The sequence below is a fragment of the Triticum urartu genome, chromosome 6, assembly GCF_003073215.2.
Source record: "Triticum urartu cultivar G1812 chromosome 6, Tu2.1, whole genome shotgun sequence".
Lineage (NCBI taxonomy): Eukaryota > Viridiplantae > Streptophyta > Magnoliopsida > Poales > Poaceae > Triticum > Triticum urartu.
The window spans coordinates 90,868,186-91,012,364 of NC_053027.1; positions in this window are offsets into that span (position 1 = coordinate 90,868,186).

Below are 144,179 nucleotides of genomic sequence, written 5' to 3' on the forward strand. Positions count from 1 at the left end.
AGTGTTATTGAATCGGAGTGCAGAATCAATTCACTTATCGGTGTTCTCGAGTGACTAATAACTCAGAACCCGGGGAAATCTAAAATCGGTGAGAAGCAATACTAGATGAAGACTCATAAGCAGTTATGCAGTATGGTGATATTCTCAAGATAACAGAGGTGAAACTCGAAGGTAGATCGGAATAGAAACTGATCTGTATTGTAGACTTGTGACAGCAAATACTTTAATCTTGTCAGAATATACGAGGCAATGGAATGGTTTCCTTTCAGATATAATGAATAAGGTTAGCATGGTCGGAACCATAACTACACGGGACCCAATTTATGATACCGGAAGAATTATTCAAATGATTAAATATTTTTGCAAGAAGCTTTCATGATAATACCCACATCATGTCCGTGGGCATGAACACAAAGGTTCAAGGTCGACTCCCACTTCTGCAATGCATAACCTTTCACCCACTTCTCGTCTTTGAAAAAGTTGTAGTGTTAAAATTTTATTTGGCGAAGCAACAGAAGAGTATGACTCATGAAAACTTTCGGGTTCATACGGTTTGGGGAAGGCATAGGTTCAACCCATCGGGGCATCTTAGAAACATATACCACAAGCTTCAAGAGTAAATATCACCATCTCGAAAGCAGAGCATGGTTGGCCAAATCAGAGAATAGGATTTACCAATGGCACTATGTATCAGGGAAAGGACTTCCAAAGTGATTGAATATGAGGGACGTTGTCAGACAAAACCCAACAAAGGATCTGGTGGTGATGTGAGCATCGGTACTTGACCAGAGGAAGAAGGGATGCAAGGAGATCAGATTATAGAAACAACTGACTAACTCAACACTCAAATGCAGAAGAATTATGATTTCCAAATCAAGGGATCAAAAGCAAATGCTCTGATTAAGGATGGATAAGCTGAGCAGGCTTAGGGGTACAATTGATGACAATGTGATTGGTCGAGATCGAGCCCATGTTAAAGTGACGTCTGAGCTGGAAGGATGAATTCTAGGATCTGATTGAAGATTGCAAGCATTCGCAACATATTGTATTAAAGGACTCAAAATAATAATGCCAAAGGATATCAATGGAGATTACTAGAAATATGAAATTAACCATAATGCAGGCGGACAAGCATTTGCAGAGCAACATCGGGCAGAGGATTACCGGGAGATCAGATAGTATTCCAATGTATCTTTGTGAATCATATGAACAACGAGGGATGAACGGATACTCGGTAAGTGCGAGGAATTATCCATAGGGGTATTAATGCGGGAAAGGGCTGCAAAGCCGTGGGAACAAAGGATTCTCGGAACATCGAAGAATTTTTCAGGGTATCAAGTAATAACAAGGGCAACTGGGATCGAAGGTATGAATGACAAGTGTAAGTAGTTATCCATAAGGATTTATCGGTGGTCGGGAATTTTCAAAGTGATGGGCACATGTTCACGGGAGAACCTCGGAGAATATCTTTAAAGTGTTCTGGTGAAGCAGGCGATCAACTGTAATAAGGGCTCTCCGGGTGGATGTGATCACGTGATCCTAATGTTAGAGTTAGTAAATTCATTTTAACCCGAATAGAAGAGAGGTCAGAGTCCCAAAGTATAGATGAGGAATAAAAGATCCTAATACCACCCAATGGCGACGTGGGCCCATGGGCCGCACAGCCAAGTTAGTAAAACAATTTTCATCGACTAGACTCAACTTCGGCCAGGGAGTGTGGAAGGGGGATTCCTACAGGCAGTCAGCTCGGATACAAACTTGTGACACCCCCGATTTGACCGTACACTAATCATACACGCAAACGTGTACAATCAAGATCAGGGACTCACGGGAAGATATCACAACACAACTCTACAAATAAAATAAGGCATACAAGCATCATATTACAGGCCGGGGGCCTCGAGGGCTCGAATACAAGAGCTCGATCATAGACGAGTCAGCGGAAGCAACAATATCTGAGTACAAACATAAGTTAAACAAGTTTGCCTTAAGAAGGCTAGCACAAAATGGGATACAGATCAAAAGAGGCGTAGGCCTCCTGCCTGGGATCCTCCTAAACTACTCCTGGTCGTCGTCAGCGGCCTGCGCGTAGTACTAGGCACCTCCCGAGTAGTAGCAGTCGTCATCGACAATGGCGCCTGGCTCCTGTACTCCAACGTCTGGTCGCAACAATCGGAAATAGAAAGGGGGAAAAGGGGAGAAAAGCAACCGTGAGTACTCATCCAAAGTGCTCGCAAGCAAGGAGCTACACTACATATACATTGGTATCAATGAAAGGGGGTAGTATATGTGGGCTGAACTGCAGAATGCCGGAATAAGAGGGGGATAGCTAGTCCTGTCGAAGACTACGCTTCTGGCAACCTCCATCTTGCAGCATGTAGAAGAGAGTAGATGGTAAGTTCACCAAGTAACATCGCATAGCATAACCCTACCCGATGATCCTCCCCTGGTCGCCCTGTGAGAGAGCGGTCACCGGTTGTATCTGGCACTTGGAAGGGTGTGTTTTATTAAGTATCCGGTTCTAGTTGTCATAAGGTCAAGGTACAACTCCGGGTCGTCCTTTTACCGAGGCACACGGCTATTCAAATAGATCAACTTCCCTGTAGGGGTGCACCACATTTCCCAACACGCTGGATCCCCTTTGTCCGGACACACTTTTCTGGGTCATGCCGGCCTCGGAAGATTAACACGTCGCAGCCCTACCTAGGCACAACAGAGAGGTCAGCACGCCGGTATAAATTCTATGGCGCAGGGGTCTGGGCCCATCGCCCATTGCACACCTACACGTTGCGTACGCGACCGGTGAGCAGACCTAGCAACCTCCATTACAAAAGAAGTTGCGTTACGCGGTCCAACCCGGCACGTGCCGCCCAGTCGCTGACGTCACAAAGGCTTCGGCTGATACCACCACATCGAGTGCCCATAACTGTTCCCGCGTAGTTGGTTAGTGCGTATAGGCTAGTTGCTAGACTCAGATCAAATACCAAGATCTCGTTAAGGGTGTTATTTTGAAGTAACCGCGAACGCCGACTAGGGCCAGACCCACCTCTCTCCTAGGTAGTCTCAACCTGCCCTATCGCTCCGCCACAAAGTAACAGTCGGGGGCCGTCGGGAACCCAGGCCCACCACTACTTAGATGGAACCACCTGCCCCTTCAACCCTCACATCGAAATCACTTGCGGGCACTCTACGAGCTGACCCGTCTTTAGTCATCACATGTATCATGTATATGTATATAAGTATATACCTATGATCACCTCCCTAGTGATCACGTCCCGATAGTATAGCATGGCAGACGGATAAGAATGTAGGGCCACTGATGATAAACTAGCATCCTATACTAAGCATTTAGGATTGCAGGTAAGGTATCAATAACTGTAGCAACAATGACAGGCTATGCAACAGAATACGATTAACGGAAAGCAGTAACATGCTACACTACTCTAATGCAAGCAGTAGAGAGAATAATAGGCAATATCTGGTGATCAAGGGGGGGGGGGGCTTGCCTGGTTGCTCTGGCAAGAAGGAGGGGTCATCTTCGATGTAGTCGAACACACAGACATCAGCAGCAGTCTCGGAGTCTACCAGGAAGAAGTAACAGAGGGGGAACACAATAAATAATAGAGCAATCAAATGTAACACAAATCAAGACGCGACAATACGTTGTGCTAGGTGTGACCTAAAGTAGGGATAGGTGATACTGGCGAAGGGGGGAAACATCCGGGAAAGTATTCCCGGTGTTTCGCGTTTTCGGGAAAATGAACCGGAGGGAGAAAGTTGCGTGTTTGCAATGCTAGGGATGTGTGGCGGACGAACGGGCTGCGTATCCGGATTCGTCTCGTCGTCCTGAGCAATTTTCATGTACAAAGTTTTTTCATCCGAGCTACGGTTATTTATATTAATTTTAAAAGATTTAATTCATTTTTAGTATTTATTTAATTATTTTAAATTAACATTATCCAGAATAGTGTTTGCTGACATCATCATGATGTCATCAGTCAACAGAGGTGTTGACTGGGTCAAACTAACATGTGGGTCCCACTGCCATACACTGTTTAATTAACTAACAGATAATTAAGTTAATTAGTAATTAGATTAATCTAATTATGATTAATAAAGTTAATTAATTCTTAAATTAATTAATTAACATTTTAATTATTATTAATATTATTTATTATTATTATTATTTACTTTATTTTATTTTTTGAAACGTTCCTGAGCGGCCCCACATGTCACTGGCCAAGGAGGGCCTTAGCGGGCGTCGGGTTCGCGGGCGCAGGGGCTCGGCCACGAGCACCCGATGAGGCGAACCCGGACGCTGGCCTTGGGCGGGTCCAGCAGCGCGGCTGCCGGGGCGCGGCGGGGGCCGGTCCGGCCGACAGCGGTGAGGTAGGCTGGACGAGGTAGGGCGCAGCACGGGCGTGCAGGGGAAGGAGAGAGGAGAAGTGGTCGGGCGGCATAGTGGGCGAGCACAATGGAGCGGCGACGGCATGGGCAGGCGGCGGAGGCAGCAGGGCCTCGAGCAGGCGCAGGTCGAAGCCTGGTGGGGGCGTGCGCGCGCGACGTCGCGAGGAGCAGAGGCGCGGTCGTGAGCCGACTCGCGCGGCGTGCAACGACGCAGGCGAGCGAGCAGCGGGGGGAGGGGGGGAGGCAGTTGCAGACGGCGGCAGCCATCGCATGAGCGGCAATGCCCAGGGCGGAGCCAGTCGTTGGCAGAAACGGCCGTGAGCGACTGGTGTTGCGAGGGAGAGCGGGGTCGGCAGCTGCTGCCGGGGAGCAGCGACACAGCGGCGGCCAGGGGCCAGCGGTGGGCGGGCAGCAGCGGCACAGCGGGCGGGCACGGCATGGAACTTCGGTGGCCTGCGGCCGATCGGAGCAGGAGGGGCCGCGACAGGGCACAACAGCAACAACAACAGCTCACAGCAGAGAGGCGGGGCAGGGTTCGCGCGGGCGGGGCGCTGATACGTCTCCAACGTATCTATAATTTTTGTTTGCTCCATGCTATATTATCTACTGTTTTGGACATTATTGGGCTTTATTTTCCACTTTTATATTATTTTTGGGACTAACCTATTAACCGGAGGCCTAGCCCAGAATTGATGTTTTTTTTTTGCCTATTTTAGGGTTTCGAAGAAAACGAATATCAAACGGAGTCCAAACGGAATAAAACCTTCGGGAACGTGATTTTCTCGCCAAACATGATCCAGGAGACTTGGACCCTACGTCAAGAAACAAAAGAGGAGGCCACGAGGTAGGGGGCGCGCCTACGCCCCAGGCGCGCCCTCCACCCTTGTGGGTCCCCTGTTGCTCCACCGATGTACTCCTTCCTCCTATATATACCTACGTACCCCAAACGATCAGATACGGAGCCAAAACCCCAATTCCACCACCGTAACATTCTGTATCCACGAGATCCCATCTTGGGGCCTGTTCCGGAGCTCCGTCGGAGTGGGTATCCATCACGGAGGGCTTCTACATCAACACCATAGCCTCTCCGATGAAGTGTGAGTAGTTTACCTCAGACCTTCGGGTCCATAGTTATTAGCTAGATGGCTTCTTCTCTCTTTTTGGATCTCAATAAAATGTTCTCCCCCTCTCTTGTGGAGATCTATTCGATGTAATCTTCTTTTTGTGGTGTGTTAGTTGAGACCGATGAATTGTGGGTTTATGATCAAGATTATCTATGAACAATATTTGAATCTTCTTTGAATTCTTTTATGTATGATTGGTTATCTTTGCAAGTCTCTTCAAATTATCAGTTTGGTTTGGCCTAGTAGATTGATCTTTCTTGCAATGGGAGAAGTGCTTAGCTTTGGGTTCAATCTTGCGGTGTCCTTTCCCAGTGACAGTAGGGGCAGCAAGGCACGTATTGCATTGTTGCCATCGAGGATAACAAGATGGGTTTTTTATCATACTGCATGAATTTATCCCTCTACATCATGTCATCTTGCTTAAGGCGTTACTCTGTTTTCATGAACTTAATACTCTAGATGCATGCTGGATAGTGGTCGATGAGTGGAGTAATAGTAGTAGATGCAGGCAGGAGTCGGTTTATTTGTCTCGGACGTGATGCCTATATACATGATCATACCTAGATATTCTCATAACTATGCTCAATTCTGTCAATTGCTCAACAGTAATTCGTTCACCCACCGTAAAATACTTATGCTCTTGAGAGAAGCCACTAGTGAAACCTATGGCCCCCGGGTCTATCTTCATCATATTAATCTTCCAATACTTAGTTATTTACTTTGCTTTTATTTTACTTTGCATCTTTATCATAAAAATACCAAAAATATTATCTTATCATATCTATCAGATCTCACTCTCGTAAGTGACCGTGAAGGGATTGACAACCCCTTATCGCGTTGGTTGCGAGGAGTTATTTGCTTTGTGCAGGTACTAGGGGACGCGCGCGCAACCTCCTACTGGATTGATACCTTGGTTCTCAGAAACTGAGGGAAATACTTACGCTACTTTGCTGCATCATCCTTTCCTCTTCGGGGAAATCCAACACAGTGCTCAAGAGGTAGCAGGTGCCGTGAGCGCGGGCGAAGGATGCGCACGGGCGTGGAGGGCGCCGCAAGGTGCGCGCGAGCTCGGGCGCGTGTTAGCGGCGTGCAATAGGGAGAGGGGAGAAGAGTAGAGGGAGGTCGTGGCCTCACCGGCGGTGTAGGGCACGGGGTTGTGGGGCTTGTGGAGGAGGGCGGAGACGACCAAGCGACGGGGAGGAAGTCCTGCAAGGGGGGGCTCCGGCGACGTGGCTGCGACGGCGCGACGAGGGAGAGGACGGCGGTGTCGGGCACGTGGAGGTCGTGCCTCGATCTCGATCTAGATCGGGGGGAAGGGAGAGAGAGCGAGTGGGGGAGAAGTGGGTGTCGGTGGGGGTTATGGGTGAGTTGGGGGGTGGCCGGCTGGGCCGGCCTGGCTGTGAGCTGGGACGTCTGGCCCAGTTGGCCAGGGGGGCCTTTTCTTTTTCCTTTTTTTGTTAGTTTTGTTTTCTGTTTTTGTATTTTCTTTTTCTTTTATTTATTTTCCCCTCTGTTTTATTTCTAGTTTCTTTTTTTTAGTTTTATAAAAATTACCACTAGTACCTAAATTTTTATCTATAAACAAACTACTGTCAGATTAATTCTTAAGCCATAATAAAACATTTTAGTACTTTATAAAATCCAATAGGCATTTGTTTAATTGTTTTCACTACTGTTTTAATTATTTTGGACCCCTTAAACATTTTATCAATGTTTGGTTTCGCCCCCACAATTACCTATACATTATCTGGCACCTTTAGAACATTTTAGTTTTAAAGTTTGGAAACTTTTGTTGTTTGCCTTTGATTTAATTTGAATTTGATTAGCGTTTGAAACACAGTGAGACTAGCAACAATAATTGTGATGATGTGGCATCATTAACGCGGAATTACTGTAGCTTAATTATCCGGGCATCACAGGTACCCAACCTCATTGGGACCAAGGAGTTAGAAACACCAATACATAGGACAAACTCCACATACATATGTGCATATATATATATATGAAAATAAATTTCATGCACATCTCATACAAATTGAGACTTGGTGGAGTTTCTCCTATATATTGGGTCAAAGAAGGAAAGCATGCCAAATAAAATACATGAAGTAAATATGCATGCTCGAAACTTTAAGGACCGATACCAAATGAAAAAGAAATACCAAGTGAAAATAGGATACCAAATGGAGAAAATATCACTTGGAAGATATCACTAAAAGATACATCAAGGAATGAGATATCCATTGATACTCGCAAAAAGAAAGATATCAAACTCCCAAAAGAGAGGATGGCTCCAAACAAACCAAGCTCTCTACAAAGTATCATGATGGCACAAAGTACCAAAAAGAAACGGCTTGCCTTCCACCAACACACACTTGATAAGGATCACAAGATGAGTGTTTTATAGAAAATAGGATAGCACCCCCAAGAGTAGTGCATTATAGAGAATTTGCATTTGAATACAAAATGCACAAGGTGGGATCACCACTTTCACTATATCTAGAAAATACTAGACAAGATCAAGAAATTAACAAGATCCACAAGTGGTATGGAAGACAACAAGAGTTGGCACAATCCTTAGCAAGAGATAAAGCAAATAGAAGCAAAAGCCAATGCAGAGATGATCAATAATTTCTACCACATAGGTGAGTACCAATTGTAAAAAGACAAGAAGTATTTGGAAATAATTCCCAATGGTAGATAGGTAGGATATCCAACATCATCTTCACACCAAACACAAGCAAATTGCAACTTGTAGAGCTAACATGTCACCTAGGAACAAGATAATTTACAATATCAATTCTAAGTGACAATACCTCAAATGTACACATTTTCTAGGCTTGGAATATGCACATAGCATATTACTCCCCCATAATGTGATACCAATGAAAACTTAACAAGAGGCAATAAGAGGATCCAACAAGAGATAATTAATGGACTATTTAGAATTTGAAATTCTCATGAGAAGACATACAACATAGCGACTAGATAATCTTGTAATATCAATACTAGATGGTATTCCTCATGTACACACATCTGTAGGATTGTGAGGTGCACAAAGCACATCACTCCCCCAAAATGGGATGTTCCATTAATCTCTCACAGGAGCCAAGTAAGACATAAACAAGATACGCAAAGGCTCAATGCACGACACTCATGTACATGATGTGCAAACCAACATACACATACTTGATTTCTCAAGATAAGCAAATTGGAGACACAACATATACAAACACATGCAAGGAACATAACCAAAACATGCAAAGGGGCAACTAACTTTCAATGTAAAAAAATTAAGTACAAGTTACCGCAAGGAGGCACATTGGATATAAGATAAAACCTTGATAATCCAAATGGCTTGGCTTGAGACAATATGAATGGTGAAGATCCCTTAATTCTTCATGATTTAGCCAAGTCTCCAATGCCCTCCAACGTCACTATTGATCAAGTTTGAGCTTGTTGGTCCCCAACCAAGTTGGGTCCTAAGAGGTTAGTCATAATAGGCTTGGCAACCCAAATGGTTCTTTGCTTGATACCACTTTGAGTACCAACAAACTTGGCAAACACATTGCCAACCTTATACTTCCGAAGATAATAAATATCATTAATTAGAATCGGGTTGGATAAGGTACCATTCGTGCATGAAGAAGCAAGGTGACCCTTTTCACGGCATAAGTAGCAACATCTACTCTTTTCTTTCTTCTTAGTTGACTTCTCAACTTGAAGATCATTACCTTGAGTCTTCATGGGAAGCGACCTTTCTTCAACTTGTGATTGAGCATGAGATTGAACTTGTGGCCTCTTCCCTTGTTGCTTGTAACTAATGGCCTTCTTCTTCGATGGGCAAGATCTAACATGATGTCCTTCAATTTTGCACTTGAAGCAAACAATCTGGGCCGAATTCTTGACTTGTTCTTGGCCATTCTTCTTGTTGATTTTGGACTTCTTCTTCTTATTAGAGTTGAATCCAAGTCCACCTTTGTCCTTGAGGGATTTTTGCACACTCAAGATATTGTTGAGTGTGGACTTCCCTTCATGACATGTTTCCAAGTATTTCTTCAAAGAAGTGACTTGGGCCTTGAGATCATTAATTTCCTCTACATGGTTAGTATCAACACACATACTAGAGGAAGTATAAGATTCATCATTAGAGAAACAAGGCAAGGAAAGATATTCATCACAAGATGTAGCAACATTGTGAGTAGATGAATTACGAGGACTAGCACATGGCAAGATAGCATGTTGACTTGTAGTAATTCTAGTATCCACATGAGGCTCACTAGATGTTACCTTAGTAATCATAGCCTCATGAGCTATCTTTAGCACATTATGGGATACTAGAAGATCATCATGAGAGCTTGAGAGCTTTACATGACTTTCTTCCAATTTCCCATAATTGCTAGATAGCAACTCAAGTTGAGCCCTTAGCTCAACATTCTCCTTCAAAATGGATGCTTCACAAGAAATATGGTTAGTAGCACATGCATCATCATTAACAACAAGAGAAGGCAACTTGGCAAGATCTTTTGAATAAGAAGATTTAAGTTGAACATGAGGCTCGGTGAGTTCGATGAGCTCGCTCTTAATGACCCTTGAGCCATTTTTGAGGTGCTTAAAGTCCTCAAGGAGTTTGACATGTGCAAATTCAAGCTTATCATTTTTAGTTTTGAAATCATTGGCCACCTCAAGAGCTCTATCATGAGATTCCCTCACTCTAGATAATTCTAGAGCAAAGTTCTCCTCAAGAGATTCCTTGGTGGGTTTTTCAAGTTCAAGAGCTTAAGAGAGGTCCGCAATCTCATTAGTGTAATCATGCTCATGACCTTCCATTTTATCAATGGTCACCTCATGCTCCTTAAGATGAGCACTACAAAAAAAGACACATCAGTGACATTTTGGGCCGAACGAATTTTTTTTCTGTCATACATATGACACTTCTATGACGATAATTGTGACAAAACCCGGTATCATCATAGATGTGGTGGGCTCCTACTTCTATGAGAAAAAATCATGACAGAAAATGGGCTTTTCGTCCTAGGCGGGTCGGAAACGCAGCTGCATGACATTCTTTGGGCCGTCCATGATGGAAAAAACCGTGGTAGAAGTGAGGGGGAGGAAAATTTCGGGGAGTTCCCGGTTACGGTGGGAGGTCGGGGGCCGAGCGATACGCGTTTCTCTCGTACACGTACGTGCGTGTGTGCGAAGCGTTGGCTCTAACTGAACCCGAGCGACGCGTTGGGCTCTAAATGAACCCGAGCGATTGCACTGCATGCTACGCGTTACTGAACCCGAGCGATCGATCGATGGCTGTTAACTGAACCCGATCGAGCGATTCCTTCGCTACTGCTGCTAACAGAAGCCGATCGATGCTGCTTCTGGATGAACAGTGAGCGTTGCGGGGGGGGGGGGGGGGGTTGGATGAACAGTTCTCGGTGGGGGTGGATGAACAGGACCCCGTGGTGTTGCCTCTGGATGAACAGGACCCCGATTGATCGAGCCGGTTGGGGCTGGATGAACAGGACCCCGTGGAGGGCTGGATGAACAGGACCACCCCATGGAGGGCAAGATGAACAGTAGACGGTGGAGGGCAGGATGAACAGTAGCCCATGGAGGGGTGGTTGAACAGGAGCCCGTGGAGAGGGGTGGTTGAACAGTACCCGGTGGAGTAGCGCGCGGTGGAGGCTGGATGAACAAGAGCCCGTGGATGAACAGTCGCAGGTGGAGGCTGGAGGAGGTCGACGGTGGATGAACAGTAGCTCGTGGAGGCTGGAGGGGGTCGACGGTGGAGATGAACAGTATCCCGTGGAGTCCCGTTTTGCGGTACGCCACACCCCTCCCGATGAATAGGACCCCCATTTCGACCGTAGCACTCCAACACAAGTCCGTTTCGTCCATTTTGCGGTACGCCACACCCCTCCCGATCAACAGGACCCCCGTTTCGACCATAGGAGGTCCGTTTCCTCCGTTTTGCGGTACGCCAGACCCCTCCCGATCAAAAGGATCCCGTTTCGAACGTGGCCGGTCGAACACAAGGCCGTTTCCCCCATTCCGCGGTACGCCAGGCCTCGTTTCCATCGCCTGTTCTGTCCAAGCCCTCCCGATGAACACGACGCATTCCGTTGCCTCCCAATGAACACGACGCATTCCGTTGCCTCCCCATGAACACGACACATTCCGTTGCCTCCCCATGAACATGCCGACGATGCTGTTTCTCCGTTCCGACCCAGCCATGTACACGAGCCCTGGCCGTACGTATGCGCGAGTAGGCGTTCGAGACCCCGCCCGTATGTACACATACGTGGCCGTATTTTCTTTCTTGCACCCTGGCCGCTGTACATACGTGTACATGCTACGTGCGCGCCTCTACTACGACACGTGCCCGCCTCTACATCGACCAGTATATATGTACGTACGCGTTCGCGACCAGAATGACAATGCTACGTACGCTTCGACCAGGTGGGTCCCGACTGTCAGGCACTTCCTTGCCTGCGAAGATGTAGCTGGTGGGTCCCAGCAGTCAGGGGGCGAATCAATTTTATTTTTTCCCGGATGCACTTCCTTGCGTGCGAAGATGTAGCTGGTGGGTCCCAGCAGTTAGGGGGAAACGCTTTTTTCGCGAAATACAGTGGCCCGTCTGGTGGGTCCCAGCTGTCAGGTGGAGGAATCATTATTTTCCGCGTAATAAGGAGGCACTTCCTTGCTGCGGCTGTGGACCCAGCTGTCAGCCTCTCCACGTACAGTCCACGTCCGATGGAAGTCGTTCCTTGACCACGTTGACCACGCCGCGCCGAGAGCACCAGGGCGGTGAACGACGGCGAGGCCTAGGAAGGGGACGACACGGAGGCAGGGAAGACTCGGCAGTTGTTTCCCACTCGGAGGGGAGTACAACTGTACGAGGGTTTACTGGTTCGTCTGCCGTCGCCGGAGAATAACAGCAGGTGCGGGTGAGTAGAGGGATGGCTAGGCCAGCGATGGGAGTACGGTGGGGCGGTGAGGCCTGCGCGGCAATACAGCCAGCCATGGGGAGGAGGGAGCAGGCAGTCCCGCCGACGCTTGTTTGAGCGGCTGGAGCAGGAAGAGCAGAGATTGAAGAAGCACGACGGCCGTTGGATGGGCATCCAACAGTATACAGGCCATCTGTGGAAAGCCTCAAATCTGTGGAAAACAATATACAACCCATCTGCCATTATTTCAAATATTTTACAGCCCATTTGCTAATTCTTACGGGTTTTTTTGGAGCCCATATTCTTTATGTTAGCATTACAGCCCATATTGTGACCACGGTTAAAAAATTATACGAAATTTTGCATATGTCGGTGCGGTCTGAACTGTTTTTAATCCCGAAATTTCGAGTCACATTCAGACTGATTTTAAAAATAAATGTATATCAATATAAAATCCAATAAATTGTCCACGCATAAAAATCAATGCAATTTAAAATCTCGAAATGAAAAAAAGATATTTTAAAATAATTGCCGGTTTGATGTGTTTTAAAAATGTACAACCCATTTCTCATTACTGGTAGGCCATTTTCTCGGCCAGCCGAATGAAGCTCTCCTCGTCTTGAAAGATTTGCAGTACAGTAGGCCTGATAAAGCGACTTACTTGACAAATCACAAAAGAACTGGGCTAGCCATTTTCAAAAAGAAAAAAAAACTACTGGGCTAATCTATGGTAAACATAAAAGAAAAGGCTGTCTAGACAGGCCAGAGTGTCCCGCACAGCCCAGTTGACACCCTGCTTCCGTCTCAAAAACAAATTAGATAAATGCCAGTCCAATTATGGCGATTCATAAAAATGTCACTAGAATTTCCAAACTTTGAAAAATGCCACTACAATTTTTGCAAACTTTGAAAAACGCCACCGCAGTTTGCAAACTTTGAAAAACGCCACTCCAGACTTCGAAAAATGCTACTAGAAATGGCATTTTTCAAAGTTTGGAAATTGCAGTGGCATTTCTCGGATACACCAGATTTGGAGTGGCATTTATCAAATTAAGCCAAAACAAAAATAAGTAGGCGAGCTGCTGGGTCCATGGTGTCAGCCGCTCGTTGTGCAATTCTCTCGTTTATTGACTACGTTGACAATGGCATGAGACCCAGATGTCAGAAATCCACTATGAGGAGCCATTTTTTTATTGGCTTCAAATAAGGAGGCACTTGCTTGTGTACTACCATGACCTTGGCGGTTCCCTACTGTCATCCTCTCCACGTACAGTACCGGTTAGTCATGCTTCAAAACTGATCGACACGCCATTAAAAAAATAAAGGTCGATAACTAATGCGGCACCTCGGGCCAACGCGGCCAGATCGAATTTTGCACGAGAAATTACACACCATGTTTCGTTGACATGTGGTCCCGTTCCAACATATCAGTGAGACGATGGCGAGTAGTAGGAGTATTTCCGAATGGACGTGTAGGTCGGGGTGCCTCTTCGTGAACCGTGGCAAACTCGCAACCGTCCACTGACTCTTCGCCTTTCCCTCTCGATTTGGAACTGTTGTCGCACGCTCTTCCTCTCCCTCCTCCATTTTCCTTCAGCCCTTCACCCTTTCTTCTGCCATTGTTCGATCGTCTTCTCCATGGAGGGAACAGGCCGGAAACGACCCTATTATTGTTGCCCTGATCTGAAGGATGACGTGGTGGAGGAACTCATTGATCGGTGCGACGTCATCACCTCGGCTAGTATGACAAGTTCGTTCAAGCCCATTCTCGACTCAACTAATAACATCATTACAAAGAACCCAAGAGTCAAGTAGCGGTTTGATCTCCCCTATCTTCTTTGCCGTGACCCTGATGACTGGCGCCGGCACGACGGAGGCCTCGCCCTGTGCCAGTTGATGCCGCTTGATAATGATACGTATGATGTTAAGATGCCATCGCTCGACGGCAAGGCTTGGGCGGGCGCAAATGGAGATTGGGTTGTTTACATTGGGTCCAACTGCGAGTGGGAACTTATGAATGTGTACACTCGTCACCGGGTTCCACTTCCAAAAATCTCAGCACACTGCCCAGAGGTTGAGCACACCGGTAATGTACGCACGTTCAAATACGATCATGGTGACTGTCTTCTACGGAAGATAGCAATTTGTCAAGTTCCCAACCGCTCTTGGAATTACAACAACTATCAAGTTGTTGCTATCTTAGACAAGCTTGTTGCCGTCCTTCGTGGTTCGACTCGATGGATATTGCTCAAAAATCAGTTTTTGTACACAGATGAGTACTGTGATGCAATTCAATACGAGGGCCTTGTGTTTGCTGCCACCACTCGTGGCACTGTTTTTGCATGGCATCCTAGTAGTTTCGGTACGTTTGTCTTCCACCGTAATTATAATTGTTTCATCCACATGCATGCAGGTTAGCAAGTTTCCCTTTACTAATTAACCTTCTTCTTGTGTTTCCAAGGTCCTGTGAACATCCCACCACCTATACTTGAAATTTTTTATAACCAAGGGGGAGATGACGATGGTGATGATCACGAGCATGAGGACGAGTAGCGCCGATATACTCTGTGGCGCCTGGCAACTAATTTCGATGGATCACCTCTTCTTGTGTGTATACAACGCACTGATGATGTTACTGGTAAGGAAGCAGGTGTCTCCCATGGTCGCACTCTCCGGACCTATTCCAACACCCGTTGCATGGTATTCGGGATGGATACTAGTGTGCTAGTGACAACTCCTTCTCCCTGGCACAAAATTGATAGTCTTGGAGAAAACTCGCTCTTCCTTGGACAAAACTATCCGATGATGGTGAAAGGCGATCCAACTGCTGTTGACACATTTATGAGAAGCAACTGTGTCTATACCTCAGACATTTGGGTGGTTCCCTACCCTCGTACTGAGATAGTAGGCCGCTTCAGCCTGGATGATCGGTCCTGCGTTGGTCTCCAAATCGACAACAGATGGCCCGTCCCAGAGAATCAGTTGTGGTTCAAAGCAAGCGTTTCCAACGCCGCGGAATGGTTGAGTTGAAGTTCATTTCATGGCTTGTTATTTGTTGTGTGGTGAAAACTTTAGTATTTATAGTGTATCCTCGTTATCGATGTGGGTTGATGACCTGTTGTATGTAATAAAATGGTATGCCTGTGATAAACTTACTAAATTTATGAATGGCTTTCGAGTCGCTTCTCTAAATTTGTACTAGCTTCACATGCTTCACGCGTCGGGCGGGTGTTTTTACTGTAGCCATATGTTAATGTGTTCGTTGTACATAACCAGCACCTCGAATCCTCGATACTAGTATACTATATACTAGTAGGAGTAAGTAGTAGGAGTAGTAGGGTGGCATGGTCCAGAACAAGCATTCACGTCCAGGAGTACGGCAAACGCCACCACCACGACATCCATCTGACACCATATTATTTCTTGGAGTCCGTGCTAGAGCAATGTCTTCAACCTCGTCGTTTCTCTAAGGCTGGTTATAGTGGGGAGTAACTTAGACTAGTGTCATGCATATGACACTAGTCTTTGTTACTACCTTCATAGTGCAAAGTAACATACAAGTAGTATCATAGATGATTGCATTTATTACATTATAGACTCATTTTGCTTTGGTTTGCGTTATGTTATAGTAACATATTATGTTACTCCAAACATTTCTCTCCTCATTAACTATATGCCACATAAGAAAACTTGTCTTGAAATGCGCTATGTTACTTGCTAAGTTACTCCGACTATGACCAGCCTAACTTCAGCCATCGCGCGGCGGGCGAGGTGGGGGTTTGCCGATAGTCGGTTTCCTTAACTACGGTCCTACTTGTAAGGCCAACTCCAACGCACGACCCCAAACGGACCTCCGTTTTGCACGAACTCCAACGATAATTTTGACTAGAAAAGCAAGACCAAAGAAAACAAGAACCACAAGAATACATTTTACTACTCCTGTAAGTTGGATTAGTGCCTTCTCGATGCATTCATTGTTGATCTGCAGAGGCTCGATCTTGCATGCTTCTTTCTTCGTCGAGTGTAAAGAAGTAGACGTTGCTTCCTCGCATCTAGTCTCATGTCTAGCCTCTATTCTAGTAGGAGTATCAACAAGTGCACTAATCTCATCCGATAGCAGGACCGAAGATTTGGTCGGGTTCTTCCTCCTTTTGTCGACACGTGGGACATCCAGCATCCAGGTCGTGTCATGAAAGAAAATAGAGTGGTCGTTGAAGCCACAAGATGTGCATCTTGGGTTAAACTATAAATAGAATCTTACTACTCTCGAGTAACTCCAAAAGCGGCCACCGAAGATCTTTATTGGATTTGTTTTTCATCACCAGCACGTCGAGGTGAAAGATGTGCAGGTTCAGTGGGTCCTCTTGCGTTTTCACTGACATGTGGGGCCGCATGTGAGCAAACAGACGATGGGCTCCGTGCGTCCGCTGGCTGGCTGAGAAGAGAGATAGAGGAGGGCTGAGCACAGACTGCAGGAAATTTGTTCTACGTACCTCGATATAGTGGGGTGGCATGGGCCATAACTCAGTAGCATTCTCGTCTAGCAGTACGGCACACGCCACCCACACGAGTCCCATCCGACACCAATTTTCTTGGAGTCCGTGCTACAGCCATCTCTTCTCCCTCCTATTTTCTCAGCCATCGCGCGATGGGCGGGGTGGGGGTTTACCGATAGTCGGTTTGCTCAACTGCGGTCCCACTTGTAAGTGAAAATGCAACACCGCACGCATTCCTGCTTGAGCGGCGTGCCGGACCAACCGTGTGGGGGTGCGACGCAAACACGGCAGGCTTTTCCTTTTGAACTCGTAACTTGTAAAATTTGGTTCTGCTCCATGGCGCGACCGATAGATAGAAAATAACAATTTTGCCTAGAGTAATGAGAAGTTTGGTTCTAGCGCCGTTCATGCATTGAGTACGTACGAAAATTATGAAGTTGATGCAAAAGGTAAGATAATTACTGTAGTATCATATACTACTACATGGATTTGACGGAAAGATAAAAATACATACGGATCCATCAATGTTCAATGACATCCTCACGCCCTAGTGCGCCGGGTCACCAACCGACGTGTGAGGAGAAGCGGCGTTGGCGGCGAGCTCAACGTGCTTCTGAACAGTGTCGTCCAAGGTTGCCCTGCGCTCCAAGAAGGCCAGCGTCCTATCGTCCTCCTCTTGCATGTAGTAGTCCTTGTGGACGATTTGCGCGTAGACGTGGGTGATTATGTCGATGGTGTCTTGCTGCGCCAGGCGCTGCGCGGAGAGCGCGACCTCAAGGTGGACATTCTCCGGCGCGACGGTGAGCAGTCGCAGGGCCACCAGTGCGTCGAAGAGGTTGTTACCATAGTGGTCGTTGAGGGTGGCGGGCATCGCAGAGCTTGGGCGCGTCGGCTGGAGGCTTACGCCAAAGTTGTCCGCAACTTCTTGACGACGGTGAACTTGTCGAGGAAACCGACGAGGACCTCGTCGAACAAGGAGACAAAGCTGTCGTCCAAGCGGCCCGTCGCCCTGGCGGCCTCAAGCAATACTACCTGGAGACGTTCCTTGGTGCCGGGCCGCAGGCCGGCGTCGTGGACCATCTGGCACAGCCGGCTGATGCTCACGCTCATCGCCTCCATGGGTCTAGCGTAGCTTCTAGTCAACTGATCTTGCGATTCGAGTGATCACTCAGCCCTTGGTTAGCGTGCGTAGGTGTGTAGGATTTCGTACTACTCCTCGGCCCTCTACTGCACCTACCTTTAGCTGTATGATAGGTGGGCCAGCCACCCCCTGGGGCCACGTGTCATTCACCCAAAGGTAGTTGCCATAAGTCAATGAACCTGCGCCCCCCTCCGTGCCGGTGCAGTATAGTCATCTCACCGGACCTCTAGTTGGGGCCAAACGAGAGAAGTTTGATGTTTACTGGTTTATTGGTCCCCTTTGCATTTTCTGCCAACTTTTGACCTTTGATTTAACTATTAAATGTTAATGCATGTAAACAAAAATGTTGTGTAAGTCACCTTACGAAAACCAAATAATCCCAAAATACTTAGGCACTGTGCATTAACTCCCTCCTTGTTTCTTATTTCGTGACATATCAACCAATGAGAGATGTGGGCCGTGCATGCTTTCAATGACTTGAGACTACCAAACATGACATGCAGTGTTTAGTTCATTGCATGTAATCCTATTAGTACTCTAGTTAGGAGTAGCAAAAAAACATTAAGTTCTCTCGCCGATAGGAATAAAACACCATGTATTTATTTACAGAGGGAGTAGTACATTTTTGGTGACATGCATTACTAGATATTGCTAGTCAAATACTAAAATCCAGATGGACGTGGTAGTACTCCTAAATCCAGATGGTGGTGCTACTAGTACTAGTAGTAGTACTACCAATGTAGTAGTAGGAGTACTAGCACTGTACTATTCGTTGGTCAAATTATTATGTGCTGCTCCTCACAGTGAAGTGACAAGACCTTGCGCCGGAGATGACACCTGAGTATAGGCGCCATGTTTGGCATACCATAGTCAGCCTCACTGTCTGCAGTCACTATCATCATGGCTGTAGAGCTAGCCTGCTTACAACTAGCCCTATTCGACATAATTTCCCGTGCGTAGATGCCCGTGCATTGCACGGAACACCAAGATTGGGGGTGGACGGCTCCGGCAGCGGCCATCGCGCCAGATTTTTCCATGGCCTTCTACTCCTAGATGTGGTGGGGAGGAGATGAGGCTGATTGTGAGAGACAATGAGTTGTTTGTAAATAGGGAACAAGTGCGGGCATCTTTTTGCAAAAATGGAGAAGCTTGGTTTGTATGCGTTAGATCTAGATCCGACGGCTATTGGTGAAAGATGGGAGGCACAACATCATCACCAACTCAGGACCTGTTTGATTCACAGGATTTTGAAAACGCAGGAATAGGTCACCCTGTGCGTTCGGTTTATTCGGTTTACATGGTTCGATTTAAACGGTTTTTCAGTTTGTACGGTATTAATACTTCGGTAAATATGGTATGAAATTAAAATACGGTTCGGTTTCGGTATATACCAAATTATTTCGGTATGATTTCGGTATATACCATAAAAACCAAAGTTGACGCGAATTTGGAAATGACGCAATAATAATTAGCAAATTTATGACTCAAAACACATACTATTCTACACAAATAGTATATGATATATATATATAAGTATATATGCATGCATTGATTCATCTGTTGATGGTTATGGACGTGCTTAGCATTTTAAAAATAGAAAAATGACTATGTTACAAGAAAAAATTACGTGCTTAGTAGTGCATTTGACTCATGTACAAGAAAAATGACAACTTGTATGGTTGTTCATCTCAAGAAATATAAATTTATTTTTTACTTCGGTTTATTCGGTTAACCGTTCAGTTTTCTGGTATATACCATAAAAACCAAGTTCAAATTGGTATGAAAAGTTCATACCATACCGAAACCAGAAACCATAAAAACCATAAAATTGGTTCGGTTCAGTTTATTTTCGGTATGGTTTTTCGGTTCGGTTTTTAAATGCACAGAGTGAGGAATAGGAAACGACAATATTACAAGTTTCAAACTGATATTACAAATGTTAGGAGTAATGCTGCACCTACGAAGAGGGAATTACTAGGAAGTTTATGTAAGAACTTTCGTTACTTTAGGTGGATGCAGCATTATCATACAAACTAAAATCCACCGCCCTGACAAGTCACTAATGGGCAAATAAGTTTTTGAGTATCTGGCCACTTGATGTTTCAAAAACAAATTCAGCTTCTGCGGAGAAATGAGCTCCACCGTGTACCCGCGCGGGTGTGGCTCGACACGAAGCGTGAGTACGTGCACGGTGCACCTATTCTCTTCTTGTATACGTACACCACCTACGTGGGGTTGTGTGAGAGAGATACAAACCTAGAGAGATATAGTGTGTGGGTTCTTGAGAGTTTTTTTGTGGGGGGGGGTCAATCAAAATATTTAACATATGCAATGTGTGTGAAATAGAGTCCTGGATATAACATATATATAGAGGGGGCGATCCATGAGAAGAGAGTGGAGGTATCATCGGCTTGAGGTGTCCATAGAATCGAAGAGAGGGATGATGTGTGTGTGTGAGCGCGCGATCGATAAAGAGTGCCATCGAATTTGTGTGTGCCCACGTCAAACATATAGAGTGGCTGGCCTACTGGAACGTGAGATGGGACATGTGCAGTTTGTCTCTGTGGCATGGATACCTACCTGCAATGCTCGACTATCGGTGTGTGGTGGGGGAATAGGGAGGCCCAATTAACTATAGAGGTACAATGGCTGGTATATGTGTGGAGGAGGAGAGAGGCCTACCTCATGTATTAAGGAGATCCATCTGCCTCATGTATTAAGGGAGATCGATCGGCATCCATGCATATGTGTAGGAGATGAATAAGGTTGGGAGAGGGACAGAGCTAGAGTGTTGGAGGGGATGGTAGTGGAGTTGCTTCTAACAAATGGTGGGATAGGCTTGCTAGACAAACGGAGGGCACGCCCGCAATATCAATAAGATAGGAGATGGCTGCTTGTTGTCTGTGCACGTGCGTGTGAGAGACGGGTCAGGAGGCATGCATGAATGATGAGGGGGGACGATGTGGCTGTGGTAAGCAGACGTAACTACATAGGAAGATCAATCGCCCTTTATAAGATAAAGGAGAGACATAACTTGTGAGGTACGTCGATCGATGGGGGGGTAGTTAAAGTCGATCTAGGTATATGTTGGGAGATCGATCAGTATACATGCATGTGTGTGTTAGAAGCAAATGAGGCATGAGGAGAAGGATAGAGAGAGATGGATGCATGTAGGAGGTGGTACGAGAGGCATACTATATCAAGGGGGAGGAGTGTGCGAGTACGAGAACGATGAAAAGAGTGGTGGGAGTGAGGCATGGACGGTGACAAGAGAAGAGGGGAAGCTTGTGTTTGTGCTAGGCACACCTGGCTAGAGAGGCATATCGATCGATGTGTGCCGTAAAGAAGGAGCTGGGGGGCCTACACACACCACGGGTGAACAACCTAAAGTGAAAAGACGAATTTGTGCGATGGAGCTAGAGAATGCTGAGGGAGGGTGAGAGGGATGCAGGCGTGTGCATGCATAAGAGAAAGTTAGCGCTAGCTACAAAGATAAGAGGGTTGTGTGGGTGTAAAAGACGAATAGAGATCATATATACTTCATTATAAAAAGCGAATTCGGATATTTGAAGAATTTATCATAGTGTTTCAAACCGACGGATGTGTGAATATATATAACAGTGATACACATGGTGTGGTTATGAACATGGTATACTACATTTAATATGTTTTATCTCTACTCTTATAAAAAACGGAGTTGTTGATGATGGTGTGCCTGCCATCCTGCATTATAGGCCGTCTGATTTATATCTGGCGGATAGCAAGGAAACTATATGATGGTTGAAGTTGGCAACAATCATGATTATAGATTCTTATTGAAATAGAGAAACGAATTCAAATTTAGTTCAAATTGCAGCGGTAGTATAGACATTTGGAATGCACTAAAATGTTGGTATGAGTAGGTTACATGCATTATACAGAAAGCAAAAAAATTTAATCGGACATAACATGGATTCATACTCCCTCCTTCCATCTATATAGAGCGTAATGAGATTTTAAGACCGCCTTTGACTATTGACAAGATTAATAGTACATGACATGCACAATGCGAAAATTATATCATTGAAAGAACCTTTCACAGATGAATTTAACGGTGTGCTTTGTGTAAGTTGCATGTCATATATCATTGCTCTAATATTTGGTCAAAGTTAGCATCGAAAAACACATTAGGCCCTATATAGATGGAAGGAGGGAGTAGCTTTGAATAGCATTTGTATAGTAAAACGGGGCAAGACTCTCTCTTTATGTGGTGTGAATAGTTTTATTTTTTTCGTTTTCTTTTTGGTTGAGGGAAGTGCGAATTGATTTGGTACGTACAAGTACAATATTACTACACGTTAGGCTTGTCCCTAAAATTCAACCCGCGTCTTGTTATATCCCCAAAATTCAGATATCGTGCTCCCAAAACTGGCGCCTTCACAGCCCGCGCCTTGCTATCCCGAAATTACAACGCGCGCGAAAACTCCCTCCAGCTGCCAAATCCCGACACACGAAATCCCCCTTCTAACCCTGAGCCGAAAGGGCCGCTAGTTCAAATCGGTGGGGGGTACTTTTGTAACACACCCTACATTTTGGACATGCATGTTCCTAAGTCATGCTTCACCCCCTCCCATCGCCCCCTTTTCGCCATTCGAAATCCCAGGCCGCCATAACCTCTCCGCTCCAGCCGCGAAACCCCACCCTCCCTCGTCCTCCACGTCACCGCTGCCCAGCCGGAGGCTCTTCCCCGACGACGTCGTCCAGCGCAACAGCTCGACGTCCCTCGTCCACCTCCCCGGATGAGGATCCGTCGTCCATCTCGCCGTCCCACCGGTTCAGCCGCCCCGTCCTCCACCTCCAAGGAGCTGCTCCGACGATCGCCTCGTCTATCGCGGCTGCTCCATCCCCACAGCGCCGCATTAACCTGCTCCACCGGAACCGCAACATCCTCACCGACTCCTCGGACGAAGCCGAGGCCTACTCGGCGCCACCAAAGAGGTTGTACACTCATCGCATCGCACCTTCTCCTTAACTCGACCTCCCAGCGCCGACGGTGCTCCATCCCACACCCCCATGGAGCGGCTACCTTGAAGTCGGCGCCGCGGGCGACATCTCCACGGCGGCTCTCCCCCAGTGCGAGGCCCCTTCGGCGGCAGCGTCCATACCAGCCGGATCTGCTGCTGCTGCTCCGGCTCTCGCTCGATCACTCGCTCGCCCAGCTGCTGCTGCTGCTCTCCCCCTCGCTCGTGCTGCTGCTCTGCTTCGATTAAGCCACACTTCAGTTGACTGAATTGACTTTTGGGTTAGTCGATTTTCAGGGGTTGGGGGGGCTCGCCGGAGTTAAGGAAGAACCACCCGCAGCAGGGACATGGGCTCGCCGGAGAAGTACCCCACTATCTATCTTAGGGTTCAGGGTGGGGGCGGGGGGCCTAGAGGGCTAGCCGGGGTGGCGGTGGCGAGTTGTTTCGGGGCGGTGAGGCGGCGCTGGGGCCGGCGGTTCGGCCGGTGGTGGCTGGCGGCTTAGGGGGTGCAGGTTGAAGATGAACTGCAGGCCCTCCCTAAACTACATGTCAAGTGCCTCTCTGCTACCATTGCGTTCAATTTCAACAGTAGCATTCAGATTCCACAGTAAATTTCAGTTTCGACAGTTAAGTTCAGAGTCAACAGTTTTTACCTCATCTGTTGTAGTCAGGTGGTTTTTGGTGATGTTAATTTTACATCCATTTTACATCATCTATTGGAGATGCTATTAGAATCCCACTTGAGATTGACGATGTTTATCTTGTGTTGCTTCAGCCTTGACGTCTTACGGCTCACCGGAGCTGCTCCAATGACAGAACGATCCGTCACAACAGAGCAGTGCCCTGGACGCCGTCTACAGATTCCTCAGATCTTCCTCCACACCTCCGACAGCCACCTCTGCCTCAACCGCTTCAGCGACCAACCCAATGATGCTGAGGTCGACACGACTACAACAAAGAGGTTGTACACTTGTTGCATCACTTATTACTATACATTCACGTCAATCCATTAGGGCTATTTTGGTTCAACGAAAAAGCATCGATCCACTGGTTGTTACCATCACTCTAAATTTCTACATGCTCTCCTTACATAATCTCACCATATTTTTTTCGTATGCATGTCAGATATTGTACATAGTCATGCTGAACATGTAGAGAAAAAGAGAAGAGTTTTGCGCGGCAATACAATGTCATGCAGACATCGCTCCATGGTGGGTTCAATGGCAAACCCTCCCCACCCCTCTCCAGATTGTAATCCAGAGGAAGATATCTGTTCTGAGGCAGATTCGGACGCCGCTGACCACTCTTATTTACCCCCCAAGGTGTTTGCTCTACCTTTGGCATGCTGATGTTAGTCATATCATGCATATGTTGCCTTGTAGTGCCTACTTTTAACATCATATATGTCATCTGCTTAGTTTAGACATGTTTTGTAATGCCACCTGTTTAGTTTCTATATCATATATGGGAATTATGCAGTCTCATGTCTTTTAGCCAGCCATAATATATGTGAAATGTGCAATGCCATCCTGTTTAACCAGGCATCATATATTTGAATGATATCTTTCCCATCCTTTTCTTCATTACATTTTCATTTGTCGACAATGTTTGTACATTAAACTACTCTTCCTCTGAATCAGCCATTTGGGTGGGAGATGGAAAAATCTGGAGTGAAAACAAGACCTTCAGAGCAGACAGTGCTACTTGTCGAAGCAGATCTCTTGTTGGGTCCCGATAGCTCCTCAGAGATGGATTCAGAGACAGATGACCAGTCCTATTCCCCCACTGAGGTGTACGCTCTAACTTGGCACGATTATACTGCTCATATCATGCATACGGTGTCTTGCATTGCATAGTTTAGACATCATATACACAATATTCAACACCATGTTCTTAGTTCAGACATCATATCGAATGCCCTCTGTTTAGCATATAAATCACATATGTGAATTAAATGATGCGATCCTGATTACTTAGATAACATGTAGGTGAATTATGTCATGCGATCCTGTTTAGTTATTCATCATATCTTTGAATTATGTTATGCTATGCTATCTAGTTTAGATAGACATCATATATGTGAAATTATGTCATGCTATCTATTTTAGTTAAACAATATACATGTCAACTATTACATGCCCTCTTTTTTCCACACTATCTATTGCATCCGTCTCTCATACAATGTCTGTACATTCAACTATGTTTCCTATTTAGCGGCCATTTGAATTGGAGCGGGTGATGCCAGTATCTAGCGGACTAAAAACACGGTCTTCAAATAAAATAGTTCTACCTCTTGGTGGAGATAGCACCCCGGTTGTACATGCACAAGAACTAGCCCTACCACACATAACCCAAACTCTCGCAGGTTGTACCCCTACTACAATGGACAGAGAACCAGCTTCACCCAATCTAACCCCAACCCCAGCCGATAGTAACCCAGTTCCTGTTGACACAACACCATCTCCACCATAGAGCTCCCAAACAAGAGAAGTTAGTAAGGCAGCTCCAGTGCCCATAGGGCCAGTACTATCACGGCGAACCCCAACTCCACCAGTTAGTACGCCTATTCCCGTGGAGGAAGCACAACCAGCTAGTCGTAGTTTAGCATCTATCGCATTTGATGTTGTTAAATCGTATGTGCGTATCTTCCCATCTTGGAAATATTATACTGAAGATGAAGGAAAACGCCAGTTGCAGGTGTTTGTCCAGGAGTTATGTGTAAGTAATGTTATTCATGGCAATTACTTTGCTTCGTCCCATACATCCTACCTCCATGATGGTTATAATACAACAAATTTTCCCATTTTTCTCTATAGAGAAGGACCGATTTGGAAACTCAGGATGAGGTAACCTGTGCTAATACCTCTGCTATCTTCAAGAATGCTTGGTGGCAGTATCGGAATTACCTGAAGAAAACGTACTTCACCGGCGAAGAAACTCATCAAATTCCCTTACGTTCTCCTGAGACACATTTACTGGACGATGACTAGGAACGCCTTGTTCTGTACTGGTCCCGAACCAAGAATGTGGTAAGGTCTATGAGCTCATTTTCTATTTTTAAGTATTATATTCTTGCGTCTTACTGTACTCTGTTCATGTAGAACAAGTGCCTAAACCTGAAGAACAACTGTTCTGATTTAAGATTCCATTGCTACCATAGGACATAGATATATGGTTGCTTGATGCTTTTATTATGTACTAGTACTTGGCAGTAGAAGACTTGGTAGTTTAATCCTGTCCACCTTACTAATGAACCGGTTCACCGAAATGAGTTTCATATACTAGTACATGCTAAACTTGTTATGTGTCTGCTTGTTTCTTCTTTTAGAATGCTGACAGAATATTGGGGAAGAGTGCCTTACTAAGCAACGATAAAGGAAGTAATTCAGATAAGGTTCAGGATAGTGACACATCCTGTCTTGGTTTAGTGTTGGAGTTACTGGCCACTACCGCTTGCACAAGCTATTCAAACTCACTGTCTGAATCAGTTCGGTTTGTTGAGTCACAACTACAAGCTGAAAGACATCGATCAGCTGTGCTGCGACTAGAAGCAGAAGGACTGCGGAAGTCCCTGGAGCATTCAGATGCATACTTTCTGGTGCAACAGCAAGCGTTGGAGGATTTTAGCGCCAAACAGGACAAAGCTAATCAGCTTGCTAAGCTTATTGCCAGCATGGTGGATACCCAGGATAACGTTTCTTGAGCTCTTCTGAAGTTGTTTCAGTTATTCTCTTGTTTTTCCGCCATGTTTATTTGCACTGGTGGCCAATTTTGACGGCCAGTGTATATGATATGCTGCTTTGTTCCCTATATTTGCACTGGTGGCGAACTTTGATGCCCAGTGGATGTAATATGTGTAATAGCCGTGATAGCCTAGCGTTAATTGCTTGCTTATTTATTTCCTTGTTGTCTTGTTTATTTGTTTGCTTGTAGTCATTGCAGTTCTTTTTCCGCGGTTAACTAGTGGCTGCAATAACCTATTTTTTAAAACTAGGCCACAATAACCATGGGCTAATATTTACTGTAGTGACACTGGGCCTCCTACGGGCCGTAGAAACAGTGGGCCTTCTACGGGCCATAGAAGCAGTAGGACTTCTACGGGTCGTAGAAATAATGGACCTTCTACGGGCCATATCATCAATGGGCCTTATACGGGCCGTATGATCGATTGGCCAAACATGGGCCAATAACAGGCCGCATTATGGCCATAAACGGGCTAGAGTTGGAATCGTCCGTTCATGGGCCGACCGTAACGGGCCATCGCTAATAGGCCGTATTTGATGACGCTATGAAAACGGCCCAACGTATTAATGGACCACAAACGGGCCGACTGTAACCACGGGCTGAATTTGGCCCACAAGCAGAAAATGGCAGTAACGGGCCATAAGTAAACGAATGCTAGAAATGAGCCCAAGAATAGATGGGCTCTGAGAAGGCCGAAAGATAACATGGGCTGGAAACGGCCCAACAGAATAACAGGCCGTTAATGGGTATAAAGTGATACACTGTTCATTATGGGCCAGTTTCACCACGGGCCGTTAATGGGTGTAAAGTGATACACTGTTCATTACGGGCCAGTTTCACCACGGGCCGTTAATAGGCCAAGGGTTACATAGGGCCTCATATGGGCCGAAAGACGTCATGGGCCATACATGGGCCAGAAGTGAAAACGGGCTGGAATCATATTGGATGGCCCAGATGATGCTACTGGGCCTAATTCGGATAGGGCGTAACGGGCCTTGGGTTAGCGGGCTGTAAATGGGCTATATGCGAACAGGCCGTTAATAGGCTTTCCATAGGCCGGCCCGCCACCTTTTGACCAAGTCAAACGGGCCGGCCTTTTCACAGGAATGGGCCTCTGTTGGGCCGTGCCACGTGTCGACGTATCATAGGCGCCTTCCGTCCAATGAGTGGTTGACATCTGTCCCAACGATGAGCCGACACGTGTTTCCTCCAGCCAATGATGATTTTACACATGGAAAATCCCCATTAGTCGGGGTTGTTAACGGGTTATCAGATCCAAAACCAGACCCGATAGCTTAACGGCGTTCCGTTACGGTGGATGCCACATGTCGGTCACCCTTGACGAAAGCACTTCTGTGACGCGCGATTTATCGTCATGGAAGTGGACACTTCCGTGATGATAATTTTGGTAATGTCATGGAACACTTCTACGACAGCACAAGTATGACTATCTTGATTCTATCATAAATTTGTCATGGATGTACATGCATGACAAAAAAGTGACCTACTGTGACAAACACGTACATCAGGGAAGTGTATTTTTTTGTAGTGGAGATTCCAACTCCTCAGTGTATTTCTTGCTCTCAATGGCAATAGACATGATTTTCATGAAGTTAGAACGAGCAATTTTATTCTTATGAAGAGATTTAAAAATAATTTCCCCCTTAATTTTTAAGGAGGCAACATTATCATTCTCTTCATCATTATCAACATCATCATTAGCAACAACACCATCAACAGATATATTGGGATTCGAAGTAGGAGATACCTTCAAAGCCTTAGCCATAAGGAAAAAGTGAGAAACAATAGATGATTACGTAAGATCCCTTGAAAAATCATTCAAGACCACATCTTGTTCCATGGAGTGTTGAGTTTCCTCTACATTTTTAGCACAACAACTCGAGGAAATAGAAGCATTTTTATCATGGCAACAAGACATAGCAAGCATATCATCATGCGATTTAGTCAAGCAATTTCTACATGATATGCAAGGACTATCAACATTAGCATATGAACCATATAGTGTGCTCGAAGTGTTAAGGTACAAAGAAGGACCATTGCAATAAGATAGTGATGAAGGATCATCAACAAAAAGCACACTATCATCATTGCAATGACCAACACTACTCACCATATCATTAGCTTGTGGCAATTCACATGTAGGTTGTGATGCCCTCGATTTGACCGTACACTAATCATACACGCAAATGTGTACGACCAAGATCAAGGACTCACGGGGAGATATCACAACACAAATCTAGACACAAATTAAAATAATACAAGCTCTATATTACAAGCCAGGGGCCTCAAGGGCTTGAATACATAAGCTCGAAGACACAAGAGTCAGCGAAAGTAAAAATATCTGAGTACAGACATAAGTTAAACAAGTTTGCCTTAAGAAGGCTAGCACAAAAGTAGCAATGATCGAAAAGGCAAGGCCTCCTGCCTAGGACCTCCTAACTACTCCTCGAAGCCGAACTCCACGTAGAAACATCCTCGGGATCCTCTGGCTCCTGGACTCCATCATATGATCACAGTAACCGGGAAAAGGGGAAACAGAAGTAGGAAACAACCGTGAGTACTCATCCAAAGTACTCGCAAGCAAGGATCTACACTACATATGCATTGGTATCAATGAAATGAGTAGTATCTGTGGACTGAACTGCAGAATGCCAGAATACGAGGGGGATAGCTAGTCCTATCGAAGACTATGCTTCTGGCAGCCTCCATCTTGAAGCAGAAGAAGAGAGTAGATGGTAAGTTAACCAAGTATCATCGTATAGCATAAACCTACCCGGCGATCCTCCCCTCGTCACCCAATTAGAGAGCGATCACCGGGTTGTATCTGGCACTTGAAAGGGTGTGTTTTATTAAGTATCCGGTTCTAGTTGTCATAAGGTCAAGGAATAACTCTGGGTCGTCCGTTTACCAAGGGACACGGCTATTCGAATAGATAAACTTCCCTGCAGGGGTGCACCACATTTCCCAACACGCTCGATCCCCTTTGGTCGGACACACTTTCCTGGGTCATGCCCGGCCTCGGAAGATCAACACGTCGCAGCCCTACCTAGGCACAACAGAGAGGTCAGCATGCCGGTCTAAATCCTATGGCGCAGGGGTCTGGGCCCATCACCTGTTGCACACTCACACGTTGCGAACGCGGCCGGTAAGCAGACCTAGCCTCCCTAATACAAGAGCAGGCGTTCCAGTCCAATCCGGCGCGCACCGCTCAGTCGCTGACGTCAAGAAGGCTTCGGCTGATACCACGACGTCGAGTGCCCATAACTGTTCCCGCGTAGTTGGTTAGTGCGTATAGGCCAGTGGCCAGACTCAGATCAAATACCAAGATCTCGTTAAGCGTGTTATTTTGAAGTAACCGCGTACGCCGACTAGGGCCAGGCCCACCTCTCACCTAGGTGGTCTCAAGCTGCCCTGTCGCTCCGCCACAAAGATCCACACAGAGGGCCGTCGGGAAATTATGTCCTTTCAGCCCCCAATCCGTGAATCCACCGCGGGTACTCAACGAGCCGAGCCGACTTTAGAACCACAAGCATCAAGAATTATGTATATAAGTATATACCCATGATCAACTCCCGAGTGATCACGGTCTGATAGTATAGCATAGCAGACGGACAAGAATGTAGGGCCACTGATGAAATACTAGCATCCTATACTAAGCATTAGGATTGTAGGTAAAGGTAACAACAGTAGTAGCAAAGACAGGCTATGCATCAGAATAGGATTAACGAAAAGTAGTAACATGCTACATTACTCTAATGCAAGCAGTAGAGAGAAGAATGGGCGATATCGGGTTGATCAAGGGAGGGCTTGCCTGGTTGCTCTGGCAAGGAGGGGTCATCAACACCGTAGTCATACTGGGTAGCAGCTGCGTCGGTCTCGGTGTCTAAGGAGAGAAGAGGGGGAAGAAACAATAAATATAATGCAAACATAAGCAAGACGATGGATGACATGACAATGAGCGGCGCTAGGTGTGCCCTATCGTGGTAGTAGGTGATACCGGTGAAGGGGGAAAACATCCGGGAAAGTATTCCCGGTGTTTCGCGTTTTCGGACAGACAGACCGGAGGGGGAAAGTTGCATGTTCACTATGCTAGGGATGTGTGGCGGACGAACGAGCTACTTATCCAGATTCGTCTCGTCGTTCTGAGGAACTTTCATGTACAAAGTATTTGCATCCGAGTTACGATTTATTTTATATTAAATTTCAAAGTTTTAAACATTTTCTAAAATTATTATTTTATTTAATTCAAAATTCAAATAAATAGTAAATGCTATGTGTACATAGAGAAGTATACCTAGGGGTGTAATGTGTGGCTCACAATGGGCAAGGTAAAAGTCAACAGTGCACAGTCAACAGTTGACTCAGTCAACTTTGACTGGTCAACACGGTCAAAGGGCCCGCATGTCATGGATTGGTGCTAAACTTTTTAACTAATTGGTTTTATTTAGCAGTGGGACCCATATGTCAGTGGGACATGTGTTAAAATTATTTTAGTTAAACAATTTACCTAGTGGGGGCCCCATGTAATAGACTCAAAGTGGGGTGGGTTAGTACTAGAGGGGGCTTAGTCTCTAATCTAATCAGGGTCGGTCTCCATGGCAATTGCCCGGCCGGTCACACACACACACACAGAATGCCCATGGTGCTCTTGGCCATGGTCAAGGCCACGACCAGCAATAGCAGCTACAACGAGAGCGGCAAGCAGCGACAATAGGAAAGAACATCAACTGCGGCAAGAGTAGCAGCAACAAAGAGCAAGGCAGCAGCGGCAGCAGAACAACAATACAGCAGCGGCAGGTAGTAGAAAGAGGCAACATCATTAGCAGGTAGCAGCAAGCGCGCGCACGCGCAGGCGGCACAGCGGCACGACCTAGGTGAGGCAGTGTGTGCGGGCGCGGCGAGTGGCGACAAGGTGCGGTCGAACAAGGCTACGCGCGGTCAGAGCGCGGCAGGTCACGGGAGGCGCCGGAGCTCGACGAGAACGAGCACGCGGCGTTGCGGCGGCGGTTGGAGCATGCTGTTTATGGTGGGTCGGCTGCAGCTCGAGGGTGAGGAAAAGGAGCATCTAGGAAGCAGCTATAGGTCACTACAGGCACGACGGAAGACACGGTGAGGATCAGAGAGCTCGGCAACGAGAGGCACGTCGGCCACGTCGACGACGAGATTCGGCGCTTGCGGGGAGCGGTGATACATCATGGAATTGTAGCGACCAGACCTCAAATAGTCTGATCTCTGTGCTTCAGTGTCATCCCTGGATCAGTAATGCTGACACGCACAGTACTTGAATGGATTTATAACAGAGTAGCAATCACACACTTATTACATTGAATGTCTCAAAACAGAACTTATTACAATAAATATGGCTTAAGGCCATCTAATAACGATAACAGCGGAAGGCTTGGAAGATAAGTGAGTCCATCAACTCCAACGGCATCATTGAGTATAGAACCACGACCTAAAGGCATCTTACTCGTCGTCCGAAAAGTCTGCAACATGAACGTTGCAGCCCGAAACGGGTCAGCACATGGAATATGCTGGCAAAGTAACACATAGAGAGTAATGAAAGAATAAGGCTATACTACATGCATATTTGGCTGGTGGAAAGCTCTATGATTACAGTTTTGCGTAAAGCCAATTTTTCCCTACTACAAAGGAATTTTTTATTTAACTATCATGGTAGTTGTTAAACATTGAGAGTGTAGACACCCTCTCAATCCCAATTAATCATCATATATAAAACCCAACAATATTAATTAGAGTAACATGATGAGATTCACATAATAATCCAAGTACTAGATACTCAAGTTGTCCATAACCGGGGACACGACTAACCATGATTAGTTTATACACTCTGCAGAGGTTTGCGCACTTTTCCCCACAAGACTCGATCTCCCCCGTTGGGATTCTCGCACTACATGGTGTTTGAGAAACGGATGACCGAGACATAGTCTTTCAGAAATGCTAGCACCTTACGAACGGGTAGACCGTTGCACCTACTTTCCCCTACATCTGCTAGTCTACCACTGTAAGAGTTCACACGGTTTAATCAACTATGCTAGAGCCCATAGTAGCTTGTGGCTGCACACGGAAGTTTCTAGTATGAATAATCTCATGATCCCTTTGAGCCTGGGTGGCGGTCCATAAAGAAAAACAGGCAATCGCTGGAATACCCAGGTGCCTCAATCCACCCAGATGTGTGTTTAAGTTGCCACCTTAAATAAACCATTAATTTATCAATCTCACATCTGTCATGGATACACTCATCCAATCCACATGTACTAGCATAGCATGGCAATATAAGCAAATGTAGAAGTAACTCCCAAAGGTTTGATAATAAAACAGGTAATAGGTACTACCTCATCTACTTCCCAAAACCCACAATTTAATTAGATCCTATTCATGAAATGTTTGATGATTGATCTAATGCAATAACAACTGGGTAGTAGGAGGTATGATCAAAGTGTTACTTGCCTTGCTGATGATCCACGAAACCTAGCGATTCAAAGTAGCAAGCGGCGCACTCCGGGTACTCTATCGCAAACAAACAAGCATACAATAAGTACTCAACTAATGCACAGGTAAAACTCAAATAAGAGAACTAACCAGAAAGTTCAACTTAAGAACTCCGGTTTGCAAAAAGAATCAAATCGAATGAAGCAACGAAAGTCAAACGACGAAAGAAACAAGCTTCATTTACTAATCTGGATCTAGGTCAAATTTTATAGAAGCAAAAACTTGTTTGAGTTGGTTAAACGGAAAGAGGGTTTAGAGACAAAACTCTAGGCGCTTGAATCGCCTGATTCCGATAAACTAGTGAAAAGTTATACTAGAACGAAAATCGGATCAGAAATCGCGATAAGAAATAATCGCGGAAAATCCGAGAAAAAGAAAAACGATGAACAAATTAACGAACGGACGTTCGTTTTCTGTAACTAAATGGTGAACGCGTTCGTTAAAATGAACGAATGACCGAACGCTCGCTAAATAAACTAAACCGGAAATAAACCGATCTAAAAAAACCGACGAAAAATCAAACGGTTTTCCGGGGAAAACCGGCGGCGGCGGCGGGGTCAATCTCGGTGACGGCGGCGGCGGCGAGGCGGCGGCAGGGCGGCGGGGCGGCTTCGGGCGGCGGCGGCGCGGGGCGGCGGCGGCAACGACATGCGGTGGCGGCGGCTTAGGGCGGCTAGGGTTAGGGTTTCAGCGCGGGGTGGGCTGACGGGCTCGGGGCGGCTCCTTATAAAGGCCGGCCGGACAGAGTCCTGGCCGAATACGGCCCAAAGTCGGTTGCGCGTTTTTTTAAATAATTACGCGTAGAAAAACAAATAAAAGAAATACTAAACGTACTCCTAAATCCCGAAATAAATTTTCCCCGACTTGTAAAATCAAGCCGAACAGGATGAACATTTATTTGGGGCCTAAATGCAATTTTGAAAAACACGCATTTTCCTCTAAATTGAAATAAAATAGCAAATAACTCCAAAATAAAATCTTATTTGATTTTTTATTAGATCCTCAATATTTCTTTATTTTGGGAAAGTCATTTTACTCCCTCTCTCATATTTTTATAATAGAAATAATTGAAGATAAAGTAAATAAAATCAAATGATCCTATTTTCAAAATTTTAGAAAACTCAAATATGAAAATAACGAAATCCCCAACTCTCTCCGAGGGTCCTTGAGTTGCGTAGAATTTCTAAGATCAAACCAAAAGCAAAAGAATATGATATGCAGTGATGATCTAATGTATAACATTCCAAATTGAAAATTTGGGATGTTACAGGAATCGACGGGGAAATTAGGGGGAATCGTCGAGGAGCTCACCGCGGGGCACAAGAAAGGCCGGTGGAAGGTTAGGAGCGGCAGACGGCGGCGAATTTGACGAGGAGGTCCGGCGGCGTCCGAGGAAGAAGATGAAGGGGGCGGCGGTGTTGGAGTTCTACGGCGTCGATCCGGTGGTGTAGAAGAAGTAGAGGAGTACGTTCGTCCTCCTGCACATCTTCTCAGGCGACAGTGAGCGTGCTGGCCGCGGCTACGACGATGTCCATGGAGGGCAGCCGCTCGGGCGTGAACAAAAACGATGATGGCGGCGCAAGAGCATGAGATGAGGGGTCTAGGGTTCGAGTACGGGGTCGAGGAGGGCCTTATAGAGCCGGGGTGGGGCTGGATGTTCGGCACATGGCCATCCATGGCCGCGGACGACGGCGCGGCGTACACCCAGCCTCTGATGAACAGAGAGGTTGGGGACGAGCTCCAAGTGGGCTGGGCCTTGCCTGTTCACATCAAGGCCCAGGTGCATAGTAGGTTAGTTTCTGTTTCGTTTCTTTTTATTTATTTCTATTTTCATTTTAATTTTCAACAGTAAAATAGTTTTATAAAATATGAAACTTGCACCTTAATTACTATTGCAATTTAGGCCAGAGCAATAATTAGTTTGGTACAATAATAAAATAGCTTTGCATTTTTTATTGTTTAAAAGCATTTAACAATGGTTTTAGCCCCTGTTTTATTCATTTAAGGGCATTTATTCACTTTGTAAAAATATTGGTTCACCACTGTAATTATCTATGAATTATTTTTCACATTTTAGTTTTGACGTTTGAAAACCCATATTGTTTGACTTTATCTTGAAGTTAAAATTTGAATTGGTAAGAACCAACCTGGGAGTAGCAACGGTAAAAGTAAAGACATGTCACCATTAGCATGGTATTATTGTAGCTTAATTATCCGGTCGTCACATAGGTGAAGTAGAAGAAGTTGAGAAGACAACACGGCCGGAGGTGGAGGGAGAACAATCATCCCCAAAAATCTTTGACACACCATATTTATCTTGAAGATTTGTCCTCTACTCATGAGCATCCCGGAACGACATGAGTTGAAATATAAGTACATTGCTCAAGGCATCGAAAAGCAAATTAGAAGCTTGAGCATTGAGATAAGAGTTTTTCTCATCCTCTAAAGATAATCTTTGGGGATCCTTTGGAGGATAAAAACCCATATCTACAATTCACTCTAAATATGGGTCCATGACCCTAAAGAGATTAAGCATGTGAATTACCCAAACATCAAAATTTGTGCCATCGAAACTAAGAGTGTCAGAGAATCCTAATCACCTAGTCGACATATTTACTCTCTAGACGGTTAAGCCTAATAAAGAGAGACAAGGCTCTGATACCAATTGAAAGATCGAGGATGTCGCCTAGAGGGGGTGAATAGGTACTTTAAAATAATTATGGTTTAGGCTTGAACAAATGCGGAATAAAACTAGCATTTAACATTTCAAGCACAAAACCTAAAACAACTAGGCTCACCTATGTGCACCAACAACTTCTGCTAAGCAAGATAAAAAAACTAAGTGATAGCAAGATAAATAACATGTCATACTATGGCCATCACAAAGTAAAGTGCATAAGTAAAGGGCTCGGGTAAGAGAAAACCAAGGCATGCGGAGGCGATGATGTATCCCAAAGTTCACACCCTTTTGGATGCTAATCTCCGTTTGGAGCGGTGTGGAGGCACAATGCTCCCCAAGAAGCCACTAGGGCCACCGTAATCTCCTCACGCCCTTGCACAATGCAAAATGTCGTGATTCCACTAAGGGACCCTTGAGGGCGGTCACTAAACCCGTACAAATGGCAACCCTTGAGGGAGGTCACCGAACCCGCACACTTTGGCAACCCTTGGGGGCAGTCACCGGTACCCGTCAAATTGCTCAAGGCGATCTCCACAACCTAATTGGAGACCCCGACGGTTGCCCGGAGCTTTACACCACAATGATGAGCTTCGAAAACACCAACCGTCTAGGGCACCAAGGCACCCAAGAGTAATAAGCTTCTCAACTTCACTTCCATATATCACCATGGAGAACTCAAACCGATGCACCAAATGCAATGGCAAGGGCTCACAAAGTGCCCAAGCCCTTCTCTCCCAAATCCCACCAAATCAACTAATGCTAGGGTGGAAAATGAGAGGAAGAACGAAGAAGAGAACACGAAGAACTCCAAGATCTAGATCCAATGGGTTCCCCTCACATAGAGGAGAAAGTGATTGGTGGAAACGTAGATCTAGATCTCCTCTCTCTTTTCCCTCAAGAACTAGAAAGAATCATTGGAGGGATTGACATATAGCAAGCTCGAAGAAAGTCAACAGTGGGGGAAGAACACGAGCTCGAAGGATGGAGGCCATTGGGGAAGAAGGCCCCTTAAATAGGCCTCCCCAAATCCAACCGTTATGTGCACAGGTCATGCACAAGCAGTACTACCGCTGCCTAGAGCGGTACTACAGCTTATAAGCGGTACTACCGCTGCCCAGAGCGGTACTACCTCTTATAAGCGGTAATACCGAGCAGTACTACCACTTATAAGTAGTACCACTGCTAAAAATAGACCTGCTAATGAAACTACCGCAACTTTTGCGTACGAGCTCCGAAATGAGCAAACTCAAGCTTGCTGGATAGAGGACGACAAGGGCTATCCAACAAAAAGAGAAAAAACATAGAAGAGTCAATAGAAATGCCAATGAAATAGAGGTGTGAAACCTCTAAGAATGAAGAACCGGCAGAAACTCCAACATCGAAAACATCATAGAAGATGCATAAGTGAACTTCGTTTTCGGTGAACTCGAGCTTGTCATGAAGATGACCAAAAGCTCTAAAACTCACAAAGAGAAACACCAAACAAGAACCAAGAAAGATGATGCAAGGATGCAATGGTTTGAGCTCTCTACGAACGATATGATCAAGCTAATAACTTGAGAGCCCCCTTGATAGTACGACAATTGATCCTATAACCCGGTCTCCAACTACCACCATGAGACTTGTAAAATAGAAAACCTATCAAGGGAAAACCTTTGCCTTGCACATAGTCCACTTGAGCTAGATGATGATGATCTTGACTCCCTCAAGTTGGACCACCTTTCTTGATTGCGTTGGCTCGATGAAGACTAGTAGATTGCTCCCCCATACTCCACTATGGGTGAGTCACTCTTGGGAACATCTTCACAAGTCTATTTTCACCCAATGGACAATGAGCTTCAAGCAGGATCTCTTCGTGATGCTCCACTTGAACTTGCACAACGCAATCTTGATGAAAATCACCACTTGATGTCATCGTCCATAGGTTGTATGAGATCTTCCTCTAGATGATGACGATCTTGACTCCCTTAAGTTGGACCACCTTTCTTGATTGCGTTGGCTCGATGAAGACTAGTAGATTGCTCCCCCATACTCCACTATGGGTGAGCCACTCTTCAGAACATCTTCACAAGTCCATTTTCACCCAATGGACGGCAAGCTTCAAGCATGATCTCTTCGTGATGCTCCACTTGAACTTGCACACCGCAATCTTGATGACAATCACCACTTGATGTCATCCTCCATAGGTTGTATGAGATTTTCCTCTTGACGCAAGCCCATGGAAACATACCTAACCCCACATAGAACTCTAACATATACCATGGGTTAGTATACAAAGCATAATGGACAATTCTTACAATACCATGAGACCACTTGATCCCACTCGGTACATCTTCTACGCTCTGTGTGTTGATCAACTTGAATCACTCTTGTACTTAGTCTTGATCAAACCTTGGATCTTTCCAACTCTCTTCATTAGGATGATGTCGTGAAGGAAAACATGAATGTTCACACAATCTTATTCTTCAAGACATGCTTGCAATAGGCTCAACTCTCACATGGCCAACCCAATCTTAGGATAATTCCTTGAAAAGCACCTTGGCCAACTCATAAACTCCTTGAAACCAACACATGAACTTCAAGAAATGCCTATGGACAAATCCTTCAAATATAACTCAAGGCAACCATTAGTCCTAGAGAATGTCATCAATTACCAAAACCACACATGGCAGCACCACATGTTCTTTCACCGGGGATGACAACATGTTGATTATCCTTGGTAGACCCTTTTTGAATACTGCAGGGGTTGTTATTGATTGCAACAAAAGCAAGGTCACTTTTCATGTCAATGGTAATGAGCATATGGTATACTTTCTGAAGAAACAACTCCAAGTGAATGGTATTAATTGTATTGAAAAAGTTTTGACAATCACTATTGGAGGCTTTGAATTCCCTCTTCCTTCCATCAGAAAGAAATATGAAACTCTTATTATTGGAGAGATCCATATCCCCGTTGAGGTAACCTAGTGTTATACGAAGATTCTTTGGTTTCATGTTACTCGAAAATAATTTGTTACTAAGACTTGATCAACCTTATTAATGGTTTCTTTTTGAGGGGCATGTGGTCGATGAATTTAGTAAGCACAACCTATTGTACCTATTGTTTCTTCTCTGTTATTTGTAGTTTAATAAAGTAAAATGTTGTGATTATCTTGTTTTTTGAATTATACATGCAATAAAAATGGCCCCAAAATAAAAGTGCTCAGAATGTCGTAACATTTTAACATGATTTTTTCGGGGATATTCAAGAATTTTTGGCACTGAATACATACCATGGGGTACCCCTGTTGCTCACAAGGCAACAGGGCACGGTGATGACCCACAAGTATAGGGGATCAATCGTAGTCCTTTTGATAAGTAATAGTGTCGAACCCAACGAGGAGCTGAAGGAAATGACAAGTGGTTTTTAGCAAGGTATTGTCTGCAAGCACTGAAATTATCAGTAACGAGTAGTTTGATAGCAAGATAATTTGTAACAAGCAACAAGTATCAATAGTAACAAAGGTGCAGCAAGGTAGCCCAATCCTTTTTGTAGCAAAGGACGGGCCAAAACTTTCTCTTATAGCAAGTAAAGCACTCTTGAGGACACATGAGAATTTCATCTAGTCACTTTCATCATGTTTGTTTGATTCATGTTCGCTACTTTGATAATTTGATATGTGGGTGGACCGGTGCTTGGGTGATGTTCTTACTTGAACAAGCCTACCACTTATGATTATCCCCTCTCGCAAGCATCCGCAAGTACGAAAGAAGAATTAAGATAAATCTAACCATAGCATGAAACATATGGATTTAAATAGGACCCTTACAGAATAGTGCATTAAACTATGGTTTAAGCTTCTGTCACTCTAGCAACCCATCATCTAATAACTACTCCGGACTGCAGGCGCAGAGTTTTGTACACTACAAAAAAATACACTTCCATGATGATACGTGTTTGTCACAGTAGGTCACTTTTTTGTCATGCATGTACATCCATGACAAATTTATGACATAATCAAGATAGTCATACCTGTGCTGTCGTAGAAGTGTTCCATGACATTACCAAAATTATCATCACAGAAGTGTCCACTTCCATGATGATAAATCGCGCATCACAGAAGTGCTTTCGTCAAGGGTGACCAACACGTGGCATCCACCGTAACAGAACACCGTTAAGCTATCTGGTCGGGTTTTGGATCCGATAACCCGTTAACAGCCCCGACCAATGGGGATTTTCCACGTGTAAAATCATCATTGGCTGGAGGAAACACGTGTCGACTCATCGTTGGGACAGATGTCAACCACTCATTGGACGGAAGGCGCCTATGATACGTCGACACGTGGCACGGCCCAACAGAGGCCCATTCCTGTGAAAAGGCCGGCCCATTTGACTTGGTTAAAAGCTGGCAGGTCGGCCCATGGAAAGCTTGTTAACAGCCTGTTCAAATATAGCCCATTTACAACCCGCTAACCCAAGGCCCGTTACGCCCTATCCGAATTAGGCCCAGTAGCGTCATCTGGGCCATCCAATATGATTCCAGCCCGTTTTCACTTCTGGCCCATGACGTCTTTCGGCCCATATGAGGCCCTATGTAACTCTTGGCCTACTAACGGCCCGTGGTGAAATTGGCCCGCAATGAACAGTGTATCACTTTACACCCATTAACGGCCCGTGGTGAAACTATCCCGTAATGAACAGTGTATCACTTTATACCCATTAATGGCCCATTATTCCATTGGGCCGTTTCCAGCCCATGTTATATTTCGGCCTTCTCAGAGCCCATTTATTCTTGGGCTCATTTCCATCATTCGTTTACTTACGGCCAATTACTGTCATTTTCTACTTGTGGGCCAAATTCAGCCCGTGGTTACAGTCGGCCCGTTTGTGGTCCGTTAATACGTTTGGCCGTTTTCATAGCGTCATCAAATACGGCCTATTAACGATGGCCCGTTATGGTCGGCCCATGAACGGACGATTCCAGCTCTAGCCCGTTTACGGCCATAATGCGGCCTGTTATTGGCCCATGATTGGCCATCGATCATACTGCCCATATAAGGCCCATTGATGATATGGCCCGTAGAAGGCCCATTGTTTCTATGGCCCGTAGAGGGCCCACTGTATCTATGGCCCGTAGAAGGCCCACTGTTTCTACGGCCCATAGGAGGCCCAGTGTCACTACAGTAAATATTAGCCCATGGTTATTGTGGCCTAGTTTTAAAAAATAGGTTATTGCAGCCACTAGCAAACCGCGGAAAAAGAACTGCAATGACTAGAAGCAAACAAAAAAACAAGACAACAAGGAAATAAATAAGCAAGCAACTTATGCTAGGCTATCATGGCTATCACACATATTACATCCACTGGGCATCAAAGTTCGCCACCAGTGCAAATAAACGCGCCGACAAAAGAATATACAAAACTGAGAGCACTTCAGAAGGCACTAGGCCTGGCCAGGTCTACCCCCCAAACAGCTGAAGAAGCCGAGTAGACCTCAGTTGTGTCAACGATAGATGCATCTAGACTAGATTTAAGGCATGATGTTGCGCACGGTAGTCCTGTGACATCTTCATTGCATCTTTGACTTCAAGTCGGAGCTGAGCTGAAGCAAGCCTTTCCGCTTTAAGTCGAGACTGAAGAAGTCGAACTGATTGAGGCATCGACTGCACAGAGGTTGTCTCACACCTGCTGGTGAGTAGCTTCAACTCACTGTCTTCATCAAGACAGGACCTTGGGGTCATCTCGCTGTCCTCAAGATGGTTTGGCTCACTATCTTCCCTAAAGTTCTGCCTGGCGTAAGAGATACGAGTCTTAAAGAGAAAAAAGGAGACACATAACAGGTTTCACAATTATATAAGCAAATAAATGGATCTGTTCTGCATAAGGAACATGTTTTTACAACTACAATTTGAAACTGGTAGTTGTTGCAAACATCCAATCAGATGTAAACAGCAAAGCAAACAACAGTGGAGGAAATGATGCCTATCCAAATCTATACTAGAACAAAGTTTGAAGGCTTGAGAAGGATGAACTTACACTACATGTTAACACGGGCTGGACAAAGCCCTTCTCCATGTTGATGGAAGGATAATTCAATAAATTTCCCAAAGAAAATTCTTTATAAGCGTTGCCATTATTCTACATTTTGCAAAGAGTAAATATAGATCAAATAATATTGGAAGAAACAGAGGATAATGGAGCTCAGGTGCAGACTGATGATACATAATCAAATAGCAATTAATTAAGTACAGCGTTACAAGGCAAAAGGGAGAGAGGTACTGACAAGAGAAATGCAGAGCCCATTATTGTTTTGAGATCGTATGATCCTTTGAGCAAGGAGGTTCATCTGAAATTAGTTTTCATACAAGAGAGAAGGTAAGGCACAAGCAGAAATTTAGGAGTTCAAATTTTGAATTGATATCATAGACAGTACCTGACGCTAGGCTCCCAGTAGTTCTAATAGGGGTTTGGCCACTGGAGTAGGGGTAAAGTGTGGTACAGTTGGGCCTGTGTTTTCTGTGGCTGTTGATCTATCTGATTTAACAGGTATCACTACCTTTTCCAAATACCTAGTTTGTACTCATTGACGACCTGCACTCACCCTCTTCCTTTTGGACACCTATTACTAAAGAACAACATTTGACTGGAAAAACATAGTGTGACGACGCATGGAATAGGTACAGAAAATGGATAGGTATGGCATATACTCATATATGATGCTTAAACTAAGCAGATGGTGTAAGAAAGTAGAAGTAATGCAAGAGGTCAGAAGCAAAATATGTGCGACCAATACAACTTTGCAAAGTTAGAGCAAGCACCTTGATGGGTGAATAAGATAGGCCATCCTCCACCATGCCAAGTTTGTTAGGCAGTGGATCATTCCGCAATATTCCTCTCGTGCGCCCATTCTCATATTCATTTTGATAATGTCAATATCTGACATGCATGAAAACATACAAACAAGTGAGATTTTCTTTGTAATGCAGAAGTGATTCTAATCCAATACTGCCTCCCTGTAAACCCCTTTGTGCTATCTCTGCAATTCTTTTAAAAGATGCCATGCATGCTGTAATTTGTTGTGTGCATTAATATAATAGGGCCTACTACTCAAAATATGAGAGCTCCAGAAGTGATGACACTTCGCATATGATAGCTTCAACATATAGTAAAGAAGAACAAGTCGACCTGACTTGACAGATTCAAAATATACTAAGGGAGAACAACTCGACCTGACCAGTCGACCGCAAGAGAAGAGTATCATCTTAAAGAAGAGCAGAAGAGCAAGCAGATTGAAGATATTACAAGTCTTTTAATACAATGTAAGTTGGCCACCCATGATGAACCAGAGCGCACAGAGAAATACTATTCTTTCCGGTCTCTCCATATGTGGCTCACATGCATTTCGAAACTAAAGTAGGAACATTTAGCTAACCAATTAAACATCTCCCAGTTTTACTAATATCAGCAATAATATCATATATGAATTTGTACAACTAAGCTTGTTTAGCTCGATGGGTGGAGCAGTGCTATTACGACACGAACCACGTAGAACGATTGTGGTCATCATAAAATGGGGAAAACATAAGCATGATGAGTACAATGTTGACCGTGGCAGTGGGATGGCAGATCTGAAGCTGCAAACCGCGCAAAGGGTAGTTAGCAACCGACGTTTGCTTTGAAATAACAACTAAGATTTGGTATGGACAAGAAAGTACGGTCAACAAGTGACAAAGAAATGCAATTATGCTATCTCTCTATATGTCGCGACATGCATTTGGAAACTCAAGTGGGACCTTTAGCTAACCAATTAAATGTGTCGGTTAACTAATATCAGTATCATATCACAATCATATTTGAACAACTAAGCTTTCGAATTCTGAGTGTTGTGTTGTTTAGCTTGAAGGGTGGAGTAATGCTAGTATGACAGAAAGCACCTACGCAGATCATAGTAGAGTAAATAAAGTGGGAAAACCCTAAGCATCAAGAGAAAAATCAGGAAAGTGGAACTAGCTGGACTAGTGCTTTTTGAAACAAATATAGGAACATTAGGTGACCAATTAAACGTTCTATGTTTTAGTGATATGAGCATCATATCAGATTCGTATTTCAACACGTAAGCTTTGGGTTGAGGTCTTGAGGAGCAGTGCTAGCATGACACGAAGCACCTACGATGATGGTAGTGAATATAAAGGGGGGAAACCATAAGCTTTGCGAGTATAGTGCCCGTGCCATGGCGGATCTGAAGGTGCAAACCGGACAAAGCTACTTCGCAACCAATGTTTGCTTTCAACTAGCCACTACGATTTGGTACGGACAAGAAAAGTACAGTAAACAAATTACGATCTATTTTCCGGGTGAGATCAATAACTTAAGCACATATGGAAGTGTACCACATCTCTTGCGACGCCGTGTAGGCCTATGCTGATACGTTGAGGGTGCTGCGGGTGCGATGGCTGTCGGCGGCGGGGAAGAAGACTTTAGACGACAGACGATGGAAGTTACACATCTGCCCATATTTAAAATATAAGCCTACATCAATTTCGGACGAGGAGAGTTTGTTTTGCCGCCCACCGTGTATGAATGGGGAAATGGAGGAAGAGACACATGTCTTTCGGACGAGCTTGAATCAAACGTGTTTTGCCGCCCACGTTTGGCGCCCACCGTGTCTGAATGGGCTCAGAGGCCGTCGTGTCACGTCTGATTGAAGTTACTAGTCTACCCCTATCGACAGCAATGTAAATCCTGTCGATATGGATGTCAAGTGTCAGGGGTAGACAGTAATTTCCATCTCGCAAACACTTGCTTCGAGTAGCCCACAAATTATAGTGGGTGTTTAGCCGCTTCGTTCAAAACTTGGGAGAATTAGCATTCACGTTTGCCCTGGGACCTGGCAAACTAAATTCAAATCCAATTTGTATTCGATTACGAATATCCACAGATAATTATACGTTTTGTTATTTATTTCTTCAAAACCACAACAAAGATTTATTCCACCTTTATATATGACCATGAATTGTAATACGACTCACTATAGGGCGAATTCAGTAGGTTGGATACACTCTGAGTCAAACAGTTATTTCATCCAATACAATATGCTCACACGACAAATAGTTCACCTTATGTCAATCATACAAGTTCTGAGGATTACCTCGCCTAAAAAATTCGGATCATTACAACACATGGACAACATAGGGGGTCTTGCAACATAATCCATTCAGAGACATGACACAACATGCAAGTACAATAATCTAATGAAAATTTGAACTGGTATCTAAAGAAGAACCGGGATTATCTTGGGCTTCAGATAGCAGAGACAGTAGGACCTCCTCCCTCTTCAAATGCAACATTCTTACTTCCTCCAATTCTTGGGTTGCTTGCATAATGCGTGCCGCTAATTCCGTAATTTCCAGCCTCAAGATAAATATTACCTCATTCATGGCAGCCACACCATCTCTTTCTGCCTCTAGTAGAGCCTCAAGCACTATAATATTTGTGCTCAGACTGCTCTCCGGCGGTGTTGCCTCTGAACTGCTACCATCTGTTAACATGGATGGCGCACTGCTTCCACAAATAGATTCTGGGGTTGTACATTGTGTCCTAGTGTGAACGGCATCCTGAAAGGTTTCCGCTGGACATCAGTAAGAGATAGTTATCGTATGATCCAGGCAGTAAGCTTACATGGTAAACGACAAACGAATTATTGCCGAGCATGGCAAACTATATTTAAATGGTTCGAAGCAGCATCAGCCGAAAAGAAATTAAAATGGTAAGATGAAACTAGGGATGTAAGTGGCAAATAAACGAAATCCGCCAGTCCCATCTAGTTAGTTTTTGCTACCTCCCTAGTTCATTTTCCTCAAAGAAACAAAAACTCTTTTGAACTATCATACCACTAGTGGACTTTAATCGGGATTAAACCGGACCCAGTTGACATCCCTAGTTGAAAGGGAGTGTACAACCGCTATATTTAAGTTGCCAAGGCATCTAAGCAGTTGAAATAATCTGAGAAAGCACTTAACAGTGTGGCCTCATATAAACTACGAAGACAGTATTGTGATGAATTTGAGAGGAATAGTTAAGGACTCAAATGAAATAGGCATGCATTTCTTTACAATAGTACAGCAAGCACTGCTGACATATTGGCCAACTCAGGTATAGCATAACAACGAATAAGCATTCGAATCAAGCAATACAGCAAAGCAGACAACTGAACTATTTGTAATTCGGTAGGATTACACATTGAGGGCACAAGCCAAGAAAGCAGCCCACTCGCATTACATTTCACATGTACTAAAACACACTGGCTTACCATATGTTGCTGTGAAGCCTAGCTGCTGTTGCAATGTTCTTTGAAGATATCGTCAGCATCCCGTGGTTGCAAATCTAGTTGTTGTAGTTTATTCTGCACCATCTATTTAGGTAAAATTAATTATAATCACATGCACTGGTCCGAATTGATCATAAATGGTTCATCTAAACTAATGAAAGAAGGGTGTGTGCATACACGACAATACTCCCTCCGATTCTTTTTTACTTTGCGTATAACTTTTTCTCAGTTTTCTCGTATTAGTCTGCACGTTGCCGATTCCTAGCGCTGGTTTCCTTTTGTGCCCCGCCCCATCCGCCTCTGCCCTAATTAATTGGCAAATTAGTCCAGAAAAATTAAACCAGTTCCCTCCTTGGTATGCAGGTCAAGAGTTATGGGCAGAGTAAATAGAATTGGAGGGAGTATATCTGCTTCCCTCTATTTTTATGCTTGTTCAAGGTGCCAGCCACAAAAGAACAAATATTTTGCTTGATGGGGTTGGCAGCTCCATAATTAATAGAAGCATCAAATTAGTCATGCAACTTGGGAAGATCAAGAACACACAAACAAGTAATGAACAGAGGCTCGGAGCAGTGATGTAATAGCTAGCATCAGAAAATGTAGGGTAAAACGAACAAAAAGCAGCGAAACCACATGCTAGTTGGCTGATGTGTAATTAAGCATAGAGAACATTAAGCAGTCTGATGGAACCAACAGGTGGCATCAGAACAAAATGAAAGCATATTAACTATATGTGCACTGGTATGTAATTTAGCACATGTAACATGTTCACTGCCAGAAGTATGGCCCTACAGGTGCAAGCAGAATAACGTGTCTCATGAAAAACTGAATGATGCCCTGAAGAAATTCAAAGGTGCGGTTCTTATGCTAGGAAAGTGAACGTAGGCGCCGGCCATTGGATAATAGTACCTGATTCTCGGCGGCGTATGGGTATCGTTGTCATACTTGATAGCTAAGGATCATCGATGGTGCTCGTGTTGCGGTTGAGTTTGGGCCGGCTGTCGCTGTCGCTGAAGCGGCTCCGGTGCTACGGTTGTGGCGCCTGTTGACATACAAGAAAGTTCGTCTGTGGTAAGTGAACAGTTACACGATAAAGAGAAAAACCGAAGGAGTACAAATCGAAATAACCCGATGAGGCTACAGCATCGGTAAAGCAAGGCCGGTGGAGTTAAATATGGCGTCCGTGGAGCAGGTCCGATGCAGTGGATGAAGGCTTTGGTGAGCGCGTTGTACAGTGCTTTCGGTGAGGCAGATCTGTTGCGGCGGACGAGAGCTTGTATGAAGGGCCAGCGAAGGGGCGGATGAGGGAGTCAGTGAAGGGCCTACGCTGTGGTGGACGAGGGCGCCGGTTAAGCAGATCCGGTGCGGTGGACCATGATAGCGGTCAAGGAGATCTGGAGCGGTGGACAAGCCAGTCGCTGAAGCGACTCCGGTGAAGTGGTGAGTTGGCAGTTGGGGGTTCCAAGGTGCGGAAGGTAGATCCGGCGCGGTGTGAGGTCCACCGCTGCGGCGGAGGACTAGATTCGGCGGCTTGCCGTAGTTGGGGGGGTCGGGGAGGGGAAGGGGAGGGGCTCTAGGGAAGAATGTTGGGGGCAAAGAGGGGAAAACAATGGAGTTACCAAAGCAACCCTTTTCCGTTCATGTGGTAGGGGTAAAACAGAAATATCGCAGGGCTAAACTTTCGGGCGCGTGATATTTCGATGTGAGCGGGAAGTTTGAAAGCTTTTGGCGCCTAAAATTATAAGTATTCTGCTCTCGTATGGCCGACTATGATATCATGGCCGACAATTTGTTTGTTTTGCATGCAAAAAAATGTGCAAGTTTTGAAAATCAATGTCTCCAACTCGAAACTTAGATTGTCCATTCAATTCAAATATGGATCATTGAGCCACTACAAGCAAATACCATCATACGGTCCAATTCAAATGAAATTCCAAATGTGTTTATCCTAAATATGACGACAAAAGCAAAAATGTGTATGTGTATGAATAAAGTGGATGATTATAAAGTTTGAACATGCCCGTATGTGTATATCTCTAGGTTTGATATATGAATTTGAAATCACGAAATCCCGGCTTAAAAAATGTACCACCATTTAAATGAATTACAAAAGCTAATGATGGAGTCTAATTCCAAAATTCCAATCTTAGGTTTGTAATTCTGGTACATCAAGGTATATCACGCATGTTCAAAAGTATCATTATCTCATAGTACAAACTATGAAACAAATTGATCAACCATGAGTGCGCAATATCTCATTACGCTAAAGTCCCTCAAATATAGACACCTCACTCTTTATCTGAAGTCAACCCCCCCCCCCACACACAGAGAGAAGTGATGTCTACTACACAACCTTCTTCTTGTAGACGTTGTTGGGCCTCCAAGTGCAGAGGTTTATAGGACAGTAGCAAATTTCCCTCAAGTGGATGACCTAAGGTTTATCAATCCATAGGAGGCGTAGGATGAAGATGGTCTCTCTCAAGCAACCCTGCAACCAAATAACAAAGAGTCTCTTGTGTCCCCAACACACCGAGTACAATGGTAAATTGTATAGGTGCACTAGTTCGGCGAAGAGATGGTGATACAAGTGGTATATGGATAGTAGATAAAGGTATTTGTAATCTGAAATTATAAAAATAGCAAGGTAACGAATGATAAAAGTGAGCGTAAACGGTATTGCAATGCTAGGAAACAAGGCCTAGGGTTCATACTTTCACTAGTGTAAGTCCTCTCAACAATACTAACATAATTGGATCATAAAACTATCCCTCAACATGCAACAAAGAGTCACTCCAAAGTCACTAATAGCGGAGAACGAACGAAGAGATTATGGTAGGGTACGAAACCACCTCAAAGTTATTCTTTCCAATAAATTCGTTGTGCTATTCCTATAAGTGTCACAAACAGCCCTAGAGTTCGTACTAGAATAACACCTTAAGATACAAATCAACCAAGACCCTAATGTCACCTAGATACTCCAATGTCACCTCAAGTATCCGTGGGCATGATTATACGATATGCATCACACAATCTCAAATTCATCTATTCAACCAACACAAAGGACCTCAAAGAGTGCCCCAAAGTTCTACCGGAGAATCACGATGAAAACGTGTGCCAACCCCTATGCATAGGTTCATGGGCGGAACCCGCAAGTTGGTCACCAAAACATACATCAAGTGAATCACGTGATATCCCATTGTCACCACAGATATCCATGGCAAGACATACATCAAGTGTTCTCAAATCTTTAAAGACTCAATCCGATAAGATTACTTCAAAGGGGAAACTCAATTCATTACAAGAGAGAAGAGGGGGAAAGAAACATCATAGGATCCAAATATAATTGCAAAGCTCGTGATACATCAAGATCGTATCATCTCAAGAACACGAGAGAGAGAGAGATCAAACACATAGCTACTGGTACATACCCTCAGCCCCGAGGGAGAACTACTCCCTCCTCATCATCGAGAGCACTGGGATGATGAAGATGGCCACCGGAGAGGGATTGCCCCCTCCGGCAGGGTGCCGGAATGGGTCTAGATTGGTTTTCAGTGGCTACGGAGGCTTCTGGCGGCGGAACTCCCGATCTATTGTGCGTTCTGGAAGTTTTAGGGTACGACGATATATATGGGTGCAGGAAGTACGTCGGAGGAGCCACGGGGGCCCCACGAGGCAGGGGGCGCGCCCTAGGCGCGCCCACCCTCGTGGGCAGCCCGTGTCTCCCCTGACGTGCACTCCAAGTTCCCTCGGTTGCTTTCCTTCCAAAAATAACTTCTCCAGTTGATTTCATTCCGTTTCAACTCCGTTTGATATTCCTTTTTCTTGAAACACTGAAATAGGCATAAAACAACAAATCTAGGCTGGGCCTTCGGTTAATAGGTTTGTCCCAAAAATAATATAAAAGTGGAAAATAAAGCCCAATATTGCCTAAACAGTAAATAAATATAGCATGGAGCAATCAAAAATTATAGATACGTCGGAGACGTATCAAGAAGTCGTTCTCTCCCCCAAACACCAACACACGAGCACATTAACACCCCTCTCTCTTGTAAAGTCCGGACCCCAACATAGGTCTCTATCACTTTGTCTCTCGGCCATGCACACATGTCTTCCCTCACTCTCTAGGTCTCCCCCTATCTCTCTTACCCAAGCACACGCACTATGTAGAGTGTATATTTCCCATACACACAAAACGTCGCCCCCAAACGTCTATCTCCCTAGTTATGTGGTTCTCGCGCACTCACCTCACACACCACCCCCACTGCAAACTAGCACACTTTGTCTCCTTGTGCACCACTCTCCTCTTTCTATCTCTCCCACATGCGGACCCGCCCCAGCTCCTTCCCTGTATACATATATGTCGTGACTCTTTGCATAGCTCCCTAATGTATAATCGTTCTCGATTTCGCACATTGTTCTCTACACCATCTATTCCAGCTCTCTCATGAAGTCCCTATCACACACACGATGACTCGCTTCCGTTGCGTCTCCGTTCATAGGCCAATTTCGGACAACATCAACATTGCCTCCCTATCTATACGCCATTTATGGACACAAACGACCCCTCTCGCCCCCTCTCTTCCTCTCTCTCTCTCTCTCTCTCTCTCTCTCCGGCGCTAGCTCTCTCTTTATCTCGCTCTCACACCCCTCTCCCCCCACACACTCGATGTCTCTTCCAAATAGTCTGCTCCCTCGCCCGCACCCATGCTATGTCGCTACTACACATGTCACACCATTCCCCCTTCCCTTATACTAGGTTTACATCATCAGTGGTCTCTCTACTCCACATACACTCTCTCCCTCTCACACACAAACGCGTGCACAAACACACAGACACGCACAAACACCCATTTACCTGGATCCTCATCTCTCCTCATGTCTGCATGTGTATCTCACACACTCACTCTCTAATTATGTATATGTGTCTCCATGTTACACAACACAAAGCCCCATGTACATGTCTCTCTCTATCCTCCACACACATAGACACAAAGAATCTGTTATCATTTCCTCAGTCTCTAACATCTCACACACGCACACACTCTCTCTCTCTCCCTCTCTCTCTCTCTCTCTCTCTCGCAAACACGCTCAACAAGGGTTTCCCCGTGAATAACTTACCGTCTATTCATGAACAGTCATGGCAGTACGGCGGACACGAGACGTGAAAAAGAATAAATCTACACGTGCTTAGACCACCTAGTATGACTACTAGGACTAGAGCAAGCCAAAAAGCGCGCCACCGTCACCCCCTCCTTGTCGGCGACAAGAAAATCTCCGTTTTACACAGTCGAGAAGTCATTGTGCTAAGGGCCCACATGCCGAGGCGTTGAATAGAATGTAGATGCTAGTTTACGGAAGCAAGTATCGATAATACGTTTGTATCTCCATACTTATATTTCTTCTCTTATAAAAAACCGAGTTGGTGATGATGGTATGTGTGCCATCTTGCAATATAGACCGTCCGATCTATATCTGACGGATGGAAATTAAACTAAAAGATACCCGCACCCTTCTCCACATTTGCAGACAATGCCTTCCCTCGTTCATCCTTATCTCCAACAAACCTCATTGTTGAGTGATGACCCAAAAGTATAGGGGATCTATCGTAGTCCTTTCGATAAGTAAGAGTGTCGAACCCAACGAGGAGTAGAAGGAAATGATAAGCGATTTTCAGCAAGGTATTCTCTGCAAGTACTAAAATAAGTGGTAACAGATAGTTTTGTGATAAGGTAAATTGTAACGAGCAACAAGTAAAAAAGTAAATAAGGTGCAGCAAGGTGGCCCAATCCTTTTTGTAGCAAAGGACAAGCTGGACAAATTCTTATATAAGGAAAAGAGCTCCCGAGGACACATGGGAATATCGTCAAGCTAGTTTTCATCACGCTCATATGATTCGCGTTCGGTACTTTGATAATTTGATATGTGGGTGGAACGGTGCTTGGGTGTTGTTCTTACTTGAACAAGCATCCCACTTATGATTAACCTCTATTGCAAGCATCCTCAATTACAACAAAAGTATTAAGGTAAACCTAACCATAGCATGAAACATATGGATCCAAATCAGCCCCGTACGAAACAACGCATAAACTAGGGTTTAAGCTTCTGTCACTCTAGCAACCCATCATCCACTTATTACTTCCCAATGCCTTCCTCTAGGCCCAAATAATGGTGAAGTGTTATGTAGTCGACGTTCACATAACACCACTAGAGGTTAGACAACATACATCTCATCAAAATATCGAACGAATACCAAATTCACATGACTACTAATAGCAAGACTTCTCCCGTGTCCTCAGGAGAAAACGTAACAACTCACAAAGCATATTCATGTTCATAATCATAGAGGTAATAGTATGCATAAAGGATATGAACATATGATCTTCCACCAAGTAAACCAACTAGCATCAACTACAAGGAGTAATCAACACTACTAGCAACCTACTAGCACCAATCCCGGACTTAGAGACAAGAATTGGATACAAGAGATGAACTAGGGTTTGGAGATGAGATGGTGCTGGTGAAGATGTTGATAGAGATTGCCCTCTCCCGATGAGAGGAGCGTTGGTGATGACGATGGTGATGATTTCCCCCTCCCGGAGGGAAGTGTCCCCGGCAGAACAGCTCTGCCGGAGCCCTAGATTAGTTCCGCCAAGGTTCCGCCTCGTGGCGGCGGAGTCTCGTCCCGAAAGGTTTCTTATGATTTTTTTCTCATAGAAAGACTTCATATAGGAGAAGATTGGCGTCGGAGAGCCACCAGGGGGCCCATGAGGTAGGGGGGCGCGCCCAGGGGGGAGGGGCGCGCCCCCACCCTCGTGAGCAGGGTGTGGGCCCCCTGGCCTTCATCTTTGGCGATGATTTTTCTTTATTTATTTTAAGATATTCCGTGGAGTTTCAGGACTTTTGGAGTTGCGCAGAATAGGTCTCCAATATTTGCTCGTTTTCCAGCCAGAATTCCAGCTTCCGGCATTCCCCCTCTTCATGGTAAACCTTGTAAAATAAGAGAGAATAGCCATAAGTATTGTGACATAACGTGAAATAACATCCCATAATGCAATAAATATTAACATAAAAGCATGACGCAAAATGGACGTATCAACTCCCCCAAGCTTAGACCTCGCTTGTACTCAAGCGAAAAGCCGATAACAATAAATATGTCCTCATGTTTAGAGGTAGAGGCGTCGATAAAAAATAAAATACGGACATGAAGGCATCATGATTGTTTCATAACAACAACATATATAGATTTGTCATATGATTACTTATGTTCAAGTGATGATCTTTTCACAATGCAAAAGTATGAATCAGAAACCTTATTAGGCGCTAACAAATTATAACCTCAGTCATTGAAGCAATTGCAATTTATCATAACATCGGAAGGAGTCTATGTGAGAGCTTAAAAGCAAGTCCACATACTCAACTATCACTTAGTCCTTCATAATTGCTAACACTCACGCAATACTTGTGGTTATGAAGTTTCAATCAGACACAGAGAAAGATTGGGGCTTATAATGCTGCCTCCAAACTTATTCACCTTTGGGTGATGTCAACAATAATAGTTCATGCTAACGTACATCCAATTGGATATATATATATATCAGGATCACCCCACCATGAAGTGCTTGCCAAAGGATAAAGTGAAAAACGGAAAGGTGAAGATTACCTTGACTCTTGCATAAGATAGAGGATAATAATAAAAGATAGGCCCTTCGCAGAGGGAAGCAGAGGTTGCCATGCGCTTTTATGGTTGGATGCACAAAATATTAATGCAAAAGAACGTCACTTTATATTGCCCCCTGTATGTGAACCTTTATTATGCAGTCCGTCGCTTTTATTGCGTCCACAACAAGTTCATACAAAGCTTATTTCTCTGCACTAATAAGTCATGCATATTTAAAAAGCAATTTTTATTGCTTGCACCGATGACAACTTACTTGAAGGATCTTACTCAATCCATAGGTAGATATGGTGGACTCTCATGGCTAAACTGGTTTAAGGGTATTTGGAAGCACAAGTAGTATCTCTACTTGGTGCTGAGAATTTGGCTAGCATGAGGGGGAAAGGCAAGCTCAACATGTTTGAATGATCCATGACAATATACTTTAACTGAGATGCGAGAAAACATAACCCATTACGTTGTCTTCCTTGTCCAACATCAACTCTTTAGCATGTCATACTTAATGAGTGCTCCCAATTATGAAAGATGTCAATGATAGTATATCTATATGTGAAACCTCTCCCCCCTTATTACTTCCTATTAATTGCCACGATGACTAAAGATATATTTGCCAAGTCCTAACAACTTTTTAATCATCATACTCTTTCTATGTGAAGTCATTACTCTCAATAAGATCAATATGAACTCTTTGTTTCTTTTTATTCTTTCTTTTATTCACTCAAGATCATGGCAAAATAATCAAGCCCTTGACTCAACACTAATCTTTATTATATATAGCTCACGGACTAGATTGCATAGAGGGATCATAAAGCAAACTTCAAAACTAGATCATGCCGTGACTTTATTCTACTAAATCAAGATACTACTAATAGGATCGAACTAAGAAAAACGGTAAAGATAGGAGTTGTGATGGTGATACGATACCGGGGCACCTCCCCCAAGCTTGGCAGTTGCCAAGGGGAGTGCCCATACCCATGTGATGAGGTCCCCTTCTTTGTTGTTGGAGGTGGAGGTGTTGTTGATGACGCAAGCTTGTTGTCCCCTTCCATGGCATAGGCTCACCCTCATAGAAGGATGATCGAGTCTCCGGAATTCTCAAATCTGCAACGGAAACAGCTCGAAACGAAAACATGGGATATTTGCGTGATACGGGGGTCAAAACCTTCGGGAGAATATATAATGAATTTTTACCGACCAAAATATGTATCGTGCAGGAAAATGGAGTCCGGAGGGCACACGAGGTGTTCACGAGGTAGGGGGGCACGCCCAGGGGGGTAGGGAACGCCCTCCACCCTCGTGGAGGGCTCGTGTCCTCCCTGGACTGCTACCTATTTTTCTATTTTTCTAAATATTCCAAAACGGAGAAATATTGCCTTAAAAATTGTTTTGGAGTCGGTTTACTTACCGTACCACATACCTATTCCTTTTCGGAGTCTGGAACATTCTGGAAAGTGTCCCTTATGTATTCCTCCGGGGTTACGGTTTCAATAACATTGGTTTCAACATTTATAGGATTACCTGAGATATAGTGCTTGATTCTTTGACCGTTTACAACCTTCGGATTTGTGCCTTCGAAATTGTTGATTTTTATGGCACCGGAACGATAGACCTCCTCGATAACGTAGGGACCTTCCCATTTAGAGAGAAGTTTTCCTGCAAAAAATCTTAAACGAGAGTTGTATAGCAATACATAATCGCCTACATTAAACTCACGCTTTTGTATCCTTTTGTCATGCCATCTTTTAACTTTTTCTTTAAACAACTTGGCATTTTCATAGGCTTGGGTTCTCCATTCATCAAGTGAGCTAATATCAAATAACCTCTTCTCACCGGCAAGTTTGAAATCATAGTTAAGCTCTTTAATTGCCCAATATGCCGTATGTTCTAGTTCGAGAGGTAAGTGACATGCTTTTCCATAAACCATTTTATACGGAGACGTACCCATAGGATTCTTATATGCAGTTCTATATGCCCATAATGCATCATCAAGTTTCTTGGACCAATTCTTTCTAGACCTATTAACAGTCTTTTGCAAAATTAATTTGAGCTCTCTATTACTCAATTCTACTTGACCACTAGACTGTGGGTGATAAGGAGATGCAATTCTATGATTAACGCCATATTTGGCAAGCATTTTACGGAAAGCACCATGAATAAAGTGTGAACCACCATCAGTCATTAAATATCTAGGGACTCCAAACCTTGGAAAAATAACTTCCTTAAGCATTTTAATAGAAGTGTTATGATCAGCACTACTAGTTGGAATAGCTTCTACCCACTTAGTAACGTAATCAACAGCAACTAAAATATGAGTGTATCCATTGGAGGCAGGAAAAGGTCCCATATAATCAAAGCCCCAAACATCAAATGGTTCAATAACAAGTGAATAATTCATAGGCATTTCTTGACGTCTACTAATATTACCAATTCTTTGACATTCATCACAAGATAAAACAAACTTACGGGCATCCTTGAAGAGAGTAGGCCAATAAAAACCAGATTGCAATACCTTATGTGCAGTTCTATCTCCAGCGTGGTGTCCTCCATAAGCTTCGGAGTGACACTTGCGTAGGATCTGTTCCTGTTCATGCTCAGGTACACAACGTCTAATAACACCATCTACTCCTTCTTTATAAAGATGTGGGTCATCCCAAAAGTAATGTCTCAAATCATAAAAGAACTTTTTCTTTTGTTGGTATGTGAAGCTAGGTGGTATAAATTTAGCAACAATATAATTAGCATAATCAGCATACCATGGAGTGCTACGAGAAGTGCTTATGACATTTAATTGTTCATCAGGAAAGCTATCATCAATAGGTAGTGGGTCATCAAGAACATTCTCTAACCTAGATAAGTTGTCTGCAACTGTGTTCTCAGCTCCTTTTCTATCAACAATATGCAAATCAAATTCTTGCAGCAAGAGAACCCATCTAATAAGTCTAGGTTTAGCATCTTTCTTTTCCATAATATATTTAATAGCAGCATGATCAGTGTGAATAGTTACTTTAGAATCAACAATATAGGGTCTGAATTTATCACAAGCAAACACAACTGCTAAAAGTTCCTCTTCGGTAGTAGCATAATTTCTTTGAGCATTGTCTAGAGTCTTACTAGCATAATGGATAACATTTAATTTCTTATCAACTCTTTGCCCTAGAACAGCACCTACAGCATAATCACTAGCATCACACATAATTTCAAAGGGTAAATTCCAATCAGGTGGCTGAACAATAGGTGCAGAGACTAATGCTTTCTTAAGTATTTCAAATGCTTCTACACAATCATCATCAAAGACAAATGGTACATCTTTTTGTAATAAATTAGTCAGAGGCCGAGAAATTTTTGAGAAGTCCTTAATGAACCTCCTATAAAATCCGGCGTGACCAAGGAAACTTCTTATACCTTTGATGTCCTTGGGACATGGCATCTTTTCAATAGCGTCAACCTTGGCTTTATCAACTTCAATACCTCTTTCAGAAACTTTGTTCCCCAAGACAATACCTTCATTAACCATAAAGTGGCACTTTTCCCAATTCAAGACAAGATTAGTTTCTTCACATCTCTGCAAAACTTGATCAAGATTTCTCAAGCAATCATCAAAAGAGGAACCATAGATAGAAAAGTCGTCCATGAAAACCTCACAAATCTTTTCACAAAAATCAGAGAATATAGCCATCATGCATCTTTGAAAGGTAGCAGGTGCATTACATAAACCAAAAGGCATACGTCTATAAGCAAAAGTACCAAAAGGGCATGTAAAAGTAGTCTTTGATTGATCTTTAGCCGACACAGGTATTTGAGAGAAACCAGAATAACCATCTAGAAAGCAATAATGTGTATGTTTGCATAATCTTTCTAGCATTTGATCAATAAAAGGTAAGGAGTAATGATCTTTCTTAGTGGCTTTATTTAATTTGCGGAAATCAATTACCATCCTATAACCTATAATAATTCTTTGAGGAATCAATTCATCTTTATCATTAGGGACAACAGTAATACCTCCCTTCTTAGGGACACAATGGACAGGACTTACCCACTGACTATCAGCAACGGGATAAATTATACCTGCCTCCAGAAGCTTGAGTATTTCCTTCCTTACCACTTCTTTCATTTTAGGATTCAAACGTCCTTGAGGATCACATACTGGTTTAGCATCCGCTTCCAAATTTATTTTATGCTGACATAGAGTGGGACTAATGCCCTTAAGATCATCAAGAGTATATCCAATAGCGACACGGTGCTTCTTCAGAGTTTTCAATAATCTTTCTTCTTCATGCTCTAAAAGGTTAGCACTAATAATAACAGGATATATTTTCTTTTCATCAAGATAAGCATACTTAAGATTATCAGGCAATGGTTTAAGCTCAAAAAAGGGATCACCCTTGGGTGGAGGAGGATCCCCTAGGATTTCAACAAGCAAATTGTGTTTCAGAATAGGTTCCTGTTTAAAGAATATTTCATCTATTTCCTTTCTTTCATTCATAAACATATCATTTTCATGGTCTAGCAACTAGTGTTCTAAAGGATCACTAGGAGGTACAACAATAGAAGCAAGACCAATAATTTCGTCCTTACTAGGCAATTCTTCCTCACGATGTTGTTTACTGAATTTAGAGAAATTAAACTCATGAACCATATCATCCAAGCCAACAGTAACAACATTCTTTTTGCAGTCTATCGTAGCATTAACAGTATTCAAGAAGGGTCTACCAAAAATAATGGGACAAAAGCTATCTTGTGGAGAACCAAGAACAAGAAATTCAGCAGGATATTTGGTTTTCCCACACAAGACTTCAACATCTCTAACAATTCCTATTGCAGATATAGTATCTCTATTGGCAAGTTTAATTGTAACATCAATATCTTCTAACTCAGCAGGTGCGATATCATGCATAATTTCTTTATATAAGTCAATGGGTATAACACTAGCACTAGCACCCATATCACATAAGCCATGATAACAATGATCTCCTATTTTAATAGAAATAACAGGCACGCCTACCACAGGTCTATGTTTATCTCTATCATAGGGTTTAGCAATTCTAGCAGTTTCACTAGAGAATTCAATGACATGCCCATCAATATTATCAAACAAGAGATCTTTAACAATAGCAATATTAGGTTCTACTTTGACTTGCTCAGGAGGTGTATAAGTTATAGTATTGCTTTTACGAACAACAGTTGAAGCTTTAGCATGATCCTTTACTCTAGCAGGGAAAGGTGGTTTCTCAACATAAGAGGCGGGAACAATAGGATCATTATAAGTGATGGTATTTTCTTCAACTTTAATAGGTGCAGCTACTTTTACTTCTATGTGAGGATGATATTTAAACCACTTCTCCTTGGGGAGATCAACATAAGTAGCAAAAGATTCACAGAAAGAAGCTACTATCTCAGAGTCAAGTCCATATTTAGTGCTAAACTTACGGAAAATATCGGTATCCATAAAAGATTTAACACAATCAAACTTAGGTGTCATACCCGACTCCTTACCTTCGTCGGGGTCCCAATCTTTAGAGTTGCATTTAATTCTATCCAATAAATTCCATCTGAATTCAATAGAATTCATCATAAAAGAGCCAGCACAAGAAGTATCGAGCATGGTGCGATTGTTATCAGAAAGCCGAGCGTAAAAATTCTGGAGAATTGTCAATTTTGAGAGCTCATGATTGGGGCATGAATATAACATTGATTTAAGCCTCCCCCAAGCTTGAGCGATGCTTTCTCCTTCGCGAGGCCAAAAATTATATATATAATTGCGATCACGATGAACAAGTATACCATGTCGATGCGTCTCCCTCCAAAGATAAAGGGAAAGCCTTCTTCTTAACAACATCATCGGGTATACCTGCAAGCTTAAATAATCCACAAATATCATCCAAATAGCGTAGATGCTCGTCGGGATGCTTTGTCCCATCTCCTGTAAAAGTATTAGCCAGCAGTTTTTCCATAATACCCGAAGGAAATGCAAAAGGAGTTTCATTTTCAATAGGTTCAGTAGGTTGAGGAGCAACTCTTTGCTCTACTGGACAGGGTGAAGATACCCCGAACAAGCCCCTCAGAGATTCAGTTTCCATAGTAACAAGTGACAGAAAATTTCAGCACACTATATAAATTTTTCCTTACCAAATTCCACCTACCAAAGGCGCTACACTCCCCGGCAACGGCGCCAGAAAAGACACAAGTATAGGGGATCTATCGTAGTCCTTTCGATAAGTAAGAGTGTCGAACCCAATGAGGAGCAGAAGGAAATGATAAGCGGTTTTCAGCAAGGTATTCTCTGCAAGTACTGAAATAAGTGGTAACAGATAGTTTTGTGATAAGGTAAATTGTAACGAGCAACAAGTAACAAAAGTAAATAAGGTGCAGCAAGGTGGCCCAATCCTTTTTTTAGCAAAGGACAAGCCGGACAAATTCTTATATAAGGAAAAGAGCTCCCGAGGACACATGGGAATATCATCAAGCTAGTTTTCATCACGCTCATATGATTCGCGTTCGGTACTTTGATAATTTGATATGTGGGTGGACCGGTGCTTGGGTGCTGTTCCTACTTGAACAAGCATCTCACTTATGATTAACCTCTATTGCAAGCATCCACAACTACAACAAAAGTATTAAGGTAAACCTAACCATAGCATGAAACATATGGATCCAAATCAGCCCCTTACGAAGCAACGCATAAACTAGGGTTTAAGCTTCTGTCACTCTAGCAACCCATCATCTACTTATTACTTCCCAATGCCTTCCTCTAGGACCAAATAATGGTGAAGTGTTATGTAGTCGACGTTCACATAACACCACTAGAGGTTAGACAACATACATCTCATCAAAATATCGAACGAATATCAAATTCACATGACTACTAATAGCAAGACTTCTCCCGTGTCCTCAGGAACAAACGTAACTAATCACAAAGCATATTCATGTTCATAATCAGAGGGGTAATAGTATGCATAAAGGATCTGAACATATGATCTTCCACCAAGTAAACCAACTAGCATCAACTACAAGGAGTAATCAACACTACTAGCAACCTACTAGCACCAATCCCGGACTTAGAGACAAGAATTGGATACAAGAGATGAACTAGGGTTTGGAGATGAGATGGTGCTGGTGAAGATGTTGATAGAGATTGCCCTCTCCCGATGAGAGGAGCGTTGGTGATGACGATGGTGATGATTTCCCCCTCCCGGAGGGAAGTGTCCCCGGCAGAACAGCTCTGCCGGAGCCCTAGATTGGTTCCGCCAAGGTTCCGCCTCGTGGCGGCGGAGTCTCGTCCCGAAAGGTTTCTTATGATTTTTTTCTCATCGAAAGACTTCATATAGGAGAAGATGGGCGTCGGAGAGCCACCAGGGAGCCCATGAGGTAGGGGGGCGCGCCCAAGGGGGAGGGGCGCGCCCCCACCCTCGTGAGCAGGGTGTGGGCCCCCTGGCCTTCATCTTTGGCGACGATTTTTCTTTATTTATTTTAAGATATTCCGTGGAGTTTCAGGACTTTTGGAGTTGCGCAGAATAGGTCTCCAATATTTGCTCCTTTTCCAGCCAGAATTCCAGCTGCCGGCATTCCCCCTCTTCATGGTAAACCTTGTAAAATAAGAGAGAATAGCCATAAGTATTGTGACATAACGTGAAATAACAGCCCATAATGCAATAAATATTAACATAAAAGCATGACGCAAAATGGATGTATCATTGAGCAATTAAGAAAGGAAGCCTCTCGAACAAACTAGCCTGGTGGCCGCTGCCGGCATCGTCAATCCCCATGCCTCTGCTTAGTTCGACCACCAACCACCACCACACCACACCCCACTCCTCTTCACCTTATCTCATATTTCTCGAGATATCATTAGTTTTTACACATGGGATTACTCCCGCAAGGGTCAATCACAACAAGTGTTTTATAAAAAAATGCATCTTGATGTTCCGTGCAATGCATGGATCTTGCTAGTACTCCTACACAAGACTAAGTTGGTGATGCTGGTGTGTCTGCCATCCGTCGTTTCTGACCATTAGATCTACATCTAACGATTGTGAGGTAAGTTGTTGCCTTTTCTCACCAACATCCCACTTGTCTACCAATTTGTAGAAAAACCCATAATTAGTATCTTAAAACCAACCACATCCCTCCCTAACCTCACCAAAACCCATAATTAGTATCTTAAAACCAACCACATCCCTCCCTGACCTCACCTAATTGAAACATAATATATCTCTAGTGACATATGTATATCAAAATTAGAGTGTTTTGTACCAAGTTTGTGAATAAGTATTATTCTAATTATGATTTGTTGCAATGGACATGAACATTGCCAGTATTTCCAACCATGCATTTCTTTTCCTAGTATTCCATACTTTCGAGTTTTCCATCAAGATATTAGTCACTCATGGTTGATATTTACTTTCAATCATGTACACATATGCACTATGTAACTAGCCTTGCTTATTGGCTTCCAAAGCTTAACTTTCACTCCTACTTACAATATGTAGAGTATTTAACAGAAAACTACCACTTTCAACCAGCCCTAGGAGGAATCTATTGTACAAAAAATAGCAAAAACATGCCCAAAATTTCTTAATCCACGCCAAAAACTACCTAGTACTCCTACCGATTAGGTTCGTTTAAACCCATTTATGACAGGGTTGGCCCACATGTCCGTGCTGATGAGGCAGCTTAAACCAACACATTTTGTTTGACCGTTTACACGAGGGACCCACATCTGACCTTCTATCCTGTTATGCCCCCTCAAGTCATTATTTTTCCTGAACATTACTTCAAACAGTACTGATGCGTGTTCGTCGGTGGCGCCGGTGATGAGCGAGTTGGCTGCCACTCCGCCGGACGGGCCGGACGCCGCGCTGGCCTCCGCACGGGTTGGCAGGCTGGCCCGAGCATGACTCACGAGCGAGCAAGCCGCCGCGCTGGCCGTCGCTCAAGCCAGATGGCTAGCCTTAGCACGGCGCGTGCGAGCAAGCCGCCGCGCTGCCTTGCCAATCTAGCTAGCAAACCTTGCAGACAAGCAGCTGGACGGAGCTATCTTGGCTAGCTAGCGGCCGCGAGCGCCGGACGGAGCTGGCATCCGGGCTGCCGCAACATGGGCTCCGCACCGCCGACGGTTTTGACCTCGCCTTCTGCCGGCGGCGGTAGCTGCGTCCCATGGCCGAGGATGACTAGGTGGACGGGCCGGAGGTAGGAGGTCACTCGAGGATTTTTGTTGGTAAGAGCATGTACAATGGTTGATAAGGTAGTCTTATCTTAAGTCTGCCACGTATGCAAGTGGTAGTAGTTTCTTGGCATTTTAGTGGTTTCTTGCATTATTAGAGCAAGTACAATAGAGCTGAGTCAGCGGGCTATAAGAAATAAACTACTACTACATGTTGGCTATAAGATGGGTTGTAGATGACATGGCACTGGCTTATAGCCAGCAGCTGGCTATACTATTAACCATGCTCTTAGGGGTTTCTTGTAAGGAACAATGTACGTACTACTAGCGACAAAAGGCGATTCTAGGTTGCGTTGTACTCCAACGAGTACTACTAGTGGTCGCGGGAGTGTATACCTCGTTTTGTGGGTTCGATCCCGGCCGAACGCACGGCGGCCTTTTTTAAAAAATACTACTACTACACTTCGCCGTGAGCCAATATTTTACATGGGTAGTTTGAGTTTTGAAGTCAAACGGACGTGCGGCCCCACAATCTGGGTGCACTGCACAGCCTAGCCACGTGAACGGGTTTTCCTTCCTAGCATCCCGTGGCTCGCGTGCTCGCCCTAGCCGCACCTCGCTTGCAGCTTCCAGCTAGTAGCATATTTAAACTAGCGCCTCCCAATTAAGCCCGAGGAGCCAGAAAAGCCTGGCGGGGCATTGGGAACTGTGCAATATGGCTCTATACGTAAAGTGCTCTACTACTACTCTGTAGCTTGTGGCGTTGCATGCATGGACTTAACTCCATTATCGGCTCTACTATAAAAGAAATTCCTCTTGCCGTGTTTTTTTTAAATGGAGGCAAAAGCTTTGCTTCATCTCATTCATAAAGAAGGAACTACTAACAAAGTTTGACGAGATCCATTACACCTCCACAAATGGAAGCGAAAAGCCTAGTCTCGCTGTATCAAATAACTCAAATGTTCTGTCCCCGTAGTAACCATTGCTGATAAATAGGCTGCTAGTGTGTGCGTGAGAGGAGCGGCTGAGTAGGCCAGCTACATGAGAGGAGCGGCTGAATAGAGCACCGAGAGTACCCACTAGGCCACTACGCAGGTGTACTTCCCCTGCATTGATAGTACAGCGATGGTTCTAGAGAACAGTAGTACCCTCCACTTCCAACTGTAGCTCCTTGGCCCTGAGATTCAAGAGTTCAAAACTGGTGCGCTATACTAGACTAGACTAGAAGTACAGTACATCACACTACTAGTTGAGAAAAGTAGTACTAGTACTGCTACAGTACGAGTACGTACTCCTCCGTCACATAATGTAAGACATTTTTTGACACTAGTTGGCGTGTACAAAAAATGGCAAAAACATACCCAAAATTTCTTAATCCACGCCAAAAACTACTACCTAGTGCCAAAAATTTCTTACTAGTGCTATTATTTATAGTATAATGCAATCCCATAATGTTCCATAATCCCTTTCTTTCAAAACAATCACTTCTGGAGAGAAGATTGCTATATCCACGCGAGCTTCTCATAGGCCAGCGCCACCGCATGCAGTCATGTGAGAGAGAGGGAAACATCCATGCAGCATGCAGAGAGAGGAGAACATGGGCGGACAGCCAATGGGCTGCATGGGGCATTTATAGCTGCTAGCTCCTCCCATCCATGCGCCAGGGGTATTTCCATCCAGAAAGCATGCAGCGAGCCCCTACCTTGGTATCCGGGTTTGCTCTTATGCGCAGAGTAAAAAGAATTGGAGGGAGTACTAGTAGTAAGTAATAGCCTCACCCCTTCGCTGAGGAAGGATCTACAGTTGGAAGGGACGAGGCCCTGCGGTTACTACGCTCTTATCCCCTCATCGCCAGTTCCCCTCCCCCCGAAGAGAAGGCAGTTCGTCGCTGCTCCCATGGATTCGCCAGGCAGTTCTCCTCCTCGTCGGGGCTGGGAGACCTTGGACGATGATCCTGTGGGAGAAATCGCACGCCGCTCCGATGTCCTCACCGCCGCAAGACTCGGTGCTTCCTGAACCAACTTTTTCAAGACGCTACTTAAACAGGCCATGCTTGTTGGTCTTCCATGCATCCTCGAGGAGAAGATTCTTCTATGGGACAATCCTTCGAACAGTCCACCGCTCCCTGGCCATGGTTGCACGTTGACTCCGCTAGAGTTGCCGACGTTGAGAGGTAGTCGTATTTTGTCCGATGAGCAGGTCAATAATGGAGTTTGATCATGTAGTACATAGTTATTCCATTTCCATCCCGTAATTTCTCTGCTGCCCACCGTCTTATATATAGATCTGGGTCGGTGCCAACGAAGATTGGCTTGCATACCTCCGGCCGGATACCACCATCATTTTGCACAACATCCACAGCAGTGCGGCCGTTCCGGTAGACCCCTTCTCCACCATTGGGATCGGCCTTCCGGACTGACTGGGCAAGAATACGTATGATGATGCCTACATGAGATTGGAGAAGATAGCAATTGCGGACCTGCCGACAAAGTGACGCGGCTACGACGATTACTATATCATCACGGTGTTCGACATAAGGATTGCCATCAATGCAGGAGGCAGTAACGGCAGAGGCTGGCGCATGTTGGCAGCGGCAGATTTGTACCCCTACACATTCGAAGACGCCGTGCGCCATCTAGGCCGCATCTTCGCAGTGACAAGCCAGGGGACTTGTTTCATCTGGTTGACATCCTACGGTACAGGAGATTACAAGCGGAATGCACAAACCATCATTTGCATCCCTAACGGTACTCCATTATTTTGCAGGGACCAGTCATCCCCCAATCAAAATAAGATCGCCGATCCTGGATGTGCATTTGCATCCGCGATTTGGTCTTACCCGGAACCTTGTAGCTGACTTTGGCATATTGGGATCAACTATCTTAGCATTCGTTACCCATGGTACCATTGATGTGCAACATGGTCACATAATCTACCACGATCGGACCATGACCATCTACCCAGGTATTCCATTTTTTAACCCTCTCGCCTTCTCTTCCATTGTTGTACTAGTAGTATACTTTGTAGTACTACTAGTAGGAGTACTTCTTTACCTTGGAGGACACGTATAGCTAGCTAGGCCCTTGAAGACTTGAACCCACTAGCTGCCATCATTTTTGTTTTTCCATGTCTTACTATCTCATCCATGTAGCCAAGAGTGGCTATATATAATAAGCCGGTTATTTTACTTCCTCTATACCGGAGTAGTACTATTTGCTGCACAGTATTACTGACCGCCACATTTGAGTACAACATTATTATGCATGGACCTTGACTATGTACGTCACCATGTGTCCAGATTTGGGATGCCGCGTGTACCATATGAACGGCGCCGAGTTCGACCCCCGTGATGCTACGTGGGTGCCGAGGAACACTCTTGGAGAGTACTCGCTTTTCATCAAGGACAGCTACCCCAATTGTGAAGCAGATGCCACCTTCTGTGCACGACACGGAAGGCCTGCCGTTTATGAAGCATGGTTGTGTCTTCAGTGCGCACCGCCGGATGAACGACATGCTGGGACACGCTATCCCTGATTTATGCTGCTTCAGCTTGGATGAGTCTCCATCGTGTGGAACCGGACTAGAAAGCTGCGACAATGATTCCTGTTGCCCACCGCTATGGATCGTGCCATCCATGAAGAACACCTGGGACTGGAACCGGGAGGAGGACATGTAGCCCATCTATAACGTGTAAGTGGAAAACGGTAATTGTGAACGGTAGCGCTGTGAATATATGTAGACTAGTCGTGCACAAATTTATCACATGAGTTGGAGATGAACTTGTGTGGCATACTGGCATTTGTCCTTTAAAATTTATTACTAGTAAATGTGTCATGTGTACGTGCAACTTTTGTGGTTGTTGCACGGGCTCCAACACGCTCTTTGAGAAAAAAAGGTGGCACAGCTTTGGATATACGTGACGTGGCGGCATCATACAGTAGCATCGTTCGCTATAGTTGTACTAGTACACTCTTACTAGGACGAAAACTCCTATAAAACCTTACGCTTGGCTCTTTGCCTCTTCGGGAGGTTCAACAGTTCGTACTCGTGTGAACCTTGCACTTGGCTCTTCGCCTCTTCGGAAGGTCCAACAATGATGATACTACAGTACAATATGCTTCTGGCAATCTGACACCGATTGAACTGCTGCACGTCCACCGCGAGGGCGGGGGCGAGGGAGAGGGAGAGGGAGAGGGCGCTGTAGTCAAAACCCTCTCCTCGTCCTGCGAACCACCACGCACGTGGGCGAGGGAGAGGCGTAGTAAGCAAGCTTCTCCTCGTTCGGTGAGTTGACGGGACACATCAAAGCAGTACTAGTACTAGTAGTAGTAGTCCATACTGCGTCCTTTCCGATTAATATGGCTTAATTTGAAACGAGAAAAATACACTGGCGGTCAACGTATGTAACAGTATGCTCTTTACGGTCACTATATATATATAGTTTTGCGGCGATTATGCGATCACTAGCTCATCGTAGAGCACCGTATTGCACCCTACTGACCGACCACATAGTCGACGTGGCACTTTGTTGACTGGTTAAATTGTCACCTGGTTTCTGGGTCCCACCTGTCAGTTGGCAGAGTAAAGAAATCAGTTAAACAAAACTTTACGCAGGCGCGACATGAGTCCAACCCTTGCGCGCGAACTGCCCTGGCTGTGTATGTGAGTGCATGCACGTGTCCTCCCTCGGTCTTCCAACAAAGAGTGTACTACATGATGTAGTACATCTACACTTCCAATGTGTTTAGCCTTTAATCTAAATCGATATTGATTGACTAATGCACCAACTTGTGCTATAGGTATAGGCTACATGTCTATCCTTAATTACAGCATGCAACGGACTTCATTTAATCTTCTTATCTCAATGGTCGCATGCACACATAAGTATGCTACTTTTGGGCGTTAATTATGCCCTGGTCAATGTGTAAATCTCTAAATGTACAGTCTTTCACGGACGTAGGGAGTAGGTTGAGCACTTGAGCGTGAGCGTGTGTGTTGCGTCGTGTGCTGTGTGCCGCATGGGTGCGTGAGTGTTGCGTGCGTCCATGTGTACGTGTGAGTGTTGCATGTTGCATGCATGCATGCATGCATGCATGCATGGGGCTTACTCCCTCCCATTGACATGTCCATTTGGCTATAGATTTCAACAAGTGACTAGGTACGGAGCAAAATGAGTGAAGTGAGCATAGAGGCATAGGGATACTGTAGAAAGGAAGTCCTCGCGATCCATTTATTCCCCATCTCGGTCAGAGAGAACTATTCAACTAGTCTTCGTAGTGAAGTGACAATACACACTGCAGCAGATGGGACACATAGTTAATAAGCTGAACCAACATGTTGGTGTTACTAAATCGGTCGGTTATGTTTGGTAGTCTCAAGTCATTGAAAGCATGCACAACCCACATATCTTATTGGTTGATATGCCACAAAACAAAAAACAAGAAGGGAGTTAATGTACGGTGCCTAAGTGTTTTGGGATTATTTGGTTTTCGTAAGGTGACTTACACACCTAGACAGAGGGAGTAGTAGAATTGAGATTGAATGCACTTTCTTCCCCGTCTTCCACTCTTCTTCCTCCTCTCTTCTTCTTCCTCCTTTCTTCCCCATCGTCGGCCGCACACCATTTACCCCCGCTCACTGCTTGCCCGCCCGCGCCATCTTCCTTGCTAGCTCTCGCGTACCATATCCCCCCGCTCACTGCTCGGACACACGAGGAGAAGCTTCTTCGCTCGCCCGCCCGAATCCACTTCCCCGCTGGCTCGCAGGCACCGAAAACCCCAATGGCAGAACCGACTGACACGCAGAGCCGCGATAGGAATTCCCTCCCTGATGTTCTCTTGGAGCAGATCTGTAGTCGTATGGACCTACTCAGCACCGTCCGTTTAGCCGCATGCTCGGTGTCTTTGTACCGTCTACTCATTTGCAACTGGTCGGCTCTTTTCAAGACACCCTGCTTGTTGATGCCCGATCCTCGCAGGTGGCCCAGACACCGACTTGATGATCCTACGGAGGTTGTCGTGGTGCCCCTCGACATGCTACCACTACCCGTTCACCTGTCCTTTATGCGCTGCCACTACATGGCGGGCATGAAGGCCAACTGGATCATCCTCATCCACCACACCGGTAGTCCGTGGCGTCTCGTGGATATCTACACCCAGCGAGAGATCACCCTTCCATCGTTGGATACCGCCGCCATCGAGCCTCGCAGCCCGCCGGACACTCCTGCCTACTACGCACGAGACGCGTCAAGCTTTTGGCTCGACCTCTGTTTGCAGAAAGTTGTAATCTGCGAAGTGCCCACACCATCAGAAGACTACATGGATTACAAGCTCATTGCCTTGTTGAACAAGGGATTAGTCTATCTGGAATCCGGTCGCCATACATGGTTATGGCTCATCATCAATCCTGTTGAGGAAACATTTCTGTCTGATGCTATAGTGCATGATGGCATCGTTACGCGATCGACACACAGATTGGCTACCTATATTGGTGGAATCTATCGTCGTGTAATTGTTCTATCTCATCTCATCTTTACCTTATGAATACGACTGCCTGTTCATTTGTTACAAATTTAGAATGCATAGCATGTCTATAACCACATCATTGTTATATGTTCCTCTCATTTCCTAGATTTTTATGACCACACACGTTATTGTTAGAGTTGATATGAGAACAATTGGCATCTAATGATTGTTAGAATACATATTATGAGCATAACATCATGATTGCTATATGTTACTCTCGTTTACAAGATTTTTATAACAACGCATGTTATTGCTTAGAGTTGATATGAGAACGGTAGTAGTAAGTGCTATGGTAGAATTTGAGTAGGTGCTGTCATAGCTGTTTTTCTCTCATTGTTACATGATGTTTGAACCATGACATATTGCTAGAATATGAAAGCCATTGGCTTATTTTTTTAACTTGGGGTATGATTATGACCACGACATTGCAATTCTCTGTCTATGGTATGTGTCACTGTTATAATAATCTTAATTCCACACATACTCTGAACATGATTGTTTATTTTTGTCCTTTTGGTCTCCAATTTGAATTGTTGCAGCAGACACAAATGTGCTGCCCTTCATGATTCCAGGACCTGGAATCATACCAGCCGATGGGTGGTGGTTTATCGACCGTTCAGCTGACGGCGGTCATTTGATGCTCATTCGCACGTACCAAATTGACCAAACCATTACATCAAACCACATGCAGTACAATGCGTGGGGTGTTCGCGACATTGATGGCTATGGCTGCTTTGTGTTCGAGAAAGATCCCAGCTCCGTTGGGCCAGGCGTATTCAACTGGAGGCGGGTTTACAGCCTTGGCAACCACTCCTTGTTCCTCGGGCTCAATTATCCGATCATCCAACCAATCATTGATCATATCACCGGCAATGATTACTGTGCTATGCAACTTCCATTCGCGAGGGGGGGGGGCTATGTTTACACATCATAGCATGGGTTTCATGAATCACCATATCCAGAGATTCGTCGACACAGCTTGTTGCCAGATAATCTTCAGTGTGTGAAAGGCATCAAGCTTCCATGCGATGGATGGCTTTTGAAAACCCGACATGTGGCGATGTGGTTCATGCCAACAGCAAATATGCACAACTTGATTCGTGCTGATATCTAGACTGAGCCATGTATTCTCCTGCTGTAGCACGACCCTCTTTTGTTGGATATTATGTACTGTTGTTAGTTTGAAGCACTCCTCTGGTTTGAAGGATAGATACCTTCCTGGGATCAAGTGCATCCTAACTCACTTGCGTAGGATGTACTGATAATGATGATGGAGATGTTGTGCAGAAGCCTATATATATATATATCAGTTAGGCACGTACCAAATTGACCAAACCATTACATCAAACCACATGCAGTACAATGCGTGGGGCGTTCGTGACATTGATGGCTATGGCTGCTTCGTGTTCGAGAAAGATCCCAGCTCCGTTGGGCCAGGCGTATTCAACTGGAGGCGGGTTTACAGCCTTGGCAACCACTCCTTGTTCCTCGGGCTCAATTATCCGATCATACAACCAATCATCGATCATATCACCGACGATGATTACTGTGCTATGCAACTTCCATTCGCGAGGGGGGCGCTGTGTTTACACATCATAGCATGGGTTTCATGAATCACCATATCCAGAGATTCGTCGACACAGCTTGTTGCCAGATAATCTTCAGTGTGTGAAAGGCATCAAGCTTCCATGCGATGGATGGCTTTTGCAAACCCGACATGCGGCGATGTGGTTCATGCCAACAGCAAATATGCACAACTTGATTCGTGCTGATATCTAGACTGAGCCATGTATTCTCCTGCTATAGCACGACCCTCTTTTGTTGGATATTATGTACTGTTGTTAGTTTGAAGCACTCCTCTGGTTTGAAGGACAGATACCTTCCTGGGATCAAGTGCATCCTAACTCACCTGCGTAGGATGTACTGATAATGATGATGGAGATGCTGTGCAGAAGCCTATATATATCAGTTATTCTTCAAGTGCGTACTTGTTAGTTAAACATATGTATAAATCATGACACTAAATACGACTAGTAAGTAGTACAGTAGCAGTACTAGTATACGTCGGTCAAATTATTCATCATGTCCACACATCGAATTGACGTGACAACACGCTGCGCGTGAGGTGACACAAGAATCCCGGCGGCGTGTTTGGGTATTTTGGACTTCAGATTTGGAGTACCACTTATCTGTTGAAATCTTTCGTCATTCACTTAAAACAGTCGATTGACCATACATTGAGTACCATATAACTGGAGTTACCGATGCGAGTCGAAGAAGGATTGGCCCATGCTGCCGGCTGGCGTCAAGTTCGATCCCACGGATCAGGAGCTGATCGACCACCTTGAGGCCAAAGTGAGTGCTGGCAGCGCGAGATTTCAGTCTCTCATCGATTTGTTCATACCAACCATCGACAACGAGCACGACATATGTTACACCCAACCTGAGAAACTTCCAGGTAAGACACCGATCGACCGTCTACTTGCACAAACATATTCCTTTGTTTATAGCTCTATTTTTCTTTTTAGACGCAGACCTGGTGTAGCAATTACAATTTGACAGTTAATAAAAAGTGGAACAAGTGACTGCAACATGCCAAAGATGTTATGAAAATGCCAACTAGGTACACTAAAACCTGTATTCCACAATACTGCAGGTATCACACTGAGTGGCCTAAGGAAGCATTTCTTCCAGTGCAATTCCAGGGCGTTCAAAAGGGGCGTGTGGACGCGTCGCAAGATACAGTCGGAGTGCGGCATGCACGCGATGTGGCACAAGACCGGCAATACCTTGCCGGTGATGGTCAACGGCCGGCAGATGGCCAGCAAAAAAGGTTCTGGTGCTGCACTCCAACAAGAACTTCGACTAGCAAAGGACCAACTGGGTGATGCACCAGTACCACCTCGGGGACCTAGAGCAAGAGAAGGAGCGGGAGCTGGTCCTCTGCAAGATTTTCTACCAGACGAACACTAGGGCCAGGAGTAAAAAGATTATAAGTTAGTTGTATTGGTAGTTGGACTACCTTGTCGTCCGCAAGTTGGTATTGTTGTTAACGATCTTTTGGTATGAACATGCATTTGCTTCCAACCATCATGCCGAGGGTCGACGTGGATATAAAGCTGAATCATTTGTTTGGAAACAAATTTTCAGGCACCTGATTTTTATTTGATGGATAGCATAAGCACCCGCCGTTCGAATTCCCAGTTCTCCATTTTTTTCGAAACAAGTGCATGCACTTATTATCACGATAAAAAACAATATCTGTGCTGCATTCCAGTTATCAGTCTGTACTTGCAGAATTCTCTCGTTTATTGAGCACGTATATTGTTTTTCAGGTCGAGCAAGTTTCAACTGGGCTGTAGATTGCCCAGGGTTGTTTTGTTTTTAACAGGCTCAGCCCATGACGACAACGGGGCACAAAGATCTAGCAGGTATCTACTGGCCTCTGGCCCACCAGCGTTAGTTATATTTTGTCTTACAACATCCGCAGGCAGTTTTTTTACTGACTCAAACATACGGCCCAGTTCTATTTTCCTCTTGAAACGCATGTCCTACATCTGTTTTCTAATCACTACCTATAGTTTTACTAGTTCATATACACATATCATTATATTGAGAAAACATAAAATTCCCTTTATATGTTTACATCCTTATTTTTGTTGTTTTTTCCCATAGAGCGCTAATTTTTTTTACCACTGGTTTTCCCTTAAACCAACTAAATTGTCCCACATCTTATTTTCTTACAAAAACAAAACGATTTTTTTGGAAAATCAATAAGTTCTTAAAAATGTTTATCATTTTGGTATTACAACAGTTCGGACTCCACCGAAATATGCAAAATTAGGTTGGACTTTTTGACCGTGGTCGTGGGCAGAAAATGGGCTGTAATAAATTACTTAAGAATTAGCAAATGGGCTGCAAATTATAAAAAATAGAAAATGGGCTTTATGTTGTCTGCCACAGATTTGGAGGCTGACTTGTGGGCCTACTAAGTTCATGCGTACACAAGGTTTCTCAAAAAAGAAACTTAGTCAACAATCGACTCTACCAGCGTCAGACCGTTAGATGTCAATCTAACGGCAATCGTGCTTCTTCAGTCTCTGATCTTCCGGCCCCAACCGCCCAAACCAGCACCATCGGAACCGCCCGCTCCCGCCTCCCATGGCCGGCAGTGCTGCCGGGAAGGCCTCACGGCCCCATCATACTCTCATCCCTGGCCTATCTATCCCTCTACTCACCCACACCTCCTGTTATTTTCCGGCGATGGCAGCCGAACCAGTCAAGCCTCGTACTCTCCACCGCATGGGCAGCCACTGCCGTGTCTTCCCCGGCTCTGTGTCGTTCCCTTCGTAGGTCTCGCCGTCGTCCACCGCCCTGGTGCTCTCGGCGCGGCGTGGTCAACGATGTCCATCCAACGGCCGTAGTGCTTGTTCAACCTCTGGTCTTCTTGTCCCAGCTGCCCAAAGCAGCGCCGGTTGTGCCGCATGCTCCTGCCTCCCGTGGCCGGCTGTGCTGCCGTGGAGGCCTCACCGTCCCCATACTACTCCCACCGCTAGCCAGGCCATCCCTCCACTCACCCACTCCCCCTGTTATTCTACGGCGACGGCAGCCTCACACCGCAACCGAACCAGTGAACCCTCGTACTCCTCTTCGCGTGGGCATCCACTGCCGCGTCTTCCCCGGCTCCGCGTCGTCCCCTTCTAGGCCTCGCCATCGTCCACCGCCGTGGTGCTCTCGGCGCGGCGTGGTCAATGTGGTCAACGACCGACTTCCATTGGAAGAGTACTGTACGTGGAGAGGCTGACAGCTGAGTCCACGACAGCTGCAAGGAAGTGCCTCCTTATTATGCGCAAAATAATTATTCCTCCAACTGACAATGGGGACCCACCGGACGGGCCACCAGTATTTCACGGAAAAAACGATTCCCCCCTGACTACTGGGACCCACCGGACGGGCCACCGTATTTCGTGAAAAAAATGTTTGCCCCTGACTGCTGGGACCCACCGGATGGACCACCGTATTTCGCGAAAAAAACATCCCCCCTGCTGTCAGCTCGGACCCACCGGAAGTGCCTCCTTATTACGCACAGAAAAATAAATACTCCCCCTGCTAGCTGGGACCCAACCTGGTGGGAGGCTGACTTGTGGGCCTACTAAGTTGACGAGGATGGAGGGCTTTGTCAACTTAGTCAATATGAACGATTCTAGCTCTAGTGACCCTACGATGTCCATCCAACGGCCGTAGTGCTTCTTCAACCTCTGGTCTTCTTGCTCCAGCCGCCCAAAGCTGCGCCGGTCGTGCCGCGTGCTCCTGCCTCTCGTGGCCGGCTGTGATGCCGCGGAGGCCTCACCGCCCCTACTACTCCTACCACTGGCCCATGTTATCCCTCTACTCACCCACACCCCCTGTTATTCTGCGGCGACGGCAGCCTCACGCCGCAGCCGAACCAGTGAACCCTCGTACTCCTCTCCGCGTGGGCATCCACTACCGCGTCTTCCCCGGCTCCGCGTTGTCCCCTTCCTAGGCCTCGCCGTCGTCCGCCGCCTTGGTGCTCTCGGCGCAGCGTGGTCAATGTGGTCAATGACCGACTTCCATCGGAAGAGTATTGTACGTGGAGAGGCTGACAGCTGGGTCCACGGCCACAGCCCAGTTTTTTTGTGATTTGCCAAGTCGCTTTGTCAGGCCTGTTGGGCTACAAATCTTTCAAGACGAGGAGGGCTTCATTCCGCTGGCCGAGAAACTGGCCCATCAGTAATGAGAAATGGGCCGTACATTTTTAAAACACATCAAACCGGCAATTAGTTTAAAATATCTTTTTTTCATTTTGAGATTTTAAATTACATTAATTTTTATGCGTGGAGAATTTGTTGGATTTTATATTGCTATACATTTATTTTTAAAATCAGTTTGAATGTGAGTCGAAATTTCGGGATTAAAAACAGTTCGGACCGCACCGAAATATGCAAAATTTCGTTAATTTTTTAACCGTGGCCACAATATGGGTTGTAATGCTAACAAAAAGAATATGGGCTCCAAAAAAACCTTAAGAATTAGCAAATGCGTTGTAAATTATTAGAAATAATGGCAGATGGGCTGTATGCTGTTTTCCACAGATTCGAGGCTTTCCTAAAAAAAGGTTGATGCACAAGCAGTGACTGTTGGATGTCCATCAAACGGCCGTCGTGCTTCTTCAATCTCTGCTATTCCTGCTCCAGCCGCTCAAACAAGCGCCAGCGGGACTGCCTGCTCCCTCCTCCCCGCGGCCGGTTGTGCTGCCGCGCAGGCCTCACCGCCCCACCGTACTCCCATCGCTAGCCTAGCCATCCCTCTACTCACCCACACCTGTTGTTATTCTCCGGCAACGGCAGATGAAGCAGTAAACCCTCGTACAGTCGTACTCCCCTCCGCGTGGGAAACAACTGCCGAATCTTCCCTGCCTCCGTGTCGTTCCCTTCCCAGGCCTCGCCGTTGTCCACCGCCCTGGTGCTCTCGGCGCGGCCTGGTCAACGTGGTCAATGACGGATAAGCATCTGAAGTGGACTGTACATGGAGAGGCCGACAGCTGGGTCCACGGCTGCACGCAAGGAAATGCCTCCTTATTACGCGCAAAATAATGATTCCTTCACCTGACATCTGGGACCCACCGAAAGGGCCTATGTATTTCGCGAAAAAACATTACCGCTGCTGAAAGCTCGGACCCACCAGCTATATCTTCGCATGCAAGGAAGTGCCTCCTTATTACGCTCAAAAAAATGAATACCCCCTGCTAGCTGGGACCCACCCTGGTGGGAGGCTGACTTGTGGGCCTACTAAGTTGACGGGGACGGAGGGCTTTGTCAACTTAGTCAATATGCACAATTCTAGCTCCAGTGACCGTACGATGTCCATCCAATGACCGTAGTGCTTCTTCAACCTCTGGTCTTCTTGCTCCAGCCGCCCAAACCAGCGCCGGTCGTGCCTCGTGCTCCTGCCTCCCATGGCCGGTTGCGATGCGGCGGAGGCCTCACCGCCCCCTACTACTCCCACCGCCGGCCAGGCCATCCCTCTACTCACCCACACCCCCTGTTATTCTGCGGCGACGACAGCCTCACACCGCAGCGAACCAGTGAACCCTCGTACTCCTCTACGCGTGGGCATCCACTGCCGCGTCTTCCCTAGCTCCGCGTCGTCCCCTTCCTAGGCCTCGCCATCGTCCACCGCCCTAGTGCTCTCGGCGCGGCGTGGTCAACGTGGTCAAGGAACGGCTTCCATCGGACGTGGACTGTACGTGGAGAGGCTGACAGCTGGGTCCACGGCCGCAGCAAGGAAGTGCCTCCTTGTTACATGAAAATAAATATTCCTCCACCTGACAGCGGGGACCCACCGGACGGGCCACCGTATTTTGCCCCCTTGATTGCTGGGACCCACCAGCTACATCTTCGCACGCAAGGAAGTGCCTGACAGTCAGGACCCACCTGGTCGAAGCGTACGTAGCGTTGTCATTCTGGTCGCGAACGTGTACGTACATATATACTGGTCGATGTAGAGGCGCGCACATGCCGTAGTAGAGGCGCGCACGTAGCATGTACACGTACGTACAACGGCCAGGGTGCAAGAAAGAAAATACGGCCACGTATGTGTACATACAAGCGGGGTCTCGAATGCCTACTCGCACATACGTACGGCCAGGGCTCGTGTACATGGCTGGGTCGGAACGGAGAAACAACGTCGTCGTCGTGTTCATGGGGAGGCAACGAAATGCGTCGTTTTCATGGGGAGGCAACGGAATGCGTCGTGTTCATCGGGAGGGCTTGGACAGAACAGGCGATGGAAACGAGGCCTGGCGTACCGCAGAACGGAGGAAACGGCCTTGTGTTCGACCGGCCGCGTTCGAAACGGGATCCTATTCATCGGGAGGGGTCTGGTGTACCTCAAAATGGAGGAAACGGACCTCCTACGGTCGAAACGGGGGTCCTGTTGATTGGGAGGGGTGTGGCATACTGCAAAACGGAGGAAACGGACTTGTGTTGGAGCGCTACGGTCGAAACGGGGGTCCTGTTCATCGGGAGGGGTGTGGCGTACCGCAAAACGGGACTTCACGGGATACTGTTCATCTCCACCGTCGACCTCCTCCTGCCTCCACGGGCTCCTGTTCATCCAGCCTCCACGGGCTCCTGTTCATCCGGCCTCCACCGCGCGCTACTCTACCGGCTACTTTTCAACCACCCCTCCACCGTCTACTGTTCATCCAGCCCTCCACACCACGGGGTCCTGTTCAACCACCCCTCCACGGGCACCCCTCCACCGTTACTGTTCATCCAGCCCTCCACACCATGGGGTCCTGTTCAACCACCCCTCCACCCTCTACTGTTCATCCAGCCCTCCACACCACGGGGTCCTGTTCATACACCCCTCCACGGGCACCCCTCCACCGTCTACTGTTCATCCAGCCCTCCACCACACCACGAGGTCCTATTCATCCAGAGGCAACGCCACCGATCACTGTTCATCCAAACCCCCCCGCAACACTCATTGTTCATCCCATCGATCGGCTTCATTTAGCAGCAGTAGCGAAGGAATCGCTCGATCGGGTTCAGTTAACAGCCATCGATCGATCGCTCGGGTTCAGTAACGCGTAGCCTGCAGTGCAATCGCTCGGGTTCAGTTAGAGCCCAACGCCTCGCTCGGGTTCAGTTAGAGCCAACGCCATGCACACATGCGCGTACGTGTACGAGAGAAACGCGCATTGCTCAGCCCCCGACCTCCCACCGTAACCGGGAACTCCCCGAAATTTTCCTCCCCCTCGCTTCTACCATGGTTTTTTTCGTCATGGACGACCCAAAGAATGTCATGTAGCTGCGTCTCCGGCCCGCCCAGGACGAAGAGCCCATTTTTTGTCATAGAAGTAGGAGCCCACCACATCTATGATGATACCAGGTTTTGTCACAATTATTGTCATAGAAGTGTTAGATGTATGACAGAAAAAAAATTTGTTCGGCCCAAAATGTCACGGATGTGTCTTTTTTTGTAGTGGTAGGATAGTAGCAAATTTCCCTGAAGTGGATGACCTAAGGTTAATCAATCCGTGGGAGGCATAGGATGAAGATGGTCTGTCTCAAACAACCCTGCAACCAAATAATAAAAAGTATCTTGTGTCCCCAACACACCAAATACAATAGTAAACTATATAGGTGCACTAGTTCGGCGAAGAGATGATGATACAAGTGTAGTAATGATAGTAGATATTGATTTTTGTAGTAGGAATAATAAAGAACAGCAAGGTAGCAAGTAACAAAAGTGAGCACAAATGGTATTGCAATGCTTGAAAATGTGGCCTAGGGTCCGTACTTTCGCTAGTGCAATCTCTCAACAATGCTAATATAATCAGATCATATAACCATCCCTCAACGTGTGATGAAGAATCACTCCAAAGTTCCCATCTAGCGGAGAACATAAGAAGAAATTGTTTGTAGGGTACAAAACCCACCTCAAAGCTATTCTTTCCGATCAATCTATCCTAGAGTTCGTACTAAAATAACACCAAGCTATTGTTTCCGATCGATCTATCCAAGAGTTCATACTAAAATAACACCATATATGATAAACATCAACCAACTCTAATGTCACCTAGATAATCCAATGTCACCGCGAGTATCCGTAAGTTGATTATACGATATGCACCAAATAATTTCAGATTCATAATACTCAATCCAACACAAAGAACCTCAAAGAGTGCCCCAAGATTTCCACTGAAGAAACAAAGATGAGAACGTGCATCAACCCCTATGCACAGATTACCCTAATGTCACCTCAGAGATCCGCTAGTTGAGTGCCATAACACATATCAAGTGAATCGATACCCCATTGTCACCTTGGGTATTTATAGCAAGACATACATCTAGTGTTCTCAAATCCATAAAAGTATTCAATCCGATAAGAACGAAATCTCAAAGGGAAAACTCAATTCATCACAACAAGATAGAGAGGGGTAAACACCATATGATCCAACTATACTAACAAAGCCCGCGATACATCAAGATAGTGCCATCTCAAGAACACGAGAAAGAGAGAGATTAAACACATAGCTACTAGTACAAACCCTCAGCCCCGAGGGTGGACTACTCCCTCCTCATCATGGTGGCCGCCAAGATGATGAAGATGGCCACCGGTGATGATTTCCCCCTCCAGCAGGGTGCCGAAACAGGGTCTAGATTGGTTTTTCGTGGCTACAGAGGCCTGTGGCGGTGGAACTTCCGGTCTAGGGTTATTTCTGGAGGTCTATGTATTTATAGGATTTTTTGGCATCGTTTCACGTGAAGATGGGCCTGTAGGTGAGCACAAGACACCAGGGCGCACCTAGGTGGGCCGACGCGCCCTGGTGGGTTGTGCCCACCTCGTGGCTCTTCTGGCCCTCCCACGAAGCTTCTAGTGCCTCTTTTGTTCCAAAAAGATCGTCAAAATGTTTCGCTGCATTTGGGGAACTTGATTTCGGCACAAAAAACAACACCATGGTAGTTCTGCTGAAAAACAGCGTCAGTCCAGGTTAGTTCAATGCATATCATACCAAAACCATATAAAATTGTGGTAAACATGGCATGAATACTTCATAAATTATAGATAAGTTGAAGACATATCAGCATCCCCAAGCTTAATTCCTGCTCGTCCTCGAGTTGGTAAATGATAAAAGAAATAATTTACGAAGTGTGAATGCTAGCATAGTGCATAAGTTTGATCAATGATAATTTCAAACACTTTTCCGAGCATCATAACAACAACTCTTTCTCATAAAACTCATCATGATAAAGTAGCAATTGAAAACATAAATTTTGTTGTGGAAAGCTACCTATCATATTCATCATATGCTCTTTCTTTTGTAGCATGGACATTTGGACTTGAGTGATTCAAAGCAATAGTCTATAATGTGACATGAAGACATCAATACTCAAGCATACTAACAAGCAACCATGTCTTCCAAAATATCAATGCTAAAGAAAGCTATCCCTAGCCCATTATGCTCAATCATTGATCCATTGACGTAACACACTCGAATATTAGCAACATCCAATGCTCAAAAGTATGATCATAGCGCTCCCTAGTTGGTGCTTTATAAAAGAAGATGGAGACTCAAATAAAAATAAAAATTTGCATAAAAGTAAATAGATAGGCCCTTCGCAGAGGGAAGAAGATATTTGTAGAGGTGCCAGAGCTCAAAGCTTAAATTGAGATGTAAAAAATATTTTGGGAGGCATACTTTTCCCGTCAACGAAAACGACCGAGTAATTCCCAACAATTTCCATGCTAGATATATCATAGGCAGTTCTCAAACATAAAATATAGTTTATTCATTTTTTCCACCATACTTTCACACTCCACGGCTAGCTGTATCCATGGGTGTCGTCCATACCAACACTTTCCAAAGAATTTATTATTGACAACATAAAGTAAATTTCTTTTTCATTTCCGGTCTGGGCATCCCTATTACTGTTGTGGAACGTAGCATGCAATTTCAAAATTTCCCTACGCTCATGCAAGATCTATCTAGGAGATGCATAGAAACGAGAGGAGGAGAGTGTGTCCACGTACCCTCGTAGACCGAAAGCGAAAGCGTTTGACAACGCGGTTGATGTAGTCAAACTTCTTCTCGTTCCAACCGATCAAGCACCGAACGTATGGCACCTCCGAGTTCTGCACATGTTCAACTCGATGACATCCCTCGAACTCTTAACCCAGCAAAGTGTCGAGGGAGAGTTCCATCAGCACGATGGCGTGGTGACAGTTATGGTGAAGTGATCCGTGCAGGGCTTCGCCTAAGCACCGCGTGAATATGACCGGAGGCGTAAACTGTGGAGGGGGGCGCCACACACGGCTAAGAATGTTTGTTGAGGGCTCTAGCGGTGCCCCCCGACATATATATAGTTTGTTGGGGAGGAGAGGCAGCCAGGGGGGCGCCCCAAGTTGGAGGAATCCTACTTGGGATCCTCCCAATTCTGCCTCCCTCCTTTCCCATTCCTATTCGGAGTAGGAAGGGAAGAGGGGGAAGGGGGAATCCTATTCCATTTTTCCTTTCCTTCTTCCCCTTTCCTTCTCCAATTTGTCCAGCCCATATGGGGGCGGGGGGGGGGGGGGGGGGGGGGGGGGCGCACCAGCCCCTTAGTAGCTGGTGTGCTTCCCCTCTTGGCCCATTAGGCCCATATAGCTTGCCGGGGGTTGCCCGGAACCCCTTCCGGGGACCCTATACGTACCCGGTACCCCCAGAACACTTCTGGTGTCCGAATCCTATCATCCTATATATGAATCTTTACCTCTCGACCATTTCGAGACTCCTTGTCATGTCCGTGATCTCATCCGGGACTCCGAACAACATACGATCACCAAATCACATAACTCATATAATACAAAATCGTCATCAAACGTTAAGCGTGCGGACCCTACGGGTTCGAGAACTATGTAGACATGACCGAGACACCTCTCCGGTTAATAATTAATAGTGAAACCTAATGCTCATATTTGTTCCTACATATTCTACTAAGATCTTTATCGGTCAAACCATACTGACAACATGAAAGATCGAGAAGAAGTGTCTAGAGGGGGGGGGGGGGAATAGACTCTTAGCAATAAAAGTTGAAGCTTTTAAATTCTTTAGGTTGAAGTGGAGTTTTCGCACAAGTTCACACATTTATAATACATATCAAGCAAGCAAGACAAGAGTATATGAGCAGCGGAAAGTAAAGTATGCAAGTTGCAAGAATGTAAAGAGATGGGATTTGGAGGGAGCAAACGCAATGTAGACACGGAGATTTTTGGCGTGGTTCCGATAGGTGGTGCTATCGTACATCCACGTTGATGGAGACTTCAACCCATGAAGGGTAACGGTTGCGCGAGTCCACGGAGGGCTCCACCCACGAAGGGTCCACGAAGAAGCAACCTTGTCTATCCCACCATGGCCGTCGCCCACGAAGGACTTGCCTCACTAGGGTAGATCTTCATGAAGTAGGCGATCTCCTTGCCCTTACAAACTCCTTGGTTCAACTCCACAATCTTGACGGAGGCTCCCAAGTGACACCTAACCAATCTAGTAGACACCACTCTCCAAGAGGTAATAAATGGTGTGTTGATGATGAACTCCTTGCTCTTGTGCTTCAAATGATAGTCTCCCCAACACTCAACTCCCTCTCATAGGATAGGATTTGGTGGAAAGATGATTTGAGTGGAAAGCAACTTGGGGAAGGCTAGAGATCAAGATTTATGTGGTTGGAATGGAATATCTTGACCTGAACACAAGTGTAGGTGGTTCTCTCTCAGAAAATGTATGTTGGAAGTGTAGGCATGTTCTGATGGCTCTCTCCATGAATGAAGAGTGGGTGGAGGGGTATATATAGCCTCCACACAAAATCTAACTGTTACACACAATTTAGCAAACTCGGTGGGACCGAATCGTGAAACTCGGTCAGACTGATTTAGTTCATAATGTGACCGTTAGGATTTTTGGTGGGACCGACTTGATCAAATCGGTGGGACCGATGTGCTAGGGTTAGGGTAAAGCCTCATCTCGGTTGGACCGATTACACCAACTCGATGGAACCGATTTTGTTAATAAGCCAAAGAGAGAGTTGGCCAGGCAAACTTGGTGGGGCCGATTTCATATTTCGGTGAGACCGAAATTAATGTAATAGGCAATAGAGAGTTTGCAAGCCCATCTCGGTGAGACCGAATTGATTAGGGTTTCTGGCAGTGGCTTATGTCAAGTGAACTCGGTGGTGCCGGTTAGATCAAATCGGTGGGGCCGAGTTTGATTTTTCGTGGAACATATTTGGATGTGAAAAAGTAGTTGAGGGTTGTGGAGCATATCACTAAGCACTTTGAGCAAGCAAGCCATTAAGAAACACCTCACCCCCTCTTAATAGTAATGGCTTACCTATGGACTCAATGTGATCTTGGATCACTAAAATGAAAAATGTAGAGTCTTGTACTTTGAGCTTGAGCCAATCCTTTGTCCTCAGCATCTTGAAGGGGTTACACATCCTCTAGTCCATGACACTCCATTGTTGAACTTATCTAAAACATACTAGGTAGAAGCATTAGTCCAACAAGAGATATGTTGACATTAATTACCAAAATCACCCAGGGAGCACTTGTGCTTTCAAGCTCCCCCTTTTTGGTAATTGATGACAACATACATCAAAGCTTTAGATAAAGATATAGAGAATAACAAGTAAAGCTTTGGAAATACATTTAACATGCATAGGCTCCCCCTACATGTATGAAATCATGTAAATATGGAATATAGGAGCATGTGAATGCATAAGCATGACAAAGTAAGCAATGTGTTACATGTATCTTGGCTATATGCATCAGAGCAAATGATGTTTGTATAGCGAATGTACCTTCATGCTCATGAGTCCTTCTTGCAAATAGTATGTACATCAGCAAGAAATCCTCATGCACATGAGTGTGATGCATATACTTACATTATGCTCTTGAGTTGGCTCAGGAAGGAATGAACCTGAGTAAAAAAGGTTAGATAACATAGATACATCTACTAGCCAGAGCAAACAAAGAAACCACTGGAATACCAAGATTGGGATGACATGTAGAGAGTGAGTACTGAGTACTCTATTGGATATAGACATGTCCCCAAAGGTAAAGATGTGCAATGTATTCAAGGATTTCCTTCCCTTAGATGTCTTGCTCCCCATGAATCTAGCATGGGATACTGGGAGAAGATAGGGAACAGAAAAACAGAGCAAAGAAAAGAAACAGAGCTAATGCAAACAATCAACTATGAACATGTCTTTCCCCTCTTAAAGACATGTGACTTCTCTCCTCTTGAACACCAAGCATCTGGGGTTTCTTACACTCTCCCCTGCATATTCTCTCACCCTATAGAAATGATTAAGATTTGATGTGATCTCTCTCTCCCCCTTTGACATCAATTTCCAAGAAGGGTTCTTCTGGATTTTTGTCACAAATGGGTTTGGTCCTTGAGTCACAAAGCAAAGCAGCAAGTCGAATGTGATGCTGGTAGAGGACAAGAATCATTAAGTGGAGCTGGAGCAAAAAGAATGCAGGAACAGGTGGAAAGCTGTCTTTCCTGTAGTGAAATCGGTAGCACCAAGTTGTGTGCTTCGGTGGCGTCGAAAGGATTTGGTTGGACCGAAGGAAACAAACCGGTGTGACCGAGTTCATCACAGTGAAAACACTTGTCACCTTAGCTCACTAGGCATGTAAAATCTCATAAGGATTTGAAAGGAATTTGCTGAAAGATTTGCACTGAATTGGATGCAGGGAATGCAGAACAAAACTAAGAAAAGAAAAATCTAGATGAAGTCACAAATGGAAGGGGGATAAACATGCAAGGAACAAATGCAAAGAAAAAATGCAGAAACTCAGAGAAACACTAGAGAACTTCATCTAGAATTGGGCGGTGACTGAGTCACCTATGTTAGAGTATTTTGACTGAGGATTCAAGTGAAAACACTTGATCGTAGGTCATACTCATTGTTTAAGCTCAAAATGGGGTTACCATTTTTCGTTAAGCATTTGATGTATTCACATCTTGTTGAGTTGCTTTAACCTATCACTTGAGGTTAAGCTTCTCTAAGATGGAATGACATACCTTGGGTGGTGGTGTTGATCCTAGTCATGTAGTCGAACTTGTGTGAGTTGCTCGAGGTTAATGTAGTTCATCAAGAGTTGAGAGCACCACTTGTAATTTGAGTTCATCTACCTACATGGGTTAGTTTTGCAAGGAAGAGCACTTGTGTATCCAAAATGACAATTATTAAATTCTATACATATAATTTGTCAAAGGATATGTTGAAGGGTTTTGCGCTTCCTTGTCATCGACCACTGTATTGTAGAGACTTGGTGATGTAGAGATTGCTCAAGATGTGAGAGAGTTTCAATCTCATAGATTTATATTCATCCAAGTACCTACAAGGGTTAGATAACATGCAAGGGTGCAAATATATCCAAGACATATGAATAGCATTACGAAAGAAATATCAAGGATTAGTCATAGATTCATGCCTTGCACGTATCCAAATGGAGTTCCTACTCCAAGTTTGAAGCATCAATGATGTTCAACTCAACTCTCAAACGACAAAATACTTTCTCATCAAGCGGTTTGGTGAATATATCCTCCAATTGCTTATCGGTACGAACATGCTTAAGATCAATGTCCCCTTTAGCAACACGATCTCGAATGAAATGATGACGAACTTCAATATGCTTAGTTCGAGAATGTTGCACGCGATTGTGAGCAATCTTAATAGCACTTTCATTGTCACAAAGCAATGGAACATGTTTCACATTGATCCCATAATCTTTAAGAGTTTGGGTCATCCAAAGTAATTGAGCACAACATGAACCGGTGGCAATGTATTCCACTTCGGCGGTGGATAAGGATACAGAGTTTTGTTTCTTGGAAGACCAAGACACAAGGGATCTACCAAGAAATTGACAAGTACCCGAAGTGGACTTTCTATCAACCTTGTCTCCGGCATAGTCCGAGTCAGAATAGCCAACAAGATCAAAAGAGGACCTCTTAGGATACCAAATGCTAAAATTTGTTGTATGTATTAAGTATCTCACTATCCTTTTCACAGCATTAAGATGACATTCTTTGGTGGCCGCTTGATATCATGCACACATGCACACACTTAGCATAATATCTGGATGAGAGGCACATAGATATAACAATGAACCGATCATAGAGTGGTAAACCTTTTGATCAACCGGTTCACCGTCCTTAGACAAGTCAAGATGTCCACTAGTAGGCATGGGTGTATTCATACCTTTGCATTCTTGCATATTGAACTTCTTGAATAAGTCCTTGGTGTACTTTGTTTGAGAAACAAAGGTACCTTCCTTAGTTTGCTTGATTTGCAAACCAAGAAAGAATTTGAGTTCACTCATCATAGACATCTCAAACTTCTCTGACATAAGCTTTTCAAACTTCTCACTAAAATGAGGGTTAGTCGAACCAAATATAATATCATCAACATAAATTTGGCACACAAATAGTTCTTCATTAACCCTTTTAGTGAAAAGAGTAGTGTCGGTGTCAAAACCGGCGGATCTCGGGTAGGGGGTCCCGAACTGTGTGTCTAGGCGGATGGTAACAGGAGGCAGGGGACACGAAGTTTTACCCAGGTTCGGGCCCTCTCGATGGAGGTAAAACCCTACGTCCTGCTTGATTAATATTGATGATATGGGTAGTACAAGAGTAGATCTACCACGAGATCAGAGAGGCTAAACCCTAGAAGCTAGCTATGGTATGATTGTGTGTTGTCCTACGGACTAAAACCCTCCGGTTTATATAGACACAAGAGAGGGTTAGGGTTACACAAGGTCGGTTACAAAGGAGGAGATATCCATATCCGTACTGCCTAGCTTGCCTTCCACGCCAAGGAGAGTCCCATCCGGACACGAAACGAAGTCTTCAATCTTGTATCTTCATAGTCCAACAGTCTAGCCAAAGGATATAGTCCGGCTGTGCGGAGACCCCCTAATCCAGGACTCCCTCAGTAGCCCCGGAACCAGGCTTTCAATGATGATGAGTCCGGCGCGCAATATTGTCTTCGGCATTGCAAGGCGGGTTCCTCCTCCGAATACATCACGGAAGAATTTGAATACAAGGATAGTGTCCGACCCTGCAAAATAAGTTCCACATACCACCGTAGAGAGAATAATACTTCCACAAATCTAATCTGCTGACACGTCTTGGCAACACGACATTATGTCATGGCCCGGTGATTATTCGAACCGTTTCCTTTAACTAGCTCCACACATAACGTGAGGCAGTTTTTTGACATGTCTTGTCAAAGCAGTGATCGTGTTCCCCTAATTACGGGATTCTCATCAATACGATCGTGGGTAACCCAACCGTATCTAGGACTCCTAGATTATAGGCAAGTCCCAAACGGCTACGGAGAGGACGCTTGATATTCACCCTCTTTATAAAGGGACAAGACTTTTACTCCTTCCCTCCCGTGCTCAATCGAATCCTTCCCCCGCCTCGAGTTCTAACACCCAAAGCCCAGGTCAGGTGCTCCGGACCTTCAATCATGTCCGGATCTAGCCTTCAAGGCCGGTGGATGCCCTCCTCCGTTATAGAAGAAGATATCAAGAAGTTGAGGGAGGCCAGATACCTGACCGCCGAGGTTTCGCATCGGTTGCCTGCCCGAGGGCAGGTCGTCCCTACTCCTGAACCCAACGAAGACGTCGTGTTCATCTCCCACTTCCTCTGAGGTCTAGGCCTCACTCTGGATCCCTTCGTTAGGGGGCTGATGTTTCATTACGGGCTAGATTTCCACGATCTAGCCCCGGACTCCTTTCTCCACATCTCATCATTTATTGTTGTATGTGAGGCTTTCCTCCGCATTACCCCTCACTTCGGCCTATGGCTCAAGACCTTTGACGTGAAGCCGAAGATGGTCGAGGGGCAGCATGTAGCGTGCGGAGGCGCATTAATAAGCAGGATCTCCGGAGCTCCATGGCCAAAGGGTTCTATTCTAGAGGTGTCCGGATTATGGCAACGGGAGTGGTTTTACATCACAGCTCCCAGAAGTGCCAAGTGGGCGGCTGCCCCTGCTTTCCGCTCAGGCCCTGAGCTGGGGTCCCGCCAAGGACGTGCCTGTACTGCAAAGCCGCATTCAAAATCTCTTCGAAGGAGATTTCAGTTTGATTATGGTAATGCAAGTCATGCTGGTTCGATGAATCCAGCCATGCAAACACCGGCCTCTTCGCATGTGGGAGTTCAACCCAGAAGGACTGCGCGCTATTCAGAATTTCCTTGGCCTGACGCACGAGGAGATGTATAGATCATTCTTCGGACCACAGATAGAGTGTCCGGATACTACCGAGGACATGGGCCTGAGCAGCAACCGCACCGCCGACCAAGTAAGTTATCCTCTAGCCGAACACACCGTCTTTCATTTATCATGACGTTATTCTGAGAAATCGCTCTTTGACCAGGACTGGATAACAAAGGCAAAGATGATTCGGTGTTCAGCCCCCCTTCCCGAGGGTTTGGAAAATCCGGTACTGGAAAAGATGCTCGAACTAGCACCTTGCCCAGAGCCCTCAAAGAAGACAAAGGGGGAAATAATGAGGGCGAAAGTGGGCCTCCACCGCTACCTAGTCCGACCGAGGAAACAAGCGCCTCCGTGAGGGAGGATAACCGAGGGGAGGAATCTGACATTCTCTCCTCCCGGGGAAGGAAGAGGACTACCTCTGAAGATCCGGAAACCGAGGTTTCCAAGAGGGAGAAGAAATCTCCACCAGAGGGTCCTGCCTTGGAGGGTGCTCTTGCCGCACAAAGTCCGCGCGGGGATCAGCCCTCTAACGAGCTATAAGTAATTAAAAAGTACTTTAATAGTGAAGATATATTACCTTACCTCTGAGGAAAATAACCAAAGTATTTATCTTGCAGTTCGGATCTTAGCCCTTCTCAGCAGAGCTTGTCTTCGGGGGATCTTCTTCCGGAGATGATGGAGAGCGAAACGCCTCCTCTAGACTCCTCCGCTCAAGAAGCGGGTGACCTTGAAGTGTCGTCACGGAGGGCCTCTCCGGATCCGGTGAGGCCAGAAGATAGTCCTATAGTCACCCAAAGTCCCCAGCATCCGGCTCTTGAAGAGAGCAAACAAAAGAGTCCGGCACCGTCTGGTATGCAGTCGGACGTAGTGAGAGAGCTGTTGGAGCGAGCGGCCATCTCAGAAGAACAACATACATTGATGGGTACGGTGATGGAAAGGATTTCATCCGCCGAAAGCGGGTTGCATGATGCCTTTATGAGTCTACTGACGGGCTTTGAGGTACGTAAAATGATGTACATTTGTGATGGTACCGCACATTTTTAGGTGTGCCCTGTGCAGGTAGTAGCCCTTGAGACTCTGGTTGTCGCGGAGAACAGCAACAAACAGAGGATCGTAGTCCCAGGCAATAACCATACCGCCTTAATGTGCAGGTAGTGGGAGCTTCGGTGGCTAGCCGGACTCAGGAATTTGCCGAACTGAAGCGGCAACTGGATGCAGCGGATGCCGACATCGAGCTTGTTAACAAGAGGCTTGACGAGGCACAGGGTAAGTGGTATTTTCTGGTGAATGCCACATAGTAAGAGCAGCATGATGCCAGTATCTTTAATATGTTGTGACTGCAGATGGAGCTGCCACCATGGAAACCCTGCGGGCGGAACTTGCCCGAGCCAAAGAACAAGCAAGGATTAGTTATGCGGCTGCTTTGAAGACAGTCGAAGACTTGAAAGCCGAGAAGGCCACGCATTGCGAGAGCAAAGAGAAGATGGCCAAGATGGCCGTAAAATTAAAAGACACTGCCAACCGTTGCCAGTTCCTTGAAAAATAAAACTGAGCGAAGGCAACAGACCTTGAAAAGGCCACGATGGCGAACAAAGACACCCGCTATGCTATGAGAGCGACGAAGGAGGAGCTGCGTGAAGCCGGGGATATTGTGGCTGGGAAGCCCTTTATGCTGCGGAGGAAGTTCGGAGATCCGCGGTATGCCCCTCTAGATCAGCTGTGGAGTTCGGCAGACGCATATATGGACTTGGCGGCGAGCGCTGTCGATGCGGCCAAATACTTCCGAGATCAAACAGATCGTGAAGTGGACAAGCTGTTCTGGTCGCAATTTAACGTTCCAAAGCGTCCGCTTCCATTGACTGAGCAGCTAGCCAAATGGGCCGAACTCAATAGGTTGTCCGGACTCGCCATGAGGTCTGTCGTGGATCAGCTGTGGCCGGAAAAGCCGAAGCCGAACAACTATTTCAGCTTAGTGCGGCAGTTCCTTGGTGCGGTGCCGCGCATCAATGCGATGAAGAGGTCGGCGTGCATAGAAGGCTCGCGGATGGCCCTTGCCCGTATTAAAGCATACTGGGCAGAGATGGATGCTACCACTGTTGCGGCGCAGGGTTCGTCCATAGGCCGAGTGGCTGCCGAGCACTATTTCGAAGAGGTTCTCGAGGGTGCTTGTTTGATAGAGGCCCAGTGCTCGAAGAATATTATGTTTTAGTGACATGTATTCCCATTGCAAACACAATGTTTTTATGAAATTTATTAAGGCTGTGTTTATACTTTTTCCTGAAAGTAGTATGATGCCTCTTGTGCGGCCGTTTATGTATACATGTGTATAACCTGAAAGATTGCAGTCGTCGGCTTCAGCCCCCACGCATATAATGTGGAGGTGTTCGCAGAAGACGCGTGTTCACACTTAACCCAATGTCTTGGTCCTATTAAGGAGGTGATAGCGCAGCGAACGAGGCAACCGGACTACAATGCTTTAACACTTTCACTTAGCCATAGGAGTTTGACAGTGGGGCTACTATATAGCCCCTGGTGGCTCTGCACTCTCCCGAATTCGGGGTGCGTACATGCCTGCCCGGGAAACGGCCCTTCGTTAAGCGGAGGAATTCTAACATTCCGATAGGTCATCGAGTGGTTGACCAGTCTCACGCTCTATCATGACAGTCAGTTTTCGGCTTTATCTACTGAGGTGCTCGTCCGGATGACCCGGGGCACAATCGCAGTAGTTCTCCTAGTGCTACCTTAGCTGATAGAGCGGAACATAAGGTACCAAAACATAGGAGCCGGGCAAACCCAACATTTGACCAAAGACATGATTCGGAGCTGATGCATATAGGGCCAAAATCGCGACGCCGAACACTCCCTAAGGTATTCGGTCTTTATGGTATGAATCGGGCCTAATTAGTGCCCTTTGTAAGAAGCCCCTAGTGTTCAGGTACGTGCATTATTCTGACGTGGCCACATGCCAAGACGCCAACATCCTTCTCAATTGTACTAAGAATCCGAGGGATGTGTATCAACAAGAGACAGTAGAAAAGGTTGACGCAGGGTCTTAATCTAAAAATAATCCTTGGAATGGGTCCCTGCTGCACGTCTGCGCCTGTTTCTCCATTGTGCCGTATCCTGGACGGGTGTAGCATGGTGGTCATCTGTAAAAGAGAGGAACTTAGGTGAAAAGTTGTCATGCAAAAAGGTAGGTTTTTTGAAAAAACCATGTATAATTCAAGATGAGTAAAAATTGCCACTCCTCTGCGCGCATTGAGCCCCTTGTATTTGTGATAGGGGTGTGGCCATCGAACCTGTATGAATTACATACAGCTGCGCCAGACTCGTCTAACTGTGTCCGTGGTCTTGACGACCTATCGAATACTTTAGTTGGTGAGGCCGTTTTAGTGTGCGGCTGCCCAGGCAGCCGCATTCTCTTCGGCGCACAGGGATCGCTCCATATTTCCATTTACTGTAATGATGCCACATGGACCGGTCATCTTAAGCGTGAGGGAAGCGTAGTGCGGTATTGCGTTAAAGCGAGCGAAAGCTTCGCGTCCAAGTAGTGCTTGATAGCCACTTTGGAACGGAGCAATGTGGAAGGTTAAATTTTCGCTAGGGAAGTTATCGCGGAAGCCGAATATAAATTCTAGTAGCAGGGAGCCCATGCAGTGAGCCCCTGGGCATGGCGTTACTCCTTTAAAGGTAGTATTGGTGTGGCAAATTTTCATTGGGTCTATCCCAATTTTGCGGATTGTGTCCTGATATATCAGGTTTAGACTGCTGCCACCGTCCATCAGGACTCGTGTGAAATGGTATCCGTCAATTATTGGGTCTAATACCATGGCCGCCCATCCTACATGCCGGATATTTGCTGAGTTATCCCGATGGTCGAAAGTGATCGGTTGAGCCAACCAGTGGCAGGACTCCGCGGTGATAGGCCCTCGGGTATATTTCTCTGGGAGTGCCGCTTTATTTCTCCCCTTGATCACGTGTAACACGTTTACTGGTTTGACTTCTGGTGGAAATTTCTTTTGTTCCCCAGTGTCTTGCTTGAGAGGCTCATCCTCGTCTTCGCTTGGTGTATCCTCCCCCTTGTGTACGGCGTTCAGCTTGTCATACTGCTTGAAGACCCAACATTCTCTATGGGTATGATTAGCGGGTTTACCAGGGGTGCTATGGATCTGACATATTTGGTCCAGAATTTTGTTCAGGCTGGACAGTTCATCTCTGGCGCCTTTAGGGGGCGACTTTTGCTGACCTGGCCGAGAGATTCTGAATCCGGCGTTTACTGTCGTGCTCTTCGGGCTGTCTTCTTTATTCCGGCGCTTATTATTTTTGCTGCGTCGTGATTTCCCGTTTTCATCTCTAACTTCAGATGTACTTGGGTCGCTGGTGCTGCACCTGGCTAGCCAGCTGTCCTCACCCGCGCAAAAGCGGGTCATGAGGCTTGTTAATGCTGCCATTGTTCTCGGCTTTTCTTGGCCGAGGTGTCTGGCAAGCCATTCGTCGCGGACGCTATGCTTAAAAGCTGCCAAGGCTTCGGCGTCTGGACAGTCGACTATTTGGTTCTTTTTAGTAAGAAACCCGTTCCAAAGCTTTCAGGCTGACTCTCCGGGCTGTTGAGTTATATGACTCAAATCGTCCGCATCCGGAGGTCGGACATAAGTCCCTTGAAAATTTGCCCGAAAAGCATCTTCGAGCTCTTCCCAGCTTCCAATGGAGTTTTCAGGGAGGCTTTTAAGCCAGTGCCGAGCTGGCCCTTTGAGCTTGAGGGGTAAGTACTTGATGGCGTGGAGATCATCTCCTCGAGCCATATGGATATGGAGGATATAGTTCTCAATCCAGACCCCAGGGTCTATTGTTCCGTCGTATGCCTCTATGTTTACGGGTTTGAATCCCTCTGGAAATTCATGGTCCAGCACCTCATCGGTGAAACATAGGGGGTGTGCGGCACCCCTGTATCTGGGTTTACTGTGTTGTTCGGATGTTTCCTGTGTTGCATCGTATGCTGGAGCGCACTTGCATGGTCCATAGATGGATCTGGTTGCGCCGTCCGTTTGATGCGAGCCCTCGTGTGGATCGCGTATTGGCTTATGTGCGGCGTTGTTGGCCATTCTATGTTGGCCGTGAGGTCGTCTATCCGGCCAGGTGGCCATTTTAATTTTTGGTTGCGGGGGATCTAAGGCCTCCTCATCGAATTCAGATAGCAACTTCCGCTTCGGGTAGCTCTTGGTGGGGCAATTACCGCCGTACTTCGTTGCTATATTGAGTACTTTACTCCATCTGATTTTAAGTGTGTCTTGCGCAGCCTTGAGCCTTTGCTTCTGCTTTTTTAGACTCCTCGCGGTGGCAACGAGCCTTTGACGTGCATTTTGTTGCTCCGGGTGTCTATCCGGTGTGATGTCATCCGGACTGTTATCTTTGATAGAATCGGGTTGTTCGGTTTGATTCTCCGTGTTGCCGTGGTCCGGAGATGGTTCACCCTGCTCTAACGCTGGGTCTGTATGATTGTTGTTTCTGCCGAGGCGGGATTTGGAGCGGCGCCTACGCCGCCGCTTTGACTGCTTCTTGAGGGGACAACCCTTCATTGCGTCCTTCTGTTCCTCGTGGTCGTTTTCTTTTGGTGTGTCCACCATGTATACGCCATGTGATGAAGTGGGCGTCCAGTGCCCTGTGGGTAGTGGTTCCTGTTTGTCTCCTGCATCGTCGTCCATACCGTCGATGTCTTCGGAGTCGAAGTCGAGCATGTCGGTTAGGTCATCGATAGTGGCTACTAAGTGGGTGGTGGGTGGGCGGTGAATTTTGACGCCATCCGCATCCCAATCCTGCCGGACATAGTTCGGCCAGGATTCTCCTGACAAGGAGAGAGACCTTAATGAGTTCAGTATGTCGCCAAGAGGCGAGTGCTGAAAAATATCCGCGGAGGTAAACTCCATGATCGGCGCCCAATTAGATTCGCTAGGAACGGGCGCAGGCGGTTCGGAGTCCATGGCCGGAGAGAGATCCGGCAGTTTGCCAACACGGCTCTCGTGCAGAGTAAGGTCGATGTTCGGCTTGGTCACCGATGGGGGTATAGCCTCCATGGCGGGGTCCATCCACCCGTCCATGGACGGTGCAACTGGCTCCAAATTGAGGGTCGGAGCGGCTGCCGGTGCGATTTCCTGAACACTGTCGGATGGTAGAGCTAAATCGTACTCATCATGACCACGTGACGCACAAGGCAGAGGCTCGAATCCTTCGAAGATCAAGTCTGCGCGGATATCGGCCGTGTAGCTTAAGCTTCCAAACCTGACCTGATGGCCAGGGGTGTATCTTTCAATCTGCTCCAGATGGCCAAGCGAATTGGCCCGCAGTGCAAAGCCGCCGAATACAAAAATCTGTCCGGGAATAAAAGTCTCACCCTGGACTGCATCACTAACGATGATAGAAGGAGCCATCAAGCCTAACGGCGACGACACAGAGGAACTCTCAATGAAAGCACCAATGTCGGTGTCAAAACCGGCGGATCTCGGGTAGGGGGTCCCGAACTGTGTGTCTAGGCGGATGGTAACAGGAGGCAGGGGCACGAAGTTTTACCCAGGTTCGGGCCCTCTCGATGGAGGTAAAACCCTACGTCCTGCTTGATTAATATTTATGATATGGGTAGTACAAGAGTAGATCTACCACGAGATCAGAGAGGCTAAACCCTAGAAGCTAGCTATGGTATGATTGTGTGTTGTCCTACGGACTAAAACCCTCCGGTTTATATAGACACAAGAGAGGGTTAGGGTTACACAAGGTCGGTTACAAAGGAGGAGATATCCATATCCGTACTGCCTAGCTTGCCTTCCACGCCAAGGAGAGTCCCATCCGGACACGAGACGAAGTCTTCAATCTTGTATCTTCATAGTCCAACAGTCTAGCCAAAGGATATAGTCCGGCTGTCCGGAGACCCCCTAATCCAGGACTCCCTCAAGTAGAATCTATTTTTCCAATTTCAAAGCCTTTTTCAATAAGGAACTTGGTCAAGCATTTATACCACACTCTAGGGGCTTGTTTAAGACCATAAAGAGCTTTGTGAAGTTTGTAAACGTGATTAGGTTTCTTAGGATTGACAAAGCCGGGAGGTTGCTTGACATAAACTTCGTCCTCAATTTCACCATTTAGAAAAGCACATTTAATGTCCATTTGGTACAAGGTGATATCATGGTGATTAGCATAAGCAAGTAAAATGTGAATGGACTCAAGTCTAGCAACGGGGGCATATGTCTCACCATAGTCCATACCTTTGACTTGACTGTAGCCTTGGGCGACTAGAAGAGCTTTGTTGCGGACGACTTGACCGTCTCCATCTTGCTTGTTGCAAAACACCCATTTGGTACCAATGATGTTGTGGTTGTTGTCGGGCTTCTTGACCAATGTCCACACTTGATTTCTCTCAAAGTTATGTAGCTCTTCATGCATGGCATTTATCCAATCTGGATCTTCCAATGCTTCTTCAACCTTCATAGGTTCAATGCTAGAGATGAATGAATAATGTTCACAAAAGTTAGCCAAACGAGTTTTAGAGAGAGTGATTCTCCCGGTTTGAATATCGTTGAAGATTTGTTCGATGGGATGATCTCTTAGACTCTTGCTCGAACTCGTGAGAGCTTATGCTTGGGTCGGGGTGGAACATCTTCTTCATCATCTTGTCCTTCTTCTTGGCCTTCTTCATTATTGGCATTGTCGTTTTATTGTCTTGGTGGATAAGGGGGTTGATGAGGTTCATCTTGATGTACTTCCTCGTTCTCTTCATCTTGGTGCGTCCCAGTCGTGGATGCTTCCATGTCGACTCTTGGTTCACCTTGCTGTGAGGTGGAAGCCTCCACTTGGAGGGACAAGGTACTCTCCTTTACCTCCGTTGGGCGAATCTTGCTGATAGACAAGTCTTGGATTGCTTCCGAAGGGTCTTTGTCTCCTACATCAATTGGCAATTGCTCTACTTGCGAGCCATTAGATTCATCAAACTTCACATCCATCTCTTCAACCTTTCGGGTGAAATTGTTGTAGACACGATAGGAGCAAATTTAGAATGACGATGCTTATCAAGAATGTAGCACTTTGAGCCGAATACTCGAAAGTATCCAACTTGGGGTTTGTTACCGGTGAGGAGCTCGTATGCCTTCTTGCCGAGTAGCTTGTGAACATACAAGCGATTTGTTGCATGAAAAGCTGTCTCAACCACTTCTGCCCAAAAGTGTTTTGTAGTCTTTTACTCATCAAGCATCGTTCTTGCCATCTCAATAAGAGTCCGGTTCTTCCTCTCAACAACTCCATTTTGTTGAGGCGTGTACGTAGCCAAGAACTCATGTGAAATCCCTTCTTTGTCAAGGAAGGTATCCACATTTGCGTTCTTGAACTCCGTTTCGTTGTCGCTCCGAACCTTCTTGATCTTCACTTCAAATTGATTTTGGGCCTTCCTAGCGAAGTTTTTGAAGATCTTTTGGACCTGCGATTTATCATCAAGAAAGAACACCCACGTAAATCTTGAAAAATCATCGACTATGACTACACCAAATGAGTTACCACCGAGACTCTTGTAGGCATTGGGACCAAAGAGATCCATGTGAAGTAGCTCGAGCGGTCTTCTCGTAGTCATGATGTTCTTCACGGGGTGAATTCTTCCAACTTGTTTTCCTGCTTGACAAGCACTACAAAGTCTATCCTTGTCAAATATAACATCTTTTACTCCAAGGATATGATCACCTTTAATAAGCTTATCAAGATTCTGCATGCCCACATGACCTAGCATTCTATGCCACAACCAGCCTTTAGAAGATTTAGCAATTAAGCAAGTTCTAGGTTGAGAGTTTTTAGTGAAATCAACAATTTAAAGATCACCTCTACGTATACCGGTAAAGACCATTTTATGATTATCTCTACGAAACACTTGGCAATCTACTTGCAACGCCCTCGATGCGGATATATCTCCCACGTGTCGAAGCACGACTTAGAGGCATAACCGCATTGAAAGCAATGTCGCAAGTGAGGTAATCTTCACACAACCCATGTAATACATAAGGGAAAAAGATACATAGTTGGCTTACAATCGCCACTTAACACAATTACATGAATAAAGCATTACATCATCCAGATACACATAAGGTCCGACTACGGAACCAAAATAAAAGAAGACTACCCCAAATGCTACACAGATCCCCGATCGACCCCAACTGGGCTCCGCTACTGATCAACTAGAACGAAACAACACAAAGGACAAGATCTTCATTGAGCTCCTCCTTGAGCTTGGTTGCGTCATCTGCACGGTTCAACGACACCTGCAAGCTGGTTTTGGAAGTAACTGTGAGTCACGGGGACTCAGCAATCTCACACCCTCGCGATCAAGACTATTTAAGCTTATAGGAAGGGTAAAAGGTATGAGGTGGAGCTGCAGCAAGCGACTAGCATATATGGTGGCTAACATACGCAAATGAGGGCGAGAAGAGAAGGAAAAAGCATGGTCGAACAACTATGATCAAGAAGTGATCCTAGAACAACCTACATCAAGCATTACTCCAACACCGTGTTCACTTCCCGAACCCTGCCGAGAAGAGACCATCACGGTAACACACGCGGTTGATGTATTTTAATTAAGGTCAACTTCAGGTTTTCTACAACCGGGCATTAACAAATTCCCATCTGCCCATAACCGCGGGCACGGCTTTCGAAAGTTCAAATCCCTGTAGGGGAGTCCCAACTTAGCCCATCACAAGCTCTCACGGTCAACGAAGGATATTCCTTCTAGCGGGAAGACCCGATCAGACTCGGAATCCCATTTACAAGACATTTAGAAAATGGTAAAACAAGATTAGCAAAGCCACCCGAATGTGCTGACAAATCCCGATAGGAGCTGCACATATCTCTTTCTCAAGGCACACCGGATTGTCCAAGGTTCCAGTAGGCCAGCCCAGAGTTGCCCCTGGTGGCCACCGGCAGCTGACAGGTTGGACCAACACTCAGAGGAGCACTGGCCCGGGGGGGTTAAATAAAGATGACCCTTGAGCCGGCCGACCCAAGGGAAAGAAAAGGCTAGGTGGCAAATGGTAAAACCAATGTTGGGCCTTGCTGGAGGAGTTTTATTCAAGGCGAGCTGTCAAGGGGTTCCCATTATAACCCAACCGCGTAAGGAACGGAAAATCCGGGAACATAACACCGATATGATGGAAACTAGGGTGGCAAGAGTGGAACAAAACACCAGGCATAAGGCTGAGCCTTCCACCCTTTACGAAGTATATAGATGCATTAATTAGATAAGAGATATTGTGATATCCCAACAAGTAAACATGTTCCAACAAGGAACAACATCTCCATGTTCCAACAAGGAACAAACTTCAATCTTCACCTGCAACTAACAACGCTATAAGAGGGGCTGAGCAAAGCGGTAACATAGCCAAGCAACGGTTTGCTAGGACAAGGTGGGTTAGAGGCTTGGCTTAACAATATGGGAGGCATGATAAGCAAGTGGTAGGTATCGCAACATAGGCATAGCAAAAGAGCAAGCATCTAGCAAGCAAAGATAGAAGTGATTTCGAGGGTATGGTCATCTTGCCTGAAATCCCGCAAGGAAGAAGAACGAGTCCATGAAGAAGACAAACGGACGTAGACGAACGGGTCCTCACAAACGCGACGTTATCGGAACCAGCCCGAAGAAGCAACACCGGAAAGAAGCAAACAACATAGTAAATGACCATGACATAGCATGGCATGATGCGCAAACAAGTGTGATGCACGTCCGGTTTAATGAGGCATGGCATGGCAAAGTGCACAAACAACCCTACAAATTAAGTGGAGCTCAATATGCAACTCCGTTGCATATTGACGAAACACCACATTCAAGTTATTTAGTTCAATCTCGTTTATGTACCCAACAATATTAAATGTTGTTAAAACATGGCAAGAGGGTGAAGCAAAGTAAAACTACCTATCTAGTCAAGTTTAAATGAGGCCAGAACAACAAAACAACAAGTCCGGAAACTCCTCATGTGCATATTTTAGGTTTGGTACTGTTCTGCCCTAAACACAATTTTAGGGTTGTTAAACATGCAAAGTGAGTACACCATGTTAAACTAGGCATTTTTCTACCCCATTTACATATAAAGTTTATTTAAAATGGAGCTACGGTTATTTAGTTATGAATTAAAGCATTTTAACATGGCACAGGAGCAAATTTAACCAAACGTCATTTTAAACATTTTAAACATGGATGAAAGTGGCATATTATGAAACTAGACAAAATTCTAAGCAACTTTCATATTAAGTTTGTTTAATTTGGATGCACGGTTTGAGAATTATTAAATGCATGAACAGCAGGGGGTTTTCTGCAAAACTGCTCTCCTCTGGAAAAAAGAAAAACGCTGAAAGGAAAAGTACAGAAGCAGGCCAAAACTGCTGGGCCCAAGGTGCACAGGAGAGGGGGCGGCTCACCCATGGTCCGTGGCCCAGCTCGGTGGAGGGGATTGGGCCTGCTGGCGCTCGAGGGAAAGCAGCCCACGTGCGGTGTGGCGGTCAACGCGGACGAGCAGGCGAGCGCTACTGCCCTCGTCTCTGAAAAGCAGAAACGTCAGCGGGGGTGCGAGGTACAGAGCGGCGGACGATGGAAATGGCTGCCGGCGACGTGGGACTTGGCGACGGCAGGCTTGAAGGCGAGCGCCAGATCGACGTAGGGGCTCGGGTCTCCAAGGCGGCAACCGCACACATGAAGCAGAGGCAGGGTGAAGCTGGCGACGAACAGGGACCGCTCATGCAGGGGAAGCAGGTTTGATGGCGGCGACGGAGCTTGCAGGGAGGTCCGACGACCTGGGGAACGGCTCCGAGCGGGTCAAAGCTTGGTTGCGAGGAGCTCTGAGTCGGCGGTCGGGGTCCATGGAGGTCGCTGCCGCGGCGAAGCTCCCTGCCTCGGGCTGCCATGGTGGTCTCCTGTTGCTGCGGGTTACAGAGAGAGATGGGGATCTTAGGATATAGGGAGAAGAAGGAAAAGAGAGATGGACAGAGTAGGGACCAGGGACGCAGCAGAGGCGGTGGTCCGGCGATCTGGCAGTGCTCCGACGTGGACGAGGCAGCGGAGGGGACTCGATCGGAAGCTCGGGGCTTCACTCGTGGAGGCCTCGATCCGATCTGAATTGAGCGCTGTGGGAGGCTCGGGTGCTCTGGTGGCCGTTGGATCTCCATCCTGCGGTCACAGACGGATGGATCAGAGGCTGGGTGGAATGGGTGGACGGTGAAAATGATGAGGATCTGGGAAGATGGCTGGCCGCGCGTGGGTTGGTTCGGGTGGGATCCCGAGGGCGATGCTGCTGGCGGCGGCGCGAGGGACAAACAGCCTAGAATTTAGGGTTTGTCCAAAATAGGCTAGGAGTGGAGTATATATACATCACAGATTAGGTTAGGGGCTACCTCATCCCTCCAATCGAAATCGGATGATCGCGAATAAATAGCTAGGGAGTCCAATTAACAAAACGGAGATGTTTTGTAGATGTTTGGGGATGATCCGGACACAACGGTGGCAATTGTCCGGGTCGAGTCCGGGACAGCTTTTCGGACGCGCGCGCGAGGAGGGCCGCGGGCTGACGAGAGGGGTTAGGTTGGGCCTGGCGGTAGGTAGTGGACTATGCAGAAGACCACGGGCTGAGAGAAGAGAAGAGAAGTGCAACCCGACAACCGTTTCCGGAGGCCGAAAACGTCCGAAATTTGACCAGCTATACTGCCGCTATAGTTAATCGTTGGGGCGTCAGACGAACTCCGAATGCGATGAAACTTGGCAGGCAGCCTACCTACACTATAATAAGACCGCACGCCAACTTTCAACCCATTCCGAGAACATCTCCTAGCCACTTATAAAATAATATTTCGGGCATGCCGCGGGCGCGTGCGAGTGTGTCTGGGCTCAGAACGGACAACGGAAGGAACGAGGAGACCCGGACGAATGCAAGTTTTGAAAACATGATGATGCAATGCACATGATGACATGAAAAGATGCAACACGCAAGCGAAAGACATGGCAAGAACAGCGAATAACTGGAAGACACCTGGCGCAACGGTCTCGGGGCGTTACACTACTTCAGTAAATAGGACATTGAAACCAAAGTCAGCAAGTCTAGATACGGAAAGTAAATTGTAGCCAAGCGATTCAACGAGCATAACATTTTTTATGGAGCTATCATGTGAGATGGCCACCTTTCCAAGGCCAACCACCTTACCCTTTGAGTTATCACCGAAAGTGACATACTTTCGAGGGCCGTCGTTATCAGCAAGCTCACGAAACATATCTTTGTCTCCGGTCATATGATCAGTACATCCACTATCAAGGACCCATTCCTTTCCACTGGCCATGTAGCCGCAAAGATTAGCCATAAGACCAAACTGTCTCATTGCATCATCAAGATCATAGTCACTATCATCATCCTCATCATAGTATCCATGTTCAACACCGTCATGTGGTGGATCAATTCCTAGAGAGAGTGATTCATTAGATATATGACCGTAACAAAGTTCATCTCTACGAATTCTAATGACTTCGGAAATGATATTGCTAATAATTCCAACATCTCCTTTGGCACGCATGAGATCGCGAAGCTCAAATAGAAAATCATCAAACTTAAGATCACTAGTGCTCATCTTACTCAAGGCAATAGACTTGTGGAGAATTTCGTCTAGATTTTTCAAAGAATAATTTGGGAATCATTCCTCAAGAAATTTCCATATAGTGTAGGCACACTTAAGAGTAGGTAAGCTAGCAATTAAATTTTTGGGCAATCCTCTAATGATAAGATTGATAGTTCTAAGATTGCGAATCATGTCAAGATCCTCATCGGGTGTGGGATGCAGAGGGTCAATATGAGGTGCACAAGGGCTAGTAATGTACTTGTTCAAATAATATTCATTGAAAATCTCAAGCATCTCATTTTTCCACTCATGGAAGAACTCTCCATCAAGAATAGGCACTCTATGTCTAAGACTCCCCAACATAGACTCATCCATCTTCCTCCAAAGGTGTTTAAACCAAAGCAATGGAGACCAATGCTCTGATACCAATTGAAAGGATCGAGAATAAGTGTCTAGAGGGGGGTGAATAGACTCTTAGCAATAAAAGTTGCAGTTTTTAATTTCTTTAGGTTGAAGTGGAGTTTTAGCAGAAGTTCACACATTTATAATACATATCAAGCAAGCATGACAAGAGTATATGAGCAGCGGAAAGTAAAGCATGCAAGTTGCAAGAATGTAAAGGGACGGGATTTGGAGGGAGAAAACGCAATGTAGACACGGAGATTTTTGGCGTGGTTCCAATAGGTGGTGCTATCGTACATCCATGTTGATGGAGACTTCAACCCACGAAGGGTAACGGTTGCGTGAGTCCACGGAGGGCTCCACCCACGAAGGGTCCACGAAGAAGCAACCTTGTCTATCCCACCATGGCCATCGCCCACGAAGGACTTCCTCACTAGGGTAGATCTTCACGAAGTAGGCGATCTCCTTGCCCTTACAAACTGCTTGGTTCAACTCCACAATCTTGACGGAGGCTCCCAAGTGACACCTAACCAATCTAGGAGACACCACTCTCTAAGAGGTAACAAATATTGTGTTGATGATGAACTCCTTGCTCTTGTGCTTCAAATGATAGTCTCCCCAACACTCAACTCTCTCTCATAGGATAGGATTTGGTGGAAAGATGATTTTAGTGGAAAGCAACTTGGGGAAGGCTAGAGATCAAGATTTATGTGGTTGGAATGGAATATCTTGACCTCAACACAAGTGTAGGTGGTTCTCTCTCAGAAAATGTATGTTAGAAGTGTAGGCATGTTATGATGGCTCTCTCCATGAGTGAAGAGTGGGTGGAGGGGTATATATAGCCTCCACACAAAATCTAACCGTTACACACAATTTACCAAACTCGGTGGGACCGAATCGTGAAACTCGGTCAGACCGATTTAGTTCATAATGTGACCATTAGGATTTTCGGTGGGACCGACTTGATCAACTCGGTGGGACCGATGTGCTAGGGTTAGGGTAAAGTCTCATCTCGGTTGGACCGATTACACAAACTCGGTGGAACCAATTTTGGTAATAAGCCAAACAGAGAGTTGGCCAGGCAAACTCGGTGGGGCCGTTTTCATATTTCGATGAGACCGAAATTAATGTAATAGGCAACAGAGAGTTTGCGAGCCCATCTCGGTGAGACCGAGATCCTATCGGTGAGACCGAATTGATTAGGGTTTCTGGCAGTGGCTTATGTCAAGTGAACTCGGTGGCGGCGGATAGATCAAATCGGTGGGGCCTAGTTTGATTTTTGGTTTGGGATATATTTGGATGTGAGAAAGTAGTTGAGGGTTGTGGAGCATATCACTAAGCACTTTGAGCAAGCAAGCCATTAAGAAACACCTCACCCCCTCTTAATAGTATTGGCTTTCCTATGGACTCTATGTGATCTTGGATCACTAAGATGAAAAATGTAGAGTCTTGTACTTTGAGATTGAGCCAATCCTTTGTCCTCAGCATCTTGAAGGGGTTCCACATCCTCTAGTCCATGCCACTCCATTGTTGAACTTATTTGAAACATACTACGTAGAAGCATTAGTCCAACAAGAGATATGTTGACATTAATTACCAAAATCACCCAGGGAGCACTTATGATTTCACAACATACGTTATTCCCTTTGTCATCGGTATGTTACTTGCCCGAGATTTGATCGTCGGTATCTTCATACCTAGTTCAATCTCGTTACCGGCAAGTCTCTTTACTCGTTTTGTAATGCATCATCCCGCAACTAACTCATTATTCACATTGCTTGTAAGGATTATCATGATGTGCATTACCGAGAGGGCCCAGAGATACCTCTCCGATACTCAGGGTGACAAATCCTAATCTTGATCTATGCCAACCCAACAAACACCTCCAGAGATACCTGTAGAGCATCTTTATAATCACCTAGTTACGTTGTGACGTTTGTAGCACACAAGGTATTCCTCCGGTATCCAGGACTTGCATAATCTCATAGTCAAAGGAATATGTATAAGTCATGAATAAAGCAACAACAATAATACCGAGCGATCATAATGCTAAGCTAACGGATGGGTCTTCTCCATCACATCATTCTCCTAATGATGTGATCCCGTTTATGAAATGACAACACATGTCTATGGTTAGGAAACTTAACCATCTTTGACTAACGAGCTAGTCTAGTAGAGGCTTACTAGGGACACGGTGTTTTGTCTATGTATCCAAACATGTATCAAGTTTTTGTTTAATACAATTCTGGCATGAATAATAAACATTTATCATGATATAAGGAAATATAAAATAACAACTTTATTATTGCCTCCAGGGCATATTTCCTTCAATTACCGCCGTACTCTCGTGCAATGACAAGTAAATAAACACTCATCTTGAGAATACTGCATCTAGCATGGGAAATATTGGCCACCCCCGACCGCTTCATGAGCGGTAGGAGCACACAAAAAGGAAATTCATTTTGAAAATTAGAGATGGCACATACAAATTTACTTATAACGACACAGAAATACCGCATATAGGTAGGTATGGTGGACTCATATGGAAAAAGTGGGTTTAAGGATTTTTGATGCACAAGTAGTATTTCTACTTAGTACAAATGGAGGCTAGCAAATAGATTGAGAAGCAACCAACCAAGAAACAAAATGAGCATTAAGCATAACTAACACCGAATAATGCACCACAAGTAGGATGTAACTTCATTGCATAAGTATTGAGTTTCTGCTTGCATTGGGAATCACAAACCTTAACACCAATATTCTTACTAAAGCATAATCACTCACCAACATGACTCACATATTATTATCTCCATACCGCAAAACCATTGCAAGGAATCAAACTTATCATATCTAATGATCTATATGAAATATTTTATTATATACTTCTTGGATATTCATCATATTAGGACCAATTTCATAGCTTGTGCAAATTGTCACTAGTATCAACTCTCAAAATAATATAAGTGAAGCATGAGAGTGTTCGACAAACTACTCCAAAAAGATATAAGCGAAGATCAAGCGAGTAGTTAAGTAAATGGGTAGCTAAGTGAGGACTCTCTCTTATTTAGAAACTTTCAGATCTAAGTATTTTATTAAAATATCAAGCAAAACAAAATAAAATGACATTCCAAGAATAGCACAACTCATGTGAAAAAGTAAAAACTTAGGCTCAACCAATACAAACGGATAATTGTTGATGAAGAAAGGCGGGATGCCTACCGGGGCATCCCCAAGCTTAGATGCTTGAGACTTCTTAAAATCTTATCTTGGGATGCCTTGGGCATCCCCAAGCTTGAGCTTTTGTGTCTCCTTAATTCCTTTTATATCACGGTCTCCCTAAATCTTAAAAACTTCATCCACCCAAAACTCAACAAGAACTCATGAGATAAGTTAGTATAAATGAATGTAAAACCTTATCATTCTCTACTATAGCAAATCACTAAAATTATTATTTAACAGTGCATACTAAATGCATCTGCATATTTAATACTCCTATCCTCAAATAGAACCACTAAACAAGCAAACATATGCAAACAATGCAAACATAATAACAATCTGCCAAAACAGGACAATGTGTAAAGAATGCAAGAAGATCCATACTTCTTTAACTCCAAAAATTCTAAAAAATTACCACACTGTAGAAAATTTGTTGTAACTTATTGTGTAAAATTTCAAGATTTTATCACATTCTGAATTTCCAGAAGAATTCAGACAATGATAGAAAACTTTCTGTTTTTAAACAGCAACATGTAGACTTGTAAAATAAGCATGGTAAAGGCTATACTTGACATTTTTTTATTGAAATGAAAGATGCAAAACATCTATTATATATAAAAAGTGTTTGACGGGTTAACCAGATAAAAGATAATAAACTAAAAATTACCACAAAAATCAGAAACATCTAACCATTGATTTAGTAAATTAACAGATCATATCCAATAGATCTTAAAAGTAATTTTGGCAACAGATGTTGACAAAATTACCCACCTATGCAACCAACAATAAAACGTATCCTCCGTCTATACGTAATAACTAATCTCTCCCGTTCTAAACCTAACATGGACCTCAAAAGTAGCTTTAGCCCAGCCGCCGGTGGTTTCCTCATGGTGGTTGGAGGATCCCTTAAAGCATATATCAAGCACAGGGATCAACATACGAAGAGTCATGGACAGACGTGCCAGGCTGAAAGATGTACGTCAGTCTTGGCCTGGTGGCCGGAGGTTTCCCTTGGTGCATATACAAAGCACGCTGATTGGTATAACAAGAGCCATGGAAAAAATCCCTCAAAAAAGAGCCATGGAAAAACATGCCGGTGCACTGCAGGATGTATGTCGGCCAGCCGGCGGCAGGAGCCAGGTATATTCATCGATTTGGCACTCCCACTGCAAACTCACGTTACCTTGATGTAGCTTGCAAGCCGGCTTTTTCTGAAATCTAATCGTCCCCTGACATAGCTAGCTAGAGTGCATGCGTCTACTCATATACATCAATTCTACAACTGAAAGACAACAGACCGGTAGATGTATGATGTATTAACTCTAGGAAAATAGCACACCACATTATGCAAAAAGACCAACAACAGCACGCCAGCAGTCTAGATAGATTTATTATATTAATAACTTCAACCCTTCCAAATCGTTAGCAATGTCAGGTAAACATCACATGTCGACTATTCAGTATTAGGCACAATGTCATGCAAGATGAATTGTTGCATGTAGCCCTGTACACTACCCAGATCAAATTAGCTAGCCACCAGAATGTATGAACGTAACTAACACATATATTTCTTTCAAACTATGAATATACTTTTAGACTTATGTCCTCTCATTACTACGAGTCTTTTCTCAATTCCTCCTTGATTACAGTTGCTTTGCGGTCATCTTTATACGAGGTCTAAATTTAGTAAGAATGGAGGTTCGGTAACATGTAGCCAGTCAATATAGAAAATTGAAATCGTCATCTATGTTGTGTGGTGTCTGGTGCTGCCCAGCAGTCTCTTTTATAGTGAAACACTAATGATATAGTGATTATGCAGTAATTACAAGGAGTACACCGAACCTGAATCCCTCGTATTTGTGACTCTGGTTTGTTAAACTTTAGCCTAGACGCCGGTGGTTTCCTCATGGTGGTCGGAGGATTCCTTAAAGCATATACCAAGCATAGGGATCACTAGGGGTTGGCATACGACCATCTTCATCCTACGCCTCCCACAGATTGATTAACCTTAGGTCATCCACTTGAGGGAAATTTGCTACTATCCTACCACTACAAAAAAGACACATCCGTGACATTTTGGGCCGAACGAATTTTTTTTCTATCATACATATGACACTTCTATGACGATAATTGTGAAAAAACCCGGTATCATCATAGATGTGGTGGGCTCCTACTTCTATGACAAAAAATCATGACAGAAAATGGGCTTTTCGTCCTGGGCGAGCCGGAGATGCAGCTGCATGACATTCTTTGGGCCGTCCATGACAGAAAAAACCATGGTAGAAGCGAGGGCGAGGAAAATTTCGGGGAGTTCCCGGTTACGGTGGGAGGTCGGCGGTCGAGCGATGTGCGCTTCTCTAGTACACGTACGCGCCGTGTGTGCGAGGCGTTGGCTCTAACTGAACTCGAGCGAGGTGTTGGGCTCTAAATGAACCCGAGCGATTGCACTGCAGGCTACGCGTAACTGAACCCGGGCGATCGATCGATGGCTGTTAACTGAACCCGATCGAGCGATTCCTTCGCTACTGCTGGGATGAACAGTGTCCCGGTGGGGGTGGATGAACAGGACCTGGTGTTGCGCCTCTGGATGAACAGGACCCCGACCGATCAAGCCGGTTGGGGCTGGATGAACAGGACCCTGTGGAGGGCTGGATGAACAGGACCACCCCGTGGAGGGCAGGATGAATAGTAGATGGTGGAGGGCAGGATGAATAGTAGCCCTTGGAGGGGTGGTTGAACAGGAGCCCGTGGAGAGGGGTGGTTGAACAGTAGCCGGTGGAGTAGCATGCGGTGGAGGCTAGATGAACAGGAGCCCGTGGATGAACAGTCGCAGGTGGAGGTTGGAGGAGGTTGACGGTGGATGAACAGTAGCTCGTGGAGGCTGGAGGGGGTCGACGGTGGAGATGAACAGTATCCCGTGGAGTCCCGTTTTGCGGTACGCCACACCCCTCCCGATGAACAGGACCCCCGTTTCGACCATAGCGCTCCAACACAAGTCCATTTTGTGGTACGCCACACCCCTCCCGATCAACAGGACCCCCGTTTCGACCGTAGGAGGTCCGTTTCCTCCGTTTTGCGGTACGCCAGACCCCTCCCGATGAACAGGATCCCGTTTCGAACGTGGCCGGTCGAACACAAGGCCGTTTCCTCCGTTCTACGGTACGCCAGGCCTCGTTTCCATCGCATGTTCCGTCCAAGCCCTCCCGATGAACACGACGCATTCTGTTGCCTCCCCGTGAACACGACGCATTCCATTGCCTCCCCATGAACACGACGATGACGTTGTTTCTCCGTTCCGACCCAGCCATGTACACGAGCCCTGGCTGTAAGTATGCACGAGTAGGCGTTCGAGACCCCGCCCGTATGTACACATACGTGGCCGTATTTTCTTTCTTGCACCCTGGCCGCCTCTACTACGACACGTGCACGCCTCTACATCGACCAGTATATATGTACATACACGTTCACGACCAGAATGACAACGCTACATACGCTTCGACCAGGTGGGTCCTGACTGTCAGGCACTTCCTTGCGTGCGAAGATGTAGCTGGTGGGTCCTAGCAGTCAGGGGGGCGAAACACGGTGGCCCGTCTGGTGGATCCTGCTGGCAGGTGGAGGAATAATTATTTTGCACGTAATAAGGAGGCACTTCCTTGCTGCGGCCGTGGACCCAGCTGTCAGCCTCTCCACGTACAGTCCACGTTCGATGGAAGCCGTTCCTTGACCATGTTGACCACACCGCGCCGAGAGCACCAGGGCGGTGGACGACAGCGAGGCCTAGGAAGGGGATGACGCGGAGCCGGGGAAGACGCGGCAGTGGATTCCCATGCGTAGAGGAGTACGAGGGTTCACTGGTTCACTGCGTGTTAGGCTGCCGTCGCCGCAGAATAACAGGGGGTGTGAGTGAGTAGAGGGATGGCCTGGCCAGCAGTGGGAGTAGTAGGGGGCGGTGAGGCCTCCACCGCATAGCAGCCGGCCATGGGAGGCAGGAGCACGAGGCACGACCGGCGCTGGTTTGGGCGGCTGGAGCAAGAAGACCGGAGGTTGAAGAAGCACTACGGCCGTTGGATGGACATCGTACAGTCACTGGAGCTAGAATCGTGCATATTGACTAAGTTGACAAAGCCCTCCGTCCCCGTCAACTTAGTAGGCCCACAAGTCAGCCTGCCACTATACTGGGTCCCAGCTAACAGGGGGAGTATTCATTTTTTGTGCGTAATAAGAAGGCACTTCCTTGCGTGCGAAGATATAGCTGGTGGGTCCGAGCTGTCAGCAGCGGTAACATTTTTTTCGCGAAATACAGAGGCCCTTTCGGTGGGTCCCTGATGTCAGGTGGAGGAATCATTATTTTGCATGTAATAAGGAGGCATTTCCTTGCGTGCGGCCGTGGTCCCAGCTACCGGCCTCTCCACGTAAAGTCCACTTCAGATGCATGTCGGTCGTTGACCACGTTGACCAGGCCGCGCCAAGAGCACCAGGGCGGTGGACGATGGCGAGGCTTAGGAAGGGAACGACACGGAGGTAGGGAAGACTCGGTAGTTGTTTCCCACACGGAGGGGAGTACGACTGTACGAGGGTTTACTAGTTCGTCTGCCGTCGCCAGAGAATGACAGCAGGTGTGGGTGAGTAGAGGGATGGCTAGGCCAGCGATGGGAGTACGGTGGGGGCGGTGAGGCCTGCACGGTAGCAGAGCCGGCCGCGGGGAGGAGGTAGCAGGCAGTCCCACCGGCGCCTGTTTGAGCGACAGGAACAGGAAGAGCAGAGATTGAAGAAGCACGACGGCCGTTGGATGGCCATTCAACAGTCACTGCTTGTGCGTCAACCTCTTTTTTAGGAAAGCCTCAAATATGTGGAAAACAGCATACAACCCATCTGCCATTATTTCTAATAATTTACAGCCCATTTGCTAATTATTAAGGTTTTTTTGGAGCCCATATTCTTTTTGTTAGCATTACAGCCCATACTGTGGCCACAGTTAAAAAATTATACGAAATTTTGTATATTTCGGTGCGGTCCGAACTGTTTTTAATCCCGAAATTTCGACTCACATTCAAACTGATTTTAAAAATAAATGTATATCAATATAAAATCCAACAAATTCTCCATGCATGAAAATTAATGTATTTTCAAATCTCAAAATAAAAAAAGATATTTGAAACTAATTGCCGGTTTGATGTGTTTTAAAAATGTACATCCCATTTCTCATTACTAATGGGCCATTTTCTCGGCCAGCCGAATGAAAGCTCTCCTCGTCTTGAAAGATTTGCAGCCCAACAGGCCTGACAAAGCGACTTACTTGGCAAATCACAAAAAAACTGGGCTGTGGCCGTGGACCCAGCTATCAGCCTCTCCACGTACAGTACTCTTCCGATGGAATGTCGTTGACCACGTTGACCACGCCATGCCGAGAGTACCAAGGCGGTGGACGACGGCGAGGCCTAGGAAGGGGACGATGCGGAGCCGGGGAAGACGCGGCGGTGGATGCCCACGTGGAGAGGAGTACGAGGGTTCACTGGTTCGGCTGCGTTGTGAGGCTGCCATCGCCGCAGGGCCTGGCTAGCGGTGGGAGTAGTAGGGGGCGATGAGGCCTCATCGGCAGCACAGTCGGCCACTGGAGGCAGGAGCAGGCGGTCGCCCCGGCGCTGGTTTGGGTGGCTGGTGCAAGAAGAGCAGCGATTGAAGAAGCAGCAGGACCGTTTGATTCAAATCCAACGGTTACTGCTGCTAGAATCGTTTGTTGACTAAGTTGACAAGCCCTGCGTACGCGCCAACTTAGTAGGCCCACAGGTCAGCCTCCCAACCGGTGCACCCCAGATGTCAGTGGGAGGAATCATTTTTTCGCGTAATAAGGAGGCAGTTGATTGCGTGCGGCCAGGCCAGCGGAGAGAGTAGGGTGGGCCGGGGAAGCCTGCGCGGCATCACAGCGGGCCACAAGAGGAGGGAGCAGGCAGTCCCGCCGGCGCTAGTTTAGGCGGCCGGAGCAGGAAGATCAGAGATTGAAGAAGCACGTCGGCCGTTGGATGGACATCCAACACTAACTGCTGCTAGAATCGTGTGTTCACTGACAAAGCCTTGCGTAAACAAGTCAGCCTCGAAATCTATGGCGTGTACAGCCCATTTGCTATTATTTTTATAATTTTTACTCATTTTCTAATTCATATGGAATTTATTGCAGCACGTTTTCCATTTTTAGAATTGCTGGCCATTTTCTGGTCAGTACCAGTGTCAAAATATTAACTAAATATGTGGGAAATTTTGAAAATCCGCAAATTTTTGCTGGGGAACGAAATATTCTTAATCCAAAAATTAATAGCCGTACTAGAACAAATTTAAAAATAAATTAGTACTATGTCATGTTAAATCCAATGAAATACGTATAAGATATCAGTGAAGAACAAAAACAAAAAAGAAACTTATATCCCATTTGCTATAATTTTTTTGGAATTTTCAACCCCTTTTGATATTACTTTTAACAGACATTGACCATACTCTTAAGCCAGGCCGGAATGCATCCCTCCTCGTCTTGAAAGATTTGCAGCCCAGTAATTCGGAGAAAACAAATAGGCCTAGCTTGGGTATTCTTCAAAAAGAAATATTGGGCTACCTATTTTCCCAAAGAACTGGTGCATGAGCATTTAGCTTTATTTATTTATTTATTTATTTACTTATTTATGTTTACGGGACCATGAGCATGTACCTGGGCCGAATTCATGTGAGAGCCTCCCTTCCAGTTAATTATGGGCTTCTCTATTGGGCCTTCATCAGTGGGCTGCATGTTATCAATAAGTGGAAAATGTGTTCCGAGTTTCAAAAAAAATGTGTTCTATACGATAAATAGTATGCGCTACGTACGGTACGGGGCACTAAAGGATCGAACCGTGCAACGACTTCCAAAACATTGTGTTTGTCGTTCTAACAACACATTTATTCAACCAACAGACGAAATATACTACTGATTGTACATTGAAAACAGCAGCAACAACAACCAGGGCTGGGGGTGCAACAGAAGCAGTAAGCAGGCCAGAAGAGTGAAGACGCAGCTCTCTCTTCCAAACCAAACATCAGCCATCATTATAAAAGGGCTACCAAAAAAGAACAAGTGTATGCATAAAAATAAATAAAGATCCTACTACACCAAGTGTACGCATCTAACTAACTGGCTCAGTTAGACGTTACTATCTATATTTTTTCGAAACGGAGGCAAAAGAATTGCCTCGTCGATTAATTAAGAAGAAGAGAATTGCCTGGTCAATCTACGGAAAACCGGGATAAAACCAAAGACGTTACTATTTATTAAGCTCCAGTAGAGTCGCAGATGGAGAGGAGTGGGAAACTTCACTGGTTTGGGTGCGCGGCAGCACAGCCACGGTGCCGCCCATGGGAGACAGGAGCAAGAACAGAGGTTGAAGAAGGAGCACGGCTATTGGATTAACATCCAATGGTCCAGCTGCTAGAATCATTTGTTGATTAAGTTGACAAAGCCGTGCGTACACGTTCGCTTAGTAGGCCCACAAGTCAGTCACCAAATCTGACGGGTCCCAGCTATCAATGGGATGAATAATTTTTTTCGCAAAATAAGGAGGCACTTCCTTCCGTGCGAAGATACAGCCGGTGGGTCCCAGCTGTCAGGTGGAGGAAACATATTTTTCAGCTTAATAAGGAGGAACTTTCCTTGCATGCGACCATGGACATCATGGGTCCCAGCCGTTAGGCTCTCCACGTAAAGTCCTCTTTCGATGACTCTCGTTTGTTGACCACGCTGCACCGAACGCAGTGAGGCGGTGGACGATGGCGAGGCCCCGGACGGGAACGACTCGGAGATGGGAAAACGCGGCAGTGGAGTCGCAGATTGAGAGGAGGAGAAGGGTTATAACTGGTTCTATTGCGGCGTGGGGCTGTAGTCTGTGGATAATAACAGGAAGTGTCGAGGGGTGGAGGGATAGCCTGACCGACGGTGGGGTAGCGCTTTGCAGTGATGCGTGCTAAGCAGAGCCGCTAGCCACCGGAGGCCGGACCAGGCGGTCCCGGCGACGCTGGAGGAAGAAGACGAGAGACTGAAGGTGCATGCCGGCCATTGGATATAAATCCAATGGCTGTGGATGACACAATCATTTGTTGACCAAGTTGACAACGCCCTGCGTAGGCTTCGACCTATCGGCCCACATGTCAGCCTGCAAAAATGTGGCATATATTTAACCCATGTTTTCTAGAATGTACAGCCCATGTGTTGGGCTGGGTGAACAAATAATTTCGCATCAATCAGGCCCATTTATATTTTCTAAGAAATCCCAGCCCATTTGCACGTTCATATCCATAGCCAACATTCACAATCAACAACTCAAAAGATTCATATATACACAAGCTCAGCATATCTATGCATCCAAATGATTGATAGATCACACGACAATATTCATACATAATTTACAAAAAGATTCAGATATACACATGTTCAGTATGTTTATGCATCCAAATGATTGAGATCACATCCAATATAATCCATGGACGAACTTTAATTACCTAGGGTACAGACTGGTAAATGGTGTTCAATCGGAGGTACTTCTTGCTAAAATTAGTTCTTGTACGAGTAAACTTTCGAGTACATAAGAGGCAGCACAGACAATCTGAACTTTGCGTGTAGGTTTATCCTCAAATAGTGGCCTCGTGCCGAGGGAGGTTTGAGCAACTTGGCCACTACTTTCATCCAACCAGTTTACTGGGTCATCTTGGTCCTGTATCTTGCCAAAATTCTACATTGAAGACGAGAAAGGAGGCGGTTGAGAAAATGAACCACCCAAATTTTTTGTGCAGTTCAACTGAAATGGAGCATCCTTGGCGTGTAGACTGATTAAGTGCCAGATGAATATACGCGTCAACCAACTTGTCTGGAATCTTTAGACTCCATGCCATATAGTTCGCTACCATATGTGCCGATAACCAAAAGGCACAAGTTGGGACCAAAGACTGGACTGCGTTTTTTGGGCTATGCACCAAGCAATATTTTTGGCGTTCACTCTCCTAACACTTGGAGTTTGACAATTGGTTGACGCCGGTTGATACTTGAATGAATATAGGCACTTCTTGTCAACGTCGATGCTTGTTTGAGTGAACTTTGGAGTACATAGCAGCAGCATAAGTACCTGTCCATCTGATCATTTTGTGCAGTTCTACTGAAATCACCCGATGTAATGATTTGCCTGCGAGTTCAGGCTCCAAATAACTCCTTTATGAAATGGGCAAACAGTAGCACAATACCAAATTACCAATACATATGACAGGCAAAATAATCAGGATAAAGACCAGTACCAACCTGTGTGAGGTACCATATCAATTACTATTTCCTTTGACTGGAAGCTGAGATAAGCCAAGCAACTGACAGCAAAGGAAGAAAGCATGCGGAGTTTAGCGACTAACAGGAAAGGATGGAAGCTGTCGAGGCAATGAAGCACCCAAAGTTTTTGTGCAGTTCCACCAAAATCGAGCATCCCTGTTGGCACATATATTGAGAGAGTGAGATTACTGTAATAGTGGGACTAGTTTATGAAACATACACTAACAAATAGAAGCACCCTCATTATCTTAATGGGTAAAGTTAGAAACATAGTAGTCTTGCTTAAAGAGAGGTATTGGTTTATTTAATCAGTGCCAATTAGCTCAACTCAACACTCAAAGCATTGCCATTTATCATAGGTTGCAAAACTTTAACATGCAAAGATAAAGGAGTTTCTCATGACAGTAGCACGATACAAATAGAGATGACAGCAAACTAATATGGATGAAGGCCTTAGGCCCGTACCAACCTGAGAAAAAAGCTTATTCATGTAGTCCCATAAGAGATGATAAAGCACTCACTGGAATCACACAATAGTATATATTTTTGTGCACTTCAAATGTATGGTTGAAATCACTCTTGTTTACCAGTGCTGAGATTATATCGAAAGATTATCAAGAACTTCCAGCAGAGTTAAAGCACTGTCTGGGATACAGTTCATTGTATTGTCTTGTGTAGTTCCATTTAATGTATGATTGGCACAACATGATCCCTATTTGCACAAGTAGGAATAAGGTGAAACCTTCATTAGCTTAGTGAGAAAGGATAGGAAGACATTAGCATATTACTCAACCATTAGCATCAAATTCATGATGGACAATACGCAAAACATTGCCTCATTGAACCAATGGCAATAAATTGACATGCAAAACAATAGCACTATTATGTCATGACACTAATAATATTCCCTCCCTGCTCCACCACATGATTCACCTCCATAGACAAACATACACGCGTACATGATTAAGCATAGGGTCCTACTAAAGATGTGTTTAACTCCAACAGGAAAATTAGGCAGTAATAAATTAGTGGTACTTAAGTACTCCTAATTAATTAAGTGAGACAGCAGAAGTGGAAGGGCTCCCTGGAGGATCGTCTCACATGTAAGGTAGTCATTGCCGGAGCCCTTGAATGGCCTCGACTGAGGCCTCTGGCTTCAGCAAGATCGCTTTGGCACTGTTTATTCTTCTTCTTCTTCTTCCTCTTCATGCTCTGTCTCTCTTTCTCCTCACCAGTTGGTGAAACCAAGTACATGACTGGCCTTCTAATTCAGAATTGGTTTTGTCAGTGAGGGAGTACAACTGTACTAGTAAAAACAACATTATTTTCTCATGGCAGTCGGAAAATAGAGATGAACACATGCATTAAATATCATTCTTACCTAAAGAAAGGTTATGGCGCCAATATGGATGATGAGGATTGGAACACAGATCTCCCTTTGTGCAGTTCCACCAAAATGAACCAACTGTTCCATTCTGACATTCCAGTTAAACAACACAAAAGTCACTTCTTTTAAGAAGAGTTTTGTGCAGTGCACCAAAATGTCACAACAGCAACCAGGTGAATTGGATATCCCTGTTTGCACAAAAAGGCACAGAGGAAACAGTCAGAGTCTCAAATAATTACAAGCAAAAACATTTGGCTAAACTTGTCATGGCTTATAACAGTGGGTGCACCAGCAGTCTAGCACCATGTACGTAAACAGGGGCATAAAGTGGTGATTCATAGTTTGTTGCCCCGAGAAACAAACATCCAAGAAAACATATCTAGGTTGGTCCCATTTTTGTTCATTCTAGCCACCTACTCCTATGTGCGGATAGCAAATCTAGTCCTGGTCATACCATTGTGTAGAACGTTACCCATATATTTCCCTTTTCGACCAAGAGACCGGTTGGATGACCAGTCTGTACTACTTTCACCCCCTTTCCTTCCTGTTTGTACCAAGTCTGATGTACATACTAAATTCCCCCACCCCCACTTTATTTCTTGTTTGAACCAAGTACTTCCTCTGTCCGGAATTAGTTGTCATCAAAATGGATGTGTCTAGAACTAAAATACATCTAGATACATCCATTTCAATGACAAGTATTTTCGGATGGAGGGAGTACAAGATTCGACTCCATGAAGTAGCTTTACCTCTAACAGTAGAAGAGAAAAATATGTGACATTGGACCATCCAATCGAGAGGGGCTGAGAGGTAGAAAATGATGCACATGCAGCGACGTAGCGAGCTGGGGAAGTAGAGCTAAGGCGGTTTCGAACAAAGATATACCTGAAGGTCGTCGGGATGTGGATAGGTGGGCGGTGGGAGGCCGGATCCGCCCACAGGCAACGACGAAGGGATCGGAGGACCTCCCGCACCGGCACTCGGCCAAAGATAACGGTGCGGCCGGCAGTGGGTCTCCTCCCTCGCTGTCGATGACAGCCTAAACGCTGCCCCTCCTCCCCTTCAGCGGCGGAGGGGGATACGTCCAGATCTGTAACCAGCGGTGAGGATAGAAAGCCAGTGTTTTTTGAAGGGAGAAAGACAGTGTTACTACCCCTATCTTGTTTAAATTTGGAGAGGATGAGAGTGTGTGAATAGAGCAACCCTAGCAAGAAAGCACGGAGGCTCCGGCCTATATATACGTAGTGAGCAACCCTAGCAAGCAAGAAACCCCTATCTTCGTCAACTCGTACAAGACCGAGAAATTTGATTACTACAACTCCATCGCGGACTGAGCTCCGGTGCCTTAACTGCACCTGCCTTTGGCTGCATGACAGGAGGGCCAACCACCTGTTGGGCCCACCTATCATGGACGCAAAGGCAGGAGTAGTAAGTTGAAGCTTTCGCTATCCCTTCCGCACGAGGTGGACGGACATGCAGAAGTGGATTCGATACTGTAGAAGTAGGAGTAACATCATTATTGTTCGTCTTCTCGAAGAGGCGAAGAGCCAAGCGCAACCCGAACGTGGCAGTTGCGAACGCTCGCGTGGTGCGGTTCCTTGGAGTACTAGCCAGGCTCTTGCATGATACAAAATTGCTATTTTTTAACAATTAAACTCCATTATCCATTGGTTGATACTCATTCTGCATAGGTCCACGCGCTTAGCACCGTTTCCTCCTGGGGTCACCAATGTTTATTTGCTAATTAATAGCATTGCATGCAATGAACTAGCCATTGCAAGTCATTAGGCTGCTTGTAATGGGTAGTATCATACCTTAGTATCATGCAGATGATACTAAGCTAAGATACTACCTCCGTAATGCATAGTACCATATACTAGTATCATAGCTAACCTTATTTATTGCCATGCATGACACATAGTAGCATAGCATTTAATATGATACAGTATCATGATATGATACTCAACACTCTCTTTCTTCATTTAATTCTATGCTACCTCAGCAAAATAGTCTAGTTGGCATGCATGATACTAGCTATGATACTACCATTACGACCAGCCTTAAAAGCATGCACACCTCTCATCTCTTATTGGTTGATATGTCAAGAAACAAGAAACAAGGTAGAAGTTAATGCACCGCGCCTAAGTGTTTTGGGACTATTTGGTTTTCGTAAGATGACTTACACACCTAGACGGAGGGAGTAGTATAGCCCTGTAAACCGGAAAGGAGTATTTGCATTTCTAGAGATTTCAACAAGTGACTGGACTACACCGTGTGCAGTACTCCCTCCCTTCCGGTTTATAGGGCTCAAATCTCAAATCTCATGAACCAAGGCATTTTGCGATTGGAATAATGTATCTCGTACTTTACAAAACTACCCTAATTAAACTCATGCATTAATTACGTAGTTCTCTCATTTTCCTATCCGCCTTGGTCGCGGTGCACAATATTGAGCACTCCTACATGACTAGCCGCTCTATCTACATGCGGGACATTTCAAAGCATCCGGGCCCGCGTGCCATCCACCAAATCACAGCGAGGTGCTACAGTCCAGACTCACCTGTAACCCCGGTGTGGCCGCCATGACCCGTCATATCACAAAACCCACACCTTTACCAGCAGTGGTAAGGTGGCCTCCAAGTTGGACTGGACGAAGCAACCATCATTTCACTGGAATGCTCGTTCAAGCCCTTTCTTCCCTTTCTTGAAGAAAACCTCACTCCAGGCTACTCACTTCTGCCATTTTTCTTCTGTACCGACGAAGGAAAGGTGGGCGAATCAATTATGCTGCTATATTTTCATTCCAAGAATCTTCTTTTTGCGAAGCACCGACCGATTCTCACATCCTATTCTTTTCCTGTTTTCATTGCGATTGTGGTTTCCTTTCGATTGCTTTTTGTTTGTCAGTTCATTGATGGATCCTATAGCACTAGGCAAAGAGTTGCCGGCAGACAACCCACTGGAGACAGCGATCTCCAGGAAGCGAGCACCGACCAACGAGTTGACCATGTTGGCGGGCCAACCCATGGAGACGAAGAACTCCAAGAAACAAGCATTGACCAAAGAGTTGAGGACGTTGGCGGACGAACTCCTCAAAGGAAGTTGGAAGAACGGCAAGGGCCCCGCCGTGCCTACCCCAGGAACTCTGATTGCCACCTATGTGAGGCTCAAGAACGAGTTTGAGGAGATAGTCGCCATTGAGAAGCAGTATTTCCCTGGCAAGGTGATGGCCCCCAACGAGGACGAGGAGATGGCCCCCGGAGGGATGAGATTCCCCGGTGAGCTGCACAAGATAAAAAATAATGGCTTATTAACATAGTTGTGGTTTTTGATTATTTGCAATGTGCTTGCTAATATGTTAGGGTTGTGCAGGTGCCGGTGGACGTCCTTGATGATTCCGATGTCGTGGCCCGTCCTGTTGGCATCGCCCCGGAGATCGATTCCGATGTCGTTGTCCATCCTGTGGACATCGCCCCAGAGATCGATTCTGATGTCGCGGTCAGTCCTGCGAACATCGCCCCAGAAATCGATTCCCATGCCGCTGTCCGTGCTGTGGTCATTGCCCAAGAGATCGATGACAAGAAATAGTTGGTCGTGCTAATCCTTCAGGGTAGTTTGCATTGCCATGTGTTTAATTACCAGAACGATGCTTGTTATCAAACCATCTTAGGGCTAGTGCACTATCTTGTGTGGGAGGATCTTGCTACTTTTGTTTGATAGTGAATCATGCGATGAATCATGTGAAACCTCTCCGAGTTATGGAAACAGATGTATCCTCACCAGCTTTTGATGTAATATATGGCATGATTAGATGTAAGTTTGAACTGTTTATCATATCAGCAGTGCTTGTTTAATGATTCTTGGTGTTAGTAGGCTAGCTACTGTGCGAGCTATAGTACTTGCAAAACACTCACCGAAGAGAAACGTTGGGGCTGATGAGCTCATGGTACGCTTATACTTATCCCTCATCGATCGACCAATTGCGCTAGCTCCAAAAATTCTAGGCTTAGAGATCAATGACCTAGGTGGGCTAGTTTGGCCTAGTGGGTTTCAGTGATATGACGTGCAACACAAAATCATAGCAGTGCAGAGACGTACTCCCTCCATTCCAAAATAGATGACCTAGGCGGGCTAGTTTTCCCTAGTGGGTTTCAGTGATATGACGTGCAACACAAAATCATAGCAGTGCAGAGACGTACTCCCTCTGTTCCAAAATAGATGACCTAGGCGGGCTAGTTTTCCCTAGTGGGTTTCAGTGATATGACGTGGTACAATGTCGTCCAGTCTTCGCGTGTGGTAGCAGTATTGCGGGTACAGTAAGTTTTCTTGAAGAAGCGGAATTCAACGAAGTCATGATGGTTCCTTCGTCTGAACAACTTACAGTGGGAAAGGTTGGGCCTGCGATACGATCGGGGTAGACTAGGATAATTTTGTGCATGGCAGGTGGACCAGGATGGTCGACGTCCCACATGTCGGCGAATGAAAGTATTCTTTCCGATGTAGAGGACGAGCAATGAGTATTCATTGTTTATTTTTGATGAAAGCTATTGTCTCCACTGTTACGACAGAGGAGTGTGAAACACGGCAGCCCAGTGAACTTGGCATGTGCACCACTCCCTCCTTCCTCATGTAATGCCCAGGTTACAGCTTTTTCTCACTTTCTCTCTATCTATTTCCTCTCAAATGTTTTTTACCTTTCTTTTTTTAAGACACAATTGTTTTTATGCCTTTTTTTAGAATTATTTTTTATACCTAGGAGCACGTGTAAAGACGGGCTCTTGCAGAGCCCACTCCTTGACTTTGTCAATGCCTCTCTCTCCTCCACATAAGGAGTACTACTTGCTATGCATGCATGCATGCGGCGGGCAGCTGGCGTCTTGAGGGGCCAGGGCGGTGAGAGCGGGCTCCGGAAGCAGTCCAGACTCTAGCATAATTTTGGTTTTTACAGTATTTCTTTCTCCATTGACAGGTAGGCCCGCGTAGATAGATAAAGAACACGAGCTGATGAGGCGCATGCGGACTGTTTGACTGGTCAACCAGACAAATACGGAGCTATACGCTGAGCCAGTGACCGTATAATCACTATATCTCGTATACAATGATCAAAGTGAGCTATCAAGACAAGTTCGATGACCGCCAATGCATTTTACTCGGTAATAAATGACCAGGATTGGAGGGGAATCCAAATTTGCTTCGTCTTCTATCCTTGAGCTCTTGACAAACCAATGCACTATACGGTTGTCCGGCCACTCCACCCCAGAGCTCTCACCAAGCGTCGTTCATGCCACCGCGCCGCACACTAACCGGTAAGGCAGCGATGGCATCCCGCCGCGCCGAGTTCCTCGCCGCCCATGACCGCACACAAAATGGTAGGGAAGCGATGGCATCCCGCCGTGCCGAGTTCATCGCCGCTCGCGACCTCACAACTATGTGGGAGGAATTTGAAGATGCCAAGGCCGAATGGGAGGTAGAGCAAGAGGCAGCCAAAGCCGCACAGAGGGAGCGGAAAATTCAGAAAGCACTCAAGAAAAGAGAGGCCCGCCGCCGCAAGAAAGAAAAGGGCGCACCCGCTGCTATGGAGAGGTCGGCGGAGATCCAAGCACGGTGGGGTGTCGCCGACAAAGCCGGGAAGGAGAACGACGGCGTCTGGCCAGCATGTGAGAAGTAGTAGTACTAGTAGTTAGTGTGTGTGTGTGTGTGTGTGAGTACGAGCATGTACCAGTACTACTAGTTACTACTGTAGTTTTTAGAGCAAATTACCAGTACATTAGCCTAGACTAAATGGAAAAAATTCCTATCCTAAGCATCAAATGGCATCTCTTTCTCCATAGGAATTGAGATGCATGTCATCTCACTTCCTATGATTTTCATATTCCTATCCTATGAACGAAAGGAGGCCTCTGTTGGAGTAACTACTGTAGCTAGCAGTACTGCTGGTACAGTAGTTTTCTTCAAGAAGCGGAATTCAACGAAGTCATGATGGTTCCTTCGTCCAAGCAACTTCAAAGTGGGAAGTGGGCCTGTGATTTGATGGCTCATTAGTCATTGTTACTGCGGCGCGACGACCTGGGTGACTCCCTTGGAGTTCTGCGTGCATGGCAAGTGGACCAGGATGGTCGACGTCCCACATGTTGGCTAACGGAAGTATTCTTTCTGATATCAAGGAGCAAGGAAACCGCGTGGTATAGTATCACTGCTGATTGGTTCTCAAAAAAATAGTATCACTGCCGATTTATAATTATTTTTTATTTTTGATGAATGCTAGCGTTTCAACTCTTACGACGAAGGGTGCCAAACACGGCACGTGCTGGATGTCCCACACGTCAGCGAAAGGAGTGGGACATGAACAGCGTGGTAGAGCCCAGCGTAAAAAAACAGCGTGGTAGAGCGTCTCCACTTCTGGGTCGGAGACCACACGTAGTAGTACTTAGTGGTATGAACGATACAAAGTGCGACCTGGAGACAAAGACACGTCTAGTTGGAAGGTCTCGGGGCACATACACGTAAACAAATATAAAAGTTAATATGTGCCTCCAACTAATATAGTAGTAGAGTACTTAGGCACGTACTCCATAACATCACTGTGCAGTGCACGTACAACATTTAGTGGTAGTACGTAGTAAGAGACAAATGCCGCCCAAGAGTTCCCTTCTCGACCTACTTTTGGGTGTTTGGTAGAGTGTATGGAGGGTGCATGAGTCCACACTAGTTTAGCACAAATACACTAGAAGCATGCATGAAGAGAGCATGCATGAAGAGGGGTGTTGAGTTGAGCATGCATGAAGAGGGAACAACTATGCTGAGATGAGAACACAACCAAACACACCCTATATGCCATGCATGTTCATACCATTTGTTCCTTTCTACTTCACTTACTACGCTACATTACTCATGTTCGTACGTCCACTCCTGGGTACATGTTCGTCTCGTAGTTCCAGTCCCACGTGTTCTTCATATAGATGGAACGATCCTTGCATAACACGTGCACCTTGATGCTAGATGTCTCGCGTGTTGGCAAAAGGATGAACAAAGCTCATGTAAAAAATAGAGTGGAAGAACATAGATTCCGGACGACCGAGAAGGAGCAAGGAACCTCGTGGTGGAGCATCTGCACTCATAATATTTAATATTATTCAGCAATATAAAATTAACCAATCATCTCCACAATGGACTGGAAGAGTACAAAACACGGCAGCCCAGTGTAGTATCATACTAGTACATGGCTAACCCACGCTATCACCATATTTCTTGGCTTCCATGCGACACCTATCTCTAGTAATCCAGCAGCCTGTATCGCTTCTCCCTCCTCGTCTCTATCAAAGTGCGGCGGGCTGGCGTTTCTGCCGTCTATTGAGGTCGGTTAACTATCACATGTTAGCGACATGCCAAGAGCATTCTAAAAAATTCCTTTCACGTTCCGTTTTCAAAAAGAAAAAAAATCCTTTCACATACGAATTTTCCTGTATGCTTTAAGCAACTTGCATGTCCTATACTGCTCCTGTTTGATACTCTAACTTAGCTAGAGGTTAGAGTAATTCATGACTAACCCTGAACTAACTGTAGCCAAAGAGGTGTTTGGGTGACAGGGTTAGATTGACAATAAATGCACTTCATGGAGAGAGAAAAGTGATTTTTCAGTGGTTCCAATGAGAACTATCTCCAGTTAGCACCTCTTGGGTGGGATAGTGTTTTTTGGTGGGTTTGGTGCAACTTGCTCCAATTTAAACCCTCATGCTTGGATAGTTTAGGGCTATTTGAGCCCCAACTAGCTCAAATTAACTCTAACCCATGGATCCAAACAGGGCCTATGGCCAGTCTCGACGCGGAGTAGTCGCGTGCACCGGGAAGCGGCGCTCTCTCGGGCATCGCGTCACTTCAAAGCCGGCGCCAGTGAGAGGGTTGCCTCCGCTCTGGCCGGGCATTAATGCGGCACTGACGCTCTAGGGCGACGCTGACTGTTTCACGCGGGAAGCGTGCGCTGGCAAGGGAGTATAGGTTTTGAGCCGTTTCAGGTGTAGTACTGGTAGTTTGCAAAACTACTCAATTATTGCACTCAGTTTCCTAAGAAATTGTGGTAAAAACGTTACTCCACAGCCCGCTTCCCTTCTCCTTCCTCTTCCACCGCCCGCGGACGTCCGCGGGAAGCGACCGGTCAACCCTTATATAGGAGTGCTAGCACAAAAAGATGCATGCATGACCACTAAAATTTCCATATTAAAGCGCCGCTCTAGCGGGAGTATGGCGTATGTTGTTACCTTCGGCCGGCCCATGGCTACCGGGCGACAGCGACTAGAGAAGAGGCGGCAGGAGGGGAATGAATGCATCTACTATTTGGGTTCACCTTCCGGCTTAAATAAATGGGCAGCATCACGTGTACCCACGGGTGCACAAATTGTAACATACGTGTCTGCTTAAGTGGGCGTCACGTAACTGGTGTGTGTGTGAGAGAGATTCTGAGAGACAGAGTGCGTGTGTGCGACTCTACTCTTCGGACATGTACTCAACCTTTTGCATCGGGATATAAGTATAATGGTATTTACTTTAGCTAGTGATTTACGTGGCCATGTTAACGTGGTTGTGTCAAAAAAATGTCACTTCCTGCTCGTGATTTGCGTTATATAATTACAAGCAAGATTCTCGTGCATTGCACGGAACATCAATATGCATTTTTTTACAGAACACCTGTTGTGATTGACCCATGCAGGAGTAATCCCATGTGTAAAAACTAATGATATCTCAAGAATTTTATCGCAAAACTGGTATCTCGAGAATGTCATTGAAAAAATGAAATATGATAGATAAGGCAAGGAGGAGTGGAGCGTGGTGGTAACTGGTGGTCGGAATGGGCGGAGGCATGGGGGTGGACGGCGCCGGCAGGTGGCAGCGGCCACCATGCATGCTAGATTGTTCTAGAGACTTATTCATTTTTTAATTGCTGGGCAATGAGGTTGCGAGAGATAATGATGTGGAGAGAGGTGTTGGTATCTTTTGTAAAATTATCATAGTTTGCTTTCTATTCTCAGATATAGATCATACGGTCTGTATTACAAGATGGCAGGCACACCATCACCACCAACTCGTTTTTTATAAGGGTATAGATGATAAGTTTGCTGACTACTAAAGTAAAGTGGAATTTTTCCATGTTATTCAAGTAAATAAAGGTGATTGTTTATCATACGGGTAAGGTTGGATGAAGGGTGGTAGGAAAAAATGCTCCGCCTAGAGCATGTGTGTGTGGGTGTGTGTGTGTGTGTCAGAGAGAGAGAGAGAGGAGAGAGATAGATGGAGTCTTAGTTTGTGTGTGTGTGAGAGAGAGGGAGAGATATGGAGTCTTAGTGTGTGTGGGGAGGCGTGCGTGCTTGCGTGTGTGTGTTGTGTGTGAGAGAGATGGAGTCTTAGGTTGTGTGTGTGTTGGGGGTGCGTGTGTGTGTGTGTGTCGCGGGGTCCTCTATGGCGGATGTAATTTAAGTGTGCATGGCTTTCATCATAGAGAGGTGATGTGTATGGCAGAGGCCACCAACGATGGGGTGCGAGAGAGAAAATGCCCGTAGAGAGGGAAGAGAAGGTGTGTGCGCGTGAGAGGAGTCTACTTCGAGAGAACGTGTTTGTTCGAGAGACACCGAGGAAGACTACTATATATCGATGGTGCATGTAGGCGGGAATTAAACTAAGGGATGGTCTTATTGGTTTCGGGGATATAGGGGAAGAGTGAGAGGCGGGGGGTAGCTAGAAGGAGATTGTTAAGTGTGAGTGTGTGTTTTACCCATCCAGGCGGAAGTTATGTGCACAAAAGAGGAGAACGATTCGATGTGGCGTTAGGATTGAGGGTAATTAACTACATATGGAGACATAGAGACCTTGAACGTGCATGTGTGAGAGGTATACATGTATACGTGGGATGTGTGTGTGTGCGCGCGTGCATGATCGAGATAAAAGAAAGAAGACATAAGTCATAAGATCAATGACATGGGAGAGACGGATCAGTATGACAATATGCATGCATGTGAGAATGCATGGAAGAAGTCCCGACAATTGAGCATGTGTTTTTGTCTTTAAGATATAGTGGCGTGGGCTAGAGCATGCATCTATGGCGAGCAGAGGGAGTGAGGCGCAACGATTGTGCAAAAGAGAGCAACCTATAAATTCATATGTATGGAGAGACATATATAGTGTGGGTGATAGGAAGCAAGACTCCGTGCGAGAAAGAAATGTTGACGGAGAGAGTACAGATAGATACAGAGATGGAGATGCTAGCTAGAGGGACATCCGCTAGTTTGGGTGTTGGAGATGACCGTCGGGTGGTTCAAAGGGTGAAGTTATATATGTGTGTGAGAGGGCACTTGACTGCATGTAGAGAGAAACATATGTAGTGTGCGTGATAGGAATCAAGAGTGAGGGCGAGAAAGAAGGTTGATGGAGAAATAGATAAATAGAAAGATAAAGATGCTAGCTAGTGTGCGTTAGAGATAGGAGTCGAGTGGATCAGAAGGCTGGGTTATGTGTGTGGGTGTGAGAGAGATAGAGAGAGGGTGCGTGTGATTCACATACAAACAGATATCAGAGAGAAATGAGATCCAGAGAGACGGAGTTTTGTGTCTGCGAGAGAGAAAGATATCTCACAATGAGAGTGATAGCTAGAGAGACATACGAGGGAATGCAAGATATCTCTAGGGAGAGAGGGTGTGTGTGAGCGACATACAAGAGAACAATGGAGAAATATGAGACCCTGGAAGACAGAGTTTGTGTTTGTGTGTGAGAAAGATATATTGAAGAGGAAGAGTCGTAGGTTCTCATATCTAAGGAGCGAAAGACATCTCTGTATGAGGGGTGTGCGAGTGGCACACATGGGAATAGTAGAGAGAAATGAGACCCCGGGAGACAAAGTTTTGTGTTTGTGCGAGAGAAAGAGATTCCACATGGAGAATTATAGTTAGAGACACATAGCAGGGAGCGAGATATACTTTGAGAGAGATAGAGTGATGAAGGTCGAGGGAGATAGTACCGTCAGTGTGTTACGAAGATAAAAGATCATTGTCGACATACAGGTAGCACGAGAGATACCTGAGAGACGATGAACGCGTATAGGTCCAGAGAGATAGTCCTATATAAGCATGAGTGATAGCTATATGAGACGAATATCTGGATTAAAGGGGATTCAAATATTTAAACTGGAGATCACGACATCGATAATATCATAACGCAAATTGGTGTATCAAACATGCATATTCATTTGAATTTGGGCACACATGTAATGTTATATAGTTTATCAATATTGGTGATCCATAAATTCTTCAATTATAAACAATGCATGGTTTATATGCAATTAATGTCTAAATGGGATTACACTATATGTTGCGTGTGTGAAACACATTATACATGTTTGAGAAGTAAAAAAACCCGCATGAAACACACATTAATTGGAGACAGTTAGCGAGGAATGCATACATTGGATTTCAACATAAAGTGGTTTCAAATATTTGAAAATCCAAATTGATGGATACAACCTTATGAATCTGAGATCATGCCATTTGTAAACCATATTTATGTATAAATGGTGTTGTGCTTTTGAAAGTATATATAAAAAATGATGTATATAGAATAATTCCAATTGAAAATGGATCCTGCCCGAAAAATAGAATACAAACGGGATTCGAATTGAGTTGGCACGGTAAACGTGCACTCTGCAAAATTTGAACGAAGGGGGGAAAGTCGAAGTAACCGCCCGAAACCAAAATCTGCGAGATGGAAATCACTACTGCCTATCCCTGCCACGCAAAGCCTATTTGCTGGATTTCTATAGGTTTCGATAGGGGTAGGTTTGTAATTTCACCCAAACGTGACGTAACCACATCTCACCCGGATTCATACACGGTGGGCGCCAAAACACAGTGTGTCCTCGGCAGAAATCGACTCCCTCCCTGATTCATATTCGTACACGGTGGGCGCCAAAAATAAACTCTCGTCGGCAAATATTCAGTGTATGCGAGATTACCGTCCTATCCCCAACCGACTAGTGTTGCTGTGATGTAGTAGAAATTTGAAACGGGGGCTAAGTTTGTAAATTTCCTCGCATTTGAGACAAGCGCACCCTGAATACATGGTTCCCCCCTTCCTCTCTACGTCCCTTTTCCCCATTCGTACTCTGTGGGCGCCAAAACACCCTCTCCACCCCACCCTCCTCCACCGCCGCCGTCCGCCACCCCATCCACAGCCGTCCTCCTCCACCATGCCGAAGCTGATACCCCAACGCCGCCGTCCATTACAAGAGATCGACCTCTCTCATCCATGGCTTCGGACCGGGATCCTTGCATCCCGTCCTCTCGCTTCATCCCCACCGTCGTCCACCTTGCCGGTGCCGCTCCAACAACCATCTCGTCCACCGCGCCCTGCCGCCACCGTCTACCCTCCTAGATATGTTTCCACGCCTCCGACAGCCATCGCTACCGCAACACCGTCAAATTCTCAGCAGATGCGTACACGGCGCCGCACCAGAGGCGGTACTCTTTTGTATCTGCTCAACTTATTTATCGCAGCAAGAAAATAGATCAACACTGCTTTACTCTGATTTCTTGTCTTGGTTGCGAAGTTGCCTTTGTCCAGTTTGCACCTTCAGATCCGCCATGGCACGCTCAACACCATACTCACAATGCTTATGGTTTTCCCCTTTTATATTCCACACTAGTTAAATCACAGTAGACTAAATTTCAAAATTGGGTCAGTCGATTTTTCAGAGCTCGCCAGAGTTCGCCGGTGCGATCGAAGGGGCTCGGGTGGGGATGGTGGTTGTGGGGGGCGGTGGTGGGGCCTCGTCGAACGAAGAAAACTCGGCGCGGGTGGGGGCGGGGGTGGGGGTGGCGGAGGAACACAGGCGGTGGGGCCAGTGGTTCGGTCGGCGGCCCATGCGGTGTTCTGTATGAGAAGCACAGTATGTTCCTTGTCAGGAAGGGGAGTAGGGACATCTGCAGTCAACAGCTGATAGAGCTGGCCTGTACGTGATCGATAGGCTTTCAATTACTAGCGGCAATACAACATCGTAATTTCCAGCCCGTTCCACTTTCCCGATTTATATATCCTGGTTATGGTGTACCCCTGTTATGTACACTATGGGGTTGTTTGGTTTGTGACTAACTTTGCCAAAGATTGCCACACCTAAGGTTAGGCAAGTTTGACCAACTTAGGTGAGTGTTTGGTTCAAGCCACATCTTAGGCAAGCCACACTTGGACCCCACATGGCATACACACAAAAAGTGTGGCAAGATTCCCTTAGGCTTGCCAACTTGTGGCTCTCATTTTGATGAACTAACCTTAGTCAAGTTTGGCAAAAATGTGTGGCAAAGTGTGGCAATGCTAGTCCTAAAACCAAACAGCCCCTATGATCTGCCTAGTTGTTGTGTGCTCTTGTTATCATGGTTTGGCAATAAACTCTCTATACATTATATTATGAACCTATCGTCTGCCAGCTATCCTTACTTCTGGAGCCTATTTTTTGTGTACTTGTGCCAGATTATATAAATGCACGCACCATATTACAGCACACATGAGCTCTCTCATTAGAATCTAGTGATAGCACACAAGTGTTTACAGGGGCGCCCATATATTAGAATATCATCTGCATTACAAAGATAATCTCACAACTATTTATGTTTTTATGGTTCTCAGATATTATACGCAATTATAGTGAATATCAGAATCCGCGCATCAGAAGAATATTGTGGAACACTGCAATGACTTACAAAATTGGCAGCAAGGCATTGAGTGCCATTCTGGAAGCAATGAAACTCGTACGCTCCCCACCTATTGATTCTTGTTTAGAATATCATCCTAATGACTATTCTAACCTCGAGGAGTCAAAGGCAGATGGTCTGTCCTATTCACCCATCAAGGTGCCTGTTCTAATTTGGCAAGGTTTTATTGATTGCGCGTATCTTGCATATGTTGTCTTGCATTTCTTCTACTTTGTTGCACCGCCATATGCTTAGTTTACTCATCATATATGTCGAGATGCCATGCCCATCCATTATCAATACATATTCCATCTGTCATCATGCCATGTTTTTCCACTCAAATGTTGTTCTTGTGCATCAGACATCAAAAAGGAAGAGGGTGATTGCCGAACCTGAAGGAGCACCAGCAAAGTCCTTGAAAAACGTGGTGGTGTCGGAGAAATCAGACAGCACCCCACTTATATTGGATGTACAACCAGTGACACAAAACGTAGGACCGACTCCAGCAGACTGTACCCATACTTCACTGGTCACACCACTAGCCCCACCACACAGGACCTGCACTCCAGAAAAAGGTATACCGATTTCATTTGCCATAGCACCAGCTGTACCACAGAAAAATCCCACTCCAGCAAAAAGTACAGCAAGTCCACCGGCCGAAGACCTATCCCAACTGCAGAGACGGCCAATTCCTGCAGATTGGAACCCCATTCCATGTATTCCCAGTTTAAAAGACAATGCTTTCAATGTTGTTAGGGACTAAGTACATATATTCCCATCATGGGAAGATTATTGTGAAGAGAAACACCATTTTCACATCTTCCTATGCAACTTACGTGTAAGTGCTATTATTCATGGTTATTATTTTCCTGTTTTCTGCTGATTGAACACATCAATGATTTACATTACATTGTTGTAACTAGGCGAGGGTCAATCTGGATAGTCATGACGAGCAAAGCTTGCTTGTGCTTTTCAAGGAAGCATTGTAGCAGTATCGGTGTTACCTGAGGAAATCACACTTTGATGGCAAGTCTATAAACGAATTTCCGGTGAAGTCTCCTGTGCTAAATTTAGAAGAAATTGAAAGGAAAAACCTTGTTATGCACTGGTCTCATTCCCAGGATGAGGTACTGTCTATGAAATCACATGACAATTTGAACTTCTACTTTTCCGCATGTGCCTTACGGATCTTTTTTGCAGGAAATCTGCTCGAAGAAGAATTCCGGTTTGACAAGAACAACAGGATATCGCAAATATGTTTCCCGCTGCTTTGCTCTTGTTAGTACCTGTTGTCCTGTATCACTGTACTTGCATACACACCTGGTTCATTATGTGACAGCAGTATGCATGATAGCTTGCTTATCAATTGTTCGCTCCAAATTATCTGATCTGTATGAATGGTTACATTAGTGTAGAATATAGCCAATGCCCATGTTTTTTTAGCTCTGCATTGTTCTTGTAAGTACATGTTGTCCTTTATCGATGTAATTATAATGACAGGTAGTTGTTCATGTACCATCACTCTGCAGCTTATTTTCCTTTGCCCTCCATTTTCTACACATCAGATCTATATTTACTCTTACCATAAGGTTGGTACTGAAGAAGTTTAGCTACGCATTGCTCTTGGATGTACCTTTTGCCTGTATCGCTGCACTTACATTTATAGCTACTTGGTTATGTAGCATCACTCTTCATCTTATCTTAAATATTCTCCATTTTTCGTATATTATCCCATCTATATTTACTCTTAACAAAATGTAGAATAAAGGCAATGCTTTTGAAGAAGATTCTGTGGTAAACTTCTTGAATTGCCCCCCATCAGCATGGACAAGACCTTTATAGAGCCTGTCTTCACCAATAATGTAAATTTGTCCATCTCAAGCCTTCAAACTTTGTTGTATATATTTGGTTAGGCATGACTGCAATAGCTGTTTATTTTTGGTGTTTGCATCAAATTGTTTGTTTAAAGTTTATTATATGTAGTTCATAAACAAAAGTTTGTCCTTTCTCAATTTAAGTTTTCAGTTGTACAACCAAGTTCCTTCTTCATACCATGTAAATTAAACTATACACAGCAAGTGATCTTCTTTTGCGTTGCATGTATGCTTCTGTTCTTCATCCCTAATCCAGTGGTGTGGTGAACCTACCCACTACAACACAATGTCATATTATGCAATGTCTTAACTATGAACAATGTCGTATCATTCTAGTATTATTTAAACCTTCTCTTTATTTGCCAATCTGAAATGGTATAAATTGACAGCACACTAACCATTGATACTTATGAGTTCTTGATCTGTAATCTAGTGGTGTCGTGAAGCTGCCAACTCCTTCACAATGGCATTTCCTGCCATGTCTTGACCTGAACAATACCATATTGTGTTAATGCAAATTTAAAGCGTGTCACTTTATTCGTCAGTAAGAAATGTGTTGAATTGTCAGCACTGATACTTTTATGTGCAAAACCTGTCATCTGTCTCCTTGTTTATCTTTCAAAGTGCGCAAGATATAAGTGTTGAACAAGCGCAGTCTCATCATCTTGCTCAGCTGCTTGCGCTGCAGCTCCCCAGCAGGGCTAACCTTTCCTGAACTCTATTGAAGTGATGTCGGTTTTGTATATTATTTGCGGTGTGTTTATTTGCACTGGTGGCGATCTTTGATGCCCAGTGTATGTAATCTGCTGTCTGCTTGTGCTTTATTATCATAGTGGCGAACTTTGATGCCCAGTGGATGTAATATGCTGTAATTTCTTTATTGTATAGTCTAGGTTTTTTCTTATTCACGATGCTGCCGTTATTTTACTGTATATATATCCTGTCTTCGCAGTAAACCGGCCAAACCATAAAATTACGGTACATAATCGGGCCGTCATGCAATCACGATGTAGGTTGGGCCTGAAACGTGCCGAACAGCTCACGGGCCGGCAGCAGCCCGAAATGAACCCCGGCCCATGATTGTGCGAATAAAATCATGGGCTTTTAACTAGACAAAAAATTGTCTCGGTCCTTGTTTGGCCCAATCAGATATCGGCTGCGAGCAGGCCGGATGCAAACCGGGTCGTAGTTAGGCCCAACTATATGACGGGCTTTTAACAGGCTGAAATTAATATAGGGCCGAAATGTTAAACGGGCCCTTAACAGGGCAAAGCTAATATCAGGCCGAATTACTAAGTGGGCCTTTAGCAAGTGGGCCCAAAAGCATAGTGTCCTGTTGACGGGCCGAATCTGATATGGGCCATAATTGAGCCCAAAGCCTCTTAAAGGGTCGGACCTGATCTGGGCCGTAATTTGGCCCAGAACGTGGTAGGCCTTTAACGGGCCGGATCTCATATGGGCCACTATTAGGCACGGAGCGTGGCAGGCCAATAATGGACCGGATCAAATATGGGCCCGCATTTGGCCCAAAACATGGCAGGCAGTTAATGGGCCGACCTACTAGGGTCCTCAAAATCTTGTGGGCCTACAGCTGGGCCAGCCCATTAATGTCGGCGAAATCTCATAGGCCTTTAGCTGGGCTGGCCCATTATGATCCGCAAGAATCTTGTGGGCCTTTACCTGGGCCAGCCCATTACGGCACACAAAAATCTTGTGGGCCTTTACCTGGGCCGGCCCATTATGGCCCGCAAAATCTTGTGGGCCTTTAGCTGGGCCAGCCCATTATGGCCCGCAAAATCTCGTGGGCCTTTAGTTGGGCCGGCCCATTATGGTCCGCAAAATCTTGTGGGCCTTTAGTTGGGCCGGCTCATTTAAACTTGTTGGGTCGTGCCACGTGTCGACGTATCATAGGCGCCTTCTGTCCAGTGAGTGGATGACATCTGTCCCGATGATGAGCCGACATGTGTTTCCTCTAGCCAATGATGATTTTACACGTGGAAAATCCCCATTGGCCGGGGCTGTTAACGGGTTATCGGATCCAAAACCCGACCCGATAGCTTAACGGCGTTCCATTATGGTGGATGCCGCATGTCAGTCACCCTTGACGAAAGCACTTCTATGACGCGCGATTTATCGTCATGGAATTGGACACTTCTGTGATGATAATTTTGATAATGTCATGGAACACTTCTACGACAGCACAGGTACGACTATCTTGATTCTGTCATAAATTTGTCATGGATGTACATGCATGACAAAAAAGCGACCTACTGTGACAAACACGTATCATCACGGAAGTGTATTTTTTTGTAGTGCGAAGTCATGGCCAGACATGCCGGGCTGAAAGATGTACGTTAGTCTTGGCCTGGTGGATGGAGGTTTCCCTCGGTGCATATACAAAGAACGCCGATCGGTATAACAAGAGCCGTGGAAAAACATGTCTGTGGATTGCAAGATGTACGTTGGCCAGCCGGCGGCAGGAGCCAGGTATATTCATCGGTTTGGCACTCCTACTGCAAACTCACGTTACCTTGATGCAGCTTGCAAGCCGGCTTTTCCTGAAATCTAATCATCACCTGATATAGCTAGCTAGAGTGCATGCGTCTACTCATATACATCAATTCTACAACAGAAAGCTAAAAGACTGGTAGATGTATGATGTATTAACTCAAGGAAAATAGGAGACCACATTATGCAAAAAGACCAACAACATCATGCCACTAGTAGGAAAAAGGCCTAATGTTTAGCTCATTAGTCTCGATTTGTATTTGACCCAGCACTAATGTGACCATTAGTGATGGTTCCAACGGCTAGGCAGGTCGCTCTCATTAGTATCGGTTCGTTGTGAACCTTTAGCACCGGTTCGTGCCACGAACTAGTGCTAAAAATAGTGGTGGCGGGATGTGGTCAGACTGGGGCCCCTCTAGCACCTTTAGTACCGGTTCGTGCCACGAACCGGTACTAAAGGTCGTCCTATATAAACCTTTCGTCCACCCCAGCTCGCTCTGTTTTTCCCCTTTTCCCTCTCCTCTCTGTTCTCCCCCTCTTCCCCACGAGCTCATCACACATTTTGCCCAAATTTTGTCAAGATTTGAAGGTCCCCATCCATTCAAGTGATCATAAAGGTAAACAACTTTGACCTTTCATCTCTCATTGCTATATTAGCTCTTGCAATGCTTTATATAGTGATTAATTTGTGGGTTTTAGTAATTTGGGAGGAATTATATGTGGTAGTTTATTTGATTTATATGCAATTTGAGCTAAAAATAACTCTTAGTTTGCATATGTAGGTGTGGTTTACTTAGTGCCTCCCATCTCCGTCCTAACCACCGTCGATCGTCCTACCGTACCGCCGCCGCACAACCTTGTGGTGAGCCTCTTGTTCTTATCTTTTTTAAATAAAAAAAATCATGTTTGTGTGATTTAGATATATAGTTACTTGTATGATTATCTTACCCGTACGTTGTTTGTTATTCATAGTGCCATGGTTTCGATATCCGTCCCCGTCGGCCCTCGTCCGGTTTATGATTCGGATGTGGTATATTTTCTTTTATAACTATTTGTTGCATTTTGTGTTTTTGACAAATTATGCTCATCAAGTTGACATAGATATTTTTATCTAGGAGGCATGTGAACCGGAAATTCCAACCGACCCTATTGTCGAGAGGTTAAATTTAGTTGAAAGAGAAAACAAGTATTTGAAAGAAAAATTGAAAAGAATTGAGGGGAAGAAGATGGAATTGGAGTTGCATGTTGCCGATGTCGTCGATGATCACAAGATCAAGATGGAGAAATGCGCTTGAAGATTAGAAAGGTTAGAAAATATGCCATTGGTAGTGAGGCTTCGTATCATTATGCTGTTGGATCAATTGTTACCTTAGTTGCGATCTTGATCGCATTTGTTGTTGCATTTAAATGCTTTAGCTAGAGAGTTATTTGTATGTTCGTTTTATGAGAATAGGTGTTATATGAACTTTATGTATGAACTTTTATTAATTTGGTCTTTTCGGTGATGTGTAATGAAGATGAGCCGGCAATGGATGTACGATGACCGATGCTCTCCCCATTTCGTTGATGGTGTGCATACTTTTCTACTTGCGGCTAAGGCAAACAAGCGGGCGGATGGTTTTATGCCTTGTCCATGTGCTGGCTGTAAGAATGATCAAAAGTACTCTAAGTTAAAAACCATTCATGTCCACCTGTTTAAGTCTGGTTTCATGCCCCACTATAATGTTTGGACCAAGCACGGAGAAAGAGGGGTTATGATGGAAGACAATGAAGAAGAAGAGGACGACGATAGATATCCTGGCCATGGGTTCCCTGAATACGATGATACAACAATGGGGGAAGAAGCTGAGCCAGTAATTTGGGAAGAATCTGAGCTGGTAATGCGGGAAGAAGCTGAAGAAGAGGCATCAGATGAGCCAGCTGATGATCTAGGTCGGGCCATTGGCAATGCAGAGAGAAACTACACAAGTGAAAAGGAGAAGAAGAAGTTGCGACGCATGTTAGAGGATCACCAGAAATTGTTGTACCCGAATTGCAAAGCTGACAAGAAAAAGCTGGGCACCACACTGGAATTACTGCAATGGAAGGCAAAGAATGGTGTATCTGACAAGGGATTTGGAAAGTTGTTGGCAATGTTAAAGAAGATGCTTCCAAAGGACAACAAATTGCTCGAGAGTACGTACGAAGCAAAGAAGGTTGTTTGCCCTCTAGGGTTAGAGGTGCAGAAGATACATGCATGCCCTAATGACTGCATCCTCTACCGCGCTGAGTACGTGGATTTGAACGCGTGCCCGGTATGTGGTGCATTGTGCTATAAGATCAGCCGCGATGACCCTGGTGATGTTGAGGGCGACCGACCCAGGAAGAAGATTCCTACCAAGGTGATGTGGTATGCTCCTATAATACCGCAGTTGAAATGTTTGTTCCAAAACAAAGAGCATGCCAAGGCGATGCGATGTCACAGAGAAGACCGTAAGAAAGACGGGAAGTTGAGAGGACCCGCTGACGGGTCGCAGTGGAGAAAAATCGAGAGAAAGTACAAGAAGGACTTTGCAGGTGACGCAAGGAACGTATGGTTTGGTCTAAGCACAGATGGCATTAATCCTTTTGGGGAGCAGAGCAGCAACCATAGCATGGGGCATGTGACTCTATGTATGTATAACCTTCCTCTTTGGTTGTGTATGAAGCAGAAGTTCATTATGATGCTAGTGCTCATCCAAGGCCCTAAGCAACCCGGCAACGACATTGATGTGCACCTAAGGCCATTAGTTGAAGAATTCTTACAGCTGTGGAATGGAAAAGGTGTACGTGCGTGGGATGAGCACATGGGGGAAGAATTTGACCTAAAGGCGTTGTTGTTCGTGACCATCAATGATTGGCCTGCTCTCAGTAACCTTTCAGGACAGACAAACAAGGGATACCACGCATGCACGCATTGTTTGGATGATACCGACAGTATATATTTGAATAATTGTAAGAAGAATGTGTACCTAGGACATCGTCGATTTCTTCCGAGCAAGCATCCCATAAGAAAGAAAGGCAAGCATTTCAAAGGAGAGGCGGATCACCGAACAAAGCCTCAACACCGTACTGGTGCTGATGTACATGATATGGTCAAGGATTTGAAGGTAATCTTTGGAAAGGGTCCTCGCAGACAACCTATTCCGAATGACGCTGACGGACGCGCACCCATGTGGAAGAAGAAATCTATATTTTTGGGACATGCCCTATTGGAAAGACCTAGAGGTCCGCTCTGCAATCGACGTGATGCACGTGACGAAGAATCTTTGCGTGACCCTGCTTGGCTTCTTGGGTGTGTATGGGAAGACAAAAGATACACCGGAGGCACAGGAGGACCAGCAATGTATGCACATAAAAGACGGCATACATCAGGGTCATGCCAGCTACGCTCTTACCAAAGAAGAGAAGGAAATCTTCTTTGAATGCCTGCTCAGTATGAAGGTACCATCTGGCTTCTCATCGAATATAAAGGGAATAATAAATATGGCAGAGAAAAAGTTACAGAACCTAAAGTCTCATGACTGCCACGTGATTATGACGCAAATGCTTCTGGTTGCATTGAGGGGGCTTCTACCGGAAAATGTTTGATTAGCCATTGTGAAGCTATGTGCATTCCTCAATGCAATCTCTCAGAAGGTAATCAATCCAGAAATCATACCAAGGTTAGAGAATGATTTGGTGCAATGTCTTGTCAGTTTCGAGTTGGTGTTCCCACCATCCTTCTTCAACATCATGACGCACGTCCTAGTTCACCTATGCGAAGAGATTAACTTTTTGGGTCCTGTATTTCTACACAATATGTTCCCCTTTGAGAGGTTCATGGGAGTCTTAAAGAAATATGTTCATAACCATGCTAGGCCAGAAGGAAGCATCTCCAAGGGCCATGAAAATGAGGAGGTCATTGAGTTTTGTATTGACTTTATTCCTGACCTTAAGCTGATTGGTGTTCCTGAATTGCGGCATAAGGGCAGACTAGGTGGAAAAGGCACGCTAGGAGGGAATCAAATAATACGTATGGACGGGCATTCTCTCGCTCAAGCACACTACATAGTTCTACAGAATTCTGCCTTGGTGGCTCCGTATATGGAGGAACACAAGAATTTTCTATGCTCCAAACACCCGGAGTAGTCTGATGACTGGACTACATGTGAACAAATGGGGACTTTCGCTGGTTGGTTGCAGACATGTGCCCTGCATGACACCGCTATTGAAGATGACATGTACTTGCTGTCCAACTTACCATCTTTGAATATAATGACTTTCAAAGGATACGAGATAAATGGAAATACATTTTACACGATCGCCCAAGATAAGAAGAGCACCAACCAAAACAGTGGTGTCCGCTTTGATGCAGCAACCAAGATGGGAAAGGACACATATTATGGTTACATAGAGGACATATGGGAACTTGAATATGGACGTGGTTTGAACGTCCCTTTGTTTCGGTGCAAATGGATCAATATGAAACGAGGCGGGGTAACGGAAGACCCGCAATACGGAATGACAACAGTGGATCTCAACAATCTTGCCTACGCAGATGAACCATTCGTCCTAGCCAATGATGTGGCGCATGTTTTCTATGTGAAGGACATGTCTACCAAGCCGAGAAAAAAGAAAAGATAAGGAAGCGAATACATCATACGATGAGCCAAAGCGCCACATAGTTCTTTCAAGGAAAAGAAACATCGTGGGAGTGGATGACAACATAGACATATCAGAAGATTATGAAAAGTTTAATGAAATTGCTCCATTCAGAGTGAACATTGACCCAAGCATCCAATTAAATGATGAAGATTGTCCATGGTTACGGCGCAAAGGGACACACGCGAAGAAAAATTTCACACGGCCCAAAGATCCCACTCTGGGATGTGATCTGCTTCACTGTCATCACTTATGTGTTTTGCGAATCTTTGTAATAGTTAATTAGGGTGCAAATGGGTCAATATGACACGAGGCTGGATGCACTTCATGTCCAAAATGGACAATCTCTTCTGAAGTATCAAAGTTTCGCACGAAAACTCATCTGTTACAAAAGGCATTTCATTTTTTAACTTATTACAACTCCAGACTTTTTATGCATTCAATATGCACCATTCAAAGCCACATCATCAACTTTTAACCCTTTCTAACATCATGTGCTATTTTTCATGCATTTACTGAATTTTTTGAGCTAAATGACCCTGAAATTGAAAATCACTACAGATGAACTCTGAAAAGGTCGAAAGTAGGCATGGTATCATCATTTCACCCACATGGCATGTGCAAAAAAGCAGAGAGGGTTACAGCAAAAACTGGATGCACTTCATGTACAAAATGGACAATTTCTTTCGAAGTATCAGGGTTTCGGACGAAAACTCCTCTGTTACAAAGGCAATTCATTTTTTTAACTTATTACAACTCTAGACTTTTTGTGCGTTCAATATGAACCATTCAAAGCCACGTCATCAACTTTCAACCCTTTCTGGTTGCTATTTTTCATGCATTTACTGATTTTTTGAGCTAAATGACCCTGAAATTGAAAAGCACTACAAATGAACTCTGAAAAGGTTGAAAATTGGCATGGTATCATCATTTCACCCACATAGCATGTGCAAAAGAGTATAGAGGGTTACGACAAAAACTGGATGCACTTCATGTACAAAATGGACAATCTCTTTCGAAGTATCAGGGTTTCTGACGAAATCTCATCTGTTACAAAGGCATTTCATTTTTTTAAATAACCTAAGTATTACCAAATTGAATATAATGATAAAACACACTAATATTAAATATAATATAAAAGAATCACTGAAAAATCTATTTATAAAGTAAAGTTATTCACAAACTATAGTGATTCACACAAAATTCAAATAATTCAAATTTAAACTATTCAAATTTGAAAACTAGTGGAACTAACAAAAAGTTTGTAATTTTTTGTACCTAAAGCAAAAATATTCACAAAGAAACTCTAAATACAGCAAAAAACAACTCAGAAATAAATAAAAGAAAATAAATAAAGTAGAAAAGAAAAAATTAAATAAAAAAGACCGCCTACTAGGCCACAGCGGCCTGCATATGACTAGAAACCCAACCTGTAGTTGGGCCAGGATGCAGGCCCGCTAGACCAGTAGGCCCAACAGGGCATGCAAGCAGAGGTAGGGCCAGAACGCCTGCAATAGAGAGGAGCTCGAGACAGCATGCAGGGCGGGGCTTACAAGCTGGTGCGGGTGGCTCTCGGCTAGCGAGGTGGGACTAAACTTGCCCGCACCGCACTTGCGCCAGCGCACCCCCTTTAGTACCAGGTCGTGGCTCCAACCGGTACTGAAGGAGGGTCTTTAGTACCGGTTGGAGCCACGACCCGGTACTAAAGGGGTCACTTCCCGCCGCTTGGGTTGGCCAAATTTGACCTTTAGGACCGGTTGGTGGCTCCAACCGGTACTAAAGGTCATTCCTATATATACAACACTTACGGATTTCGTCAATTTTCATCTCTTCCTCTGCTTCTTCTCCTCTGCCCCGTCGCCGCCCCCGTCGACGCCCCCATTGCCGCCCCGTCGTCGCCCCGTCCCCGTCACCACCCATAGCCGTGCCGTCCTCATCGCCATCCCCGTACTCCAACTAGTACTAAAGGTCATTCCTATATATACAACACTTACGAATTTTGTCAGTTTTCATCTCTTCCTCTGCTTCTTCTCCTCTGCCCCGTCGCCGCCCCCATCGCCGCCCCTCTCGACGCCCCCATTGCCGCCCCCGTCGTCGCCCCTGTCCCCGTCGCCGCCCATAGCCGTGCCGTCCCCATCGCCATCCCCGTCGTCGCCATCCCTGTCGCTGCCCCGGCCCGTCGCTGCCCGTCTCCATCCCCGTCGCCTCGCGGGTGAGCTCCTGCCCCGCCATGGCCACACACACACACACATTGTTAGTTATAAAAATGTTAGTAATTTTATGTTTTTAGTTATAGAAATATTTATATAAATGTTAGAAATTTTTCTATTTTTTAGTTATAGAAATGTTAGTTTTAGCTAGATGAATTAGATTAATGTCAAATTGTTAGACGATGATCGATGTTATAGATGCATATAGAATTTTGACATATGCAACGATATCATTTTTTAAATTTGATATAAGAAATCACAATCCAATTATTTAAAAAATGTAATGTTTGCATATAGTATTTGTTCTCGACGATGCTCGGCCCGCATCCTCGCCGTCGACCCGTTCACGACGACGCTTCAGAGGACCCATGTCTGGTGATCATCACATGTTTTAAATTATTTGAAGATATAATAACCAATCAATCTTTCTTCTTTCAGTCCTCCGGATCGAGCAAATCTGACAGCAGGACAGTGCAAGGCCCGACCAAAAAGTTGAAGCCGGGCGTAAAGTACAACATCGATGCCATCAAAACTGATGGTGAACCAATCTTGACTAAGAATAGTGCGAACAAGTTCATTCGTCAGTGCTGAGTTCTTGTGAAGGACCAATTCCCAATCTCGATGCAAGAATGGAAAAAGCTAGCAAAGGAACGTCCAGATCTTACTTGGGTTGATGACAGAGGAAAAGATCTGCTTTGGGAATCTCTCATGGAACATTTCACCCTACCAGATGATTTCACAGATGCATATGTGCAGAAAGTGAAGGCCGCTGCTCTTAAGAAGATGGCAGTTGCATTCAACAACCACAAGAAAAGTATATGGTCCAAGTACGTCGAAGGAGGAAAGAAGACTCCAGAATTCAAGGGAACACTGGAGAAGCAAAGAGAGCACTGGCCCGATTCCATGAAATTCAAGGAATCATAATTATCTAAGGAACATTCGAGAGTAAACAAGGCCAATGCCGAAAAAAGGAGCAGTTCCATAAGCTGGGGCCAGGTGGCTACACGGTGGCAATGCCTAAGTGGGATAAGTCTGAGCAAGAGATGATGGATGCAGAGGTCACTCCAGTTACTAAGAGTTGGCCCCCCAGGGTGAGGACTTGGTTCTATGCGCATGGGGGCGTTGGACCCGAAGACAGGCGAGGTTTCAAAGAGGGCAAGTCTTAAAGGAGTCGAAGATTAGATACTTGTTGCAATAGAAGAGGCTCGAATGGGGGTGTTCATGCCCAACAGAGAGAACGACGAGCTTACGCGCGCCTTGGGAAATCATGAACACCTGGGAAGAACACGAGGTAAAGGCGTTGTTCTGTGGTATGAGGGGTTTGCGGATTGGAACACCGACTACAGAAGCCGTGCGAGAAGGAAGATGGAGGAGGAGAAGAAGAGGAAGCTAGAGGAGGAGCAAAGGCAGCAGGAAGCAGAAGACCTTAAAGGCCTAGAATCAAAGCACGCGGAGTTGGCACTCCAATTCCAGCGGCAGCAGCAGCAAATCGACTCACTTACTCAAGAAAGGGGGTCTCAGCGGCAGCAGCTAGCGGATGATCCAGCATTGGATAGCACCGTCCCATCCATGCCGAGAAGTAGCATGGGTTCCACCCCAGGCAAAGCACAGCTGCTGGATAGATACCCTATGGATGACATGATGGAGAGCACTAATTGTGAGCTACACTTCAAAATGAAGAACATATCCATGAAGGTGGCGGACGCCGTTGCTTATACAAATTCCCTTGAAGAAACCTTCCATTGCAACCCGATTCCAGCTGGCTATGCTCGTGTCATGGTTGATGAGGTGGTGGACCAATATTCGGGGCTAGAGCTACATTCCTGGAGGTGACGAGGAGCACACACCAGGAGAGGCCAAACATCGTATCATCCTATGGAGAAAGGATTGCATCATCTTTCCAAGGCCACCGACACCACGTCAGCCGACTCCTCCTCGAAGTCCGCCACCGCGTTAGCAATCTCCTGCTCCTCCAAGTGATCATCAGCCACCGCCTCAGCATAGTCATGCTCCTTCAAGTCCGCCAACGCGTCAGGCCACTCCTCCTCCTCCAAGTCCGACACCGTGTTAGGCCACTCCTGCTCCGAGTCCGGCACCGCGTCAGCCCACTCCTCCTCTTCCAAGTCCGGCACCGCGTCAGCCCACTTCTCCTCCAAGTCAGCCACGTCAGCCATCTCCGCCAACTCAGGAACATCGGAAGAGAGCCGCCGTAGCTATGGTGCGTAGCGGTACAGGTCGAGGTAGTATAGGAGGTACAGGCGGAGGCAAGCAATTTCAATATGGTCCAAGCCTCGCACCTCTTCTGCAGAGGCCTTACGACATGACAGAGGAGCAAAACACAGCCATAGTGAAGGCCCAAGTGGATGCCCATTTTGGACCGAAATCGGCACCACCGCCAAAGAAGAAAGTGCTTGAGAAAATCGTTGACCACTTTATTCATATGGCAAGAAAACCAGCTCCCAAGCCTGTTGACTCAGACTATGAGCGCCAAATCAGAAAGGCACATCAAGCACAACGAAAGAACGAGTCAAGCTCGAGCTCGAGCCAAGCAGCTACCAAAAAAGCGGGAAAATCATTCCCCAGCTGGGAGAACAGGCAGTGCAATCAATCCCCCCGCTCATTGTACCAACACATGCGAGTACCGGCACCGATCAGCTGGTAATGACCGACGACCATATAAGGCAGGCTGAAGAGATCGGATGCACTGTAAAACAACTCCTAGGCTTG